The sequence below is a fragment of the Scyliorhinus torazame genome, chromosome 13 (genome assembly GCF_047496885.1).
Source record: "Scyliorhinus torazame isolate Kashiwa2021f chromosome 13, sScyTor2.1, whole genome shotgun sequence".
Classification (NCBI taxonomy): Eukaryota; Metazoa; Chordata; class Chondrichthyes; order Carcharhiniformes; family Scyliorhinidae; genus Scyliorhinus; species Scyliorhinus torazame.
In genome coordinates, this window is record NC_092719.1 from 204,081,483 (window position 1) to 204,225,661 (window position 144,179).

The following is a 144,179-nucleotide window of genomic DNA, read 5'->3' on the forward strand; positions in this document are numbered from 1 at the left end:
ACTCCGCACAGACAGTGACCCAAGCTGGGAATCGAACCTGGGACCCTGGAGCCGTGAAGCCACAGTGCTAACCACTGTGCTACGGTGCTGCCCGGTCGCCAGAGAATGACTCTGGGCTCTCTGGATCACTAGTCGAGCGACAATACCGCTACCGCTGCCTCCTCCTTGTTTCATGTATTCAAAATGATTAGCAATCCTGAAACTCCTGGGAAATAAATGGTGTTTGATTGAACTGAAAACAGCAGCAACTTGCAATGATGCGGCACAATATACCAGTTGGGTATTAGCTTTCAGCAGAATCTGATCTGAGAGTGTTTTCCCGGGTGGGGCCCTCGATCGGACTTGGTTGTTTTCCAGTGTCCGTCAGAAATGGGAAAGTGATATTCTTCATGCAAATAGCACATCTCTCAGGATATGCAAAGTGATTACAATAACTAACTCTGATGATAGGGACTGGCACAACATCACAACGATCAGGAGTTAGTTTGTTTCTGGATTTCTCATCCAGAAGCCTGGATGAATAATCCAGAGAATCCTGCTTTCACATCCCACTGTGGAAGTTTGGAAATCTGAAGGCTCGAGAGGCTAAATTGCCTACCCCATGCTCCTGGTTCTCATGTTCTACGAAATAACAGTTCTGTCTAATTCCACCTCCCAGCTCTTGGTGCGCAGCCCAGGTTAAAGCTTCGACAAAGAGTCATCCAGACTCGAAAGGTCAGCTCCCTTCTCTCTCCGCAGATCTGCCACACCTGCTGAGATTGTCCAGCATCTTTTCTTTCAGATTCCAGCATCCGCAGTCATTTGCTTGGAGAAAAGGTCTGTAACTACAACAGCACAACAGGCTACAACCAATGGAAACTGGCACCTTCCTGTGATGCTGATCTGAATTTCTTTCAAATTTCCAGCATTTGTGTTGTTAAATATTTCCTCCCCCCTGCAGTCCCTCAGGAGTTCCTGCAGTCTCTGGGTCCAGCTATGTCATCTGCTCTTTAATTTCTCAGGTGTTCTACTCACTAAATAAATCCGCTGTAAGTGCCTGTGGCTGCCTCCTCTTGTGATAGCACTGTCGTTGGGCCACTTTGGACATCGAAGGTGCTATATAAATGCAGCTGGCGTTTTATTTTGATGCCGAGATGCAGAGAGGGGCTATTTCCTTCGGACCTTTTTTCATCAGTCAGCAGGTAATTGGATGTTTCCATCAATGCTGCTTATTACTTTCTGCCAGATGAAGACTTTCAAAGTAATATCTGACTTTTAATCTCTCCCCATAAGGGAGAGAACTGCTTCCAAACAAACTGATCAGATGCTAGCAGTGACCCAGATCTCATAGAATAGAGGTCATAGAACCCTACCATGCAGAAGGAGGCCATTCAAACCATCGGGTCTGCACCAACCTCCGATGGAGAGCCTTGGACAGCACAGTGGTTAGCACTGTTGCTTCACAGCTCCAGGGTCCCAGGTTCGATTCCCTGATCACTGCCTGTGTGGAGTCTGCACGTTCTCCCTGTGTCTGCGTGGGTTTCCTCCGGGTGCTCTAGTTTCCTCCCGCAAGTCCCAAAAGATGTGCTGTTAAGTAATTTGGACATTCTCTCTCCGTGTACCCGAACAGGCGCCGGAGTGTGGCGACTAGAGACTTTTCACAGTAACTTCATTGCAGTGTTAATGTAAGCCTACTTGTGACAATAAAGAGTAAATTATTATTAAATTATTAATTATGCCCCCCCCCCACCCTATCCCCGTAACCCCAACTAATCTTTTTGGACACTAAGGGGCAACTTAGCATGGTCAATCCACCTAACCTGCATATCTTTGGACTGTGGGAGGAAACCGGAGCACCCGGAGGAAACCCACGCGCACACAAACAGAATGTTCAAACACCACACAGACAAGGTCGGAATTGAACCAGGGTTCCTGGTGCTGTGAGGCAGCAGTGCTAACCACTGTGCTACCATGCCACCCTCAAAAAAGAAAGTGGGCCATGAATTTCAAGACAGCTTTGGGAGAATGGAGGAGGGAATCTGTTTCATTTTGCTGTGATGACCTACAGCACAGATTGGGTAGATGGTAACACAGGTCTCCAATGGTATGCCTCAGTTATTTTGCAGTATCTGACTGGACAATAAATTGATCAGAGATTCTCAAACTTGTTTTGCTGCCTCGGCCTCCCTCCCATTGAACAGAATTTCCACAGACCCCTTACAACAGAAGTATTATTCTATATAAAAATGTGTTCGATAATTAGAACATAGAACATAAGTGCAGAAGGAGGCCATTCGGCCCATCGAGTCTGCACTGACCTACTTAAGCCCTCACTTCCACCTACCCCCCCTAACCCAATAACCCCTCCTAACCTTTTCTGGACACTAAGGGCAATTTAGCATGGCCAATCCACCTAACCTGCACGTCTTTGGACTGTGGGAGGAAACCGGAGCACCCGGAGGAAACCCACGCAGACACGGGGAGAACGTGCAGGCTCCGCACAGACAGTGGCCCAGCAGGGAATCGAACCTGGGACCCTGGCGCTGTGAAGCCACAGTACTAACCACTGTGCTACCATGCTGCTCACCATATATTTATCACTGTTTTGGTTTTAATTATTGTGAGATTTGTTGTTGGTGCTGATCACCGAGATGTGGCAGTATCTTGGACAAGCGAGCGTGTTTGGCTGGTCAGTGTTCATACTGGTGCTTAATTCTCATCGATGTTGAAAATCAGCTTCACATAAGTAGATCTTAATGGGGTCAACACTTCCTATGCTGCAGAAGAAGAAGTGCTATATTTAGTTGCAAACATGGCCCAGCTTCCTGTGATATCTGCACACTTACACTTTTCAAAATGGGCCACTGGAGGCCCATTAGGCTGGGTGTGGGAATCCTGGCTGACTTTATTCTGCCCTCCCAGCCGAAGCTAGAGGCAGTCTTGGTGCCGTCCGTCTCAGGGCAGATAAACAGCCCGGGGATCTAACCCAGGGCACTCCTGCGCGAGTATCTCGTTCGATAGTACATTTACCCAGCCTTCTCTTAGATAATCCCTCAGGATTGAGAAAGACGTGCTTCCCCTCTAGGTTCAATGTGCTCTGTGGTGGTTGATAAATCCAACGTGTGATCTTCAGACCCTGCTACATTTGGTGCAAGTGGCGTTTGAAGGGCTGGGTAGATTATCCAATGATTCAATAGGAAGCCTATTTATTCATTATGTAACTGCATAGCAGGATGTATTGCCAAGCATTATTTAAGTATGCAAAAATATATGTCTAACTCCTCCACACGAGACTATTTACGAAAACAAACTAATTTGATGCCATTTCTATTGGTTACCCGTCAAGCCAGGTGCTCCTTTTTTTAACCAATGTATCATAGTATCATAGAATTTACATTGCAGAAAGAGGCCATTCGGCCCATTGAGTCTGCACCGGCCCTTGGAAAGAGCACCCAAGCCCACACCTCCAACCTATCTCCGTACCCCAGTAACCCCACCCAACCTTTTGGACACTGAGGGCAATTTATCGTGGCCAATTCATCTAACCTGCACATCTTTGACTGTGGGAGGAAACCGGAGCACCCGGAGGAAACCCACGCAGACACGGGGAGGACGTGCAGACTCCGCACAGACAGTGACCCAAGCCGGGAATCGAACCTGGGACCCTGGAGCTGTGAAAGCAGGGTTACACCCTGTCTTTATCCCCGTACTTACATTTTATAAAGTTGAATGGCCAATGCCTCATTGCAAATGCGAACTCAGTGAAAACTGCTCCTGTTAATTATTCAGACGACAGTGAAAGAGAAAACTCATGGGAGAATTGAAATGAAAGAGGAGATAGTTTAACCTGGGAAAAGTGATTAGATTTAACATATATATCTTTTTTTAATCTACATATATGAAGCTGGCATAACTAAACCTAACGGTCAGAAGACAAACATTTTTCCCAGTTTAAGTATTTTTCCTCACATTCTGAGAACACGGGCTGGATTCCCCGTCCCCGCGCAAAACGCGATTTCGGCGCGGGGGCGGAGAATCCACTTTTACGGCCGAATTGGGCGGTGCGCCGCTCCCGCGATTTCCAGTCCCCGGAGAGCTCGCGTGCGGTTTACACGGCGCGGCTGGGGGGGGGGCCATTGCCAGAGGCCCTCCCAGCGACACTCCGGTCTCGACCGGCCGAATTCCTGACGCTGCGGTCCGGGACTCTCGCGCGGAGGTTGTGGACTCAGTCCGCGGCCGCCCTGGTGGGGCCGGGGGGATCGAGTACCGGGGCGGGGGGGGCCTTATGGGCGGCCGGGGTGGCGATCGGGCGGGTTGGATCGAGCGGCATGGGGCAAATCGCTGGGACCTTCTTTGTTGGTCCAAGTCCGCCGGCTGAGTCTGCCATCGCGTTCGGCGCGGCCGCTGGACGACGCCGCCGTGCGCGTGCACGGACTCGGAACTGGAAGCGCGGGAGCCCATTCGCGCAGCGAAAGCTGCAAGAAGCACTCCGGGGCCCTGCCAGCCCCCTGCGGGTCGGTGAATGGGTCTTCATTTTTTTAAGGAAAGTCTGGCATGAAACGTTTTTACGCCGGCGTGGGGACATAGCCCATTTTTGGAGGATCCAACACCACATTGAGATTCTTAAAGCAATAAAAGGTTACCGGCAATAAATCAATGAGTCATTTACAGCTCTGAACACAAAGAGTTAAAGTGCGGAACAGGCAGCAGCAGCAGCAGTGAGCTGAATCTATGAATGAAGGGCAAAATGCACATTTCTCTCCTGAAGGAAATGACTGATAAAAAGAGGCACATGTTGACAGGGGGTTTTCGGAGGGGTGCAGTAAATTCAACCTCAATATCTGCTTCAAAAGCAGAGGTGAGTGGGTTTTTGGGAAACTTGCAGGAAACAGTGAATGCAGTGTGTGGTGGGGGAGCATGGTTGGGGGGGGGGGGGGCGGTGCTGTAGGGACAGGGTAGACAGAGAAAGGTTTGTGTCCGAGCATTGAAAACAATAGAAACAGCTTTGCTGAGGATAGTCCTGGTGTTTCTAGAAAGATCGCCCAAGGGTAAATATAGCAAATGCTGGACAATCTCAGCAGGGCTGACAGCATCTGTGGGGCGAGAAGGGAGCTAGCGTTTCGAGTCAAAACTGGAGAGAGCTGGAAATAGGATCAGATTTATACTGTTGTGAGGATGGGGGTGGGGGGGGGGTGGTTGGAGGTGGAGCAGTGGGGCCAAGGATAGGCGGAGACTGGCAAAGATGTCATGGACAGAAAGACAAAGGGAATGTTAATGGTGACGACCAAGACTTGGAAGGGTGCGGATAGCGGCACATTAAGAGATCGGAATGCATTAATGGCAGAACAAACGTAAGCAATGTATCAAAGGACAACTTGGAGCAGGTAACAGATGGCCCTGGTGGGGTGGGGGGAGGGGTGTCAGTGGTGAGGGAAAAATGGATCGATGGAAGAAATGAAAATAAATTGATAGAACCAAAAATCGGGTGAAGGTGGAGGAGAGAGCTCACAGTCTGAAGTTGTTCAATGTTATGTCCGGAAGGCTGTAACGTGCCTAATCAGAAGATGAGGTGCTGTTCCTCCAGTTTGCTCTGGGCTTCACTGGAATATCGTAGCAGGCCAAGGACGGAAATGTGGACGTGAGGGCAGGATGGTGAGTTGAAATGGCAGCGACAGAAAGGTTTGGGTCCAGCTTGCAGTCGGATCAAAGGCATTTGGCAAAGCCATCACCCAGTTGTGTTTAGTATCTCCATTGTAGAGGAGACCGCATTGGGAGCATCGAATGCAATAGACCAGATTGAAGGAGGTGCAAATTAAATGCTGCCTGACCTGAAAAAAGTGTTTAGGCCCTTGGATTGTGAGTAGGGAAGGGTAAAGTTGTACCTTCTGCGATTGCATGGCAAGGTACCATGGGAAGAGGATGAGATGTTGTGGGATGATGGAGGGGCTGTCCCTGCATAATGCTGACAGGGGGAAATGTGTTTGGTGGTGGCATTGTGCAGGAACTGGCAGAAGGTGATCCTTTAAATGTGGAGGCCGGTGGGGTGAAAAGTGAGGACAAGGGAGACCCTATCCTGGTTCTGGGAGGAGGAGGGGGGGGGGGGGGCGGGGAGAATGGGTGAGAGCAGAGGTGCTGGAGATGGATCGAAAATGGTTGAGAGCCATGTCACAGGATAGGGACCCACTTTTCCTCATTTTTCATCCCACCAGCCTCCGCTTCAGACAGCCTTCCTGATTTAGACCTTTTTAGCCAGCTTGCACGATGCCTTCTGTCTCTTTTCCTGCCAAACAGAAAAACTAACCACTTAATTTGCTTCTTCCCCTCATAAGAATTATCCGTGTTCCTCTTTCTGACTCTGTCTGCCTGCATCTGTATGCTGGTCACCTTCATCCTCCAGCCTCTCTGCTCGTAGCTCTCCTTTGTGCCTGCATCTCTCCTTTGTTTCCGCCAGCTGTTTGATTTATTTCTGAACTTTCTTTCTGTCAATACTGCTTCAAGTGCAAGAGCCGTCAGGTTAAATAGATCAGCATTCCTTATTATCCAAGAAAATTACAATTGATCCCTTTGTAATTGAGACAAATTCTTAAAATCATTTTCAAGTGTTCTTTAAAAAATTGCCGATTCCACAGACCTTTCAGAGGAGAAGCAGATTTTCCTTATGGTGTTGCTTCTAACTCAAAGGTGCACAGAGTGCGTTACAAACCCTCACCAATCATTGGTCAAAATTATCCAGCCATTCCCACTGGCGGAATCTTCTGGTCCCGCTGACGGCGACCCCCGGCTGTGGGTTCCCCAGGGTGGGGGGAGGTATTGGGGAAAATCTGAAGCATAGAATCCCGACAAAGCAGAAGGAGGCCATTCAGCCCATTAACTCTGCACCGACCCTCTGAGAATGAAATGAAATGAAAATCGCTTATTGTCACAAGTAGGCTTCAAATGAAGTTACTGTGAAAAGCCCCTAGTCGCCACATTCCGGCGCCTGTTCGGGGAGGCTGGTACGGGAATCGAACCGTGCTGCTGGCCTGCCTTGGTCTGCTTTAAAAGCCAGCGATTTAGCCCAGTGTGCTAAACCAGCCCCTACCTAGACCCACTCCCCTGCCCTATCTCCGTAACCCTACCTTACCTGCACATCTCTGGACTCTGAAGGGCACCTTTAGCATGTCCAATCCACCTAAACTGTTCATCTTTGGACAGAGGGAGGAAACTGGAGCACCCGGAGGAAACCCACGCAGACACGGGGAGGAAGTGCAAACTCCACCCAGTCACCTGAGGCCAGAATTGAACCTGGGACCCTGGCACTGTGAGGCAGCAGTGCTAACCACTGCACCACTGTGCCGCCTATTGTGTGAAAACGATTTCCTCATTTCACTGTTGCTTCTTTTCTCACTCAGCCTAAATTAATGTCCACAGGTTAATAACAATAATCTTGTTATTGTCACAAGTAAGCTTACATTAACACTGCAATGAAGTTACTGTGAAAATCCCCTCGTCGCCGCATTCCGGTGCCTTTTCGGGTACATAGAGCGTAAATTCATAATGGCCAGATTACCTAACAGCACATCTTTCAGGACTTGTGGGAGGAAACCAGAGCACCCGGAGGAAACCCACGCAGACACGGGGAGAAGGTGCAGACTCCGCACAGACAGTGACCCAAGCCGGGAATGGAACCTGGGACCCTGGAGCTGCGAAGCAACTGTGCTAACCACCATGCTACCGGTTCTCGGTTCTTCCACAAATGGGAACAAACGAACTGCTCTGCCATTGTGCACAAGTGTGGGTGTTGGGTTGGGGAGAAGAGGGAAACAGCCGAGTTTGTTTTTGGATAAGGGTGAAGTAAAACCTGTTCAATTTAGCTGCCCGGGATTAGTGCCAACAAGAGTACAAGAAATGTTCTCACTAAATGACTGGCTTCCAGCGTGGAACTGGATGTTGCTTCTATGTTTGGAAAGCAATGCCATTTGAACCTTCAAATTCTCTTCCTGCTGCAATTACAGTCGGATGGGCATCGAGTAAAATTCTGGACTGGGGCGAGGTTTAGTGACGATTTGTTGATCTTCGATGCATGTGACCTGAGGTAATTTATCCAATATTTGAAGAGAAGCGGGGATTGTGGTGGAGTAAATTATGCAGGAGGTGTCAAACATTGGCTTATTAGACTGAATACTCAACTCTGTGAATTAATTCTTCATTATACTTTTATCACTGGAGTTGAAAAATACTAATAAAGGGATTATCACACCATGGTGTCTGCGATTGTTTGCTTTGAATATTAAATTGCTAACGCAGGTGACAATAACACACTCGGAGCCCCAAAATTGAATGGATCAGTTTCTGCAGCAGGAGAAGAGAGATTTATGCAGCTTTGGGAGATCGGAATGTAATGTCATTTTGCATGATCTGCAAGAAAACAGTTTACTGTGTGATGCTCGATCAATGACTACAGAAGCGAGATTGGATGACAATTGAAGGCTTTATTGGACTAGATGTTCCCCCAGCAGTGCAGGTACAGAATGCAGCTGCTAGGGAGACACAGACTCTTATACTCCGCCTTACTGGGCGGAACCAGCAGGCAGGCTTCACCAATGATCTTCCTGTCTCAGGTACCTCCCACACCAATGATCTTACAGCCTCAACCTAGGTACCGTAATACCCCTAATACCGACTACCACACTGTGCTCAGCGTCTGGCTCCCAGTGATATCTGCCACCTGTCCCACAAGTCCCGAAAGACATGCTGTTAGGTAATTTGGACATTCTCAGTTCTCTCTCAGTGTACCCGAACAGGCGCTGGAAGTTCCCATTGACTAAAGTGAGCCAGTTCAACGTGAAGTGGTAGCTAATGTGTTAAGTCAAGGTGCATCTGTTATAACCACACGTGAACGCGATTGGTGTCAATGGGCTGAAATTAACGGGGGCAAAGTTGGTTGCAAACGATAGACTTCTATAAAAACCCGCCTCGTAGCAAAAACATGCTGGACGAGGCCTTAACGAGCCATGATTAGGACTTGCGCCCCTCAGTGGACAGAAGTCCCAACCTCGAGATTGGATTGGCTGGCAGCTCCAGCAGTCTCAGCAGTGCTAGAACACAGTAGTGGACACTGCTGGGACTGCAAGCAGGCCCACAAGGAAGACAGCATGGAACCTAGAGATTGGATTGGATTGGATTGGATTTGTTTATTGTCACGTGTACCGAGGTACAGTGAAAAGTATTTTTCTGCGAGCAGCTCAACAGATCATTAAGTACATGAGAAGAAAAGGGAATAAAAGAAAATCCATAATAGGGCAACACAACATATACAATGTAACTACATAAGTACTGGCATCGGATGAAGCATACAGGGTGTAGTGTTAATGAGGTCAGTCCATGAGAGGGTCATTTAGGAGTCTGGTGACAGTGGGGAAGAAGCTGTTTTTGATTCTGTTTGTGCGTGTTCTCAGACTTCTGTATCTCCTGCCCGATGGAAGAAGTTGGAAGAGTGAGTAAGCCGGGTGGGAGGGTTCTTTGATTATACTGCCCGCTTTCCCCAGGCAGTGGGAGGTGTAGATGGAGTCAATGGATGGGAGGCAGGTTTGTGTGATGGACTGGGCGGTGTTCACGACTCTCTGAAGTTTCTTGCGGTCCTGGGCCGAGCTGTTGCCATACCAGGCTGTGATGCAGCCTGTTAGGATGCTTTCTATGGTGCATCTGTAAAAGTTGGTAAGAGTCAATGTGGACATGCTGAATTTCCATGGTTTCCTGAGGAAGTATAGGCGCTGTTCTGCTTTCTTGGTTTGTAGCGTCGACGTGGGTGGACCAGGACAGATTTTTGGAGATGTGCACCCCTAGGAATTTGAAACTGCTAACCATCTCCACCTCGGCCCCGTTGATGCTGACAGGGGTGTGTACAGTACTTGGCTTCCTGAAGTCAATAGCCAGCTCTTTAGTTTTGCTGGCATTGAGGGAGAGATTGTTGTCGCTACACCACTCCACTAGGTTCTCTATCTCCCTCCTGTATTCGGACTCATTGTTATTCGAGATCAGGCCCACTATGGTCTATAGATAGGTATGTTAGGCCTTTTTAGATGAGAAGGGATTGGCACCTTAGGGAGGGGGACAAGGGGGATGGGAGGTTGGGTTTGGAGGCCAGGTGGAGAAGCACTAACAAGGACCACAATCTTAGGAGAATGTCCTAAGACACGCAGGGCATCCCCCAAATTTGTACACATCCTTCCTTCCCTCCCTTTCATCAGCTTTGGCATTCCCACTCTCTCCCACCATCCACTGCCCAGTCTATTAAGGTAGTGGAGATGGATTAAGGCCCTTAAGTAGCCATTAGTTAGCAACCTAAGGAACTCAATGGGCCTAAGGATGGCAGGCAAGTGGGCAACTTGCCCACTCATCCCATGTTGTGGGGACAAGGTCGGGATGGCTAGGAAGGCGGAGGGCCAGCCACCCATCATATTTTATTTGCACACCCCTCACCACCACCCATCGAAATCACGCCCGTCTGTAAAATGCCGCACTATTTCTAACCCCCTTTGACTACTATCTACTGCCCTCTGAAATGGCCTAGCAAGCACTCAGTTTCAGACAATTTGGGGTGAGCAATAAATTTGGCTTGGATTTGTTTTATTGTCAAGTGTATCGAGGTACAGTGAAAGTATTTTTCTGTGTACAGTCCAGACAGATCGTTCCTTACATGAAACAAACATAGGACAAACATAAATACAATTTGGACCTTGCCAGGCACGTTCACACTCCAAGAATCAATTTTTGAAATTCTGCCATTTTGCTCTTTGCACATTCAGCTGTTAATCCATATTCAGAGTAAAGGTTTGCATTTATGCAGCACCTTTCATAACCGCAGGAACCTTAGGAAACCTGGGTATCAAGGGTTATGGGCCAAATGCAATTGAGACTAGCTTAGTGGTAAAAACTGGGTGGCATGGAAATGTTGGGCCTAAGGGCCTGTTTTCATGCTGCAAATCGCTATGACTCTTTGTCCAAAAACACTTTACAGCCAGTTAAGGACTCTTGAAAGATTAGTTTCCTTAATTTCTTTATTTCTTCACGGGATGTGGACATGACTGACAAGGCCACCATTTATTGTCAATCTCTCATTGCCCTTGAGAAGGTGATGGTGAGCTGCCTTCTTGAACCACTGCTGGAAGGGAAAGAGATCCAGGATTGTGACCCAGTGGCAGTGACGGAACAGCAAAATTCCTCCAATCTCAGGAAGATTGATGACTTCAAAGGGAACTTGTAGGTGGTGATGTGTCCATGTGTCTGCTGCACTTATCCTTCGAGATGGTAACGGTTGCAAGTGTCGAAGGTGCTGACAAAAGAGCTTTGGTGAGTTGCTGCAGTGCATCTTGTTGATGCCACTGTGCGTCGGTGGTGGAGGGAGTGAATGTTTCTGGAAGGGGTAGCAATCAAGCGGGCTGCTTTGTCCCAGATGGTGTTAAGCTTCTTGAGCATTGCGACCACGCTCATCCAGGCAAGTGGAAAGTATTCTATCCCACTCTTACACCTTGTAGATTTTGGACAAGCTTTGGGGAGTCAAGATGTGAGTTACTCTCCACAGACATCCTAGCCTCAATCGCTCTTGTTGCCATAGTATTTATCCAGTTCAGTTTCTGGTCAATGGTAACTCCCAGGATGTTTACAGCGTTTGTCATTCTAGTCACACAAGTGCGAGGTAACGACTGTCTCCACCAAGAGAGACGCTAACCGTCTCCTCTTGACATTCAATGGCATTACCATCGCTGAATCCCATGCTTTGTGCCTGCAAGCAGGATTAAAGACATCAAGATTGGCTCATGGCATCTGTGAGGAATCCAAATGTTGAAATGCAAGAGAATCACATGATAAGCAGATGTGTCCATTTGGATGGGTTCAAATGGACAATCAGGGTGTGGCTGGGGGAGGGACGTACCATTGGATCTTTCAATTGGAATTCAGAAATAGAATACAATCATCATCCAATCGGCAAGGTTGTAGTGGGGGGTTGGGGGAGCTCGCGGCATACAAAATGGCGGTGCGCACGAGAGGGGGCCAAGATCTCAGGAAACACTTCCTCCGTTACATTTAGATTTTGAGCTCTCTGAAGAAGAGTGCTCTCCGAGACTCCGACTGACATGTCGGGTGGTTCCAGGAATCCACAACCTCCTTTCAGAAGAGCCGCTCCCTGATGATCCAGGAGGACACACATTACTAGTCACTGTGAAAGTCACTCTTGCCCTGAAGATTTTTGCCTCTGGCTCCTTCCAGGACACCACTGGAGATGGCTTGAGGGCTTCTCAGCAAGCTGCATCCAAATGCATGAGACAGGTCCTGGATGGGCGGTTTTCCAGGCTGTCAATTCCCCCTGCGATGACAATAACCAGAATGAGCAGGCACTGGGATTCTCTGGGTGGCTTTCCGCAAGTACGGGGTGCCATCGATTGCCCGCATGTGGCAGTCTGAAAAATGCCGGATGAACAGGAGCATTAATCACCCCCATGGGGTTTCATTCCATTTATGCACAGCTGGCTAGCAACCACAAAGAAAAGGGTTTATTCCGGTGTATTCGCTGGGAGCTACCATGATGCTTTCATTCTGCAGCTTTGTGCCTGCAAGCAGGATTAAAGACATCAAGCCTGGCTCATCACATCTGTGAGGAATCCCAATGTCGAAATGCAAGAGAGTCACATGACCAGAAGATGTGTCATTGAGCAAGCCGGTAACATGTTGAAAATGGACTCCAGCTTATGGACAGGTCTTTCCACACCTTTCAGTATTTGCCAATGAACCATAGTTGGCGTGCTACTTTCCCTTCAGCTTTGCAGAACCTTCCAGATTCGTGGTGGGTATTGACCTTGGTACTCATTGGGTATCTTCTGATGTTGAGACCATGCCGAGGACAGAAGAGGATGGGGAGAAATATGGAGATGGCGCAGACAGCTGCTGACTGGGGTGCCCTCACAAACCAAATGTTCACCTGCAACAGATGGACAGCAGTAGTTCAAGGAAGTGGTTCCCCATCAAAAGAAAAAGAGAGCTCACAATGTGACAATTTGTCAATGTTATTTGTTATTTTGCTAGCAGTGTGTACCACTGCAGCAACTCAACAACTTCTGCATCAGCAGCTTCCAAACCCGTGACCTCTTATACCTCAAAGGACGGGGGCAGCAGGTGCAAGGGAACACCACCACCACACCACATGGGCTGCGGACGTTGCAAGACCTTGGCTCACCACCAGCTTCTCGCGGACAATTAGGGATGGACAACCAATGTTGGCCTAGACAGCGATGCCCTCACCCTGCGAAAGAATAAAACAAAATGTCCACCATTTCACATTGAACAGCAAGCTCGATGGGCTGGATGGCACAATGGCAGGTTCCATGCTCACGGTGGGGGTGGGTGGGAGGGGTGATGAGTATGGGGTTGAAGTGCAGTGTAGGGGTTTGCGAGCGCAGAAGAGGTTGGAATGTCTGACTTCAACGCGGCACGCAAATTCTAATTTCATTTCCACATTTCTTGCTTGTGGAGGGAACGGGTGTGATGATGCAATCCATTTACCACACCTGTGCAATAAGTGGAATTTGGTGGCGTTAGTTATTTTTGCAAGGAGAATGCGAGAGTTATTTAAAACTGTTTAAGGACAGCAAGGTTAAACGACACTATGCTCCTCCTGGGTGTGGTTGGAGTAAAATGGGAATAAACTGGAACGAGAAAGCTGTTGCTGTCACCGGGCAGGTTTACAGTTGGAAGTGGTTGAGGTGCATTGTGCCTCATTCTTGGAGATGATACAGGAGACAGTTCGATGATCTAAGCAGGCCATGAAAAGTGCATGCAGTTTCTGATTCAGCTACTTCCTGTGGTGGACAATATCCCCTCTGTGGTGATCTCTGTGAGGGGTTTCCAGGATGGTGCACGTAGTGATCACAAAGATGCACAAAGCTCTTTTTAAAGAACTAAACTAACTTTATTTTAATACTTCTAAATGTGAGTTTGACACTTATTCCAAATAGCAAATGTACATATAAGAATTAAACTACACTCACTCACACCATCTCTATCTATTAACTATAACAATTATATTTTAACTAACTCTGCAATACACAATGAATCTAAGCTGGGGCTGGTTTAGCACAGGGCTAAATCGCTGGCTTTGAAAGCAGACCAAGGCAGGCCAGCAGCACGGTTCAATTCCAGGACCAGCCTCCCCAAACAGGCGCCGAAATGTGGCGACTAGGGGCTTTTCACAGTAACTTCATTTGAAGCCTACTTGTGACAATAAGTGATTTTCATTTAATCTCCTCGAGCTCCAACCTAATCTGACTAGAAGTCCAAGAGCCTGTGCAATATATAGCACTGTCCCTTAGCTCCCTCTATTGGCTAGGTTTAACATAACATTAACTCTTAACATGCTGTACATTTGTATAATGTCACACCTTCCCCCTGTCTGGTCCTGTGTACTACATTACAGCACTCCTCACACTCACTTAGTTCAAGAGCAGACACGGTTCACAGTTTCTGCATTTATTCATCCCTCCTCTATTTATCCATGCGCACTCATCCCAATCTGACACACTGGGTGGGATTTTCAGGGCGATCCCACTGACAGCGAGCCCCAGCCACAGGTTCTCTGGCGCTGGAGAGTGTGAAGAACAGGAACCCCATTGACAGCAGCGGGACCGGACGGTCCAGCCGATGGCCACTGCCGAGTCACCTCCACCGGCACAAAACGTGCCACAGGGGTAACGGGAAATTCAGCCCACCGAGATGAACCTGTCCCAGTCACTCTCACCGAATGCACTGCATCCATTGGGTGACCTTTTCAAAAACATTGTTCAAGAGAGCCGGTCATTTCTGACACGGTCAACATTTATTGCCCACCCTGGTGAGCCATTTTCTTCAACCGCTGCAACCCCTGTCATGCAGGTACACTCACAACGCTGTTGGGAATGGACTTCTGGAATTTTGACCCAGCAATAGTGGAGGAACGGCGACATAGTTCCAAGTCAATGTAGTGTGTTTGCTGCTCACTTGTCCTTCTAACTGGGACAGGTCATGTATTTCGAAGGTTCGATCAAAGGAGGCTTGGTGAATCGCTGCAGTGGATCTTGTAAGGTGGCATACTCTGCTGCCACTGTGCACATTGCTAACAACATCTTAATAGCTACCCCTATTTCATATTGATTGCTCTGTACAGTAATATGCAGATAGGCTGGAAATGCAGGGGTGCTAACTCAATTGAATTGAAGGAATAGGACGCTGATAAATCTTAAGTGTTTGTTTCCGCAGAAATAAATGAGGGGCTTGATTTAATTAAATGGAAACAAAGTTCCATAGCGAGCGCGTTGAGCTGCTCGTTTCCCGGCGCTGCACGCATGGCTATTCAACGCAACTCACATTGTATAAGGGGCCTCAGTGGGGAATGCACGGCCGAGGCCGCAACATAGCCCCGTTTTTTACACTGCCGAGCTCCACTCGTCGGAACACCCCAGTGTAGCGAGAGAGCATGGTGCCCCAACCTCCGAGGACCCCGAAGCGATCCCCAATCCCTCCCTGGCAGTGCCCATACCAGCTGGAAATGCCACCTTGGCAATGCCAGGCTGGCATCCAGGGTGGGTGCCAGACTAGCACTGGCAGTGTGTCCAGGTGGCACCAGTAGTGCCAGGGCACCACCCTGCCCAAAGAGCATGTAGCTGAGGGCCTCCGGTTCCCTGGAGACATAGAAGCCCCCCCCTCCCCCCAGGAGCTCCCCCCAGGAGGCCCCCCCCCCCCCAACAAGTGTCATTCTGCCCGGTCCATGTTTGTGCAGAACGGTGCTTGCCCGACGTTTCCAAGGCGAAAGGGGATGAATCCCAAAGCCTCAGGAACCTCGGGAATCTGCACGTTAGTGTGAGCTAGGTGACTGGCTCTAATATGAAGATTTGCCAAAAGGTGATCCCGCCCACAATGGGCGGAATTTACACGCAACGTCTCGGAAGATCACGTTGGATCTCACGAGGCGGTGCGAGACGGGTAGGTCCCCGGGAGCGGAGTCTACCGGCTTTAATCGCCCATGCTGCACCGCAGCAAGCTGTCCTGCGGTCGCAACGTGGCCACTGGGTCGCCCGGGGCCTCTGTCTCATCCCTTTGCTATAAATGTTGCGAAACATCTTTCATTGAGGGTTTAAGTTTCTACAGGGTCTGGAAGAATAGATGCTGCAAAGCACTGGAACGTGTAAGCGTTTTTGTTCTTTAGCTGCTTTCTGGATTTTCCGGCTCTCTTTTTGTCTCGCAAAGCGGAAGCCCCCTGCTGATCTCTCTGTCAGAACAGTTGGGAGTCTGATTGTTCTCCGCTATATCACAAAACAAACCTGTGGAAAAATGCAAATGAGCAGCTGGAAATCAGCATAAAAGCTGAAATCTTCTGCAATGTTGCCAACTTATTCAAATATACAATCAATTAAGCAGTTTACCTCCACATAGGAGGAACACACCAGGATTATTGCACTGAATCAAAGTATTTTTACCTTGGTTCTCGCACTTCGTTGATTTGCCGCAATAGCAGAAAATGCTGGAAATGTGCAACAGGTCTGGCAGCATCTGTGGAGGGGGAGAAACGTAGCAGAGTTATACCTGGCACAAAAGAAGATGGTTGCGATGGTTGGAGGTCAGTCATCTCAGTTCCAGGACATCACTGTAGGAGTTTCTCAGGGTAGTGCCCTAGGACCAACAATTTTCAGCTGCTTCATCAATGATTTGCGTTCCATCATGAGGTCATAAGTAGGGATGTTCGCTGATGATTGCACAATGCACAGCACCATTCATGACTCCTCAGATACTGAATCTGTCCATGTCCCAATGCAGCAAGACCTGGACAATATCCAGGCTTGGGCTGACAAGTGGCAAGTAAGATTTACTCCAGGCAGGTGCCAGGCAATGACCATCTCCAACAAGAGAGAATCGAAACATCGCCCCTTGACATTCAATGGCATTACCGTTTCTGAATCATAGCTACATAGGAACAGGAGGAGTAATTCAGCCCCTAGAGCCATTCAATGAGATCATGGCTGATCTGTGGCCTAATTCCACATACCTGCCTTTGGCCCATATCCTTTAATATCGTTGCTTGACAAAAATCTATCTCAGATTTAAAATTACCAATTGTTCTGGCTTCAACTGCTGTTTGTGAGTGAGAGATCCAAACCTTTTGCACCCTTTGGGTGAAACCCACACGACACTGGGAGAACGTGCCGACTCCATACAGACAGTGACCCAAGTGGGAATCGAACCTGGGACCCTAGTGCTGTGAAGCAACAGTGCTAACCACTGGGCTACCGTGCCGCCCCAAAATAGTTTATCTTCATCTACGCTGTCCTTCCCTGTTAATATCTTGAATACTTCGATCAAAGCACCCTTTAGCATTCTAAATTCTAGCGAAATCTCACACCAGTACACAGAAACTGTTTTCAGGAGGAAATACAATTTCCCTACGGTCCTCACAATGGGAGCCCTGACCTTAGAAGAGATAAGAGTGCATTTTGCAGCCAGGGCCTTTCTGACCCACGAAAAATCCACACAAATCCCCCACTGTCAACATCCTGGACCAGGAACTGAACTGAACCAGTGTTACGGATGCTTGTTCAGCCCTCAACAATGGCTAAGATACTGAACCAGATGCAATCGATTCGTTTTAGGACTGTTCATATAAGAAATAAGATTTGGTTAATTTATAAACAAACTTTATTAAAACAAAAGAAAAGAAAACGCTATTTAAACTTTTACTTCAGCTAACGTGAATAGAATACATGCAGTTTCTTAACCTTAACAGATGAGTTTCCATTAAACCACACCGTACATGAAAATGCAGCTCTTGTTCCACTATCACAGACTTATGAAGGAATTTAAATAAATTTAGAGTACCCAATTCTTGTTTTTTTCAATTCAGGGGTGATTTAGCATGACCAATTCACCTACCCTGCACATCTTTTTGGGTTGTAGGGTTGAGACCCGCGCACACATGGGGAGAATGTGCAAACTCCACACGGGAGGTGACCCAGAGCCGGGATCGAACCAAGGTCTGCGGCGGTGTGAGGCAGCAGTGCTAACCACTGCACCACCATGCCATCCTTCTCGGTGGGAACTTTCATGACTTCTCTGCTTGGAATCCACAGCCTTCCCTTTGTAACTGTTCAAAACAGCATTTCTTCACTCTCTCTCTAAGCCCTGCCCAGCCCCTCAAACAAAAGTTCTCCCCGAAGGTGGTCAGACTTGAATCCATTACTGTTATCTGGATTGTCTGGTTTCCCACTCCCATTTCTACAAAGGAACAGAAATATGCCATTCATATGCAACTAACCTACCATTGATAGACACATAGTCCATCAGACTCCGTGATGGGTAATGGCTTATCAAACAAGATTGTCCCGAATGACAATGGATCTTGAGTGGATCATCCTGGCTGAACTGTGACATCCACTAACAAGTCTGAATGGGACAAGGTAACCTAGTCTGTAGGCAGGTATAACCCTCTGACTCTACTGCTAGCAGTCTTTTCCTTCAGTCTAGTTAACCCCTAAATTGTCTGCTACGTCTTGGACCCCATTTATGGACCCTAGTTTCTAATATCTTCCTTTCATGACACCAACCACATCAATACTGTGGCTACACAAGCAGGTCAGAGGTTGGGAATCCTACGGTGAGCAACCCACTTCCTGACTCCTCAAAGGCTGTCCAACGTCTATAAGGTACAAGTCTGGGGTGTGATGGAACACTCTCCACTTGCCTGGATGAGTGCAGCTCCAACAACACTCAAGAGGATCAACACAATCCAGGACAAAGCAGCCCGCTTGAATGGCACCCCTTCCACAAACATTCACTTGCTCCTCCACCAATGCAGAGTAGCAGCAGTATGAACCAGCTACAAGATGCATTGCAGGTGCTCAGCAAGGCTCCTTAGGCAGCACCTTCCAAACCCACGACCACTATCATCTAGAAGGACAAGCAAGGTCAGCAGACACATAGGAACATGACCATCTTGAATTTCAAATCCAAGTCACACACCTTTCTGACTTGGAAATATATCACTGTTCTTTCATTGTCGCTGGGTCAAAGTCCTGGAGTTTCCTTCCTAACAGCACTGCAGATGTACCTACACCACATGGACTGCAGAGGTTCAAGATGGCAGCTCACCACCATCTTCTCAGGGGCAATTAGGGATGGCCAATAAATGCTGGACTGGCCAACAATGCCGGCGTCCCATAAATGAAAAAAATAACTTCAGAAAATCTCAATTTCCAGCTCGAGAAAGAGACTCGGTAGAGAGACAGGGGAGATGGGGCAATGCATCAGACCAATTAAAATCTTCCCTTTGATGTGGAAGAAGGGAAGATTAACAGGCAGCTGGAATTGGAGAGCACCAGAGCCATTTGCTTAAATGCATTAGACGGGGAGTCAGTCAAGTGGCCAAGGATCAGGTGATAGCCAAATCTGACACGTTTGGATTTTCATCCCGCTTTGCAGATGTGAATGATGCCATGATTCACTGACCTTTTTCTGGAGGAATAATTTTTCTCTGCCTCCCTGATTCTTACGATGTTAAAATAATTCCCAATGCTGTTGCATGATTCCGCGGATTGTAAGTGGTCGATACTGAGTGAAGAACTGTGAGTGGATAGCACTGCTGCCTCACAGCGCCAGGGTCCCGGGTTCAATTCCAGCCTTGGGTGACTGTCTGTGTGGAGTCTGCACCGTCTCCCCCTGTCTGCGTGGGTTTCCTCTGGGTGCTCTAGTTTCCTCCCGTAGCCCAAAGATATAGTGATTAGGTGGATCGACCATGTTAAATTGCCCCTTAGTTTCCAAAGATGTACAGGCTAGGTAGGGTTATGGGGTTATGGGCATACGGTGGGGGAGTGGGTCAAGGAAGGGTGCTTTTTTCAGAGGGTCGGTGCACACTCGATGGGCCGAATGGCCTCCTTCTACACTGGAGGGACTTTATGGATTCAATGGAGGATACATGGTAGGGCATGGAGGTGGTATGGGTGATATGAGGGGCATGGTTGGCATGGGGAGTGGAGGTGGCATGATATTGCATGGGTGATCTGAGGGATCACGGATGGAAGGGGAGAAGGGGGCCTGAGGTTATTGGAGGATGAGGGGGTGGGGGGAGTAAAGGGATGAATATTGGACAGTCAAATTTAATAAGAGAGTAATTTAATTAGGGCAGCACGGTAGCATTGTGGATAGCACAATTGCTTCACAGCTACAGGGTCCCAGGTTCGATTCCAGCTTGGGTCACTGTCTGTGTGGAGTCTGCACATCCTCCCCGTGTGTGCGTGGGTTTCCTCCGGGTTCTCCGGTTTCCTCCCACAGTCCAAAGATGTGCAGGTTAGGTGGATTGGCCATGATAAATTGCCCTTAGTGTCCAAAATTGCCCTTAGTGTTGGCTGGGGTTACTGGGTTATGGGGGTAGGGTGGAGGCGTTGACCTTGGGTAGGGTGCTCTTTTCAAGAGCTGGTGCAGACTCGATGGGCCGAATGGCCTCCTTCTGCCCTGTAAATTCTATGATAATCTATGATAATCTATGATTTCTGGGCCATTCAACTATGGTGGGAGATGGGCTGGTTTGTGCAGGAACTGAGGTGGGCCTTCCAGACAACCCACCTCTGCACCCACACACCTCAGGTACTCTATCGCCACTCGCAAAGTACAATACGAACCCAACTCCTGTGTGAAAAGGCCAAAATCCCAGAAAAGTCATATATACGTAATGGGCTGTGCGGAGTTGGCCCGTTCTCCCCGTGTCTGTGTGGGTTTCCTCCGGGTGCTCCGGTTTCCTCCCACAAGTCCCAAAAGACGTGCTTGCTCGGTGAATTGGTCATTCTGAATTCTCCCTTAGTGTACCTGAACAGGCGCCGGAGTGTGGCGACTGGGGGATTTTCACATAAACTTCATTGCAGTGTTACTGTAAGCCTACTTGTGACAATAATAAAGATTATTATTAGTAGTGTTATGGATGGTGTTTGCATTTCAGAGGGTGCAAAAGCGCCAGGTATGGTTCTGCCATTGGTGTTTATTGTGTAATATGCACTAAAGATTGTTACATTTATTGCGTTGATGTGGACCTGATAGGGAATACAAATCAAACACCAGGCAACTTGAAGAATTATGCCATTATCTGACATCCTGAAGACTTTCTCCGAATTCAAATATATTAAAAATCAGGATGTATTTGCAACATTGAATACTGTTGCAGAGACGTTTGATGATGGAAGACATATGCAAATATTTTCTGTTTTTGTATGAAGCCCATGTCTAACCAAACAGATCAGGATGCTGAAACATTATTGTAAGTCTGATTTCTGCAATTCAAGCAGTCTCTTTGTAATGATTTATGCTCGTTTTGTGTTGCATACCTTTAGTCATGAAGAAATAATTATCTGGACATCTGGGTTTCTACCTGTTCTCATTAGGCATGTCTGACTAGCAAACCAGACCAATAAAAGCTTTAGCTCAGTGGGGAATTTGTTTTGACAAGCAAAGTGAATTGTTGACTTGTTGCTGAATTGAAATGTTATTGTTTTGATCAAGGCATATCGGGGGGTGGGGGGGGGGGGGGGGTGCGGGGGGGAGGTGGTGGGATGGGGGAATGGGGGAGAGGGGAAGGAGAGCCAAAGGGAAGATCTAAATTAGGATGGAAGGTAGGAGAGGTAAAACAACAAAAGCCATCATGATGTAAGGACAGAGGGAATGGTAACAGGGCAATTAAGGAAACAATGGGCTGAATACTCCGCATGTTTCTTGGCGGTGCACTGGTGACGGGATTCTAAATTCCCGCCGCTTGAAATTAGGATTTCCCATGGAAGTCACCCGACACCGCCGGGAAATCCACAGGCAGAGCTGCGTTGCCAGTGGGAAAGGTGAATTGCAACGGCCGGAGAATTCTGGTCACTATGTCCAGAGGATAATAAAAACAAAAAATGCTGGAAAGACTCAGCAGGTCTCAGGAGTGGCTATAATAGGTTGTTCTTTTTGTGACCTCTTTTGTCAATGTCTCAAGTGTTTATTTGGACAAGATTAAGAATTGTGAAACATTTGAAGCCTCTCTTTTTAATACTTTACTGGTCAGTCTGATTGGGGGGAATAAAGGTTAGTTGGGGTTACGGGGATGGGGTGGAGGCATGGGCTTAAGTAGGGTGCTCTTTCCGAGGGCTGGTGCAGACTCGATGGGCCGAATGACCTCCTTCTGCGCTGTAAATTCTATGACTCTGTGTAGGAACAGCAGATTTTTTCCAAAGAACTTTTCAGAATGGGTGTTTTTTGCAGATCAGTCCCCCAATTACCATTGTTTATACATGGCTCATTGTGTTATTGACTCGCTGCATGCTGGATGAATAGGCATAAAGCGGGCATGAGTTGGCACTGCGTTTTCACGGAGTGTATAGCGGGGCATGGGAAGTGTCTGGAAGGCATGGGAAAGACTATTTGAACTTGCCTTTCAAAAGGTTCCAGAATCCAGGCCAACACCCACAATTCCTCTGAGGGGCTGTGATCCACAAATCAGGGAGAAGGTGACCCAACCCCACAAACATTGTGGGGCTGCGGGGGATGCCCTGCAATGGAGCCAACCAGGTGGGGAGGATAGGGTATGGGCTCAAACCCTTATCCCGCAGTGGTGAAAAATACCAATGCCGGAATGGGGCGGAAATCCAAGAAATGGGTCTCGCCCGCCTATTTTAAACGTCTCCACAAATGTCCAGGCTGGCTAGTTCAATCCCCCCTGCCCCCGGTCATTTACCCATATTCAATTCCTTTTTGAAAATCATGATTGAATCTACCTCTACAGGCATTGCATTCCAGATTTCCCACTTCTGGGGGAAGAGGTCTCCCAAAATCCTGCGCACGGCATCCACCACTTTCTATCCGTGAATGTTGAGAGGCAGAAAATCAGGAGCAGCATACAAGACACACACAATTCCCTGGTGAGGCTCTTCACCATAGAATGTGCTTACTAGCCTACACTGACTGCCAGCCAAACACCCCTTTGATTTTAGATACTTCATCCTTATTCCCAAGTCCTGCCGCAGCCTCACCCACACCACTTTCTCTGTTATTTCCTCCAGCCACACAACCCTCCACGACATCTGTGCTCTTCTAATTCTGGCTTCCTAAGCATCCCTGATTTTAGTCATTCCGTCATTCCATCATTGGCATTCATGCCCTCAGTTAGCTGGGCCCCAAGCTCTGAAAATCCCTCCTTCAACATCTCCTTTAGAACCTACCATTTTGACAAAGGTTTTGATCTGAGGATAAAAGCAAATTACTGCGGATGCTTAAATCTGAAACGAAAACAGCTCTGACAGCATCTGTGGAGAGAGAAGGGAGTTAATGTTTCGCGTCTGGATGGCTTTGACAAAGAGTCATCCAGACTCAAAACGTCAGCTCCCTGCTCTCTCAACAGATGCTGTCAGACCTGTTGAGATTGTCCCGTACTTTTTGTTTTTGTGATCAATCTCTGAGGCATTTGCTTTGCTGAGAAAATGTTCAATTTCTCAATTGTTTACCGATTTACAGACAGCAATGTTGATGCAGCCTTGTTGGATCCAAGTTGCAGTTGAATTTAAATTGTCGTAAGACAGGCCTGACTTAGGTACCTATATGAATGATGGAAATTTGTTAGTGTGCAAAAGAGTTGAGAAAGCAACTGCAGGCAGACTGGAATAAGTCTATGGAGGGAGAAGTCCCTTCACCAGAATCCCGTTTATTAACAAAACCAGCAGCAGTACGACCATGAGCGATCAGCTTTCTATCGACACTGGGAGTGCAGAGAATCTGATACTCACTGCTAAATACTGTTGAAGAAGAGGTTCCCAATCTCAAAGGCCTGATCTAAGTCATAACAGAGACAGTACAGGGTATTGAAGTGGAAGTTCAAATGCCTTCTCCCCATCCTTACCCCACGTCAGAAAAGGGGCTTGGCGAGGAGTACGATATGAGGGGGAAATGTATGTGGATTGGAGTTTGGGAGCACTTTGGGGTGTTGAACCATGAGCTGACAGAAGGGTGAAATAAGGATTTCAGCAGCTAAAAGGAGATGAGGGCAGAGGCTGCAATTAGGGCAGAGGTGGAGATAGGTTCTTGTAATGATGAATTGGATGTGGGGCTTGAAACTCAAATCAGATTCCAATAAGTGTTATGGGCCAGAGTTTAGAGAACCCCAAAGTGTATCATGGAGTTCACCTGACCCACAACTTTTAATAGATTGTGGTATGGGGAGCACACGGCCCACTCTACAGGTGTGGCGCAACAGACATCCAACAGTATTTTTAAAAGCAAAACAATGTTTATTCTATGAACTCAGTTAATCTTTTTAAAACACACAGTGAACATCTTAGCATCCATCAATTCAAATACAACCCCCAAAGAATACAACACTAAGTAATCCTTAAACTTTCCTTTTAATATCCATAAGACATTAAAAAAAATGTTTTAACAGAAGCACATCAGGTTTAAATTCACTACTGAGAGCAGTTATCACTCTGAATTCACCAAATGATCAAGAGATAGTCTTTACCTGGCAGAGAGAACAACATTACACCTTCTTTGGCTGGCTGCAGCTCCAACACTAAAACAAAACCAAAAAACACACACACCCAAGCTTTTCCTCAAAGCAAAACTAAAAAGAAGAGTCAGAGCTCAGCTCCACCCACACGCTGACATCACTGCAGTAACTTGAGCAGACAAACATTTCTTAAAGTGACATTCTCATGACATAAGACACTGAGATAACAGGCCATCGGGTTCAATCCAGGTGAAAATGAGCAGATGACATTGGTGTTGCCTGTCGTCATTTATCACATAGCTGTTGTGGGATCGTGCCGTGCACATAGAGGCTGATGCGTTTCAGAACTTGCAAGAGTGCAAGTTTTCAAAAAGTGAAGCACTTTGGGATGTCACGAGGTTGTGAGAGGCACAATATCGATGCAAGTTCCTTCTTTTACCTTATATAGGGCAGGTTTTGAGGTGTGTCACGTCCATGGGGTCTGATTTGAAGCTCCTTTCGCAGAGGATTCAAACTAAGAGTGTTTTATTTATTCCATCAGTCATGATTACACTCAGACCCAGATTCCAGAGATGCCAGGGAATGTTCTAACCCTCTACCCCCATCTCTCACCAGCCTAAACACGGAGTTGTCATTGTTTAACACAAAGATAACTCATTCAAGGAGTAAACTGGAAAGACCCATTTGGCCATGAATCTTAACAAAACAAGTTCAGACATTTGTTTAGTCACTCATTAGTGACCATCGATCTTTCTTGACAGTTAAGGAACTACTTGCTAGTTATCCGTGAGGTGCTGAATTGAAAAACAGGAATATGCTCCGCATTGGCCCACTGTGAGGGTGGTTGAAAGAGGATCTCTGCAACAATCTCCCCTCTGTAATTATAAATGATTAAGAATGTTATTGCATGGTGATGAAAATCGAGCTTGGCTTTATTTAGAATGTGCTGTTATAGTATTACCACCAGACAAATTAAACTCAATGATTGGTCTTGCATCTTCAATTTAGAAAGCAGCAACAAAGCTTTTTGAGGACGCTCTTGGCATATTTGCTCCATTAAAGAATAAATGTTTTTTCCTCAGGAGGTGCTTGCTGGACACTGTAATATAAATACATGCAACCTTGGAGAATCAGCAACATTGTACCCATGAAATTCTTACACCAACTTAAAGGGGGAGGTTCCAGGGATGTTATTAGGAAGGTCAATCCTTTGCTTTTCCACTGATGCAGGAGTAGTGTTGCTATCTTTTGGTTGGCTCTTAATTTGGCTCTGTTTAATCACGTTTGCTCAAGAGTCGGCAGGTATCTTCCGACACCGCCACAAGATTCAGAACCGAATAATGATCAATGACTCGATACACCAGTTAGTAAGTTCAAAAGCAATACTCATTTATTTACACACAGTCAAATCTACTCATGCATAAACTCTACAAACTAAACGACCACTATTACTAAAGCCTATACTTAGCTTTGCGCGCCCACTCAGTCAGAGGAACAATGGCCGTTGCTCGGTTCTGAGGCTGCTGGGTTGAGCTGCTTACAGGGTAGCAACTAGGAGCGTCTATCTCGTAGCGTGCGTTGACTTGGGACTTACTTGGTCTGGTGCGACTGTTAGGCAGGTCTCTCTCTTCGGTGAGAGCCAAAGCCAAAGGAGGGCGGATCTCCCTTGGGGGATACCTTTTATACTAAAAAGAGCTTCACGCGCTTTTGGGCGGGCCTTGAACTTGGCCTCAACTAATTGGGTCTTTCCCAATCATCTGTATCGATTTTCCTCCAATAGAGGGGTGGTTCCCTGATCGCTGGGCGTGTCCTGGTGACTGTCAGTCTGCTTTGTCTTAGCTTCTTCTGGCGCCGGGGAGTCTGCCTTAACATTGTGTATCTAAATGTATCCCTTTTGTCCCCGGAGATGGCTCATTAGTATGTAGATTGTTTGGTGGTTTCTGTCCTGTCTGAGAGTTTAAGGTTCTAATCAACAGACAGAGCTTGCATCTGCTTGTTTCTTAGCATTGTCCAATTTTCCCTGCATTCTTTGCAGGTGTCCATTTTGTAATCAGGACGTGGCCATCCCAGGTGGCTACACTACCTCCTTGTGATCCTCAACGTGAAGCGTGAAGGATCACATTACTATGGCGTCTTCATCCTCTGATCATCGGGGCACCCATACATAGGCTCTACACTGTCCCATCCTATGCAACAGAATTTTACCTAAACCATTTTAAATACATACATTATCATAAAACTCTACAGGGCGCTATGACATTAATACATGCATTACAGAAAAATAAAAAACTGGAACCTCTAACTATTCTCAATAAACTATCCTCATTCAAACAATCCAAAAATACAAACAATCCAAAACTAATCTATACATCTTAAACTGTACAAAATAGCAGCACACAAATTTCTCTGGCCTGGCAGTCAGACACAGAGGTTTACATCTCTTCATTCCATAGAATACATGAAACAAAATGGTGCTCTTTAATCCATCCCAATGGGTTCGGGGGTCTGGTGAAATCCGAAAATGGGGGACCTAAATCTGCATACCGGGGTGCGAGAGTGGTATGCTCTCTTTCGCCATTTCCTGACTCTAAACGTTTGCACGACAGTGCAAAGTATCGCCAGCACTAAGAGTGCTTCAACTACATATGAGAGTGAGTACCAGGTGATAAACTTATCACACCAGGTCGGGGTATTGCTAGCTGTTGCTGGTCTAGTTATCTCGGGGTTCCATGTATTATAGGGGTGAGAATCATTTATGGTTTGTGGGGTAGGGGTCAGGGGGGTAGCGTCCGCGCGCAACTGAAGGGGTCCCGCTAAGATCCATGTGAACACGAAGGCTGTCTTCATCTTTGTCGGACTTCTTCTTTGTCTTCCTCTGGGGTTCCTGGGTTTCTGAGTTCTGTGAACACAAGCATAATTTCTGTTATTATCTTGCTTAAGATCTCGTATGTCTGTCTGTCCTTTATTGCCAATTTCCCTTTAGTCACCATCTGTGACTCCCTCATTTAAAAAAAAAAACGAATATTTGGACCAGACATTTTAGAAAAATACTGCCGTACTGAGAGCCGTCTCGCAGCCTGTGTGATTTACCATCCCAGTGTTTGAGGATGTAAATAGCATAGGGAAGCAACCTAAGGGTTGCCGAAACCAAACAAAAAAATCTCGAACGTAACAAGCCAAAATGGGGTGCGTATGGGTAAGAAATGGGTGGAATCCCCGGGTAGGACGGTGATCAATGCCGTATGTGCTCTACCCGAGCATAGCTGACCAGAGGGGGGTCCTCAGGCAGTGCGGGGACCAATGCCGTTTCTCCACTGCCTGAGCAACCGGCAAGAACTGGTAAGAATGTGGTCGTCGTGGGGGGCTGCCTCTCGAATTATGAGAGCCACTATGAGTCGTGTTCTGTCGACAAACTAGTTCCTCTGAACTATTGTCTGGGGCAAACTTGTACCTTTAACAAGGTTCTGGTGGCAAACTAGTTCCTCTGAACTATTGTCTGGGACAAACTTGTTCCATTAACAGCCGGGGGGCGTTAAAGGGGTGGTGATGTGGGGCCATGAAAACATTCGAGTTTACGAACAGCACTTAACAATAACACTAACGAACAAACATTCAACAAACATGGTGCAGGTTCCAACAGAAAGGATATCGTAAATCACATTTGGACTGGGGTGTAACTAACATATGGAGGGAGTGTAGTGTGACTGAAGAAGAGAGGAAGGAAGAGCGAAACAAAAATGAGGTGGCATTGCTGAGGTGTCCCTGCCATGAGAAGTGGTGGGTAGGTGCTCACAGTTTGCATGGGGCAGCTGGGACCTTGCAGCTGCTGTGGGTGGTGTTCTCTTTCATAACTGGGGGCTAGTCTAGCTGGTGGTGGGGGTCTCCTGCAATCTCGGATGAAGTGTCCTGGCTGTCGACAGTTGTAACATGACCCCTGGGGCACGTAAGGTGGAGCAGGCTCCCTTGGGTATGGTTCCCTGGGTGGGGGTCGGGGCTGTTGGTGTCGTTGCTGGTTCGGGGGGCATTTGTGGGCTGATTCTGTTGCTGTTTCAGGGGGGCTTGACATTCTCGTGCGTAGTGTCCTAATTGGCCGCAATTATAACATTCCTGAGCTTTGGGCTGGGGTTGACTGTTCCTGCCCTCATTTACCCATGCGGGGTTCTGGTGTGCTTTAACTGGGTTCATTTCTGCCTGCTCTTCATCGGGTGTTATAAATGCGGTTTTGCCTGCAATTGATTGCTCCCAAGCGCGGGACAATCTCTTCAAAACCCATTTTTCATTGCGGGCCTCATCTGAGGGGTCATAATTTGCGCAAGCTTTTCGTCCTGCTTCTGTGGCATGGGAGACAAGAATTCGGGTCCATTTGGCCATATTATCTGGGGACAAATGGGCGCGGGCTAACTCTCCAAAAACTGCAGTAAAGTGAATCCACAAACGTCCAGCAAACGCTGTGGGGTGCTCTGTCTTCTTTTGCCGACACTTATTTAGGCCTTCTACGGGGTCTCCTCTGCTAAAGCCGATCGCATCAAGGATCGCTGTGTGCACCTCTTGAAGTGTGCCTCCTCCTACGTTCTGTGGGTCGGGAAGGGCTTCTACGACTGAAGGGTCGAGGCTTAAAACTGTGAGCTTCACTTGCTCCTTTTCGTCCAGGCCGTACCTGGTAGCCTGTTGTTTCACTTTCCCGAAAAATTGGTGGGGGTCTGAAGTGGGAAGGAACGGTGTAATTCTTCCACACTCGTCCCGTAATTGGGTCACGGTTAATGGGGTTGTGTAAAGGAAGTCTGCTTCTCCTTCTCCTGCGGCCCTGTGGTGTGTGGTTACAGGATTCATGGGGGGTGGGGTTCTGCCTGTTCGGTTGGGGGTTGGGACGCTTTCCTTTTCTGGGGTTTTTCCTGCGTAAATGTCCCATGTACGTATCTATGGGCAGTCTCGTTAAATTCCTGCCAATCGGGGCCGTTTTCATGATCTAATTGGGGTCAGAATGTACTTTGAAATCCATTTTGCACGGACAGCAGAGATTGCAATTCTGCAATTTGCTTCCGGCGTTTTGCGTGGTCTACTGGGCTCTGCCTTTGTTCTGTCGTGGAAGTATGGAGTGCTCGTAGGGCTGCTTTTAAATCATTGCAATGTTTCTGCAATTTCTCAACTTGCTGTTCTGTTTCTTGTCTTACCAAGACCGCACGTTGCGTATCCTGGTAGGCCTTATCATATTGCGTCTGAAAACTGTTGAAATGCGCAAAACAAGACTGATGTGCCCACTTGGCATCATCCACCTCTCTGTCCCTTGCTGCTAATTGCTCTTTCAGATCTCGATTCTCTTTCTCCACCTCACTCACGTCTACCTCACTGGTTCCGACTCTCTCCTCTATCTCTCTACGGAGCGTCCTAACGACCTTCTCTGTGCCTCGCAATTGTGCCAAACAGGACACGATTGCCATCGGCTTGCGAGCTTTTCCCAAGCTCTTCTTGTGGATCTCTGACAGGTTCTCCCACCAAGTATGTCCTATACTCCCGGGTCCTGTTTCCTCGTTATCACAGAATTCACTCCAAAGGGGCCATCCTTTCCCTTTGAGATATTTTCTGATCTCATCTTCCCAAACGGGACACTGTCCTACTCTACTGGTCGCTGCGACCTCGAATTCCTGGGGGTTCATAAGGCGTTCCATTGCCTTCATTGCCATTTTCTCTACTAGGATCTCTACTGAATTTGGAACAAGGGGTGATAAAGCAGTGATGTAAACACGGGTACGGCTTCCGCTAATTTCTCGCCTACAAAACTCCCGACAGTTTTACGCAACAAAATCTCTCAGGTTTGCCTTATATCCCTGTTAGTACGCATGCATTAACACACTTCCGAATCTCAGAGGCTTGATCAGTACTGTTTTGACACTTGTGGTTTTTCTTTCTGTTCCCAATTGGATTCTCAATTCAAACTTTGCGTTCTCTCGGAGTGGTTAGGCCACTTCTAAGTCGAGTCCCGTCAGATGTCGCCAGTAAATGTTGCTAACTTTTGGTTGGCTCTTAATTTGGTTCTGTTTAATCACGTTTGCTCAAGAGTCGCCAGGTATCTTCCGACACCGCCACAAGGTTCAGAACCGAACACTGATCAATGACTCAATACACCAATTAGTAAGTTCAAAAGCAATGCTCATTTATTTACACACAGTCAAATCTACTCATGCATAAACTCTACAAACTAAACTACCATTATTACTAAAGCCTATACTTAGCTTTGGGCGCCCACTCAGTCAGAGGAACAATGGCCGTTGCTCGGTTCTGAGGCTGCTGGGTTGAGCTGTTTACAGGGTAGCAACTAGGAGCATCTATCTTGTAGCGTGCGTTGACTTGGGACTTACTTGGTCTGATGCAGCTGCTAGGCAGGTCTCTCTCTTCGGTGAAAGCCAAAGCCAAAGGAGGGCAGCTCTCCCTTGGGGGATACCTTTTATACTAAAAAGGGCTTTGCGCGTTTTGGGCGGGCCTTGAACTTGGCCTCAACTAATTGGGTCTTACCCAATCATCTGTATCAATTTTCCTCCAATAGAGGGGTGGTTCCCTGATCGCTGGGCGTGTCCTGGTGACTGTCAGTCTGCTTTGTCTTAGCTTCTTCTGGCGCCGGAGAGTCTGTCCTAACATTGTGTATCTAAATGTTTCCCTTTTGTCCCCGGAGATGGCTCATTAGTATGTCGATTGTTTGGTGGTTTCTGTCCTGTCTGAGAGTTTAAGGTTCTAATCAACAGACAGAGCTTGCATCTGCTTGTTTCTTAGCATTGTCCAATTTTCCCTGCATTCTTTGCAGGTGTCCATTTTGTAATCGGGACGTGGCCATCCCAGATGGCTACAGTAGGGAGTTCACATTTCAGAGTGGCAGCCAGCGTTCATCCTGAGCAGAAAGATGGGAGAGAGTTAGAACATAGAACATTACAGCGCAGTACAGGCCCTTCGCCCTCGATGTTGCGCCGACCTGTGAAACCACTCTAAAGCCCATCTACACTATTCCCTTATCGTCCATATGTCTATCCAATGACCATTTGAATGCCCTTAGTATTGGCAAGTCCACTACTGTTGCAGGCAGGGCATTCCACGCCCTTACTATTCTCTGAGTAAAGAACCTATCTCTGACATCTGTCTTATATCTATCTCCCCTCAACTTAAAGCTATGTCCCCTCGTGCTAGACATCACCATCCGAGGAAAAAGGCTCTCACTGTCCACCCTATCCAATCCTCTGATCATCTTGTATGCCTCAATTAAGTCACCTCTTAACTTTCTTCTCTCTAACGAAAACAGCCTCAAGTCCCTCAGCCTTTCCTCATAAGATCTTCCCTCCATACCAGGCAACATTCTGGTCAATCTCCTCTGCACCCTTTCCAATGCTTCCACATCCTTCCTATAATGCGGCGACCAGAATTGCACGCAATACTCCAAATGCGGCTGCACCAGAGTTTTGTACAGCTGCAACATGACCTCATGGCTCCGAAACTCAATCCCTCTACCAATAAAAGCTAACACACCGTACGCCTTCTTAACAACCCTCTCAACCTGGGTGGCAACTTTCAGGGATCTATGTACATGGACACCGAGATCTCTCTGCTCATTCACACTGCCAAGAATCTTACCATTAGCCCAGTACTCTGTCTTCCTGTTATTCCTTCCAAAATGAATCACCTCACACTTTTCTGCATTAAACTCCATTTGTCACCTCTCAGCCCAGTGCTGCAGCTTATCTATGTCCCTCGGTAACTTGTAACTTCCTTCTGCACTGTCTGCAGTAGCCTACCGTGGGGAACCTTATCAAATGCTTTACTGAAATCCATTTCCACCACATCAACTGCTTTACCCTCATCTACCTGTTTGGTCACCTTCTGAAAGAATTCAATAAGGTTTGTGAGGCACTACCCACCCTTCACAAAACCGTGTTGACTATCACTAATCTAATTGGTTATACATTACATACATTAGTTATATATCCAATTGAATTTGACATTACGTAAAGTGGGTTGGTACCTTACCAGCCCCTGACTTCAGGAAGAAGTCACTCATACTGACTGTTAAAGTTATGTCTCCTCCCTGCACCTGGAGACCTTGAGCTGGGGAGGATACATAATGCTCTTTGTTCTGTGGAGCTGTTATCACTCGCTGGTGAAGTGCTCCCATGTCTCCCATGTCTGTTTCAATCATTCTTGTCCCCCTGACTAACTCTGCTGTCTGTAATTAAATGATGTTGTTTAGATCAGTTTGTAACTTAACCCAGCTAATAGTTGTTAAGGAATGTGGGCAGTTCAGCTAACAGCTATTTTGTGTCCTTTCTGATATTAGTAATTCTTTTGTTATAAAATGACATGCATTGTTTATACACTATCTATTCCTACAAATTGCCTCTTATTCAGGCATCTAAGCCAATGGGTAACTTTTGTCTAAAAACCTTCTTTCTAAATCTGACTTCAACAAGCACCCAGAGACTTTCTGGAGAGAGTTAGCTGGATCTTTCTGGAAAGTTAACAGAATCTTGTCTCCATCTTGCTGCCGAAATCAAAACTGAAACCAAACTCAAATCTTGGATATCTGGAAAACATTCCAGTGGGATCAAATCCCATCACCGCCTGTTACAGAGCAGAGTGCAGCCTTTTTGGGTCAATCCATTGGCCACCAGCCAAATCAATCAAACAGAGTCGCAACACATCCCTCTGTCACTGATGCCGGCCAGTCCGCAATCTCCAGTTTAAACCAGCACAGCCTTCCGGATTCTTGCTGCTTGAATTAAAGATACTGGCTTCTTAAAGGCTGCTTGCCTTAAGTGAGATGTCCATTAATCATCCATGGATCAAAAATGTAACAGCAAAAATAAAAGGAAGTGGAAATAAGGGAATAATTAGGGAATAAGCAAGAAGGAATCTTACAGGGTCAATAACCCGGGGACATAGATTTAATATCAGGGGAAGGAGATTTAGAGGCAATTTGAGGAAAACCTTTTTCACCCAGAGGGTGGTGGGAATCTGGAACTCGCTGCCTGAAAGGATGGTAGAGGCGGAAATCCTCACAATATTTAAGATGCATTTAGATCAGCACTTGAAACACCGTTGCATACACTGTTGTGTTATGTACTCTGGGATAACACAGGCTGCAACTGGATGCAGCTTTAAACAAAAGATACTCCAGACCTTGAAGTTAGTTCAATCTGATTTATTGAACAGTAGCACAGTTAGCACAGTTCTCTATGAGTTCGACTCTCTGCTAACCTAAGTGTGGTTACTCTGTCTGACTGAACCAGACTAGCTCTTAGCCACGTGCTGGAGGTGTGATACTGTACATACACCCTGACTCACTCTGTAGATGTTCATCAGTGGAAAGAGGCGGAGTGTGAGTGCCTCGTGCCTTTTACAGTGAGATACCACCCCTGAGTGTCCTGCCTGCTCATTGGTCATGTCCTGTTCTCTGTGTTCATTAGCTGCCTGTCTGTGCCTATCTGTATCTCATTATCTGCATGTCTGCATATCATGACATACATGGCTATGGACCAAGTGCTGGAAAATAGAATTAGAATGGTGTTTGATAGCCAGTGATGACAAGAGGGACTGAAGGGCCTGCTGAGTTGCTGTAAAACCCTATGATTCGCTGCTCATAAAGGGATTTGGGGATAATGCGGGAAAATGACACTGCGCCGGATGATCACCCATGGTCAAACTGAAGGACAGAACAGGTTGAGGGGATCCAATGAGTTCCTCCTGCTCCTAATTCCTATGTTCCTAGGATTGCTTTGTGTGTCACACTTCATGCTAACCTATCTGACCACAGCCGAATCATTAATTGGACAGCTAGCATTGACTAGTCAACCTCAGGCACAGGAAAAAGAATACTCATCCGTAGTTGCCATTTCTAATTAGTGCTTCTTCATGAGGTCTTGGTTAAAGATAGTGTCATTAGGATTTCTGATGTCTGGGCTAATTTGTAGAGAAAGAAACTGGGAAAAATCCAAATTTAGAACAATGAATGAACCCATTTCTTTCTTTATGTATAATGTTTGTCCTGCCTTTCAAAGAGGAATGCAATTTAATTGAAAATATTATGTTAAGAATGATGCAGTAACTTGCACTTTATGTTGAATGTAGATGTGTGTGCATTACAACACGGTGACAACATGGGGGCTGGTTAGCATTCCGTTCAGAATAACGCTGTGAGTTCAATTCCTGTTTTTAGTACCCAAGCAAGCCAGCGGGAGAAAGGAAATGATTTATTTTACTTTTAACAATAACCTGCCTGATGTGTTAAGTAAGTTGGTTCAACGTTGACTGCAACTGGATGCAGTGAAACTAGAAACAGGCTCCTGACACAGGAGATGGTCCAACATTGTTTTATTGAACTTCCTGATTGCTGTACATAGTCTGCTGTGAGTTGACACTCTATCAATCTAACTGATAACCTCCTACTGGCTTGACCAGACTAACTCTCTACCTCATGGTGATAGTGCTCACTGGCTTGTGCACTCTAACTATCTCAGTAGCTGTGTCCTGTGAGAGAGAGAGAGAGAGTCTTAATGCCCCGTGGGCTTTATAGTGGTGGTGTCCTGTCTGGTGATTGGTTGTTCTGTGTCGTGTGTGTTCATTGGTTATCCTGTGTGTCAATCACTGCCTGTCTGCATCTCATTATAGACATGAGTGGATATTATGGCATCTCCCCTTTTTAAAATACATTTTGGAACGTGGCGGTATATACATGCATGACTATGTACAAGTGGTGAATGAATGAACATATGTACATGGGAGGTGTCTATCGTGCAGATACAGAGCAAACTGAACAAAATTTACAAGATTTAAGTCTATGGATTCAGTCTTTGTGACGGGCGACAAATTCTTGTTGATTGCCTCAGAGGTGGAGGGGGGGATGCTGGCACCTGGACAGGCGGGATTGCTGCCATTTCGGTGGCCTCGTGGACAGGCGGGATCGCTGCCAGATCGGTGGCCACGTGGTGCGAGCTGTCCTGAGGCGGCATGATGACATGCGGAGAAGTGCGGTCAGGTGGTGGGCAGGGAACTTTGCGCAGCGCCCTCCTGTTGCGCTGTAGAATGGAGCCATCAGCCAGTTAAACAATGAAAGACCTGGGGGCAGCCTGCTAACGACAATAGCTGGGGCTGACCAACCTCCCTCAGGCAACTGGACGCAAACAACATCTTCTGGAGCCAGCGCAGGCAGATCTGTGGCATGAGCATCATACGTGATCTTCTGCTGGTCCCTGGATCACTGCACTTTCTGCAGCACCGTGGGGTCGTCAAGGTCTGGAACATGGATGGCTGGAACAGTCGTCCTCAGGGTGCGGTTCATGAGCAGCTGCGCCGGAGACAAACCAGTCGACAGAGGGGTTGCCCTGTATGCCAACAGCGCCAGGTTGAAATCCGAAGCTGAGTCTGCAGCCTTGCACAGCAACCGCTTGACAATATGGACCCCTTTTTCGGCCTTCCCGTTTGATTGCGGGTCATGGGGACTGGATGTGATATGCCTGAAGTGGTAGGATCATGCAAAGTCGGACCACTTTTGGCTGTAGAAACATGGACCATTGTGACTCATTACTGTGAGTAGTATCCCGTGCCTGGCAAACGCCTCTTTGCAGGCTTTGATAACTGACTTGGACGTGAGGTCCGACAGTTTCACCACTTCCGGGTAGCTGGAGAAGTAGTCGACCAAGAGCACGTAATCACGCCCATTTGCGTGAATGAGGTCTATCCCCACCTTGGACCACGGAGAAGTCACGATCTCGTGCTGTTACAGTGTTTCCTTGGGCTGAGCTGGTTGAAATTTCTGGCATGTTGTGCAATTGAGGACCGTGTTGGCAATGTCCTGGCGTATGCCAGGCCAGTAAACTGCCTGCTGAGCTCTATGTCGACATTTCTCGACCCCAAGGTGACCCTCATGGATCTGTCTGAGCACCATGGCTTGCATGCTTTGGGGAATGACGATTCTATCTAGTTTAAGAAGGATCCCCTCAACAACCGTTAACTCGTCCTTAACGTTGAAGAACTGGGGGCACTGCCCTTCCAGCCATGGACGAGGTGTTGCATCACGCACTGCAGTAGAGGATCTTTGGCAGTTTCTTCGCGTATTTGGACAACTCGTTCATCAGTGGCTGGGAGGTTGCTGGCACACAACTGCACCTGTGCCTCAATGTGGCAAATGAAGTCGCCCTGTTCACACGGCGTGGTGATGGATCGGGATAGGGCATCCGCGATGATCAGCTCCTTACCCAGTGTGTAGACGAGTTCGAAGTCATATCGGCGGAGACGAAGAAGAATTTGCTGCAGCCGAGGTGTCATGTCATTTAAATCCTTCTGGATTATGTGGTCTAGAGGCCTGTGGTCTGTTCCCACCGTGAACTTTGGCAGACCGTATACGTAGTCATGAAACTTGACTATTCCTGTCAAGAGACCCAAGCACTCCTTTCCGATCTGGGCATACCGTTGTTCGGTTGGAGTCATGACCCTGGAGGCAGATGCCACTGCAGCCCAGGACGAGGAGTCGTCTCGCTGGAGGAGCACCGCCCCAATGCCGTCCTGGCTTGTGTCTGTGGATATCTTGGTATCCTTGGTTGGGTCAAAGAACGCCAGTACTGGGGCTGTGGTGAGCTTTGCCTTTAGCTCAAGCCATTCCGCTTGATGTCCGGGAAGCCACTGGAGCACTGCCGACTTTTTAACGAGATGCCGGAGTGCCGTGGTGTAGGATGCCATGTTGGGAATGAATTTTCCGTGAAAATTTCCCGAGGAAACGGAGGGCCGCCTTTTTGTCCTCTGGGGTCCTCATGGCATTGATTTCCAGTACCTTGTCAGCGTCAGGTTTCACACCTTGCTGTGAAATGTGGTCACCCAGAAACTTGATAGCGGACCGCTCAAACGAGCATTTGGCCCTGTTGAGCTGGAGGCCATTTTCATGAGTCCTCTGGAAAACCTGTTTGAGGCGAGCGATGTGATCCTCGGGCGTCGTGGACCAGATGATCACGCCGTCCACATAGACTCGCACCTCCTCGATGCCCTCCATCATTTGCTCCATTATGCGATGAAATACTTCGGAAGCTGAGATGATACCAAAAGGCATGCGGTTGTAGCAATACCTGCCGAACGGAGTGTTAAACGTGCACAGCTTCCGACTGGACTCGTCCAGCTGTATCTGCCATAAACCACGGGAGGCGTCCAGCTTGGTAAAGAGTTTGGCGTGAGCCATCTCACAGGTTAATTCTCCTTGCTTCGGGATCGGGTAGTGCTCTCGCATTATGTTGCGATTCAGGTCTTTGGAATCAATGCAAATGCAGAGTTCGCTGGAGGGTTTCTTGATGCAGACCATGGAGCTGACCCAGTCTGTTGGTTCCGTGACCTTTGAGATGATGCCCTGGTCTTGGAGCTCTCGTAGCTGCGTTTTCCTTGAGGGGAGCCAGCACCTGGCGTGGTGCATGGATGACTGGGGTGGCATTCGGCTTGAGCAATATCTTGTAGCGATATGGGAGCGTGCCCATCCCATCAAACACATTGTGGTATTGCGTGAGAATGTCGTCTATCTCAGCCTGGAGATTCGCATTGGGAAAGGCAGTCGCCGGTGTAGAGGACATGGCATGGACTCACTGGACCAGATTTAGGAGTTTGCATGCACGAGCACCGAGCAGGGATGCCTTGTCAGGCCGGACGATCTCGAATCTTAACGTTGCCTTGATTGCCTTGTGAGATACACCTAGCTGACACGACCCACTGGCAGTTATGACATTACCATTGTAGTCAAGGGGTTGTTGAGGTCCGACTGTGATATGAGGTTCAGGATTGAAAGGCGGTTTGCAGGCGCGGTGGAGACCAGCTCGCGTGTGGTGATGATGCCCACCCGATATGGAGACTCGAGGCAGTCAGCATCGGGATCCATTGGGCTGTCGGGATCAGAATGGTGCATGCCTTCTTGTACGCAGCGGACTCGTCTGCGCTGCAGCTGGGGTCGCTGGCTGCTGCTCGGTAGAGCGGACCTGCAGAAGGCCGCGTAATGCCCAGGCTTTCCACACTGTAGACATCGCCTTCCTTTGGCTGGACATTGCTGCTCTAAATGGGCGGAGCCACAATTTGGACACGTCATGACGCTGGCGTCAGCGCGTTCTGTGCACCATCGCGCATGCGCAGTGTGGTCGGCTGACGTTCGCACATACGCATTAGGGTCTTCGGCCTCATCGTCCATCCGGTCGTGGCGCGCATGCGTAGGGACCCAGGAAAAGCACGCAAAACGGCCACTCTCCTCGATGCTCAGGCCTTGCATTTTTACGATGGCCTGCACCCTTCTGCCTCGTGGGAGGCCAGTTTTGCAGTTTCTGCCGCCCTGATGCGGGAGTGATGATTTTTTGCATGCTCATGGACAACGCACGTTTTGATGGCGACAGAGAGGGTCAACTGTTTGATTTTGAGGAGCTGCTCCTGCAGGGAGTTGGATTGGACCCCAAAAACGATCTGATCACGGATCATGGAATCAGCCATTGAGTCATAATTACATGACTGCGCTAGGATGCGGAGCTGGGCAAGAAGGACTGAAAAGATTCATCCTTACCCTGAAGCCTCTGTTAGAAGATGTACCGTTCAAAGCTCTCATTCAACTCAATTTCGCAGTGGCTGTCGAATTTCAGCAGAACTGTCTTGAACTTCGTCTTGTCTTCGCCATCTGCAAACGTGAGCGAGTTATAGATGTGGATGGCTTGATCCTCCGCAGTCGACAGGAACAGCGCGATCTTTCTGGCATCCGATGCTACCTCGAGGTCGGAGGCCTCGATGTACAGGAGGAACTTCTGTTTGAAGACTTTCCAGTTGGCGCCGAGATTGCCGGAGATCCGGATTTGCGGAAAAGGCTGGAGCTTTTCCATGCCGCTGGATGGCTGCTTGCTGGTCGTTGCAGATTCACTCAAGGTAGGTTCGTTAGAATTAATATCTCCCTGGTACCATGATGTGTTATGTGAGTTGGTTCAACGTTGACTGCAACTGGATGCAGTGAAACTAGAAACAGGCTTCTGACACAGGAGATGGTCCAACACTGTTTTATTGAACTTGCTGATTGCTGTGCATAAACTGCTGTGGGTTGACACTCTATTAATCTAACTGATAACCTCCAACAGGAGAGCTTGACCAGACTAGCTCTCTACCACATGGAGATGGTGCTCACTGGCTTGTGCACTCTAACTATCTCAGTAGCTGTGTCCTGTGAGAGAGAGTCTTAATGCCCTGTGGGCTTTATAGTGGTGGTGCCATGTCTGGTGATTGGTTGTTCTTTGTCGTGTGTGTTCATTGGTTATCCTGTGTGTCAATCTCTGCGTGTCTGCATCTCATTATAAACATGAGTGGATATTATAACACTGCCCATGGCAGTAACGATCTACAATCACGGTCCCTGCTCGGGCCAGCTTTTATGCTTGGTTCTAACGAGCCCCAGCTGGGTGGGCCTCCGCCCCCTTACCCGGGAAGTTCGTACTCCACGAGCTCCAAGGGGAGATCGATAATGGTTTCACTGTGGGCCTCATGGGGGTTATGACACCGTTCCAGCTGAGGTAGACATCGGGGCCTGTCTCCTGTCCCTGACCGCAAACCCCCCCCCCCCCCCGAGCGTTGAAGGCAGTGACAAATGACCCACTGACAAAAACGGCCAAGGAAACAGCTCAGGGTGAAGCAGCAGTGAACAAAGAGTTAAAGACCTGCCATCGGGTGGAGCAATCATGAATGAATGAATGTTATAATTATATATTGGCAAAGTTTAGTTTTTGCAATGCTTTTCATGCTCTGTCAATTTGAAGGCACTAGTGGATTGCCCCATGGCATTGCTCAAAGTACAGAATGGATCTTCTGGCTTCTGCCTGGAACTACAGCGAGGGATTCTCCGACCGCGTCCGCCCGGCGACCGGAGAATCCTGCCGAAGTCAATGGAGTTCTCCATTGTACGAGGCTCGCCCATGGCGATCTTGCAGCCAGCAGGGCAGGAGAATCTAGCCCAGGGTCACTAGCATCTGTTTACATTTGGTAATATGCATTATCATTGATTACATTGGTATTTTCAATGTTAAACACCGATAAAAGAAAAAGGTAACAAAAAAAATCCATTGACCATTGGCAAATCTGGCAGCTTGTTGTCAGAGGTGCCATTGGAGTTGGTGCACTGAACCCAATATTAATGTGAGTGAATACAGCGTCATTTGAGGTTACGTCCACTATTCAGCAGCCTCGTCTCCCATGAATCTTTATGGCATTTGGTAGCTTTATGTAGATCTGAGGGCTTACTTTGCAAATAGCCATGCTGGAATGAAAAAAAAACCTTTCTTACAGCTATATCGTAACTATGCATTGTTTCCATTGAGGTATGCATGAAGGCCCCTCGCCTGAGGTGTGGCGGTCCTCAGGGTAAATCACCACCAGTCAGCTCTTCCCCTCAAAGGGGAAAGCAGCCAATGGTCACCTGGGACTCTGGAGGCTTTACTTTTAGGCCTTTTACGGGGTCTCCTTTGTTATAGCCGATTGCATCTAGGATCGCTGCATGCATTTCTTTGAGGGTGCCTCCTCCTACATTTTGTGGGTCGGGAAGGGCTGCCACGACTGAGGGGTCGAGGCGTAAAACTGTGAGCTTCACTTGCTCCTTTTCATCCAGGCTGTACATAGTCACCTGTTGTTTTACTCTTACAAAGTAATGGTGGGGGTCCGATGTGGGTAGGAACGGTGTTATTTTGTCGCACGGGTCCCGTAATTGAGTGATGGTTAATGGGGTGGTGTATAGAAAATCTGGGTCTCCTTCTGTTGTGGCCCTGCGCTGTGTGGTGACAGGGTTCATAGGGTTGTGCTCTGCTGTGCAGTCGGGGGTTGGGGTGCTTTTCTCTTTTGTGGCTTGTCCTGTGTACATGTGCCATGTACATATCTGTGGGCAGTCTCGTTTAACTCCTGCCAATCGGGGCAATTTTCTTGGTTTAATTGGGGTCCAAACGTGCTCTGGAACCCATTTTGGACAGAAAGCAGGGATTGCAGTTCTGCAATTTGCTTCCGGCACTTTGCATGGTCTACCGAGCTCTGCCTTTTACATTGAGTTCCTGCTGAAAAAGCCCTTCAGTGACACACTGAGCCATTAATGTCTGCATGTTTACTGATATTAATTGAGCTTTGTCATGACATTTGGTTCAATAATAACACACCAGATGAAAAGCTAACATATGCCTGACCAGAGGGTGATAGGCACTGACCTGGACAAAGGCAGGGATTTAGGCTGCAGACCAAGCACAATCTAACTAAATGTTGAAGGGGCCACATCGACTAATCCTCTTCCAATATTCCAACATTTGGTGCTGCTGAGGTCCAGATGGAACAAGCTCCCTTGACCCAACAAAATAAAAAGAGAGAAATTGCATTTCGAATCCACAGAATTCCTACAGTACAGAAGAAGGCCATTCGGCCCATCGAGTCTGCACCGACGCTCCAAAACAGCACCCCACTCAGACCCAAGCCACCGTCTTATCCTTACCCCCACCTAACCTGCACTTGGACTGTGGGAGGAAACTGGAGCTCCCAGAGGAAGCCTACGCAGACACGGGGAGAATGTGCAAACTCCATGCAGACAGTCGCCCAAGACCAAAATCGAACCCGAGTCCCTGGCACTGAGAGGCAGCAGTGCTAACCACTGTGCCACCTCTCCACAAGCTCAGGGTATCAGTTTGTCGCAGAGTACTTTTGAAGTATAAGAATCTCTCCCCACCCCGCCTCTTCTTTTAAGTACGGCCAAGAACTCTCTTCCTCCCACCTGAGGGGGCAGTCAGAGTCCTGTTTTAACATTAAGTCACTCAACAGCGCACTGGAGAGTTTACCTAGATTTTTCACATTTCGGTAGCTGGAGTAGGACTTGACCCCACAACATTCTGCCTGAGAGAGAAAAGTGCCAACTGAGCAATAGCTGAAACAACAGAATTGTACCTTGAAGTTACACCATTGAATCCTGTTTTAGCAACTCCATACATGGTGTGTGTGTTGTCTTCCTGTGACTAAAGAGACATCAAATATAAATGTGCCCAGTGGAATTAGAATCGAAAAGTATTCCATCTGTGATCCTTATTCTGTGATTCTGCTTTTAAATAAAAATTATAAAAACGAAGAAGTGATCTGGATTATTTTTGATCTATTTAACTCCGATGTTCTATGCTAATATTTTTCCAGTGCCTTAAGCATTTCTGGTAGGTTGACAGTGGTCTTAATAGGACCTAAATACTTACTTTAATCAGTGATGGAAAGGTTGCTGATTGAGCCAGTCACTCAATAATTAAACACATTGAAGGAAATAAATTGATGTCTTCCTCCGCTAAAGGCAATCGTGTCTTCCGCTCTTATCCATGCATTTAAGTCGTAGGCAGCCTTGCTCAAAAGTCAAATTCTTTGGCTTGGTTAATGCTTAAAACAGTCTTGTTTAAAACCTTCAGTAGTTCAGATGAATAAACCCGAGCATTTAAATCGCTTTCAGATTCTGTCACGGCCACTCACTGATTTTTCGACTACGGCAATGTGACGTTTCTAAGATTGTTGTGTTTTGATTCCATTCGCCCAATGGCCTGGAGGCCACATGCGGCCCATCTGGGTTCTGAGTGAGGCTTCAGAGACATTTTGTTCACCGTTCCCAACGAGCAGGATTGCCACATTCCTCTGATTTCCATCCACTTAGTTTTTCTCCTACCAGTATGACTGAAGTGATTTGCATGTAAAGCAAGGGCATGTGAAGCAAGGTGTGCGATGATTGTGCACGACACTGAAAGCCATGCGCTCCCTCTGCTTCCAAAGTGTAAATACTTATTTTTCTATTTACCATTTGAAAATGATAGCTCTGTTAATATATAAATGATCAAGCTTTTTCTGTAACTCAGTATGAAATATTCAGCATGTATTTAATCTTATTCATGGGGTCATGGTTAGCGGACAAGCCTCATAGGGCCCATTGAGATGAAGGCGTGGGGGGGGAGGCGGGGGGTTCATGAGGCCCATTCACTAGCCTCGGTTGCCCATCACTGCATTAGGGGAAAATGATTGGAATGCTCAAAACACTGATAAAAGCCCTGAAAGATACCACAATCTTTCAACAAAAATGGAATTTGAGATACAGGTGCAGTGCCTCAGAACTGGTAACCACGGAAACCGGGACTGTGTTGGATTTTGGATGGGACCAGTTTTCAGGAAACAAAACGGGAACCGCGATCCAATTAATAGGAGATGCACCGAATCGGTTTGGGTGGGGTCAAGGGTCCCTCGGGCTATTGGGGAAAAGACAATCAAGCAAAGCGACAACTAGTCCGACCTGGCCCCATATCAATGCAGCACTTAACCCAAACTGTAAGTCATTTTACTCATTGAATAATATTTAACACTGATGCGTGGCAGCTTATAAAAATACCACCAGGGATGGGACTCTCCATCCTGCCAGCCCCCGTTTTCCGACACGGGGTGATCCCGCCAGCAGCGGGATCCTCCAATGATGGCTTCCTATTATGGCCATCCCATGCCGTAGGGAAACCCGCGGGTATGGGGGCGCAGTTGGCGAAGCGGAGATCCCACTGACGGAGAATCGCGCAGCAGGGTTTCGTACAACTCCAGTTTGCCCATAACCAGGTTTGAATCACGCGACCTGTATCGTAGGCAATTTCAAACTAACTCATCTGTGGGGAAGCTAACACGTTGGGGATGTTGGCTTTACAAACTGTCCAATTCTAACACTTATTGAGGGCATTGTTAGATTAAAATTTCTCCCAGTCAGTACCGATAAACCAATGGTCTTTGATGCAAACTGACTGAGTTGCAGAATATGAACCCCAAAATATTAATAAAAATTCAGATTCTGATGTCAAAGAAACATGGCATCCATCGAACATGGCAGCCTTGCTGCTGAATCTGCTCATTCATATGGTGGAGTAGATTCAGCAGACATTTACGATTTCTGGGCCAACCCTTCACTCATTATATTAGTGCCAATGGGCTGACTGCTGCATGGCACAATGTCACAGTGGCAGCAACACGTAGAGATGTGATAACTTTGCACACCAGATTGTGATTCTGCAATTGAAAAAAATCCACCAGATTTAGCCAGTGTGCAGCATCGCTGCCCCATAATCTGAACTACAAAAGCGGAGAATTTTAAATCTACAGTCGAGACCCTCCACCTGCCCCTGTTGATTTTGCAACACGTGCGTGAAAGGCTGGGGGGAGGGAACCTGAGGAACACACTACAGGGCACACCCGCCTCCCCTGTGCAGAATAACGGCCAGATAATCTGTTTGAGTGCTATTGGTTGAAGGATAAATATTTCTCAGGATGCTGGAGACTACTCCACTACTCTGGGCACGATTCGGCGACCGCATTGTGCCCAGCTTGGATGGGGGCACATTGTGTGAATAGCAGGAGAGGGCGGAATCCAGATTCGCACCGGGTGCGAACCATTTTACCATTCACCCGTTCGGCTCCGAAAGGCAAGTTTTGGATCACCGCCCAAAAATGTTGAGAATATCATTAACCCTCGTTTGCATTAATTTCAATCTCATTAACGAGATTAAAATCGAATGCAGCGTCCTCCCGGAAATACCCGACTCCCCAGCGGGAAGTCACGCAGGCGTCGTTTAGTATTCCTTTTTAAAAATGTGAAGTTGCCGCAGTGGCTGCTGAGGCGGACTGAGGAGGTGAGTAGCCATTTCCATTTTCCAGCATGCAGCTCAAGGACACCGGAGCTGCTGCCACAGTGTTTGGGGGGGGGGGCGGGGGGGGGGGGGGGGGGCGGTGGTGGTGGACAAGACCGTAGAGGAGGGTTGGGCTTGGCTGTATCTTGTCTGTCTTACCAAACTCTATCAGGACGGAGCCCTGTTGCGGCTTCTATCCTGAAATTCAATTTCACTCCCTTGGACTGTGAGCAGCCTCTTGCTTCACAGCTGAAGGCTACTTCAAATGACAAGTTAGCCTTGTTAGTTGTGAGGTGGATGCCAGGATTTGATCCCGGGGAAATCAGGCCATGTGGGAGGTGCCTGCACAGCTGCGGCCCCTGGACGGATAATGGCCCTGAAACAAATCATACATTGATGGACAGATCATTTCTATGACAAGGTTCTGGACATGATAACACATTCTCAGGCTTATCCTCTGTTTCTGTTGAGGAACTTGCGAGGGGTGAGACTGTGTGGGGTTTTTTTTGTGAAAATGATCTGACAGCTTTTTATTGGTATCAGTACGGAATGGTGATATTTCCTTGTTGTTTAATGGTTAGTGCGATATATGGAATATTATGTAGTTGATTTTCAAATCTTTGTTACTGTTCACCGTTTAATAAACAAAATATTTTCAATTCTCAAGCGCCTCCTCCAGGGCCCACTGCCATGTCTCAGAGGATGGTTCGTGCACTGCAAGTCCAGCAGTCTTTGATGCCTGAACAGTGTGCTCAGTAACTCCAGGAGCGTCAGCACCACAGAGGCAGCTGCCGACAATCGAACACTGAAGACTTCACCATTGAGGATCCTCTCACAACCAAAGGGTAAGTGTGTGGATGAACGGAGGGCAGCTGAGCGCATCCTCCCTCATGTTCCCGGCAGCGGTCAGTGGCCGAGGGACTCTCGATGTGGCGAGGGGTGAGTGTGAGGAGCGAGGTATTACAGAGTAACTGGCTCGCTGGACGGCACTCTGAGAGAAGATGGGACAGTCATGGTAAAGGTGGGGGAGGCTTAGGGAATTTGAGGGTCCCGGGATGGGAGACCTAATTGATTGTCGGCCTCTCGCCTTCTCCAATTCCTTCCAGATATAACAATGGACAATATTTGCTGGTTTGATCTCATGGAGGCTGCCCTTGTGTTGCTTGTGACAGGCGAGGTGGGCAGCAGCGACAACTCAGGCTGGAGGCGGCACCTCATGTGCAGGGGGCTGCTGCACACCCTGAAGACCAGGCTGCGCATCAGGCTGCGGAGAGACCCAGAGGGGGAGGCCAGCGACGGCCCAAGGTGCACAGGTGTCGTTGGTCATTCAATGAGCTGAAGGACACCATGTGTTGCAGATGACTTTGTCTGAGCTGGGAGACAGTGCGGCACCTGTGCCACGTCCTCACAGACAAGGCAGCCCGTGGAGGAGAACACCCGCTCCCGGTGGTCGTTAAGGTCACCGCAGCCCTCAACTTTTATGCCACTGGTTCATTCATGGTAGCACAGTGGTTAGCACAGTTTCTTCACAGCGCCAGGATCCCAGGTTCAATTCCCAGCTTGGGTCACTGTCTGTGCCGAGTCTGCACGTTCTCCCCGTGCCTGCATGGGTTTCCTCCGGGTGCTCCGGCTGTTAGATAATTTGGACATTCTGAATTCTCCCTCCGTGTACCAGAACAGGCGCCGGAATGTGGCGACTGGAGGCTTTCCACAGTAACTTTATTGCAGTGTTAATGTAAGCCTACTTGTGACAATAAAGATTATTATATTATTCCAGGACTCAAGCAGGGGCCTAACTCCCAATCATTAGCTGACAGGTGCATTTGATAGGTTAAAGATGCTCCGAATGCCCGGGCATTGCACTATATGACGTTCGAGCTGGACCAGGCCCACTAAGATGCCCATGCTCAAGGATTTGCTGCCATCACCAGGATGCTCTGGGTCCAGTTGCCGATCAATGGTGGGCATGGCACCTTGCGAGCACCAGGATATTCGGGGGTGCCCCATATTAATAGGAAGGTATTCCACTCCCTGAATGTTTAGGTTGTGTACGACCACCTCCTCAGAATCATGCACATGTGCCCCGCTACCCAGGGAGCTTGCATGATTGCTACATCCTGGGGCACTCAGTGATCCCCGGTGTCTTCTAGGACCACCCCAGGTTGTTGGGTTGCCTCGTCAGTGACAAGGGATACCTGCTGAGGTCATGGCTGATGACACCAGTGCGGAGGCCTGAGATAGAGGCAGAGACCCGTTATAATGAGACCCACGCTCCACCAGTGCTGTCACTGAGCGGTGCATCGGGCTGTTCAAAACACGGTTCCGATGCTTTGACTGCTGTTGAGGTGCCCTTCAGTACATTCCCCAGAAGGTCTCCCGTTTTCTGGTGGTCTGCTGTGCCCCTCCACAATCTGGCACAGCAGCAGGGCGACATGCTGGAGGAGGAGGAGCAGGAGGGGGTGGAGGGGCATGCGGCCTCGTCTGAGCAGGAGGACGAAGCGGTCGAAAAGGGGCTGAAGGGCAATCCTGAGGAGGAGCCGGAGGATGGAGGACAGGCGATGGAAAGAGTCCGACATGTCCCGAGGGCCCAGGAGACCCTCACCGTCTCCAGATTCTCCTAGGATGGGGCTGTGTCCGCCAGCTTAAATCCTCCCCCCACCCCCTCCAAGCGGGTCACCATACAAGGCAGGAGAGTGATGGCGACTCGCTGTGAGGAAAGCTCTGTTGCCTCTCAGTTTCTGCTAAAATCTGTCTTTCTGCTGACAGTGTGCTCACACCCACCCTCTGGGCGGGCTCTGCATCGGGGGAGTTGATCTTGGACCACTGTGCCACGGGTTGGTGCGGAATCTGCAGGGCAACGGGGCGGGGTGCGGGCAACCTGCTGTGAAGATTAACGTGACAGAGGCTTTCACGTCTATGAGGTGTGACACGTTTAATAGTGAACAATTTACCGTGGCAGATTTCTAATCCCCTTTGCTCCAGATAGTAACCGCCCCAATGCCACTCAGGGTCCCTCACTCTTCTTGATCTCCCATGGTTCACTGCTGTGTCTCGGTGTGTCCCCAGGATGCACATCTGAGGTGGAAGCAACCTACTGCCTTCTGTGCCCTGTGGTCTTTGATGCCCTTGGTGGACATCCTCTGGAGGACCTGGAGCCGGAATCCCCAACTGACCTACCGGTGTTGTTGATATCACCGTGCCATTCTGTTCTGCCCTTGAGATGTGCTGGTTTCAGGAGAGAGGGATTGAAAAGCACTGGAGACTTCTGTAGTCTCCTTGGTGGCAGGTCCCAGGTTTGCCTCCGGCACCTCCTCCTCCCTGACAGTGCCTGTAGGTCCCTGGGGGACCCCATGGACAGAGCGGCAGCTGGAGTGAGCTCCAGAGGCCACTGAGTCATCTGACTCTGCCAGGCCTAGAGGCCCGCTGTTGTCTGCACCATGGTGTTGATGCCCTCAGTGATAGTCCTCAGTGACTGGCACATGCTCTGGAGTGCCTCGGCAATGTCCACCTGCATCTGGGCCATGTCGCTCAGCGACTGGAACATGATGTCAAGGGTCTCAGCCATGGTTGTCACAGAGTGAGCCAGGCCTTGGACACCACCATTCAAGACTTTCCACTGCAGACGCCACCCTATCTGTGTTTGCCTTGGTGCCACGCATTGCCGGCACCATCTCCAGCACCTGCTGCCTTTGGGATCTCTCCAATTAGCCTTGCAGTCTCTGGAATGTCGCTGGCACCCCTTCCTGAATGTCTATGTCCATCAGTTCTGGGATAAACTTGTCCAGAGGCTCGGCATCAGATGGGTCCTGGGACTGCAGTCCCACTTGGTGTTCCTGCCTCCACCTGATGTGTGGTGCCCATCCTATTGTGCCCCTGAAGCCCGCCCACTCATGTTGCCCACCGAGGTGTGTGTCACTGCAGTGGTGGAAGGTGGGGGTGACAGCTGTGACGCCTTGATGGTGGTATCCTCGGAGCTCTCCTCCAAGATGCCCTCTTGGGTGGTGGGGGCGAGGCCATCTAGAGACAGGCCATCGCAGTGAAGGGGCAGTGGATCCTCACTTCTGTAATGCAGGGGTCTGCTCTCTCCTCGGGCAACCCCGCTATTTCCAGGGCCCATTCCTCATTGGGCGTAAGGACTCTGATCTCTGGGACTCCGCCCCATCTTGAATCTTTCCCATTTATTATCATAGATCATAGAATTTACAGTGCAGAAAGAGGCCATTCGGCCCATCGAGTCTGCACCGCCTCTTGGAAAGAGCACCCTACCCAAGGTCCACACCTACACCCTATCCCCATAACCCAGTAACCCCACCCAACACTAAGGGCAATTTTGGACACTAAGAGCAATTTAGCATGGCCAATCCACCTAACCCGCACATCTTTGGACTGTGGGTGGAAACCGGAGCACCCGGACGAAACCCACACAGACACGGGGAGAACGTGCAGACTCCGCACACACAGTGACCCAAGCCGGGAATCGAACCTGGGACCCTGGAACTGTGAAGCAATTGTGCTAACCACAATGCTACCGTGTTGCCCTTCTATGGGCCATCTTCCCCTGCAGGGACAAATAGAGGACATTATGAGGCATGCATGATGGGTCAGGGGGGTTTATCATAGCATTTACAGTGCAGAAGGAGGCCATTCGGCCCATCGAGTCTGCACCGGCTCTTGGAAAGAGCACCCTACCCAAGGTCAACACTTCCACCCCATCCCCATAACCCAGTAACCCCACCCAACACTATGGGCAATTTTGGACACTAAGGGCAATTTATCATGGCCAATCCACCTAACCTGCACATCTTTGGACTGTGGGAGGAAACCGGAGCACCCGGAGGAAACCCACGCACACACGGGGAGGATGTGCAGACTCTGCACAGACAGTGTCCCAAGCCGGGAATCGAACCTGAGACCCTGGAGCTGTGAAGCAATTGTGCTGTCCACAATGCTACCGTGCTGCCCATGTGTGGGCAATGTGTGGGCAATGCACCTGGATATGAAGGGGTAGTGCTGGTGGCTGCCAGGGGGTTCTGAGGAACAAGCATGAAGATCGGATATGGGGAGGGTGCGAGGTGTCAGTCAGTGATAGCATCATAGAATCTCCACAGTGCGGAAGGAGGACATTCAGCCCATTGAGTCTGCACCGACCCTCCAAAGGAGCACCGACCCAGGCCCATACCCTGTTGGTCTTGGTCGTTTGTCTTCTCTCGCCATTGGGCGACGGTCCTCCTTGGTCAGCTGCCCGCACTGACAGCCGCTGCCACTGCCTCCCAGGTGGCATTGTTGATCCTGCTGATGGTTCTCCGACGCCCTCAGGGAAACAGGATGCCCCGCCTCTCATCCACAGTGTCGGGAAGCCTTGTCAGGTCAGCATCCCCAAAGCGAGGAGCAGGTCTTAGCGCTGCCATGTTTGTGTGCTGACTGGGAGTGAGTGCTGAGGGAGCGCTTAGAAACATTTCAATAGAATTAATACAAAAGGAAATGTTTCTACTTCAGGGGTAAGGGAATAGCTACGAGGTCATCAATATAAGATGATGGATTCGCACTTTTTTCTAATGGATGAGTGTTTAGCAAAAAAAAGACCGGCTTGCAAAAGTCTAGGTTGATTTTGTTTCTTGTGTGACGTTAGGCCAATTGTCCATTTGCAGAGCCGATTCCAAATATTGCACAGGCAGTCAGTTTTGAAGGGATGGATGACAGCATTGGCTTGGTTTGTCCTGAAGACACTTGACTCTGCCCTCCTCAAGTGTCAAAACCGCTTGCTGACGGAGCCTGCTCCGCCGGGGGGTCTGCCAGGTATTGTTTTATTTCCACATGTCGGGATCCAGCTCGACAGTCCTGAGGTTAGCTTTCACATTGTCTTTCTATCTCAGTTTGGGACATTCTGTGTTGTGGCATCCTGTGCCCAGCTGGCAGTAGAGTGCTGACTTTGGTAAGGGGGGGAATCCTTCCTGCAAACCACAGGAGCAACCCAGCGAAACTGAGCTCTGCTGAGCACGCAGAGCTGGAGCCAATATTGCTTGGTGCTATTGCTGACAGGAAAGGCATTCAATGACGTACCGCTTTGCATCACATGGGCCATCATAGAATCATAGAATTTACAGTGCAGAAGGAGGCCATTCGGCCCATCGAGTCTGCACCGGCTCTTGGAAAGAGCACCCTACCCAAGCCTACACCTCCACCATATCCCCATAACACAGCAACCCCACCCAACACTAAGGGCAATTTGGGACACTAAGGGCAATTTATCATGGCCAATCCACCTAACCTGCACACCTTTGGACTGCGGGAGGAAACCGGAGCACCCAGAGGAAACCCACGCACACACAGGGAGAACGTGCAGACTCCGCACAGACAGTGACCCAAGTCGGGAATCGAACCTGGGACCCTGGAGCTGTGAAGCAATTGTGCTAACCACTATGCTACCGTGCTGCCCATGTTTCATGTCATCATGAAACGAGTGAATGACACTGATCATCTTTTCAGGGCAGCCATACTTGTACCAACCCTTCCGTAGGCCTTCCCCTTTTAACTGAGTCCAAAGCTATGTATCAATGTAGGACAGTCACCAAGAAATTCAGTAGGGAATTTAGAAGAGACTTCTTAATCCAAAAAAGTGGGAGAATGTGAAACCCAATTTTCCAGCATTTTCCTTTTGTTTCAGATTCAAGCATCCGCAGTAATTTGCTTTTATCCAGTGTTTAACTCACTGCCACCTCCCTTCCAGGAATGCCTACCCTGAAGAAGTACTGCTCTTCCCTCCGACAGGATTTCCGTATGTCCCTCCCCCACTATCCACCTTCACTGCTTTCCAGTTCTCTCTTAGTCTTGGACAAGGTATTTCCGCTTCATGCTTTCGTCCGGACCTGGCAAAATCATCAACTTCGCTTCCAGTTTCCGCCCCTCCATCTCTTTCACCTGGTCCATTCTGTGGCCATTAGCACCCGGTTTCCCTGGGTTTCTGTAGCTATGACTCATCTTTCATTCTCACTCCACAGTATAAATATTTCCCACTTTCTCTGTTTGTTAGCTTTGACAAAGAGTCATTGGACTTGAAACTTTCGCTCTTTTCTCTCCCTACAGATGCTGCCAGACCTGCTGAGATTTTCCAGCATTTTCTCCTTCGGTGGAATTCACGATCACAGGTTTGAAGCAAGCGATATAGTTGAAACTTAAGGAAAGCTAGGTAAGGATATGAGGGAGAAGGGAAATATATGATAATATATTTATATGAGGAAAGATGGGAGGAGGATCAAATAGAACATGAACAACAATACATACTGGTTGGTCCGAATAGCTGATTTCTGTGCTGTATATCCTCTGTAACCCTTGATTGAACCCTGACATGGTCTTCAGGATGCGAATATATATTACATGTTATGTTCTGTGTTGAGACCGTGGTGAGGATGCACACAGAACATCTAGTTCTTTGACTAGTAATATAGTTTACTGACAAAATGAACACGTGGAAAGATAACTAACGATCTATAATACAAACGGTAACGAATAAGTGCATTCTCCTGGAGCTACATCTAATGCGACTGTCCTCCAGTACGACTTACTACCAACTGCCAGATCTGTAGAGCCACATGGTGGATCTCAATCGCCACCTGCTGGCTGGAGGCCATTCAGATAACTATATACATGACTAGATGAGTGTGTACATTAATGTGCACATGCATATCACCACATTACATAAAAAAGCAATTGGACAACATTTTTCCCGGGATTTACAGACTATGATGTTATTTGAAGAGCATCGTACCTGTCGTTTGAATAAAAGAAACACATTCTGATGAATGCAGCCATTGGATTCCATTAAGGTTAGTTAAATAAAGAAATTCTTTTTCATGCCTTACGCCAGCGATTTCCGAACGTTTTCAAGATTTAATGCCTCAAACCTTTGTGTGGCCCTGGAATGAAAATTTGGGGCAAGAGAGTTGTTGGGCATGGTTGGGTGTGGAGGGGGTGTTGGGGGGGGGGGGGGGGGGGGGGGGTGGCTGATGGTCGGGACTTAACCCACAGTTTGGGAAACCCTGCTTTCCACTGTGTGGCACATTCCCGCGCAGTACCTCACAACAGAACCCCCAATGATCCTCACTCCAATTCCCTGATAGGATTTACTGGGGAGAGAGCTTTGCACAAAAATTATGAGCACAATTTTCTGTTTGTCTTTTTTTTTTAATGTTCTGGGTGATAAAACCACAGTTTGCATCGCCCGTATCTGCATTTCACGCCTCGGGGATTGCTGTACCATATGTCCGAGGTCAGTACTTCAATTATCCACTGTTTCTTTATTACTCATGGGTGAATGTTGGAGGTGCCACTTTAAATGGATAATTAAATTGCCAATGATGCTTTATGATGGGGCTTCTGATTCACATCTGAAGTGGTGTCAGAACTCATCTACATCTCCTCCTGTGCAAACATGCCCCAGCTGCACCATAACTGGAGTACATTTCCATCTTGCTGCCATTGGCTGTTTGTGGAGAAGAAAGTCTCAGCGGAGTGGTGTGATTCAGTCAGTCAGAACCGGATCTGGCCCTGGGTCAAATTTTGAGTCCACAGCAGATTTATTCATGCTTGCCCAGCTTGAGGCACAACCTCCACCTGACGGGGGAATGGTAATAAATTCAAAATTGAACTGGGACCTCAGAAGATACACATTATATTTACCGGGCAGCAAAGGGCCAAGGCAATCTTTTCTAAATGTGTACACTGGGATAATGCTACTATTATTGTATGAGTCTGAAAGGTTTTACCTGAGGACATTGTGGTAAATATCTTCAGGCAGGTTTGTATTAACTTACAAGCTGAAACTCTCAATTCCATTCAAGGGTGTATTATCCTCACTGCCCGCCCTTTCGCGTGGCTCATTTTGTTTAAGAACTGCTCTCTCTCCTGCCACACGTCCCAGGCATCATTCATATTTACAATAAGCCTCTCGCTGATAGTCAAAAGGGAGGAACTGAGCTGTTGCTTGGGGGTTGAGATCCCTTGTAAAGAAATCACAGTGTGCAATGAACGCTCGGAAGGCAGCTTGCTTGTAAAACTGCTGCCAAAGGTGCCTGTTCAAGGAACTCAAATAGGTAAAAAAGAAATGTCGGGTACGAGGGATGGGGGGAGCTTCAAAGTATAATGGGAATTGGATAGAAAGCTAGCAGAAGAAAAGATTCACATAATGGCCAAAAATAAAAATCAAGGAAGAAAAGACTGCTCATGGCCTTGATGCGACGATTAATTCAAGCAATCGAATCATGCCCGGGACAATGAGTAAAGCACAACAGATGTCGGGACGAATGAAAAGGTCAGCATTGGGCCCAAATAGTGAGTCCTTCCTGGCACTTTATAAGTAGTTAGTGTGACTGCACCATGGACGCGATCCAATTGCCATGCTACACCTGATAAACACCGTGGCCGATAGAGGCCGGTAGACCCCACTCCCGAGATCTACCCAGCTCGCGACGCCTCGTGAGATCCAACGCGATCTTCCGAGATGTTGCGATATAAATCCCACCCGTTGTAGACGGGATCACGCTTTGGTAGATCTGCATATTAAAGCGAGACAGCTAGCCTCACATTAACGTGCAGATTCCCGAGGTACCCGAGGCTTTGCGATCTACCCCCTTTGCCTCGGAGACCTCGGGAGAGCACCCTTTGGTATTGATCTCCACAAACAGGGAGCAGTTGGAAAGGCAGTCGTGGGGGATCGGAGGCCCCCAGCTGCACGCCCTTTGGGTAGCGTGGTGCCCTGGCATTGCTGGTGCCACCTGGGCACTCTGGCAGTGCCACTTGGTTGCCAGCCAGGCACTGCCAAAGTGCCCAGGTGGCACCGCCAGCTGGCATGGGCACTGCCTGGTTGGCACTGCCTACTTGCCAAACTATCATTTTTTGCGTGCACACAATCAGGCCAGGGGTGCCCTGTGTGGGTATTGGGGGGAGGGATCAGGGGTTCCTTCGAGGGCCTCGGAGATTGGGACACCATTTAAAAATGGTGCCCCGATCTCTCGCTACACTGGGGAGTTCCGGCAAACGGAGCTCCTTGGTGTACAAAAGGGGGCCAAGTGTGGCCTTGGCCACGCGCTACCTGTGAGGGCCCTTATACAACAGGACTCCGTGCAATAGACATCCTGCTCAATGCGCTCGCTATGCGATTTTGTTCCCAATTAGTTGAATCGCGCCCGTATGAGTGTTGTGCACAGTTTTGTTGCCACGAAAAGGATACTGCAGTGATTAAAAAGATACAGTAGCAACAATCAGAATGATTGAAGAGGTGGAGAGACTGGATTATTTGGCACAATTGTGTATAAGCGGGCATGTGCTCACTGGAAAAGGGAAGATTGAAGGATGATATGGTAAGTGATTATTTTAGGGTGCTTAAGGGACCACATAATGTAAAACATAACAAGCTGCTTCACATTATCCAGAACAGGAGAACCAGAGAACTTAGCCTTCCCTTGATGGAGGAGCGAGATGACAAACGATCAATGGAAACAAGATTTAAAGGAGAGGGCAGTCAATAGGTGAAACAATCTCACTCTGGGGGTGGTGGAAGCAGTTGGTAATGATTCATTTAAATTAGATTTCTTTCAGAAGCTTAAGTTTTGGGATACGTTAAAAAAATTGATTTCAGGAATGATGGAGAGTTCAGTGACACATTACTACTCCTTTGAAAATCAACACCACTGACAAAACAGGCTGCCTTAAATAATGCCCAGACGATTGGATTAGATTTGTTTATTGTCACGTGTACCGAGGTACAGTGAAAAGTATTTTTCTGCGAGCAGCTCAACAGATCATTAAGTACATGAGAAGAAAAGGGAATAAAAGAAAATCCATAATAGGGCAACACAACATATACAATGTAACTACATAAGCACTGGCAGCGGATGAAGCATACAGGGTGTAGTGTTAATGAGGTCAGTCCATAAGAGGGTCATTTAGGACTCGGGTGACAGTGCGGAAGAAGCTGTTTTTGAGTCTGTTCGTGCGTGTTCTCAGACTTCTGTATCTCCTGCCTGATGGAAGAAGTTGGAAGAGTGAGTAAGCCGGGTGGGAGGGATCTTTGATTATGCTGCCCGCTTTCCCCAGGCAGCGGGAGGTGTAGATGGAGTCAATGGATGGGAGGCAGGTTCGTGTGATGGACTGGGCGGTGTTCACGACTCTCTGAAGTTTCTTGCGGTCCTGGGCCGAGCAGTTGCCATACCAGGCTGTGATGCAGCCCGATAGGATGCTTTCTATGGTGTATCTGTAAAAGTTGGTAAGGGTTAATGTAGACATGCCAAATATCCTTAGTTTCCTGAGGAAGTATAGATGCTGTTGTGCTTTCTTGGTGGTAGTGTCGACGTGGGTGGACCAGGACAGATTTTTGGAGATGTGCACCCCTAGGAATTTGAAACTGCTAACCATCTCCACCTCGGCTCCGTTGATGCTGACAGGGGTGTGTACAGTACTTTGCTTCCTGAAGTCAATTACCAGCTCTTTAGTTTTGCTGGCATTGAGGGAGAGATTGTTGTCGCTACACCACTCCACTAGATTCTCTATCTCCCTCCTGTATTCGGACTCGTCGTTATTCGAGAACCGGCCCATTATGGTTGTATCGGCAGCAAACCTGTAGATGGAGTTGGAACCACGTTTTGCCACGCAGTTGTGTGTGTACAGGGAGTAGAGTAGGGGGCTAAGTACACAGCCTTCCGGGGCGCCGGTGTTGAGGACTATTGTGGAGGAGGTGTTGTTGTTCATTCTTACTGATTGTGGTCTGTTGGTCAGAAAATTGAGGATCCAGTTGCAGAGTGGGGAGCCAAGTCCTAGGTTTTGGAGCTTTGATATGAGCGCGGCTGAGATTATGGTGTTGAAGGCGGAGCTGTAGTCAATAAATAGGAGTCTAATGTAGGAGCCCTTGTTTTCGAGATGCTCTTGGGATGAGTGTAGGGCCAGGGAAATTATGTCTGATATGGACCGGTTGCAGCGGTATGCGAATTGCAGTGGATCAAGGCATTCTGGGAGTATGGAGGTGATGCGCTTCATGATCAACCTCTCGAAGCACTTCATTATGACTGAAGTGAGGGCCACTGGTCGGTAGTCATTGAGGCACGATGCCTGGTTCTTCTTTGGTACTGGTATGATGGTGGTCTTCTTGAAGCAGTTGGGGACCTCGGAGTGGAGTAGGGACAGGGTAAAGATGTCCGCGAATACCTCTGCCAGCTGGTCCACGCAGGCTCTGAGTGCACGACCAGGGATCCCGTCCGGGCCCGTCGCCTTCCGAGGGTTCACTTTCAGGAAGGCCAATCTGACTTTGGAAGCTGTGATGGTGGGTATGGGTGAATTATGGGCTGCTGGGGCACTCGCCAGCGGATTGTTGGTTTCCTGCTCGAACCGGGCATAGAATGCATTGAGTTCATCGGGGAGGGGTGTGCTGCTGCCAGAGATACTGCTCGGCTTCACTTGGTAGGCCGTTATGTTGTTTAGTCCTTGCCACAACCGCCGAGAGTCTGTCTGTGACTCTAGCTTGGTTTGATATTCTCTCTTGGCATCTCTGATGGCTTTGCGGAGGTCGTACCTGGATTTCTTGTATAGGTCAGGGTCGCCTGCCTTGAACGCGTCAGGGTTGGTTGTGTCAGAGGCTCTCGTAGCATATAGGAAGTATTTAGATGTTTACTAGTGCCACCATACCCCCAGGGCTATGGGCCAAGCTCTGGAAAATGTTGTGTAGTCAGATGTTTGTTGGCCGGTGTGGACACGATGGGCTGAATGGCCTCCATCTGTGCTGCAAACATCTATGCATCTATGTACCAGCTGAATATTCTCACGTCCTGAGGTCCTGTCTTGTTAGCTGGATATTAACAATCCCACGGTACGCCCTAATGGAGTGTGAGTAATGAGGGGTCAGTTTCCCAATCGTCCTGACTACCATTCTTCCCTTAAACAATTACCCAATAAATAGCCAGATTGGTTATGTGTCAGCTATGGTTCAAGTGGGTATCCTCTGAGTCAGGAGGTTGTGGGTTCATGTTCCCCTCCAGTGGCTTAAGCAGACAAATCTAGGTTGACATTCTGCTGCAGTATTGAGAGACTGCTGCCCAGTTAGTGGTGATGCTGGACAGAATTGTCCTGGTTTGGTGGTGGCAGGTTTGATGGCTATGAAAATGGTGGGAGCTACGTCAAGATGGGCCCCTAATGCATTGCCGCCAATGGGGACATTTGACAAGAGTGGGGTAGCAACGTGGTGCAGCTGCCTCCACTGAGGAGGTGGACAGCCAATTTTGTCGCAACTTGAGGTGAGTTTGCAGCTTTGTGGGTCTTTTACTGGCAGCAGAGCAGTTCAACGCCACGTGTTGAGGCCACCAGCCAATTGGAGGCGATCTCCCTGCAATCAGGCCACTAATGGAAAGTGTTGGTGTAAACCTTGTGCTTTGGTAACATGCTGGGATCAAATTAATGCCTGCTTATTTTCTGCTTTGGCAGTGTATGATGTGTTATGGGCCAGGGTTTAGAGAACCCCAAAGTGTATCATGGAATTCACCTGACCCACAACTTTTAATAAATTGTGGTATGGGGAGTGTGGTGATGTGCAACAATGTAAATGCATGTGGGCTAGCTAGACACTAGAGGGAGCACCAGAAACATCACACACACTCAACCAATAGATCAAGCAGATAGGATACGACCAATAGACATTCACGATACACAAGGAGGTTTCACAACCACGGGGGGGGCATTACACCAACCCACATATAAAGGACACCACACACATGATCTGCCCCTTTCCAGTGGAGACAGTCAGTGAGTACAGACACAGGGTTGATTCAATATTAGGCCCACCACGTGGACTGCAGCAGCTGGTTAGTCAGTCTGGGTAGCTATAGTAGGATTAGCAGTAGTGTCGAACCCGAGTAATAAAAGTGTAAATAGTTTAATAAACGTGTTGAAGTTATCTCCACGTCTGAACCTTCCTTTGTCAAGTGCACCACAAGGAAGTCGCTTATGTTACACCTACAACATAACAAATCATGGTACCAGAAGTGAACTGTTTCAATCCACAGAGCCATACCTCAGCGTACAGTGACAACCAGCAACGATACCCAGGTAAGATGTTCAAGATCCAGGTTCCGCAGGAGCTCCAGTGCCACGGCGATCTCTGCGAAAACTGGCGGGCATTCCGGCAAAAGTTTGAAATCTTCCTGGTGGCAGCCGAACTAGAAGATGTGGCCAATCCTGAAAAAACAGAGCTTCTCCTCACCATCGCCGGTGCCAGAGCAGAAGAAAACTTTTTAAAATTCACGTTCTCCAAGGGGCAAAACAGGAGCGACTTCCAGGCAGTCCTGGACAAATTCGGCAAATACTGTGAGGAAAACACACTCCAACCAGCAAGAAAAGGTAAGAGAAGTGGCGGTACTCACCTCGAGGCCGAAATCCCGGAGCAGAGAACGATTTTGGTCGACGGCCATCTTTCTACAGGGACTGCACTTGCGCAGTTGCGCGAGATGCGCACAGAACGGGAATGTCCGTATGCGCATGCGCAATCACGAAAACGGCAATCGGTAAAGGAGCAGTGATCTGCGCATGCGCAATCGCTTCCTACGCGCTATGTCACATGTGTCATGACGTCAGAGGCCCCGGACCACACCTATTTAAAGGGGAAACATCCCAAATCAAAGAAAAAATCTTTTAAAGCTGTAAAACAACCTTCTTTCACCTGGAATGACAGCACAATGCCTCAAATTGAACCAGGAAATGAAATTACCCTCCGAAGAACCCTGCAACAAGCAGTTACCTATGCCCAAACCAATGATTCCGACCTTGAATACTTCGATACCGACCTTTACATTTTCTCTGGACCTCGCGAGCCCAATGCCAGCTCCGACACAAACAGTGATGAGATGGTCCTAGAAGACAACGACTCAGACAAAGGTTCTTTCATTAGAAATGGCGACCCCCGTACTGAATCCGACGCAGACACGGATTCATTCTTCGGATTTGAGGATCTTCAGCCCAGCAGATGTGACATCCCAACTCGTGAGTGCAGGATGATGCTGCAGCCTGAAATTAAGAGACAGAGAGTGGTACACGCCCACAGAGAGCAGCCTGCTGTCACACAGAGCGTGGTCCATGCACCGCTCAGTGTTCCCGACTCTACGAAAGAAGACACGCAAGACTCCGCACCGCAGTCCTTGCATGAACAAGAAGTGACTCCAGTGTCACTAGCCTCCACAGCGAGCACATCGACAGACTCCACAATTGCAGAAACGCAAGACTCCAGAGCGCAGTCCTTGCACGAACAAGAAGTGATTCGAGTGTCACAAGCCTCCACAGCGAGCTCGTGGACAGACTCCACGATAGAAGAAATGCAAGACTCCAGAGTGCAGTTAGTCCTTGCACACACAAGACGTGACTCCAGTGTCACAAGCCTCCGCAGCGAGCTCATGGACAGCCTCCACGATAGAAGCAACGCAAGACTCCGACGTGCAGTCCTTGCAGGAACAAGACCATGAGGGTCTAGCAACCTCCGCTGACCAACTAGCGGCAGACGATGCAATTCTGCCATGCTCAAGTAAACAGCAAGAAGACTATGACAGTCTACCACGCTCCAGTGCACAGCAGGACGACCATGATGGTCTATTATGCTACAGTGAAGAACAAAGCGACAATGACAGTCCAAGCCCAAATGAAGGACAACAGCAAAACAATGACAGTCCACCCACATTGTTTGCGCCACGCCATCAGATGAAGACTCTGACAATTTACCCAACCCAAGTGAACAACAAGCAGCTACTGAGGATCTACCCACTGTATGTGAGACGAGTGACGACAGCATCCCACTTCCCATGCAAGATGTCCAAAGTGACAGCCCTCAGCTAGTGTGTACAGAGGCACTCGTCGATCAATGGGAGACCTCTGGTGACTCCAGTGACACCAAGATACTTCCACCCTCATTCGCTCGAACCTCTCCACAAGTCAATGCATTCCTGGCCAGACGGCATATTCCTATCAGATGCAAGGTTCTAGTTTCACACCATCACCAAGTATTTATGCCAGCAACAATTCTATTTCCAATTCGACAAGCTTCAACGGTTCTCAGCAGGATCACCCTTCCTGCATAGGACATAGCCAGAACCAGTGTGTACAGTTTTATCCAACTTCAACATATGGCACATCTATGACCTCGAATGATACTGTTGATGGTACCTCTTCAAAGTCAACGCCTTATCAGCTACAAGATGCCATCCAACAGCACCATCACAAACATCGAAAAAAGAAAAAGACTCCAAATCAGACAGCGAAGTGATTTGACCACTTTGTGGTTCCTGTGGCACAGGGACGTTGATGGCGTTCATAACCAAGAGAGACATTTGACCATGATGATTGATGGTTTATGGACTCACACGAATGATTTGGACTTATTGTTTAATCATTGTTCCCATGACTTGTATATACCTTACCTTATCCACCTGTTCTTTGTTCAATTTTCTTAACGAGTACAGAAAATGTGAACAGATAAAAAAGGGGGATGTGGTGATTTGCATCAATGTAAATGCATGTAGGCTAGCTAGACACTAGAGGGAGCACCAGAAACATCACACACACACACTCAACCAATAGATCAAGTAGATATCCTTTCACGATACACAAGGAGGTGACACGACCTCCACGACATTACACCAACCCATATATAAAGGACACCACACACATGATCTGACTCTTTCCAGTGGAGACAGTCAGTGAGTACAGAAACAAGGTTGATTCAATATTAGGCCCACCACGTGGACTGCAGCAGCTGGTTAGTCAGTCTGGGTAGCTATAGTAGGATTAGCAGTAGTGTCGAACCAGAGTAATAAAAGTGTAAATAGTTTAATAAACGTGTTGAAGTTATCTCCACGTCTGAACCTTCCTTTGTCAAGTGCACCACAAGGAAGCCGCTTATGTTACACCTACAACATAACAAATCAGGGAGCACACGGCCCACTCTACAGGTGTGGTACAGCAGAAACGGAAAAGTATTTTTTAAAGCAAAACAATGTTTATTCTATGAACTCAAGTTAACCCTTTTAAAACATACAGTGAACATCTTAGCAACCATTAATTCAAATGCAACCCCCAAAGACTACGACACTAAGTAATCCTTTAAGCTTTCCTTTTAACATCCATAAAACTTAAAAACAAAACCTTTAACAGGTTAAAGCCACTACTGAGAGCAGTTATTAGTTTTAAATCACCAATGGATCGATTTACAGATTTTAGATTACAGAGAGAGAGACTAATACCCCTTCTGGCTGTGACTGCAGCTATCCAGCTCTGAAAACGAAACTAAAACACACCCTGCTTCAAACAGCCAAAAACAAAAGTAAAAAGCTGACAGACATCCCAGCTCCACCCCTCTCTGACATCACTGCAGTAGTAAACACCCATTTCTTAAAGGTACATTTCTTAAACACCCATTTCTTAAAGGTACTCTCACACGACACCTCCCCCCAAGAAAAAAACCCATCAACTTCAAGATGGTTTCATTTTTCACCTTTTCACTATCCTTTAAGAAAGGCACACAGTAAATATACTTTTTCGTTTAAAAAAAAACACACACACGCAAACAGGTATAATAAGATAGTCCTTTTTTTTCGTTCTTCTTCAATTCTTCTCGATTGACAGTCTCTTTGAACAAGAAGGTCTCTGCACGATCCGTCCATTTCTCTACGCCTCGGCATTTCTCTTTAAAGTCAGATACTTTTGTTCAATCTGATCAGAGTCCCTTCTAATTCTCCAACACAGGAGCATTGGTTATCACAGCTTCAGGCAGTCAAATGCCTGTTGAAAGTCTGCTGTCCACTGAAATTTTCGACGTTTCTTCAGCAAGTCCATCAGTGGAGCAACCACGCTACAAAAACTTTTCACAAATGTTCGATCAAATCCACTCATGCCAAGAAATCGTATTATTTCCCTTCTTCATGATGGTTTCGGAAACTCCTCAATAACTGTTGGTTTCACATCACGTGTGACCATTCGACCCTGTCCGATTGTATGGCCAAGGAAAGAGACTTGGGGTTTTCCAAATTCACTTTTGGCTCGGTTTATCATCAAACCGCCTCCTGAAGTCGATTGAATAACTCCATCGGATGTTGTAAATGTTCTTTCCATGTCTGGCTGAAAATTACCAGATCGTCGATGTATACCGCACAATTGGGTAATCCTGAAACAACTTTGTTAGTTAACCGTTGAAATGTGGCTGGTGCATTTTTCATGCCAAATGGCATAACTTTGAATTGGTTTATAGCATCTGGAGTCACAAAAGCTGAAATCTCCTTCACCCTCTCGGATAAAGGTACCTGCCAGTAACCTTTAAGTGAATCCAGTTTGGAAATAAAAGCTGATTGTCCCACTTTCTCAATGCAATCCTCCAAATGTGGGTAGGATAAGAGTCCGTTCTTGTAACTGCATTAACCTTTCTATAGTCCACACACAACCGCTGGGTACCATCTGGTTTAGGTACCATCACTATGGGTGTGCTCCATTGGCTGCAACCCACTTCAATTATGCCATTTTTAAGCAAACTCTCAATCTCTTTGTTAACCTGTGCCAATTTTAAAGAGTTAAGTCTATATGGATGTTGTTTGATTGGAACAGCATTTCCCACATCTACATCATGTATAGCCATTTTAGTACTTCCCAATTTATCTCCACAAACTTGTCCATGAGATATCAATAACACTTTCAGGTCAGTTCATTTTTCCTCTGGAAGGTAACTCAACAATTTATCCCTATTTTTAAGAACATCTTTGTTTTCCAATTTACTTTGAGGTATGTCAAATTCACAGTCATCTGGATTTGATTCGTTGCTTTGAGTTAGAATCATTAAAACCTCCTCCTTTTTCTCTCCTTCCCTTGCAAAGTACCTTTTAAGCATATTCACATGACACACTCAGTGAGTCTTCCTTCTATCTGGCGTTTTTACCACATAATTCACCTCATTTAATTTCGTTTCAATCTAATGAGGTCCACAAAACCTTGCTTTTAAAGGCTCACCTACCACTGGTAACAACACTAAAACTTTATCTCCACTGGCAAAACTACGAACTTTGGATTTCTTGTCTGCTACCCGTTTCATCACATTTTGTGCAACTTTCAAATGTTGTACAGCCAATTCACCTGCTCTATTTAATTGTTCCCTAAAATGTGACACGTAATCCAATACTGTAATTTCCAATTTCTCACTCACCAATTTTTCCTTAATCAATTTAAGTGGTCCTCTTACCTCATGACCAAAAATTAGTTCAAAAGGAATGAATTTGGTTGACTCATTTGGTGCATTCCTAATTGAAAACAGTACGAATGGAACTCCTTTATCCCAATCCTTTGGATAATCTTAACAATAAGTCCTCAACATTGTCTGATGCCACCTTTCTAACGCTCCCTGCGATTCTGGATGGTACACAGTTGATTTAAATTGTTTTATTCCTAAGCTATCCATAACTTCTTTGAATAACCTTGAGGTAAAATTTGACCCTTGATCCAATTGTATTTCTGTGGGTATCCATATCTAGTAAAGAATTAAGTAATTCCTCCGCAATCTTTCTTGCTAAAGTATTATGTACTGGAAACCTAGTAGACACATCCATTATAGTCAAAAGATGTTGATTCCCACTTTTTGTTTCAGGATGCGGTCCTACGCAATCAATTAGGACCCTTGTAAAAGGTTCCTCAAATGCTGGAATGGGTATTAAGGGCTCTGGTTTTATCACTGCTTGAGGTTCCCCCATCACTTGACATGTGTGACATGATTAACAAAATGTAACTACATCTTCATGTAGTCCAGGCCAATAAAAATGTTTTTGGATTTTAGCTTGAGTTTTCCTTATGCCCAAATGACCTCCCACTGGTACCTCAAGTGCAACTCGCAACACCTCCTTTCTATACCCTATCGGCAATATTACTTGATGAACTTCTGCCCACTTTTCATCCGCCTGCATATGTAAAGGTCTCCATTTTCTCATCAAGACATTACTTTTATGGTAATAACACCCTGGTATACACTCAGATTCCTCTTCCGTGTATGCTTTCTGATACATCCATTTTATTTCTACACCTTTCTGTTGTAACTCTGCCAATTATCCTGAACTAAAAATATCCGCCTCTTCCTCCGCCTGTTCTTGTTCTTTTTCAACCTTCTGATCAAAAATCGTTTCTGATAATTGCACTTCAACTTCATATTCACTCTTTGATTTCTCCTCTTGTCTTAATCTGTGACTTTGCAACCTTGTTACTACACAATCTGGAAAAATCCCAAGATATTCGTCCTTCAACACTTCAGTTGTCTGATTTTCCACTGGCTTATCAACCACAGTAGGCATCACTCCCACCTGCGATCCAGCTATATCATTACCCAAGATAAACTGTATTCCTGGACAAGATAGTTTCTCTATTACTCCTACTACCACTTCACCACCCTTCACTGGACTTTCCAACCTTACCTTATATAATGGAACACTACTCCTCTCACCCTGAATCCCACATATTACCCCCTTTTCTGGCAACATTCTTCCCAAACTACATAACTCCTCAACTCTTCCCATTAAAGATTGACTACGTCCCGTATCTCTTAAAATTGTGACTTCTTTACCTGCTCCTCCTGATACACATGAGTAAACTTTACCCACACAAGTAAATTCTTTAAAGAGATCTGGCACCTTCCTATCAATCTCCTCTTGATCAGGCTGCACAGTCTTTTGCACCTCCTTTGCTTCACTTGGGCTTTCCTTTACCACTATCACAAACCCCACTGTCTTATCCTGTTTTACCACATCAGCCTTCCCAGTGCTTTACTTCAACCACCAACACTGTGACTTTACATGGCCTAGTTTATTACAGTGAAAACATTTGAAACTTTTCATTTCTTTTCCACCCTCCTGGATTTCTTTTTTAGTCTGAGGTACACTCTCCTTATTATCTCCCATCAGATCCTTTACCTTTACCACTTGAGTATTTCTCATGTCCCCAGTTTCTATCCCTCACAGGCTGAAACTGATGTCGGAAACCAAACTTTGATTTATGAACTAATTCCTACTGCAGGAAAGGATGTCTCGAAGCGTGGTACATTGGCGAGACCATGCAGACGCTGCGACAACGAATGAATGGACGTCGCACGACAATCACCAGGCAGAAATGTTTCCTTCCAGTCGGGGAACACTTCAGCAGTCAAGGGCATTCAGCCTCTGATCTCCGGGTAAGCGTTCTCCAAGGTGGCCTTCAGGACGCGCGACAACGCAGAATCGCCGAGCAGAAACTTATAGCCACGTTCCGCAGACATGACTGCGGCCTTAACCGGGACCTGGGATTCATGTTGCATTACATTCATCCCCCACCATCTGGCCTGGGCTTGCGAAATCCTACCAACTGTCCTGGCTTGAGACAATTCACACCTCTTTAACCTGGGGTTACCCCTATCTCTGGATCTGTAAAGATTTAATTACCTGAAAATGCTCGCATTCTAAGCATTGTCTTGCATCTTTGAATTTGTCTGTACATATATTTCTGGGACATACCTCCTCATTCACCTGAGGAAGGAGCAGTGCTCCGAAAGCTGTGTTTGAAACAAACCTGTTGGACTTTAACCTGGTGTTGTAAGACTTCTTACTGTGCTCACCCCAGTCCAACGCCGGCATCTCCACATCATAATTCATAATCAACTGCCATTTCTGCTGCTAATCTCGCAGTTTTAACCCTCTGCTCTTCCACATGAGTTCTCACTACATCAGGAATTGAATTTTTAAACCCCTCCAAAAGTATAATTCCTCTGAGAGCTTCATACGTTTGGTCTATTTTCAAAGCCCTTATCCACCTATCAAAATTACTCTGTTTGAGCCTTTCAAACTCCATGTATGTTTGACCAAATTCTTTCCTTAAATTTCTAAACCTTTCTCTGTAGGCTTCGGGCACTAGCTCATATGCACCTAAGATGGATTTTTCACCTCGTCATACGACTCAGATACCTCCTCTGATAGTGAAGCAAACAATTCACTAGCTCTACCTACCAGCTTTGTTTGAATCAGTAATACCCACATGTCCTGTGGCCATTTCATTTGTTTAGCTACCTTCTCAAATGAAATGAAAACGGCTTTTATCTCCATCTCATCAAACCTTGGCAATGCTTGGACATATTTAAATAGATCCCCACCAAGCCTTCGACTTTGACGCTCTTTCTCACTATCCTCATCACAATCACCCAACTGTACGTTTCCCTTTACGTCTGCCAATTTTAACTGACTGTCATGTTTCATGGCCAATTTCTGAAGTTCAAACGCTCTCTCTTTATCTTTTTCCCTGATCTGTATCTCCCTTTCTCTTTCTTTTTGTTCCGCTAGGGCTATTCTTTCTGTTTTCCTTTCTTCTCTCTCTTTTTCCTCTCTCTCTCTATGTCTTTCTCTTTCTTTTTCCTCTCTCTCTCGTTCTCTTTCTTTTTCCTCTCTCTCTCTTTCGTATTCAAGCTGCTTTAATTCTTTCTCATGTTCCATTTGTTTAATTTGTAACTGAACTTTTGCCATTTTCAATGAGTCAAACTGTATCTCAGGCAACTTTAAATGCTTAGCCACCGCCATAATGACCTCATCTTTTTGCATTTTGTCAGGTAATGTGAACTGCAACGTTTTTGCCAAATCTAACAGCCTGCTTTTAGTCTCTGTCCGTAAGGTACTGCGTGTGACCGTCTCCACACCCAAAAAACTTCAGAGCCTCTGAAAGAGCCATTGTCCACAACAGACTCCCTACTTAAACTATAATACCACACCTGAAAAGCAACCACAATATGCTCACCCCTCGCTGTCTTTAAGTTCACTAAGCCAATCCAATAGATACACTTTTATCCCCCTCGAGCCCCCAATTTGTTATGGGCCAGGATTTAGAGAACCCCAAAGTGTATCATGGAGTTCACCTGACCCACAACTTTTACTAGATTTTGGTACGGGGAGCACACGGCCCACTCTACACGTGTGGTACAGCAGAAATGGAAAAGTATTTTTTAAAGCAAAACAATATTTATTCTATGAACTCAAGTTAATCTTTTTAAAACATACAGTTTAGAAACCATTAGCAACCATTAATTCAAATACAACCCCCAAAGACTACAACACGAAGTAATCCTTTAAGCTTTCCTTTTAACATCCATAAGACTTCAAAAACAAAACCTTTAACAGAAGCGCATCAGGTTAAAGTCACTACTGAGAGCAGTTATCAGTTTTAAATCACCAAAGGATCGATTTACAGTTTTTAGATTACAGAGAAAGAGACTAATACCCCTTCTGTCTGTGACTGCAGCTATCCAGCTCTGAAAACAAAACTAAAACACACCCTGCAGCAAACAGCCTAAAACGAAAGTAAAAAGCTGACAGACAGCCCAGCTCCCCCCACTCTCTGACATCACTGCAGTAGTAAACACCCATTTCTTAAAGGTACATTTCTTAAACACCCATTTCTTAAAGGTACAGATGTGACAGATGGGGTACTTGGCTCGATGAATTAATGCCTGCTTTTAAGTTGCCACGAATGCTGAGACAGTGAGCTTTGGACTAAGAGTTACTCTAACAGATGTATCCTCCAAAGACAATGGGTCAGTGAGGACCAGTGCTCCACGGACTGCAGGAGCTGTTATTCTAAGCAGTCAAAACAGCTGCGAGAGGAAGGGTGGCCTCTAGTTGCAGCATCCAGGACTGGCAACCCATGACCTTATGACTGATAACTCATGACCTCATGACCTTACATAATCACGCACGCAACACATTGATTGGACGAATGTAAACTACTGTGTAAAGAATTGATAACTATATATGGAATGAGCTGCGATACTAAGAGAATTGATTGGCTGTATGTAAATGAGAATACAAACTAATACTGATTTTGAAAGTGTATATTAACCCAGTTTAAGCAACAGCTCATAGAGAAAGTGTGCAGGCAAGACTGAGGGGTCTTGGGCCTTTCTCCCAGAGCTCTGCAACAATAAATTGCTTCTTTTGCTCACATTAAGGTCTACTTGTGAATATTTTCACCCAACAGAAGCATCCCCCATGGTCCCAACAATTCATCTGGAGGGGGTTTCCCTCTGCTCTGTGGGTCTACTGTCTTTCCCCTCTCTAAAATATTTCATACTTTTTCCATCTCAGGGCACCTCCATTTTGAGGCACCTCCATTTTGAAGCATTTTCAGCAGCACTCACCTCTCTCAGTGGGGCTGCAGAGGCTCGAGGGCGGCGGGTCCTGTGACAGGCCATGCACAGAGGCAGCCAATTAGGAGGTTGCCTCCAAGAAAATAGTCCTGGCACCTGGCAAGTGCGGGCTCAGGACCCCCATTTGGTCCTGGTGCCAGGACCTCGAAGCCCGTGTGAAAATCCTGCCGGTGATTTGTGGATTGAATATTAATCTATGGGGTTTATCCCATGAGGTTATGTTGACAAAGAGCTGGGAAATTATTACAGTGGCCTGGCTAATATTTATCCACCAACTCGATGATCTGGTCATCGCTGTTTGTGGGATCTTGCTGTGTACAAGTCGGCTGCTGCGTTTCCTCCAGTACAACAATGACTACACAGCAGATGTACTTTATTGGCCGGAATATGGGGATATGTAGGGGTAACTCAACAACAAAACGGGAGGACAGTCAGACTGGGGCCTCTGTGCATGTCCTAAAACTCATGGATGGCACAAAGCAAACTGGCACATCCCATTCCACCAGGTGGAAGAAGGACTACTCACCTGATCATTGCTTCACGACCCACGACAGCAACGGCCGACCGACAAGTGCTGCCCATCGTCCCCCATTCCCAACCCTCACTCGCATCGGCCTCGAACGACCATCCGTGAACTCAAAGGATAAAACCATGCTGGAATGGATGGTAGACAGCAGCTGGGATGCCTGCAGCAGATATATAGAAACCATCACTGACCAGATCCCACCCTCCCTGAAAACCAGGACTTCTCAAACTGGCAGCCATCAAATTTATTCTCCTGGGCTTCAGCTCCTGCTCGATCCCAGGAAATGAACAGATCCTGAGAAACGATGTGGCAGCAGAATTCCTCAAGGCCCTTGATGAAGGAAACCTCATATGCTCGCAGGAAACAACAGAGACTTCATCCATACAAGCCAAAAATCACGGAAACTTACAGACTGCCTGGTGCAGATGAGCAAAATCCACATCAGCAGCCCGGAATCAACTATGATGACCATCATTTGGGAATATCAAGTTAATCTAGAGCATAGCTTTTAGTTTTGGGAATTGAGATCTTAACCGTAGAAGATGGGATAAATGCAGGGGTGGATTCGGCATTGTCCAACGCTGCAATTGGGATTCCTGATCTGGCAGAGAATGGACCCTCCCTTCCCATTATGCAACAACCCCCACAGTGGGAAATCCACGAGATGGGCCTGGATGCAAAATTGGCCAAGCTTGGCCCTGATAACATAGAACATACAGTGCAGAAGGAGGCCATTCGGTCCATTGAATCTGCACCGACCCACATTAGTCCCTCACTTCCACCCTATCCCCATAACCTGATAACCCCTCCTAACCTTTTTGGACACAAAGGGCAATTTAGCATGGCCAATCCACCTAACCCGCACGTCTTTGGACTGTGGGAGGAAACCGGAGCACCCAGAGGAAACCCAAGCAGACACGGGGAGAACGTGCAGACTCCACACAGACAGTGACCCAGCGGGGACCCTGGTGCTGTGAAGCCACAGTGCTATCCACTTGTGCTACTGTGCTGCTAAGATGGACTCCAAGGTGGCTCAAGGGGTCAGTGCTTAACTGAGGTGCCCTCCCACCCCCAAGGCCCATCGGAAGGCCCTCCTCCCACCCACAATGCAAACCTGCCCCCCCCCCCATCTTCCCCCCCTCCGCCCCCGCCCACCGCCGCTGACAAATATGGGCATCCTCCCCCAATACAGAAATATTGGGTCACCCCCCTCCCCCCCAGCCTGCCCCCTACAGCACGCACACATGAGGGTGCTAAATGCTTACTGCTATGAACAGCTCCTTTTGATGTGGTGAGGAGCTACCCTTCATAGCAGCAGTGTTGGCCAATCAGATTGTGCCAAGCACAATGCTGCAGTGGCCAGAAGAGGTACTGCAGCATTGTGGCTGAGCCTAAAGTCCCTGGACCATATTTCATGAAAGTACCAGAGGTCCCAGGACGGGAGGATAGGAGATGCCCTGGGAGATCGGGACAGGCTCCGATCTAGGTGTTAGGATGGGGTGGGGTTTAGGAGGGCCAGAGCTCCTGCTTCCTGAGGGGAGAGGGCCCCAAAGAGCTGGTAATTGACTTCAGGAAGCAAAGTACTGTACACACCCCTGTCAGCATCAACGGGGCCGAGGTGGAGATGGTTAGCAGTTTCAAATTCCTAGGGGTGCACATCTCCAAAAATCTGTCCTGGTCCACCCACGTCGACGCTGCCACCAAGAAAGCACAACAGCGTCTATACTTCCTCAGGAAACTAAGGAAATTCGGCATGTCCACATTGACTCTTACCAACTTTTACAGATGAACCATAGAAAGCATCCTATCTGGCTGCATCACAGCCTGGTATGGCAACTGCTCGGCCCAGGACCACAAGAAACTTCAGAGAGTCGTGAACACCGCCCAGTCCATCACACGAACCTGCCTCCCATCCATTGACTCCATCTACACCTCCCGCTGCCTGGGGAAAGCGGGCAGTATAATCAAAGATCCCTCCCACCCGGCTTACTCACTCTTCCAACTTCTTCCATCGGGCAGGAGATACAGAAGTCTGAGAACACGCACAAACAGAATCAAAAACAGCTTCTTCCCCACTGTCACCAGACTCCTAAATGGCCCTCTCATGGACTGACCTCATTAACACTACACCCTGTATGCTTCATCCGCTGCCAGTGCTTATGTAGTTACATTGTATATGTTGTGTTGCCCTATTATGGATTTTCTTTTATTCCCTTTTCTTCTCATGTACTTAATGATCTGTTGAGCTGCTCGCAGAAAAATACTTTTCACTGTACCTCGGTACACGTGACAATAAACAAATCCAATCCAATCCAATCCAATCATCCCTTCCCACCAGAGATCGAGAAAGCAAACTTTTCCTATTTGACACCCTGATTCAACCGGTACCCACAAGTCTAAAGATTGTGACTGGGTGGGGAAAAGAACCTTGAGTAGCCATTAAATGGTCACTTAAGAGCCTTTTAAAAAAAATAAATTTTGAGTACCTAATTCATTTTTTCCAATTAAGGGGCAATTTAACGTGGCCAATCCACCTACCCTGCACATCTTTGGGTTGTGGGGGTGGAACGCACGCAAACACGGGGAGAATGTGCAAACTCCACACGGACAGTGGTCCAGGGCCGGGATCGAACCTGGGACCTCGGTGTCGTGAGACAGCATTGCTAACCACTGCACCACCGTGCTGCCCTATCGCTTAAGAACCTTAATAGGGGCATGGGTGGGCTTCCTTTCACATCACCTCGTCATCCAAAAATGTGCTTGTTTGTTTGTTTGAGAGGCGGCACAGTAGCACAGTTGTTAGCACTGTTGCCCCACAGCGCCAGGGACCCAGGTTCAATTCTAACCTTGGGTGACTATCTATGTGGAGTCTGCGCGTGCTCCCTGTGTCTGCGTGGGTTTCCTCCAGGTGCTCCGGTTTCCTCCCGCAGACCAAAAATGTGCAGGTTAGGTGGGTAGGCCATGCCAAATTGTCCCTTAGTGTCCAAAGGTTAGGTAGGGTTGCAGGGTTACAGGGATAGTATGGGGGAGTGGGCTAAGGTAGGGGGCTCTTTCGGAAGGTCGGTGTACACTCGCTGGGCGAATGTACACCTTCTGCACTGTCGAGATTCGATGATAAATGTTCGACAGGACACTTGGGAAGAATTGCCCGTGAACAGTACAACAGCCTCTTTTGTGCCACGTGAAAGAGCAGACAGGGGCTCAGTTTAATGTCCGGTCTGAGGGACGATACCTCAGATACTGTAGCACTCCCTCAGTGCTGCACTGAAGTGTCAGCCTTGATTATATTGACCCAGTCTTGGAGTGGGACTTGAACCTGTAACCTTGAACCTACCAACTAAATCACCATTGACGGCACTCACAGACCTCTCTGCAGATGTCACATCTCTATGGGCAGATGCGCTGGAACTACAAAGCATTCCAATCTCTTAACATCCAGTTCATGTGTGACCTCATGCACAACATTTATTGTGAAAGCCCTGACTGTCGTCACAATGTTTTCAGCTCGTCACCTCTTCCAGCCATCCTCAAGCCAGAGAAGTTTAAAATTGTGACATTGCTACACCGGTAGCCAAACATGGGCGGCACGGCGGCACAGTGGTTAGCACTGTTGCTTCACAGCGGCAGAGACCTACGTTTGATTCCTGGCTTGGGTCACTGTGTGTGCGGAGTCTGCACGTTCTCCCCGTGTCTGCGTGGGTTTCCTCCGGGTGCTCTGGTTTCCGCCCACAAGTCCCAAAAGTGCTTGTTAGGTGAATTGGACATTCTGAATTCTCCCTCTGTGTACCCGAACAGGCGCCGGAGTGTGGCCACTAGGGGATTTTCACAGTAACTTCATTGCAGTGTTAATAATGTAAGCCTACTTGTGACAATAATAAAGATTATTATTATGACATCAGCGAGCACGGGATGATAGGGGAACGTGAGCTGCCGTGAGTTAAGGCACAGGCAGCAGGGTTTTTGCTTGTCCTCAAGGTTTTGGAGGGATGAATGTGGGAGGGCAGCCATTGGAATAGACGAGTCGAGAGGTGATGAAGGCATGGAAGAGGTCACAATCATAAAAACTGGGGCACAATGAATAGAGGGAAATGGTTATCCAGGTCATAGAGTTACAAACCAAATAGACCGCATTGCTCTGACTCCCCAACAACTTTACAACATTCAATCGTATATGAAAGGATACATCATCTGAGGCAGGCATTGTCAAACTCGGGGGCACGACCAGCGGGTGGGTCGAGGGTGGGTGTCAGGAGGGTCATGGAGCCGTCCCGTCGCGGAGCTCCCGATCACGCAAATATGCGCGCAACAGCCGCAGCAGCCGGCTGTTAATAACGGCGGCTGCACGCGGCCTTCAAAATGGCCGTGAACATGTAAACAAAATGCGGCCACACTGCGCATGCATGCCAGATCATCGGGCACGCATGCGCAGTGTGGCTGCTTTTTTTAAAAGATCGCAGAATTTTAGTTTACAAGTTCAGGGGGGTTTTATTCATTTATTTTATTAGGTTTTTTTTTAAGTTCAGGGGGGTTTTATTTGATAAAGTTTTACAGGAAACAAACGCAGAACTTTGGACAGATGGAGACTCCATACTTTCTGACACCGGGAGGCTTCACCTTCATCCAACAGGTTCCATTGGAGGAGCGTGTACGAGGGCCAAAGGGACCCAAAACCATTTCCTCCATTTTTGTCAGCAGCAAACATGGTAAGAGAAAATGGTGGGTCGTTCAGGTCGGCCGGCGTAGGTCGCGAAGGTCGGCTGGCGTGGGTCGCGAAGGTCGGCCGGGTTGGGTCCCGAAGATTGGCCGGTTGGTAAAAATGGGTCCCTGGGAAAAAGGTTTGAAAAACACTGACCTGAGGGAGGAAATGAAATGAAAATCGCTTATTGTCACAAGTAGGCTTCAAATGAAGTTACTGTGAAAAGCCCCGAGTCGCCACATTCCGGCGCCTGTTCGGGGAGGCTGGTACGGGAATTGAACCATGCTGCTGGCCTGCCTTGGTCTGCTTTCAAAGCCAGCGATTTAGCCCTGTGCTAAACCAACCCCTGGGGAGAAAGACAATCCACTGTTCACAGTCCTACTAAAGGTCTCTGACTCGAGAAACGTTCTGGGTTAGCTATATGATGTACTGAGATGAAGGAAAGACTTTCACTTATGTAGCATTTTCACCAGACGTCTCAAACTGTTTTACAACCAGAGAAGTACATGTGAAATGTCAGAAATGTGGCAGACAATTGTAAGATTTGTTGACCAGGCCCCCACATTTGTTAGGATACCAGAAGGGAACCTCAAAACAATTTTTCAATTTGTAAAACTGTGAGGAAAGGATACTTCGCCCCAGGAGTGATGACTCTGACCTATAGGCATCTTTTGTGTTAAACCAAATGTTTTATTTAAACACAGAATTAACCACATTAACATCAAAGAAATTTACAATTAACAATTAAACAGCTCTTAAATAAAAGAAAAAACCTGAAAATGCTATCTATGCCTGTCGCTAATTCCAATTAAGCAACCCAATACAGTTCAAATGCCACTTATAAATTAAGTTAACAAAACAAGTAGGAGCTGGTTTAGCACACTGGGCTAAATAGCTGGCTTTTAAAGCAGACCAAGGCAGGCCAGCAGCATGGTTCAATTCCAGTACCAGCCTCCCCGAACAGGCGCCAGAATGTGGCGATTAGGAGCTTTTCACAGTAACTTCATTGAAGCCTACTTGTGACATTAAGCGATTTTCATTTTTCAAGTACTTTCTTAGCTGTGTCGACCTTTGGAGGGGGATCCTTTCAAGAGCAGATCTAGTACACTTCTGCTCAAACTAACATCATTTGGCAAAACTGATGTTCAAATTAAAATTCTAATAACAGACTGGAAAACTACTGACAGACCTGGCTCCTCCCATTATTTACATTGTCTGCATCCAACTAAGTTCCATGACCTGCTTAGCTAGAACTAGTTACAATCCCTCATAAATGATGAACATTCCAGGGAATCTCCAGCAATCAAAACACTATTCCATTAGTCCTTTATTTGCAATCAAGTAATAGGTCAAAATCAATAACTGCCTCAACATTTATGACTTCTTAATTACAGCTTTAATAGACACATTACCTGTATGCATTTTAACCAGGGTTTTTAATGCATTACATTATGTAAAGAATATACAGTATAATATATAACAATTTTGGACATTCATCGCATAATTTATCACAGCAAACTCCCACAAACAGCAATGTGTTTGCATGTTTTAGTGATGTTGATCGAGGGATAAATATTGTCCTGACCATCCCAGGGAATCTTCTCTTATTCAAAGGAGTACCATAGGATCTTTTACTTCCACCTGACCAGGTAGATAAGTGTGGTTCTGAAAGACGGTACCTCAGGCAAAAGTGTACTTCAATGGACTTTTTATTTTATTAATTGAATATGTGTGTAATGCTGCTAATTGTCTTTGAACTGAGTGACTTTCTGGGATACTTCAGAATAAACAATTAGACATCCGGCCAGCAAACAAGCTGCCATTTTTCACACAATCAGATGCCAAGTAGCAGCTCTCCTGTTTTGTTTTTTCATTCATTTTTGGGACGCGGGCGTCACTGGCGAGGCCAGCATTTATTGCCAATTCCTAATTGCCCTTCTTGCCTTCTTGAACCGCTGCAGTCTATGTGTGCAGGTACACCCACAGTGCTGTTAGGGAGGGTGTTCCAGGATTTTGTCCCAGTGACAGTGAAGGAACGGAGATATATTTCCAACTGAGGATGGTGAAGGGCTTGCAGGGAAACCTTGAGGTGCTGATGCCCCCACATGCCTGCTGCCCTTGTCCTTCTAGATGGTAGGGGTTGTGGGTTTGGGAAGTGCTGCCTAAGGAGCTTTGGCGAGTTCCTGCAGTGCATCTTGTAGATCGTACACATGGCTGCCGCTGTTCATCGGTGGAGGGACTGAATGCTAAGGTGGTAGATGGATGCCAATCAAGTTGGCTGCTTTGTCCTCAATGGTGTCGACCTTCTTGAGTGTTGTTGGAGCTGCACTGATCCAGGCAAGTTAGGAGTATTCCATCACACCCCTGACTTGTTCCTTGTAGATTGTGGACAGACTTTGTTTCAATTGTGACCACAGAGGAGTCCACACAAGAGGATTAAAGAAACTGATTAATTGTTACTGCAGTAACTATTCACACAATGTACACAGGTCCTAGTCGGGACTACTCTCTCTCAGCTCCGACTTGGAGCGAGCTTTTATATAATAATAATAATAATCGCTTATTGTCACAAATAGGCTTCAATGAAGTTATTGTGAAAAGCCCCTAGTCGCCACATTCCGCCCACCTGTTCGGGGAGGCCGGTACGGGAATATAGTGCGTCCATTGCTTTGCTGATGGGGTCTCCGCCCCTCAGCTGGGAAGCTCACACTCCATGAGACTCACAGGAGACTAACTGGTCTGACCCCGTAGGACTCGTGTGGGTTATGCCATCCTTCCCCCTCCCCCCACCAAAGTCTGAAGACTCGTCCGAGGAAGGTGGAGTGGGAGGGCGTTTGCTCTTTTTCGCCCGCAGCTGTGCATCGTGCACTGGTGGAGCTGGAACAGGTGGTGTACATTGAGATGGCAAAGACCGCTTCCCCGCTGATCGTCGCGGTTGGATCACCACTGGCGGCTGCTCATCGGCCTGTTCACCGTCAGAAACTTCCGATGCCTAGTTCTCCATATCAGAGTCAGAATCCTCGACCTCCCTCTTTTCTGCATCGGGTCCCCCTTGATGTAAGCCCCTCGAAGCCGATGGTGCTGGGGCTGAATAGAAGCTGGCTCTTCCAGGTGAGTTTTGCATATAACTGGCCTCCTGTTGCAGCGATGATCGGGATGCCTCTTCACTTCTTGGTCCTGTACCCGAACCTGGTACACAATCAGTCCTGCTGTCGAACTACCATGCCTGGAACCCACCTGGTACCGTCGGTAAAGCTCCAAATGCAGACTGCATCACCAGGTAGGAACTGTCTGTTCTGTTTACGCTTGTCTGGGCAACCTCCTTGTTGTTCTTGACCACGCCGTATTTTCCCACCACTATCTGGAAATGCAAGGCAGAGGGGGATCTGAAATCTGCGGCCCATCAAACATTCTACCGGCGCTACAGCAGTCGCGGCATGTGGGGTTGGTACAGTAAGAAAATAAGAACCTGACCAGGCCTGTGTCGAGGGAGCCCAAGGTCTGCGTTTTCAATCCTCTCTTGAACGTTTGTGCCGTTCTTTCGGCTAGCACATTGGAAGCTGGGTGATACGGGGGTTTGCGGATGTGTCGCACCCCGTTATTCTTCATGAAACCCCTGAACTATTTGCGAGTAAATGACGTGCCGCTGTCGGTAACTAACATTTCCGGGATATCGGGTGTGCTGAACGAAAGTCGCAGTCTCTCAAGCGCCGCCCTCAAAGTGGTGGATGACATCCTTTGGACCTGCAGCCATTTTGAATACACATCAATTATGTTCAGAAACATGGAGCCTAGGAAGGGGCTGGTAAAAATCGGCATGAAGCCGTACCGAAGGCTGTCCTGGCCTCTCCCAGGGATGAAGAGGTGCAATGGGCTGGAGCTTCTGCAGTTCCTTGCACACACTTCTTTGTTGGGCCAGACGTTCCAGACGTTCTATCTCCACCTCCAGGCCCGGCCCTCAAACATAGCTGTGGGCGAGCATTTTCATTTTGGACACGCCCGGTTTGTCCTTATGGAGGTCCCTCAGTACCGGGTCATGACCCTTGTATGGAACCATGATGCGAGTCCCCCAGAGGAGGATGCTGTCTTCCACACTGATCTCTGCTATTTTGGTGATAAAGGCCCTCACTGGGTGGTTTCCGATGCGGGCCCATCTACAATATTATATGACGAACTTTTGACAATAAGGGGTCTGTTTGTCCGCTCATTATTTGAGCCCCCGTGACTGACAACGTGGCTATGACCAAAGAGAAAATGCTGGAAAATCTCAGCAGGTCTGGCAGCATCTGTAGGGAGAAAAAAGAGCTAACGTTTCAAGTCCAGGTGACACTTTGTCAAAGCTAAAAGACAGAGAAAATGGGAAATATTTATACTGTGGAGTGAGAATGAAAGATGAGTCATAGCCACAGAAACCCAGGGAAACCGGGTGCTAATAGCCACAGAAACCAAGGGGAAAGAGGGCTAATGGCAGTCCCCAGAGAGGACAAAAGGTGTGAAAGGCCAAACAGCAGAGAAACTAACATCAGAGGGGTAAACTGTGACAGATGTAGATGTGGGGGAGGGGAAGGGGGAAGCAAGGGGGTGAAAGGGTAAGGAAAGGTGGATAAGATGGGGGGGGGGGGGTAAATATATATAAAGAAAGACAAGAATGAAAGAAATGGTAAAAGGCAGTTAAAATGAAATGAAATGAAAACAAATGTGTCGAGGTGGGTGAGTGAAATCAGCTGAAGTTGTTGAATTTGACGTCGAGACCGGAAGACTGTCGCGTGTCTAACCGGAAGATGTGATGTTGTTCCTCCAGTTTGCGTTGAGCTTCACTGGAACATTGCAGCAGGCCAAGCTGCTGAGATTTTCCAGCATTTTCTCTTTGGTTTCAGATTCCAGCGTCTGCAGTAATTTGCTTTTTATGCGGCTATGACTATTGGCTCTGAGATGCATTGGCGGTCTCGTCGGCAGTGGGAGTCTACTCAACACATCCGCGTTCTGCCTGCCCGGCAGATACTCCAGCGTATACTCGTATGCCACCAGTAAAAGGGTCCCTCTCTGGATTCTGGCCGACACTATGAGCAAAATGGCTTTATCCTCTTTGACGAATCTCAACAGGGGTTTGTGGTCCGTCAACACTGTGAAACGAGGCCCGTACATGTACTGATGGAATTTCTTGACAGCAAAGAACAAGACCAGACCTTCAATCTTGATTTGCGCATAATTACACTTGTCCGGGGCCAGTGCTCTGCAGGCGGACACAACCGTCCGCTCCTTACCATCGTCCACGTGTGACAAAATGGCTTTGTTACCATATAGCGGGGGATCGCACATGATGGTTTGGCAGGGTTGGAGTGCTGCCGTTTCACTTTCGCAAATGTCTCTTCCTGCGGCACTCTCCATGTCCATTCCTGATCTTTCCTCAGCAGGGTGTGCAGGAGAGGCTAGTAAGGTTGTGAAGACCGGGATAAATTTGCCATAGTAGTTTACTAGTCCCAGAAAGTATCACAGTTCAGTTGTATGTTCCGGTGAAGGAGCTTGTTTGATGGCACAAACCTTTTCCTCTATTGGGTGTAGACCCTCCCGGTCTACACAATATCCCAGATAGACAACCTCTTTGTTGTGAAAAACCTTCCCTCTCTTGAGCCGTTTGCCCATTTCTGAGAAGCGGTGGAGGACCACATCCAGATTGCTCAAGTGCTCACTCTCCGTGACCAAAACATCATCCAAATAAATCACCACACCTTGTAAGCCCTGCAGAATACTTTCAATAAGATGCTGGAAATGGTACAAGCCAATGATACTCTGAAAGGCAGTCTAGTGTACTTATACAACCCCCTGGGGGTATTTACTGCCACGCACTGCTGGGACTCCGAGTCCAACTCCAACTGGAGGTATGCATGGCTCATTGAGATTTGGGAACGGGTGACCTCCAGCCAATTTTCCACATGGGTCCTCGATCCACAGCATCAGGTACTGGTCCAACCTGGAGGTCCTATTCACAGTCAGTTTGTAATCCATAAGACCATAAGATATAGGAGCAGAATTAGGCCATTTGGCCCATCAAGTCTGCTCCTCCATCGATCATGGCTGATATGTTTCTCATCCCCATTCTCCAGCCTGTTCCTCAACCCCATTCTACTGCCTCCTCCCCATAACCCGACCCCCTTATTGATCAAGAAGTCCCCTTATTAATCAAGAATCACCACATAAACAGTTTTATCTGGTTTTAAAATGGGGACAACCTGTGCTGCCCTGTCACCGAATTTAACCTGCCTGATGATCCCCAGGTCTTCTAGCCATCCGGGCTCCACCTCAACCTTTGGTAGCAGTGCGGAGGGAACCAGGCGAGCCCACAAATATTGAGGTTGTGCAGCAGGGTCAACATGGATTTTCGCCATGGCTCCTTTGATTTTCCCCAAGCCGGCCTGGAAAACCTTGGGGTATTTCCCCAATATCCCGTAGAGGCCTCCTGAGCCCATCTGGAAAATTCACTGTCAATCAAGGCGGAGAACCTGCAACCAGTTGCAGCCCAGTAAACCGGGGCCATGTCCTTGCACTATCCCCACTACGGCCAGCGGTACTCACATTTTTGTGGCCAATCTTGGCTCAGTAACCCATAACTGCAATGACCGGGTCTAATTCCATTTCCAAGGAGTGGCCGTTTACTTGAACGGTGATTCTAATGGGTGCCACGTTGCAGTTTAGTGACATACACTCATCTTCTGGTTGTTCTAAGAGAAAGGTGAGGGATCTGGGTTGACACCTACCTCTGGTGGAGCGGCGAGCTGGCTATCTGTCCTATGGCCTCCACTCCTTGCAGCCTCTCTGTCCACATAGCTCACATTGTCTAGGGTCTTCCTCTTCTGGTTTGGGGGATGGATCCTGCCTGGTCGATTTGGTCCTAGACCATCAACCCTGACCTCAGTGGTGTTCCGTCCAGTGTGAGATATCGGGGGTCTCCTACACAGGGAGGGGATGCATCCCACGCTATTGACATCCATACCCTGCAACTCCTATACTCCCTTCTCTACACTCTCTCTCTCGACAGAGAGATTTCCACGGCTTTCTTTAAGTTTAGCAGTGGCTCAGCGAGTGACTTCCGCTGAGTCGCCATATTGTTCACACTGCAGACTAATCTGTCCCTTATCCTTTTGGAAAGAGAATGCCCATACTCACAAAATGCAGCCAATTTCCTCATATGCATCAAAACCTTGATTACAGACTCTCCTGGGGTTCCTTCAGCTGTGCTAAACCGGTACCGCTGCACGATGACCAATGGCTTAGGGTCGTCACGGTTCCCCACTAAATTACCAACTCCTCAAATGACTGTGTGCCTGGGAATGCAGGGCACGTTAGGGTTTTGATTACGCTGAAGGTGGGCGCTCCACAGGCAGTCAACAGTATCACTGTCTGACACTCGTCACCTATTATAGCATTAGCCCTCAAAAAAGTAACGCATACGTTCAGCGTATTGCGTCCAATCTTCTCTGCTCGTATCAAGCACACCCAATCTCCCGAAGAGCGGCATTTTAAAAGTAGTGCAAACCTTTCCTCAGTGGCACGAGTAGAGTTGGCCTGGCTCCCAATGGATTGCGCCACCGTCTGCAGCTCCACTTTATCCTCGTTGCCAATATCATGACCACAGAGGAGTCCACATGAGACGTGTAGAGATACTGATTCTTTATTATTGAAGTAACTATTTACACAATGTACACAGGCCCCAGTTGGAACTACACTGCTCGGCTCCCACACGGGCTGACATTTTATACATAGTGTTCATTGCTCCACTGATGGGGCCTCCACTCGTCTGCGGGAAAGCTCGTACCTGATGAGACTCACGGAGAAGTTAATTCGTACAACCCCGTAGATCTCATAGAGGGTGCCATCTCTGCTACTCCACTACTGGGCCGATATCTGGGGTTTGAGTATCTGTGTGTGTCTCTCTCCAGCTGGCACTGAAACTTCAGAGGCCAGGGGATGCCGCACTGGGACACCTCCACGGAAGAGAGCACTGAATCAAGCCTGCCGTTTATCCCTAACCGGAAGCCTGAGGCTTATATCACACAGATACCCAGACCCCTACCAATGCCCAGGTGATTCTCTCTCTTGCCGGTGGTGCAACACCCACCCGGTTCCTACTTCGCTGGAGTAGCTTTCCCAAGAGAGAGAATAGGACACTGCTGTTTATTACCTAACCAGCAGCCTGTCCTGAGTGAATCGCTCAAGATGACCCTAGATTCTTGAACCCGGAATTAAGGTGAGGAATATCTTAACAATGACTTGGTCAGAGATCGCTGGTGAGAGATTGAAGAATTTAAACGACTCCAATTATCAGCAAATCAAGGTTTATTGCAAAACCCAGGTCAAAATCATCAAACAGAAGAAATTGTAATAAAATCTTAAACTCTAACACAAACTAAGTCTATTCAGAAAGTATTATAACGGACACAACGAAAAATCTTATTGTTACACAGTTTTAGCAATGACACAGAACACAAATCAAGTCCCCTTCCCCAAAGCCTCAACCACTATCAAGGTCAAGGGAGTTTCGCAAGCTGCTGCAGGGTACTTACAGTCAAGGCTGCAGAGGTCAAGTCAAAGGTGGAGAGGTCGAGCCAAGAGACCCCAATCGAAACACAGCCCCTTTTATATTGTTTTACCTGGCCTTTTTTGTGTTCGGCCAGCCCCTTTTGCATTGAATTGGTAAGGTTTAAAGTTCCCGCTGGTCCCGCCCCCTTTGAGCCGGTCAGAGCTGTCGACTTCCGGGTTTTCCTCCTCCTTTGCGTTGTATCAGTCCAAGTTTAAAGTTCCCGCTGGTCCCGCCCCCTTTGAGCCGGTCAGAGCTGTTTGCTTCCGGGTATTCCTCACAGGTCCGCTCCTTCCAGCCAGGCAGACCTGCCGCGATTTGAATTTGGCGCCGACTCCGCCCCCTCCTCCCAGTGAGTTCCTGCCGGTAGCTTCTGTCAAGATTGGAGTACCTCCCCCAGGTCCGCCTCCAACTTGGTTTTTTCTACCGCTTATCTTCAAGGGGCTTTTCCAGCGCAATATACTGAGCCCAGACAGTCTGCTTTTTAGGATAACAAGGTTAGGCTCTCTTGTGAAGATTTTCAAAAGGTCTTCCAGCTGCTCCGGAGATGGCTGCTATTCTCACCTTGCTATGTTGATGGGGTGTTAATTGGATTCTACTCTGGTGGAGGCCAAGTCATTTACATCTGCATGGGGCTATGACCATCCCATTGTCCTGCTTGCAGGCAGGCCCCCTGTGTATTCCCGTGCCCCTTTGTCTGTGTGTTAATCTTATCTCGTTGTCTGGCTCCTTCTTCCTTGTAGCTCCTAGGGGGGGGTTTGTAAATACCTATGCCCCTACTCAGCTCAGCGGACCAAGCCTGCTGGGAAATCTGGTTACGTTCTCTTGGCTGAAAAGTCAGTTTACAGTCTCTGGGTTTTATTCTTGGGCAGTCCAAAAAGGGCCGAATTGCCCGAAAACCTTACAGATGCCCCTTCGATACGTCCCTACCTGCTTGGACCGTATCGACACAGGTGATGGGCAATCATTTCCTTTTGTGTGGACCGTAGGCCCCCCCTCAACATCATGCGAAACTACACGTCCCAAGACAGTTCCCTTACTTTAGGCTACCCCTGATTTCAATGAAAGGGAAAGACAAGACCATACTTAATTCAAACACACAGTAACATATACACATTTCACCGGAACCCCAAACGTAAGGGTCCCTGTACATATATCACAATCAAGTAACTGAAACCCGCGATCCACACAACTATTTACATGTGACTCTGTTTATTACACTACGGCTTCTCTTTTGTGGGCTGCACTCCGCGTCTTCCCAAGGACCCGTTGAAGGCTCTTCATTTTCCTCAGTCGTCGATACCTGCAGCTGAGGCAACATAAATATAAAACTACGAATACTTGTAATACCACTAACAAGTGGGAGGCTATTCGGATCCAGGCTGGGATCACAATCCATGATCCCATGTTCCACCAGTCCGGGGCTTTGATATCTGTTATTTCGTGATCAATGTTTTGGGTTTTTTGCTCTAAGGAGAAAAAGTGTCTTTGTGAAACTTCCACAGCTTGTAATAATACCTTTAGGTCTTCCTTGACCGGGGGAATATTGTACCCAAAACGGGCCACATATTCTTGTAAGTTAGTAGTGTTTTCCCGTACCGAGAGGTGAACTGAGGAGGGTCGTGGAATGGGCAGTATTCGTTGCTGTGCCACCTGGACCTCTGCCTTGGGTTTAAAACAGAAGCTGCTGTGCAGTATCGGACACCACTGCTGTGGCCCATGTTGATACTGCTGGGCTCCAGTGGTTACACAGTATGTCCCACTTCCTATATATGCCACCTGGGGCTGGACATGGCTCGCTGCCATCGCCTCCATGGTGCAGTTTATAGGTTCTGCCCCAACAGTCCTGAACCCGCACTGAGGTCGCGCCTCAGTGCCCAGGTGCTGAGGGCACAGGATCACCTGCGCTCCCCGGCTCCGACAGCCCGAGAGGTCAATGCCTGCCACAGCTCGCTCCCGCACTATGACATACGGCGGGACCTTTCCAAAACGAATGTGTACCCCCCCTCCCACGAATGACCCCCACATTCTCCACTCGGTACAGCGGCACCAGCTGAGCTGAACTTCCCAAGATTGGGATTCTTACGATGACCCCCAAGATTGTGTGGTTTGATCTCCCACAATCAACCGGTACCGGGTATGCCTCTGAGGCTGCACGGAGCTGGCAAGGACTCAAAACCCTGTGGAATGGGTGCAGCGCTGCCAAGTGCCTGTTGCTAATCCACGAGGGGACCTGACCCTGTCTCAGGTCCTCCAGATTACTCCTCCCCTCTCCTAGCAACCAGGCACCATACAGCCCACACACTTCATTCTGGGCAGCCTGATCCGATGAATTTCGATCTTCTTTAATTAGCGCGTTAATGGCTTTTGCATGCTCTTCCAATTGCGCGATTATCTCCTTTAGATGGAGGGTCATTGCCACCTCCTCGTGCAAACCCGACCGCACTACTGTGTTCTCATCTCTCAACACTTTTCTCAGCTGGCCTTTTAGCTGATTGATTTGCAAGGCCAGCTCCACAGTATCCATACTGTTGACAATGGATGTCCCCGTATTGAAGGCAGTGAACCCATCATTGACCAGCCCTCTACGTTGCCGGCTGGAGTCCCCATTAAATTCCCCTGCCCTATGGTACAAATCTTCCACTTCAATGTCCCCAAAATCCAAATTGTGGAATTTCTGGAACATGTCCTTCAGCAGCGCCTGATACAATAGTTCAGTCTTGCGAGGGCACCACGCTGGTAACTTCACCTCGGTTAGATTTAGCACCACCGAGGCAACCGCGTAATGTACCCCCTGATATAATAGTTTCTTTGTTGGGACGAGCAGCAAACCATTTTCGGGCCCCCGGGTGGTGATTGGACAGTTGTGAGGGTCGATTGGTTGGGCTGTGGGTAGGGGCCTCTTTACCTGAACCAGCAGTTCGGTAGCTCTCACGGTTTCTTCCCCTCCGGGGGTTACACATCCCTTCCCATTATGGTCCCAATTTATCCCATGCCCGGCGTCTTGCCACCACCTCACAAAGGTGATTGATGCCCCTTGTGGACATGCCTTGGCCGACCCCCACAAACATAGATAAATGCCCTGGTCGGAAGCCCACCACTTATCCCAGCAAATGGTGATCCTACCCGGTGACCCCGTGATGGTCCGGTAGGTATTGTTGTCCAGGCGTTCCCAGTCCGAGGACCGATCCCTCATGTCCAGGCTCAGCTTCCTGAGCCACCACCATCTCCCCAAAGGAACGTCCCCCTCGCAGGTTAAACACACCCGCCTGCCCTCAGTCACCCTAACCCGGTCAGTCGCCACCTGTATCTCCTCGCAGAGTACAGAGGCCTCTCCATAGGTGAAGCTCTGGTGGCTGGAGTACCTGGTCGAGTTGGACCCCAGCCACCCAGGCCACCTCCCCAGGTGTGAGTAGCGGGCCTGCTCTGTGGCCACCTGGTTTCCCTGTCCGGTAGTGACCAGAGGGGCTCTGCCGCCAGAACACCCATAGACAAAGGACTCTTCTGTCTCGCCTCTGCGTAGTTCTCCCGGTCCCACCATCGCCAGGATCAGCAAACTCCACATCGTCGGGTGCCCCATCTGTGAAAGAGACAAAACACATCCTTGCCTCTACAGAACTACCTACCTTAAAGTGCATGGGTTCTATCCAGCGGCAGCAGCAGCTTCCGCTTTGAAGTTGTGAAATCAACATGAAATTGCCGCAGCCTGTCTGTGGTTCTGTGTCCACAGCCCGGCTCCCCCAGGGTCCTAGTGCCTGCTGCTATCCGGCGGCAGCAGCAGCTCCCGCTTTGAAGTTGCCGCAGCCTGTCTGTGGTTCTGTGTCCACAGCCCGGCTGCACCAGGGTCCTAGTGCCTGCTGCTTCATCATTTTACCATTGCACTAGGCGCTTCTGTGATCCCACGATCCTAAATAATTCACACACCACTACACACTAATTAGAACTAGCAGGGGGAAAATGATATATACAATGCCACCCGTCTCCGGGTGGCCAAATTAAAACTGTGCCCCGCTAAACTGGGGCAGTTCACCTGTTTGGTCCAACGGCTCGGGCCAGACCGTCCCCTCCCGGGGGTTCGGGCTGCCCCTTGCCTCTCCTTCCCCAACAGGGTTCGGGGATCCCTCAGCGTTCCCTTCTACTCGGGCCCCCTTACTGCGGGACCGGGTTCTAGGGAGGTGTGATGGGGACCATCTTAGAGGGGGCTTGGAGACCCGATTGCTCCTTCGTCCCCTGACTGGTTCCCAAGCCCAAGGTGATACTTCCACTTCCTCCGCCTCCTTAGCCTCTATACTAAGGCAGGCCACCTGACCCACAGGTAAGGGCTTGGGAATCGTTACTGTCCCTGGGCTGGGTGCTTGCAGCACTGTCGGTCTCTTTGGGACTGCCCCTTCGGGACAGCACCTTGTCACCGGTTGTGTGATCGTGGAGTCAGGGACCTCCCCCACCGTCGTTAATTCTGCAGGCGGCTTCTCCACTATCACCCCCAGCCCCCCCCCAACTTGCTCTTACCGGCCCTGGTGGGGTCGAAAAGTTTGCACTGGTTCACGTGGAACCATTTAATCTTCCGGGGGAGCTGTACTGCGTAAACCATGGGGCTGGCCTTGTCCACTATACTGTACGGTCCCGCGTACAGTGGCTCAAAGGCTCCTACCCGTGCAAAATTCCGGACCATTACTTGGTCCCCTATGGCCCATTCCTGGGTAGTGTGGGGCTCGAGCAGCAGCTTGTTCCTCCGGTGCTGGGTTCCCATGTTAAATGCTGCCTGCCAATTAATTTCCTTCAGCTGCTCCATCAGCTTCTTAGCGAACCTGTCTCGGTTTACCTCCCTAAGCTGCCCCTCTGTCAGGGAAGGCACCCTGACATGGATCGGGGTTCTCATAACTCTCCCTGTCATGAGCTCGTGCGGGGAGTACCCTGTGCTCCTGGACTGGCTTGCCCGGATCCCCATTAAAACTAGGGGTAAGATTTCTACCCACCGGTTGGGCGAGTTGCCTGTTTCTTTCCTGATCCTCTCCTTTATGGTCCTGTTTAACCTTTCCACAGGACCTGAGGATTGAGGGTTATAGGCCACATGCCACTTTGCCTTAATCCCCAGGACTTTTAGGGTCGCTTGCATCACCTGTCCCGTGAAGTGACTCCCCTGATCTGACTCCACAAACTGTGGGAGTCCCCACCTCGAGAATACCTCCCTGACCAATATCCTGGCTGTGCCTGCTGCGGTGGCTGTTCGGCAGGGGAAGGCTTCTACCCACTTTGTGAAAATATCCACCAGCACCAGACAGTACTTGTAACCCCCTGCCGCTGGGGGAAGGGGTCCAATATAGTCGATCTGTATCGACTGCCAGGGCCCCTCCACCCTGCGGATGTGCCCCAACGAGACCTTTCTTTTCTTGGGATCCGGGTTATTAGTAGCACACACCAAACAACTCGCGCAGAAATCGTGAGCATCCTCCCGGAGGCTCGGCCACCACCCCACCCTCTCCACCCGTTGCCAGGTGGTCTCAGGGCCGGGATGTCCCGCTCCAGGGCTCTCATGGGCCATTTCAATAAATTCCCTATGGTGCTGGGAAGGCACTATCCACTGGTCCCCCCTGAAGAGCATGCCCTCCTTCAGGGTGATGTCCTTTCCCCCATAGGGCCCCTTTATCCTTTCCTGCCTACCCATGGCCGTTATGACTTTTTTTAGCTCGGGGTCCTGTCCCTGGGCAGTGGCTAGATCTGGGGCCAAACTCGTTCCATCCCCCCTCTGGGGCTGTCTTGTAACTGCCGCTACCTGTCCCTCTTCGTACGGGTCCCACGCTATCCCATTCTTAGCCCCCTCTCGAGCCAGGCCGTCTGCTCTCTGGTTCCCCTCGCCCCGTGGCTCTGTTTTGGAGTGAGCTTTCACCTTAAGGATATACCTGTCCTCCCCCTGCCCAACTGCTGCCACGATCTTCTCGAGGAGGGGTTTTGTGGCCAGTGGCTTTCCATCCGAGGAGGTGTATCCTCGGCGGGACCAGATAGCCAGGTACTCCGTGCAGGAGTTGCATGTAAACATGCTATCTGAGCAGATGGTATACGGCGTGGGAAAACGGTCGGGGTGGGTCACCACATACATCACTGCAGCCAGCTCTGCCTGCTGGGCGCTGAGTGTATGGGGGAGTTTAAGGGCCAGGGCTATCTCTGCATCGGGGTCCCAGATCCCACAGCCCGTGAACCTGACGCCCTCTGCTACAGTACTGGACCCATCCACATAGATCTCCCTCCCTGTGGGGTGCAGCCCTGCCCGGAGTCCGAACCCTACCTCCCATACCCCTTCTACGGAACAGTGGTGTGGCTCCCCGGGGTATATCAGGTTGGCTGCGAGCTGTGGCTCATTCAGCCCTTTTACCTGAAGGGCCATTTGTGACAGCAGGAGGGTCCACCTGGTGATTCTGGCGCTGCTGACCGTGCCGTCCTTAATCCTGCCGTCCAGCAGCATTTGGGTCGGGGTGTGATGTGTCAGGAGGGTGATGGGGCCCATCCTGACAAATACCTGCATCCGCTTTACCGCCCAGTGGGTGGCCAGCAGATGCCTCTCACAGTTGGAGTATGCCCGCTCCACGTCTGTGAGGACCCGAGAGGAGTATACCACCGGCCTCAACTTGCCATGCCGGGTCTGGAGGAGCACAGCACTCAGGCCATCACTGCCTGCGGCCACCTCCAGGAAAAACTCCTCCCGGGGGTTAATGGCTCCCAGGGCTGGGGCTTTCTGCAAGTCCTCCTTGAGTCGGACGAACGCCGTCTCACACTTACTGTCCCAGTCCCACTCCACCCCCTTGTGCAGCAGCCTAAGCAGAGGCGCTGCTGTGGTGGCATAGTCCTCAATGAAATCCCTGCAGTAGCCGGTGATTCCTAAAAAGGACCGTATCCCCTTTACATCTACGGGGACTGGGAGTTCCTGCACTGTTTGTCTCCTGGCAGTGTCAATCCCTCTCTCTCCAGCTCTCAGGGTTAACCCCAGGAACTTCACCTCTCCTAACCCGATCTGTGCCTTTTTAGGGTTAACTTTCAGCCCTCCTTTGTACAATAACCCCAACAGCTCGTCCACCAGGGGCCCATGCTCCTCACTATTACTGGTGAACAACAGGATGTCGTCCACATACTGCACCAGCTTGTGTGGCTCACTGAACCCCTTTAAGCATTCGGCCATGCATTGATGGAAAATGCTCGGGCTATTATGGAATCCCTGCGGGAGACAGGTCCAGGTGTACTGTTGCCCCTTAAAGGTAAAGGCAAACTTATATTGGTCCTCCCGTCTGACCGGGACGGACCAAAATCCATTCGAAATATCCAGCACCGTAAAAATTGAGGCGGATGCTGGAATTTCTCCTAGCAAGTCTGCCACGGCCGCCACCGTTGGGGCGCAGGCCGGGATGTTTTTATTCAGGACTCTGTAGTCCACGGTGGCCCTCCAGGAGTTGTCCGGCTTCCTCACCGGCCAGAGCGGTGAGTTCACATGGGTGGCAATTGTCCTCAACACCCCTTGCCGCACCAGTGAGTTTAGGGCCACCTCCAAGTCTGCCTCTGCTTCCCGGGGGAAGCGGTACTGTTTCTGGGGCTGGGACATGGGGTCCCCATCTACCCTGACCTCTGTCCCAGTAACTCTCCCACAATCATGCTTGTGGGTGGCAAAAGCAGCCAGATTCCTGCGGACATATTCCCTGAACTCTTCCGGGGTATTCCTCTCCAGGGCTTCTAAATCGTACCCTTCCTTTGGCTGTACCACGCACAAAGCTCCCTTCTCCTGGGCTCTGTCAATTACCCTCAACTCCCTTTCACTCCCTTCCGTTGCTGCACCCCACAGGCAGTGGTTTCTTAGGTCCACCAGGATCTGATGAGCCACTATAAAATCAGCTCCTAGGATCCCTTTCCCCTCCTGTTCCCATCTCATCAGGACGCATTTCCAGTGCGCCTGGAGTGCCCCTAACCTGATAGACAGGGGAACAGAGAAAAAACCCATCTTTTCGTTCCCGGTGAATCCGATGAGACTATAGGGTACCCCGCTAGACAGAGGGGATGCTCGGGGATTGTCCGTGTGGACTATAGTACTGGAAGCACCTGTGTCCAGTAGGTAACTCCCGACCGTATCCTGGACCTCCATCTTGACCCAGGGTCTCCCGCACGGGCCATACTCCAGTGGGCATAGAAAGGTGGGCTGCTGAGGGGCTAGTCATTCGGAGGCTTCCCTGGGTGCGGGAGCGGGCTGACCCTGGCCCGTTGCCATTGCCACCTGTCCTGAGCCTTGCAAAAGGGCTAAAATTTTACTTACCTCGATGGTTTCCGGGGCAGCTGCTCCTGCCGCCGGGGTCTGACTCTCTACTGCGGGAGCCCTCTCCTGCTTGCTAGGGTTTTTACATTCCCTCTTGAAATGCCCGGCCTTCCCACACCCGTAGCATACCGGTTTCTTGTCGGAGGTCCGGGTGCCCTCATGCTTCCACTCTCTCTTAGGGGCTGCTGGCGCGATTTCATGCACCCTACCCTTAAGGGGCTTGTCCTCACCCCTCTCCCCATTACGATATGCGAGGGTAAGTTTCCTAAGGACCTCTTCCTCATTAAGGGCCGGGGTCTGCGGGTCGAACCAGTGTTCGGCTTTTGCCCTAACGTTAGGGAGACAGTTGGCAACTAGGGTCTTCAGCCAGTGGGCGGTTCTTTCCCCTAAATTCCGTCTATCCGCGGGAACCCCGCATGCCTCCATATAGACAATCCACAGCCTGTCTGCGAACATGATGGGAGATTCCCCTGGTTGCTGCTTGGTTTCCCCCACCCTCAAGAAAGGGCTCCCCAGATTCAAGCCCATCGCCTCCAGAACAGCAGTCTGTGCTGACGCCCATGTGTCAGGTCTTCCCCCATTCCCAGAGGTCACTGTCCTGCATAGCTGTGCATCTAGGGTCATCAGGAGCATCCTTATTTGCTCCCCCTCGTCGCAGTCATTAATGCTGGCTGCCTGCTCCACCTCCATAAAATGAAGCGACGGATCCCCTTTTGGAGTTAGCCTGGGAACGTGGGCCACCATCCCCCTGAGCGCGGATGCCCCATGAGGAATGATAATGTCGCCCTCAACCGGTCCCCTATTCGCCAGCCCCGCCGGGGGACCATACCTTCTTTGTCTGACAGGGCACATCTGCCCTACCTGGGGTTCCTGCTCCTCCTCCCCACTGTCCAGCTCTCCTGCCCCGTTGGGTAGCCCCCCTGTCCCCGGGCCAACTACCCATATAGGAGACGCCGCTATCTGGGGATACACCACTGACCCCCCTTGGACCTGCCCCTGACCGGGCGGTCCAAACCCTACCTGCTGACCCGGCCCCATCACCGGCATCCCAGGCAGCGGTCTGTCCCCATCCCATGGGGACCCACATACGAAACCAGGCGGACACGCCGCCAGCTGGGGGTACCCTGCTGACCCCCCTTGGACTTGCCCCTGAACGTGCAGTCCGATCCCCCCCTGCCGACCCGGACACAATCCCGGTGCCTCAGGAGGCGGTCTATTCCCCTTGGCCTTTGGGGAATCATCCGCTGCGAGGAGCACCTTGCCCCTAGGGAACCCCCCTGGACCTACCAGGTGTATCTGTCCCCTGAACTTGGACAAGGTCTCCTCCAACTCCGTTATTCGTGCCTGGCACGGCCCATGGACACAGTCCCCTACTTCCTCGCGAGCCACTCGGTACGCTGCCTGGATGTCCCGGAACTTCCCCTCCAGCTTCCTACACTGCTCTGTACTCCGAGCATAGAGTTCCTGGAGCCTCCGTTCCTTTTCTTTACCCTCCACTATCTGGCAGTGGAGATAGTCCTTCTCGCACCGGTTAGACTCGCTTTCCTGTTTCATTTCTGCCAATTCCTCCCGCAGTCGTTCCGCTGCGCTAGCCTCCTGCTCTAACTCTTCGATCCTTTGCTCTGTTTTGACTACCTGCTGGGACAGGCAGACCAGCCAAACTGCCTTCTCCAAGTGCTTTTTGTGCGCCTTACTTTCTGTCCATGCAGCCGCTGCCATTACCGGTTGCTCCGCATTGATTAGTTCTGAGACCCAAGGTTTGGTGAGGTTGACCTTTTGCCACATATACGAGAAGATTCTCTCCTCCATTTTACTTCGTTCCCTCACCCCCTCTGCCAAGTCACATACTCCACGCCACCGGGGTCCTGCCGCGGTCGCCATTGTAGAGGGTGCCATCTCTGCTACTCCACTACTGGGCCGATATCTGGGGTTTGAGTATCTGTGTGTGTCTCTCTCCAGCTGGCACTGAAACTTCAGAGGCCAGGGGATGCCGCACTGGGACACCTCCACGGAAGAGAGCACTGAATCAAGCCTGCCGTTTATCCCTAACCGGAAGCCTGAGGCTTATATCACACAGATACCCAGACCCCTACCAATGCCCAGGTGATTCTCTCTCTTGCCGGTGGTGCAACACCCACCCGGTTCCTACTTCGCTGGAGTAGCTTTCCCAAGAGAGAGAATAGGACACTGCTGTTTATTACCTAACCAGCAGCCTGTCCTGAGTGAATCGCTCAAGATGACCCTAGATTCTTGAACCCGGAATTAAGGTGAGGAATATCTTAACAATGACTTGGTCAGAGATCGCTGGTGAGAGATTGAAGAATTTAAACGACTCCAATTATCAGCAAATCAAGGTTTATTGCAAAACCCAGGTCAAAATCATCAAACAGAAGAAATTGTAATAAAATCTTAAACTCTAACACAAACTAAGTCTATTCAGAAAGTACTATAACGGACACAACGAAAAATCTTATTGTTACACAGTTTTAGCAATGACACAGAACACAAATCAAGTCCCCTTCCCCAAAGCCCCAACCACTATCAAGGTCAAGGGAGTTTCGCAAGCTGCTGCAGGGTACTTACAGACACAGGCTGCAGAGGTCAAGTCAAAGGTGGAGAGGTCGAGCCAAGAGACCCCAATCGAAACACAGCCCCTTTTATATTGTTTTACCTGGCCTTTTTTGTGTTCGGCCAGCCCCTTTTGCATTGAATTGGTAAGGTTTAAAGTTCCCGCTGGTCCCGCCCCCTTTGAGCCGGTCAGAGCTGTCGACTTCCGGGTTTTCCTCCTCCTTTGCGTTGTATCAGTCCAAGTTTAAAGTTCCCGCTGGTCCCGCCCCCTTTGAGCCGGTCAGAGCTGTTTGCTTCCGGGTATTCCTCGCAGGTCCGCTCCTTCCAGCCAGGCAGACCTGCAGCGATTTGAATTTGGCGCCGACTCCGCCCCCTCCTCCCAGTGAGTTCCTGCCGGTAGCTTCTGTCAAGGTTGGAGTACCTCCCCCAGGTCCGCCTCCAACTTGGTTTTTTCTACCGCTTATCTTCAAGGGGCTTTTCCAGCGCAATAAACTGAGCCCAGACAGTCTGCTTTTTAGGATAACAAGGTTAGGCTCTCTTGTGAAGATTTTCAAAAGGTCTTCCAGCTGCTCCGGAGATGGCTGCTATTCTCACCTTGCTATGTTGATGGGGTGTTAATTGGATTCTACTCTGGTGGAGGCCAAGTCATTTACATCTGCATGGGGCTATGACCATCCCATTGTCCTGCTTGCAGGCAGGCCCCCTGTGTATTCCCGTGCCCCTTTGTCTGTGTGTTAATCTTATCTCGTTGTCTGGCTCCTTCTTCCTTGTAGCTCCTAGGGGGGGGTTTGTAAATACCTATGCCCCTACTCAGCTCAGCGGACCAAGCCTGCTGGGAAATCTGGTTACGTTCTCTTGGCTGAAAAGTCAGTTTACAGTCTCTGGGTATTATTCTTGGGCAGTCCAAAAAGGGCCGAATTGCCCGAAAACCTTACAGATGGGTATAACAGTTTCCCAACTCGTTGAGAGAGGAGTTAGCAACAGAGAGAACATGTTGCTGTTCTTCACATAGTCGCCATAGGCTCTTTCCCTGTCCGTCAACATCCACAGAACAGGCTGCACATTCAGCTTACATCCAAAGGACAGCTCCTCCCTACCTCCTTATCCCACTAGAATTTCTTCTTTTGTCCAAACGTGAAGGCTGGTGCTCACAGCTTTCTAACCCAGAGGTGAGATTACCTTAATTCTTTTCGTTCCTCTTACTGGATGGTTAAATTGTGACTAATTAATCTGTCCCATGATGCCTAATGGCAAGTTTTTATTGGTAGCGAGGAGCATGCTAATAGGTCCACCAAAATATAAAACTCAGCCGAAATGAGCAGCGCACTGGTACATTAATTCAATTTGTGGATGTTAAATGATGGCATATTCCAATAAAAACATATTGCCTTGGGATTTAGGGACCTTAAATTAGCCTACAAATTACTCAGTAGCATTAAAGTTGCTGCTACTGCGGTTTATGATTTAAGATTTGTTTGTTAATCATTATAAGGAGGCAATTGCTTTTACTATCTTGCGGAGACTGTGCTCAGTTGGGGTGGAAAGAAATTTATAGTTTATTGGATCCCAGGGCGCGATTACAAGGCAGTTATCTAATACAAGAGAGGGGAGAGGATTTTAACCCTCTCCCCGTCTGCCGCAGAAAGCCCAGAGATGGACTCACAGCTCCTTTTAAAAGCACTTGTTTCCTTGAGCAGGTGAGAGGCCCACCTGACCCAGCCCACCTGACCCAATCAGTAGCCTTCTGAGGAAAAGATCAATCAGAGTCCTATAGGGAATATCGGTTGCAGACGTTCTGCGTGTAGTGATATGCATCACTGTATGTACACAAGGGCTTAAGGTAAATACACTACAGCTAAGTAACCACTAGAGGGAGCACCAGAGATGTATATATACATAGACAAATAGGAAGTCGGCTCTCTTCACAGGAACGGCAGCTGGTGAGCAGGACACAGACAGGCAGCTCAGATGTAACATAGTATAATAGTATAAGCGCTGAAGAGAGAACGAACTCATACAAATAAAGCATCTACTTCAACTGTAAGACTACGAGCTTTATTCAGACACAAGGAATAATACATGGTACCAGTTGACTTCAGAACACTTACCGTGGGCAGCACGGTAGCATTGTGGATAGCACAATTGCTTCACAGCTCCAGGGTCCCAGGTTCGATTCCGGCTTGGGTCACTGACTGTGCGGAGTCTGCACATCCTCCCCGTGTGTACGTGGGTTTCCTCCGGGTGCTCCGGTTTCTACCCACAGTCCAAAAGATGTGCAGGTTAGGTGGATTGGCCATGATAAATTGCCTTTAGTGTCCAAAATTGTCCTTAGTGTTGGGTGGGGTTACTGGGGTATGGGGCTAGGGTGGAGGTGTTGACCTTGGGTGGGGTGCTCTTTCCAAGAGCTGGTGCAGACTCGATGGGCCGAATGGCCTCCTTCTGCACTGTAAATTCTATGATTCTATGATTCTATGATTCTATGAAAGGTTACACAAGATGCAGACAAAGCAAGATCTAAAACAGAAGAAAACTCGTACGTGGGAGGCGTCACTGAGTCGATGAAACTCGTTGGAACTCCAGCTGAAAACAACCGGTAATTTAAGTCATAGATGGAAAAATTTTAAACAAATGTTCAAACTATATATTGTAGCTAATGAGCTGAGAGTGGACTCAGAAGAAATGAAAATAGCACTTCTACTAGCAGGACATGAAGCTAGAGAAATCTATAACTGCTTTAATTACTTGAAAGGTGAAGACAACACCAAATTAGAAGTAATACTTAAAAAATTTGAAGATTACTGTAACACCAGTAACACTGCTGCTTTAAGACATTCAATGCTCAGAGACCAAATTGCACAGGGAATGAGTGTTGCGAAACTCAAACAATCATCAGAACAGAAAGGTTTAATGCTGGAAATTGCGATTGACAAGTGCAGATCGCAAGAAAAAAATAACTTTAAGTTCTTAACAAGAAAAAAACGGTGAAACAGTTCTTTTCCACGGGTCTGAAGAAGTTAAAATGGCGTCTGAACACATTTTAAACTGCCCAGGGAACAAAAGACGTAAATATGGGCCTGCGCATGCGCAGGAAACGCAGCCGCGCATGCGCAATTGGAAAAAGAAGTTTTGGGCGCAGATCGTTCTGCACATGCGCAAGCCACGCAAGCGCAGTTGAACAAAAAGAGCGCACAGCTCGAAGAGGGATCTACGCATGCGCAAGCCCGCGCATGCGCAGTTTACGAAAAAGCGCACAGTAAAGGAAAATCGATTTGCGCATGTGCAATCGATTCCGACGCTTTACCTCACGGGCGTCATGACGTCGGACAACTCAGACCATGCCCACTCAAAGGGAAAATGCCCGAAAATCACAAACAAGGCTGTTGAGGCACAAAACCAACAAATTTAACCTCCGAAAGGCACAACAATGCTTGAACTTCTACCAGCAGTTGAACATAACTTTTGCAGCACCCTGGAACAAGCAGTTTACACCACCCAAAGTGAAGAGCACAATGACAAATCCGAAACCAAAGAAGATGATTTATTCATTGAACATGAAGAGGACAATAACACATCTGAAACAAAAGCAGATGATTTGTTTATCGAAAAATAGTACTCAGACATGGCTGAGTTATTCGGATATGATGATCATAAAAGCATCAGCGCCATGGTTGAAAAGCTCAACACGACTCTACTCATGGTAGATGAATCCAATACCATGATGCAGTGGCAGACCGTCGATACACTGGATGACAGCAACCTGTCAAATACCCAAGAAGAAAACGATGCCACACAGAGAGAATTGAACGACTCCGCTGAGAGACACAGATCGACTCCACAGAGAGAACACTGCACAACTCCACACAAAGAGCGATGAAAGACACCCGTGGACTGGTCCATATTTAAGAACTCAGCGACCAACTTAAATGAGTATGCCACCACCGTCACAGACTTCATCAGCAAATGTGTGGACGACTGCGTGCCAAAAAAATCGGTATGTACGTTCCCCAACCGGAAACCATGGCTCAATCGCGAGGTTGACTCCCTACTGAAGGACAGATTTGAGGCGTTCAAGGCAGACGACCCTGACCTATGCAAGAAATCCAGGTACGACATCCGCAAAGCCATCCGGAATGTCAAGAGAGAATAACAAACCAAGCTAGAGTCACAGGCAGACTCTCGGCGGTTGTGGCAAGGACTAAACAACATAACGGGCTACAAAGCGAAGCAGAACAGTATCTCTGGCAGCAGCGCACCCCTCCCCGATGAACTCAATGCATTCTATGCCCGGTTCGAGCAGGTAACCAACAATCCGCTGGCGAGTGCCCCAGCAGCCCATAATTCACCCATACCCACCATCACAGCTTCCAAAGTCAGATTGGCCTTCCTGAAAGTGAACCCTCGAAAGGCGACGGGCCCAGACGGGATCCTTGGTCGTGCACTCAGAGCCTGCGCGGACCAGCTGGCAGAGGTATTCACGGACATCTTTAACCTGTCCCTACTCCACTCCGAGGTCCCCACCTGCTTCAAGAAGACCACCATCATACCGGTACCAAAGAAGAACCAGGCAACGTGCCTCAATGACTACCGACCAGTGGCCCTGACTTCAGTCGTAATGAAGTGCTTCGAGAGGTTGATCATGAAGCGCATCACCTCCATATTCCCAGAACGCCTTGATCCACTGCAATTCGCATACCGCTGCAACCGGTCCACATCAGACATCATTTCCCTGGCCCTACACTCATCCCTAGAGCATCTCGAAAACAAGGACTCCTACATTAGACTCCTATTTATTGACTACAGCTCCGCCTTCAACACTATAATCCCAGCCGAGCTCATATCAAAGCTCCAAAACCTAGGACTTGGCTCCCCACTCTGCAACTGGATCCTCGATTTTCTGACCAACAGACCACAATCAGTAAGAATGACCAACAACACCTCCTCCACAATAGTCCTCAACACCGGCGCCCCGCAAGGCTGCGTACTTAGCCCCCTACTCTACTCCCTGTACACACACGACTGCGTGGCAAAACTTGGTTCCAACTCCATCTACAAGTTTGCTGACGATAAGACCATAGTGGGCCGGATCTCGAATAACGATGAGTCCGAATACAGGAGGGAGATAGAGAACCTAGTGGAGTGGTGTAGCGACAACAATCTCTCCCTCAATGCCAGCAAAACAGCATAATCAAAGATCCCTCCCACCCGGCTTACTCACTCTTCCAACTTCTTCCATCGGGCAGGAGATACAGAAGTCTGAGAACACGCACGAACAGACTCAAAAACAGCTTCTTCCCCACTGTCACCAGACTCCTAAATGACCCTCTTATGGACTGATTTCATTAACACTACATCCTGTATGCTTCATCCGATGCCAGTGCTTATGTAGTTACATTGTATATGTTGTGTTGCCCTTTTATGGATTTTCTTTTATTCCCTTTTCTTCCCATGTATTTAATGATCTGTTGAGCTGCTCGCAGAAAAATACTTTTCACTGTACCTCGGTGCACGTGACAATAAACAAATCCAATCCAATCCAATCGAATCCACAGAAAGAGCGACACAAGCCTCCACAGAGAGCTCGTTGACAGACACCAAAATGGAAGCAACTAAAGACTCCAGAGCGAAGTCCATGCATGAAAAAGACCATGAAGGTCTATCAACCTCACCAGAGCAACCAGCAGCAGACTATGAAAGTCTACCAAGCTCACGTGAACAACAAAAAGACTATGAAAGTCTACCTAGCTTATTTGAGCCATCAGAAGAAGACTATGAAAGTCTACCTAGCTTATTTAACCAACAAGAAGTCACTGAATGTCTACCCACTGTATGTGAGACAAGTGACGAAGCAATCACAATTCCCATACAAGATGTGCAAGATCACAGCGAGACTGACAGATCTCAGCTCGTATGTACAGAAGCACTCAACAATCAAAGTGAAACTACTCTTGAGTCCAGTGAGACCACGTCAATTAAAACCTCATCCACTCGAGCCTATCCACAAGAAAATGAAATCTTGAAGATTTTGACTCCAGAAGAGGCGCACTAAGAAACCAAAGACGATTCAAGTGAACCTGAAATGACTCCAACAGAGGAGCACCAAGAAATCAGTGATGATTCAAGTGAACCAGAAATGACTCCAGAAGAGGAGCACTAAGGAATCAAAGAGGAATCACATCAACCACAAAGGAGCAATGTCACCAAGATCAATGCAACATCAGATCATTCTCACAATCCTCAAGAAGAAACGCTCAATGAAACATCAGATACCACAAAGGACACTGACACAAGTAACTTTGAGAATGACTCGAATTATCCACACGGAACAGTCATTGAACGCAACAAGAACAACAAAAACCACAAGAAGCACAACAGAAACAAGAACAACAACAGCAACAACAAAAACAACAAGAAGCACAACAAGAACAACAACAAAAACTACAAGCACACCAACAAAAAACACAAGCATGACAACAAAAACTACAAGAACAACAACAAAAGCATGAACAAGAAGCATAACAAAGGCAACAACAGCAACAACAAGCACAACAAAAACAACAGGAACAACAATGGAAACAACAAAGAGAGAAACGACAAAAACAACAACAATGAAAAACAACTTGTACGATATGGTACAACTCTGCACATGAAGGACAATGTAACAGCACAGCTCAAAACAATGGCAAGAGTACAAACATACCATGGCATGACAACGAATCTCACAAATTCACATTTGCTCCACTACTTTCAAGGCAGGTGACATACAGAATCAATACCGCAAACACAGAAAAAAGTCCAGGTCAGACAACAAAGATGACATACAGAATCAATACCGCAAGCACAGGAAAAGGTCCAGGTCAGACAACAAAGATGACATACAGAATCGCTACCACAAGCATAGAAAGAAAGTCTAAATCAGACAGCAAAGTGATTCGACCATTCAAACACCTCAGGATGACTTCTTGGTTACTTAAACACAAGAACACTGACAACGTTCACAAAGAAATGACAACATCAATATCACCACTTGAACAACAGAAGAAGAAAGCAACTCAACCAAATAAATTCATAAAGTTTGGACTCATACATTTTTAAAATTAAGATTGGATTCATAAATATTAATTGGCTTTGTATAATCATCAATATCATCACAACTTGTACATATCATCATTTATCTACCTGTTTGGTACAATTTCCTTTGACAAAGTACAGAAAATATGTAAAAAGAAAAAAGGGGGATGTAGTGATATGCATCACTGAATATACACAAGGGATTAAGGCAAATACACTACAACTAAGTAACCACTAGAGGGAGCACCAGATATATATATATATATATATATATATATACATAGACAAACAGGAAGTTGCTCTCTTCACAGGAACGGCAACTGGTGAGCAGGACATAGGCAGGCAGCTAAGATGTAACATAGTATAAGCACTGAAGAGAGAATGAACCCATACAAATAAAGCATCTACTTCAACTGTAAGACTACGAGCTTTATTCAGTCACAAGGAATAATACACTGAGCAAGAAACCCTGAGAGAAGCCTATGTAGCCTAGGCCTGTCAGAATAATTTAGCACATTTACTTTTGCAGGACCAATGTGCCATAACAACAACAACAACTCATACTTGTATAATACCTTTAGTGTAATTAAACATCCCAAAGCACTTCCCGAGAGCATTATAAAGCAAAATTAGACACTAAAAGAGGCACTGGGGCAGATGGTCAAAGGTGTAATAATAATAACCTTTTATTGTCACAAGTATAAAGTTACTGTGAAAAGCCATATTCCAGCACCTGTTTGGGTAAGCTGGTACGGGAATCGAACCCGCGTTGCTGGCCTTGTTCTGCATCACAAACCACCTGTCCAGTTTAGTCACAGAGATAATAATAATCTTTATTAGTGTCACAAGTAGGTTTACTTTAACACTGCAATGAAGCTACTGTGAAAATCCCCTAGTCGACACACTCCGGCACCTGTTCGGGTACACTGAGAATTCAGAATGTCCAATTCACCCAACAAGCTCGTCTTTTGGGACTTGTGGGAGGAAACCGGAGCACCCGGGAGGCAACCCACGCAGACACGGGGAGGACGTGCAGACTCCACGCAGAGAGTGACCCAAGCCGGAAATCGGACCTGGGACCCTGGCGCTGTGATGCCACGGTGCTAACCACTGTGCTACCATGCCACCACGATAATGACCTAAAAGGGAGACATGGAGAGTTTTAAGGAAGGAATTCCAGGAATTATATTTTTCCTTTATTGGGATGTGGGTGTCACTGGCAAGGCCAGCATTTGTTGCCCATCCCTAATTGCCATTTCAGAGGACCGTTCGAGTCTGGAGTCATGTGTGGGCCAGAGCAGTGAAGGAGGCAGATTTCCTTCCCTAAACATCATCAGTGAACCGGAGGGATATTCATAACATTCAAAGAGCGTTCCATGGTCACCATTACACTCCAGATTTATTCATCAAATTTAAATTCCACCCAGCTGCCAAAGTGGGATTCAAACCCAAGTCCCGAGGCCCTAAGCCTGGGCCTCTGGATGATTTACCACTGCTCCATCATCTGATGGGGCCTAGGTAGTTAATGGCATGGCCACCAATGGCGGAACGATTAAAGTCAGGAGTGCTCAAGAGGCCAGAATAAGATGATTACATAAATAAGAGAAAGACGGGGGAGAGGCTAAGGAGGGATTTGAAAGCAAGGGGTGGAATATTCCGCTCCCAATGGGTGTCACAGTCGCTGCTGGAAAAAGCAGCGAGACATCTGCGCTGACTCTGAGGAGGAAACTCTGCCATGTCTGCTGCCCATCAGGCAATTAAGTGGTCAACGGCTGCCTTCCTCCCAATGAGGGCCCTGGAATATAATGCCTACCAAGGGCTACTGGAGGCTGGCAGTTCATGCCCTTGGCAGTGCCACAGGGGAGGCCATGGCTGCTGGTGGCTCCCCCACCCCGAAGACCCAGAGATGTAAAGTGCCACGGGAGGGGGGGGGGGGGGTTCTCATGGAGAGGGTGGGCCATGGGGGTTCAGTAGCATGGGCATAGGACGTCATAGGCATAGCATGGGCATCGGACGGTTGTCAGTGGTTAGCCCCCGGCCCCATGTCCATGCCCTCGACCATGCACATATTGGTCCAGGATCATGGGCCACCACCCCTCCAGCTGAGAGTGGGGATTATCTGTGCTCCCCACGGCATGTTCTCGGTGGCGGGAAGCAGCTCGCCATTGGACGATAGCAGGATTATCTGGTCCCTCCGCTGTCAATGGGGTTTCCAAATGACCCCAATCCCGCCATCAGGTATCCCGTGGCAGGGGTTCACCGTCAACGGGACCGGAAAATCCCGCTGTCGAGATGACCGGAATAACCCCCCCTCCCACCCCCACAGTTTTATCAGGCATGCAAGCTGCATGTCAGCAGACCTGGCTGGAGCTGGGACGATTGCAGCAGACGCAGGAAGAGGCCTTTAAGTGGTCATTAGTTGTCCATTTAAGAGACTCGTGTGGAGGCGGTCTGAGAAGATCAACCATGGGCCTTGCCACCCGCAATGTATTTCCACTGGAGGCAGGAAGAGGTCGGGTATTTGTCCCGACACCGACCACCGTATTTACTGGCCTTCCCCCCAACTTCTTCACGTCCTATTGGGGTAAAGGATTCTGCGCAAGGATGAGGATTTCCAAAAAGGCATTGCAGTAAGCACAAGAATAATTGATGACTGTTGCCTGGTGCTTAAGGCAACATGTGTGAGAACATCCATGAGTGCATAGGAATAGTCTGAGGAACTCAGCCGCAAATAAGCTGAGGAAGTCAGACACTGTTACAGAGATACAGAGATGGAGCTGGAGCCTCGCAATGGCTGGCAGCTTCCCACACCTCCTTGTCCTAAAAAGCCTCCCTGAGGTCCTCATCCATGGCTGTCCAGTTTGTAGCCCTGTTGAACATGAATGTCACCTTCTCATGTGTCTGTATCTCCATTACACTCCAACCCCTTCAGTCTCTTCATTTTGAGTTGATGCCCCAACTGTGTTGCTCTTCTCGAACCCTTCACCTCACTGCATTGAAATGTGTTCGCTGGTGCCTCTAAACCGCCGGTGTCTTGAATCATAGATTATCATAGAATTTACAGTGCAGAAGGAGGCCATTCGGCCCATCGAGTCTGCACCGGCTCTTGGAAAGAGCACCCTACCCAAGGTCAACACCGCCACCCTATCCCCATAACCCAATGAATGAGTCATTTATTTTGTTGCTTGACAAATCTTCTTCTGTCATTTGAAGAAACTGCGAGTTTGGTGAGCAGGGGAATTTGGCGAAGTGGGAGAGGAGATGTTCGTTTCCGTTTTCTACTTTTCTCACCTTGTGCGAATTGGGTCTATTCTCCTTCAGGAAAGGATCCAGCTATCCAGTGAATATCTGGAAAGTGGTTAAGTTTTACTTCCTCCCGTAGATTGAAAAGAATATTTAGATTGGTGGGAAAGTTAATGAAATATATAAATAAGCAACATATATAAGTGATTAATGTAATTAAGTAATTATTCAAAACACATTAAGGATCGCAAGATAGGTGATGGTTCAATGTTGCAGCTCCTGGGAGTTCCTGGACAGCATTGTGATCCAGGGCAAACACATCTACAATAAGTGTTTGTGGCTTGAGAACTTTGGCTCAGTGTCATTGAGCTGGAGGCTGAGCGGCAGACACTGAAACATATCAGAGAAGGGGAAAGTTACCTGGATACTCTGGACCAGGAGACAGTCACTAGGATAGGGTCGTCTGATCTGGTCAGTGGTTAAGGACAGGAGGATGTCACTGCAAGTGAGGCAGGCAAGGGGACCAAAGATGTGCAGTTTAGGTGGCTTGGCTATGCTAAATTGCACCTGAGTGTCAAAGATGTGCAGGTTAGGTCGGGTTACGGGGATGAGGTGGGGAAGTGGGCCTAGGTGGGGTGGCCCTATGGAGGGTTGGTGCAGATTCGATGGGCCAAATGGCCTCCTTCTGCACTGTAGGGATTCTATAAGAGACATTATAGCGTGGGCGATTGACACTATTCTCTGCAGCATAGAGCGAGTCCAGCCGGCTGTGTTGACTGCCCGGTGCCAGGGCTCAGGATATGTGCTCAGGACTGGAGAGGAATTTGCATTGGAGCTGGAAGGATCTTGTTGTTCATGTCCATGAAGGTACCAGTGACATAGGTAAACTAGGAAAGAGGTTCTGCATAGAGAGTATGAGGAGCTCGGCACCAAATTGAAAAGCAGAACCTCAATTGTTATAATCTCTGGATTATGACCTGATCCACGTACAAATTGGCATACGGTACATAAATTTAAAGAGATGAATACATGACTCAAAGACTTGTGTGGGAGCAGTAAGTTTCAGTGTGTAGGGCACTGGCAACTCTGGGGTGGTTTAGCTCAGTTTTGGCTGGACAGCTGGTTCGTGATGTAGAGCGAGGCCACAGGTGGGGTTCAATTCCCGTACCGGCTGAAAGGCCACGCCGTCTCAACCTTGACCCTCGCCGGATGTGTGGTGATCCTCAGGTCAAATCATCACCAGTCAGCTCCCTCCCTCAAAGGGGAAAGCAGCCGATGGTCATCTGAGACTGTGGTGATTTTATTTACTGGCCACAGTGCTGGGGTAAGTGGGGGTTGTACCAATGGTCTACACTTGAACCATTCTGAGACCAGTGTTCCTGTGAGCCACATAAGTAGGGAAGCAGAGAGGGTTTTAAACAAAATAGTAAGGAAAAGGGATCAAATATAGAATGATGTGTTATATCAAAGAGTAGAGGCCAGGTAAGAGAGGAATATATCAATATGTGAAATGAGGGTCAGAGAATGTCAGGAAGGGACAGAGAGAAAAACCCTAAATGCACAAAGAATCAATACTAGATGTCACAAAGATAGCAAAAAGTATAAACTAAAAGTTCTGTATCTGAATGCGCTTAGCATTCAAGACAAAGTAAACAACTTGGCAACTTACATTAAAGTAAATAAATGCGATCTGATAGCCTTGAGGAGAGCTGGCTGCAGGAGGACAAGGATCCAATCCTGATTATTGACGGTGTATGACATACAAGAAGAATAGGAAGCTAGGTAAAGGTGGAGGAGTAGCACTGTTAATCAGTGATGGCATTGGTGCAATAGTTAGAGATGACTTTGGTTCAGGAGATCAGGATGTAACATCTGTTTGTTTGGAGATGAGGAATAGTCAGGGGAAAGAAATAAGTCACTATCAGGAGTGGTCCTCGGCCCCCCCCCCTCTGCACGCCTTTGCACCCACACAATAAATGGGGGATGAGGAAAAGGAAGAGGACTCAGTGCGCAACCTCAATAAAATACAAGTTAGGGTTTTACATAAGTCCAGAGACCAGAATCTGAAGTCTGATGGGATGTTCCTTCAGAGGGGAGGCTAGCTTACTGTTGCAGGGTGATCCTGTTTTTCCAGCTGCGAGATTTCCACGATGGGAGAAGACATGAAGAGTGAGTTAGTCTTAGAGGCATGCGTTCCAATGTTTCAGTAGTTTACAGTTATGATGGAGGCCAGAATTCTTTCTGCTGCCACCAGTTTGATGCAAAAGATGATGGACAGCACAGGCTGCGGCCTGGTGTCCTGTTCTTGTTGGACGTCCAACAGTAAGTGACAATAATGCCCAAAGGATGTATAATTGAAGGAATTCAGACAGTTTCGGTCACGTGATACTGGTTTTGGATATTTAAACAGTTAATGCTTAGGCCATTAGCACCATTGTTGGTGATTTGGAGTTTCAAATGGCTATCTTTGTCCCCAGCTTCGTGGAGAAGACAGAACGTCTGCTGGGTCATTGTGTTAGCTTGGTTGGAGTGTTACATTACAGATGTTTGAGGTGTTCGCCTTTGTTCACTGAGGAAAAGCTCAGAAACATCCAGAAGCCAGCCTGTGAACAGCTGAAGCCATCTCATCAGCTCAGCAAATGTCTATTTTGAAAAGCATAAAAATAAATTGGTTTTGTGAAGTAAACTGGCTGACAATATATTTGTCTTCCCGTCTTGACCATGACAAAACTCATTTTTAATTATCATTGTAGGTTCCTTGTAAATTGCAAAGGTTTCCTGTTACATTTAAGTTGCCATGAAACTACTGTTACCAAACAAAATAAAATTTATGATGCTCAAAATATTTGATTGTAAACAATTTATTTTTAATTGGTTCATGGGATGTGCCTGGCACTAGCGAGACCCTATTTATTTGTCTATTCCCAGTTGATCTGAGAAGCTGTCAGTGAGTCATGGCCCACTGCAGGCCTCACGGTATCGGTCTCCCACATCCTGGAATTCCAGGAGATTGGTCCAGCAATGTTGAAGGAATGGTAATGTGTAGACGGGGGAGCTGGTGGTGTAGCGGTTTTGTCACTGGACGAGTAATCCAGAAACCCAGGGTAATGGTCTGGGGACCCAGTTTCGAATCCCACAATCTAAAGTTCAAAGTCTAATGGTGAGCAGGTTGTTGGAAAACAACTTGGTTCGCCAATACCCTTTCGTTCAATGCCTCACAATTGGGAGGAGGTTGCCCTGCGAGTCCTCAACATCGACTCCAGACTCCAAAAACCATGAAGTCTCATGGCCAAACGTGGGCACGGAAATATCCTGCTGATTACAACGTACGCCCCCCCCCCCCCCCCACCGCCACCCATCAACGCACCCTTAGCTGATGAATCTGTACTCCTCCATGTTGAATGCCACTTGGGAGGTCTGCGTAGGTTTTGCCCCCACACCCAAAGATGTGTAGGGTAGGTGGATTGGCCGTGCTAAATTGCGCCTTAATTGGAAAAAATGAATTGGGTACTCTAAATTTTTGAAAAAAAGAATACCACTTGGCACTGAGGACAGCAAGGGTGCTGGGTGGGGGAATTCAAGGTCCATCACCAAGAGTGGCTCAGTAGCACAACTACGGAAACCGCCGGTCGAGTCTAAAAGCATATAACTGCTAGGCTGGATCTGCAGCGGGTGGTGAGGGAACTAACAAGAGGGAAAATCATACTCACCCTTATCCTCACCAACCTGCTTGCTGCAGAAACATCTGTTCGTGACACTATTGGTAGTAGTGACCATCGCAGAGTCCATGGAGAAACAAATTCTGTCTTTGCATGAAGGATAACCTCCATCATGTTGTGAGGCACTACCACCGTGCTAAATGGGATAGATTCAGAACAGATCTCACAAGTCAAGACTGGGCATCCATGAGGCACTGTGGGCCATCAGCGGCAGCAGAATTGTACTCAACCACAATCTGCAACCTCATGGCCCGGCATATCCCCCACTCTACCATTACCACCCAGCCAGGGGATCAACCCTGGTTCAATGTAGAGTGCAGGAGAGCATGCCGGGAGCAGCACCAGGCATACCAAAACATGAGATGTCAACCTGGTGAAGCTACAGCACAGGACCACTTGTATACCAAACAGCATCTTTAGCAAGTAATAGACAGAGCTAAGTAATCCCACAACCAACAGATCAGACCTAAGCTCTGCAATTCTGCCACATCCAGCCTTGAATGGTGGTGGACAATTAAACAACTCACTGGAGGAGGAGGTTCCATAAATATCCCCATCCTCAATGATCGAGGAGCCCAGCACATCAGCGCAAAAGACAAGTCTGAAGCATTCGCAACAATCTTCAGCCAGAAGTATCAAGTCGATGAACCATCTTGGCCTCCCCCAGAGGTCCCAGCATCACAGATTCCAGTCTTCAACCAACTTGATTCATTCCATGTGACATCAAGCAACGGCTAATGGCATTGGGACTGCAAAAGCTATGGGTCCAGACAATATTCCAGAAATAGTACTGAAGATTTGTACGCCAGAACTTGCTCCCTTAGCTAAGCTTTTCCTGTACAACTACAACACTGACATCTACCCGGAAATGTGGAAAATGTCCCTGGTATATTGTATGCACAAAAAGCAGGACAAATCCAACATGGCTGTTTACCACTCCATCAGTCTACTCACGATCATCCATAAAGTGATGGAAGATGTCAATAAGAGTGCTATCAAGCTGTACTAACTTAGTAATAACCTGCTCACTAACGCTCAATCAGCCAATCAGCTCCTGACCTCATTACAGTCTTGGTTTGAGCCATACCTGGCACAAAGGAAGATGGTTGTGATGGTTGGAGGTCAATCTTCTCAATTCCAGGACATCACTGCAGGAGTTCCTCAGGGTAGTGTTCTGGGCCCAACCATCTTCAACTGTTTCATCAATGACCTTCCTTCTGTCATAAGGTCAGAAATGGGGATGTTTGCTGAAATTTTCACAATGTTCAGCACCACTCACAACTCCTCAGATATCAGTCCATGTCCAAATGCAGCAAGAACTGGACAATATCCAGACTTGGGGCTGACAAGTGATAAGTAACATTCATGCTGGACAAGTGCCAGGCAATGACCATCTCCTGCCGAATGCCTCCCCCTCCACCCCCCCCCCCCCCCACCCCCCAACCCCAGCCCCTCTGCCCATAGTTTCTAAAGCTCTCCCCACTGGGAATTTCCTTGCATCATGTCTGGGCCCATTGCCGACTAATTGACAGTAATGAATTGCCTTGAAAAGTCAACACTCCATTAGGGTTGTCCACTTCAGAGAATCTAACCATCACCCATTGACATTCAATGCATTACCATCGCTGAATCCCCACTATCAACATCCTGGGGATTACCAGTGACCAGGCACTGAACTGGTCGAGCCATATAACACTGTGGCTACACGAGCAGGATAGAGGTTAGGAATCCTGCGGCGACTAACTCAGCTTTGTTTTGACCATCAATAAGTTGATTGCAACTCCAATTTTCAACATTCAGCAGATAATAAAGTAGTTTCAAATATCTAAGATCATACTTTGAATGCTCTGGTACAAAGAAGGTTTGAATGTTCTGACTTTACAGAGTGGTGACCACGGCAGAAGAACTAATATAAAAATGTAATTTTTTTCCCTCCCTTATTCAGCATCTACCTGGATGGTGCGATTACAGCACTACTTTCTCATCATTCTTCTGATTTACTTTGTGTATGTTTCAGCCTTTAGATTGTGGTTTTGGTGTGAATAAAGCCAATTTCAAAAGTTTAAAGGGCTTTAGGTGATGGCTGTAAATGACTTTTCTGTTTCAAATTCAAAACAGAAAACGTAAACTACTGAAGCAATTCATGAGTCTTGATTTATTATAGATTAGTTATTGATGTCAAAGTGGCATTCTTGGAAGGAAAGCTGGCCTCAGGGGTGGGATTTTCCAGCCATTCCCTCAGGAGGGATCATCCGGTCCTGCTGAATGTCCAACCGCCCCCCCCCCCCCCCCACCCCTTGCCCCCACCCATAATTTCTAACGCTCTCCCCGCTGGCAATTTCCTTGCATCATATCTGGGTCCATTTCAGACGAATTGACAGTAATTAATTGCCTTGAATGGTCAACACTCCATTAGAGTCATCCACATCTGGCTTTAATGCAGAAGTGGGGATGGGTGATCATGTTGACCATTTAAATTTCATAATGAAGCTGCCTGCCATTATTTTAATGGTCTATTTTTAATTCGCTTCAGCTGGGTTTACCAGGTCTCACAGATGAAAGGAGGCAAGAAGAGCTGAATGCATAGAGTCAATTGTTTTATAGCACTGCTTGTGGGCCAGGAGGAATCAAAGTATTTCTGCCAAATGTGACAAGTTACCTAGTAAACCTCGCTCATTAATTTGTCTACGGACCCCCTCCACGCCCACCATCTGCCCTCCCGCACCACCATGAGACCCGACGATCTCTATCAATCCCCCACCACAGCTATCTACCCTTCTAGACTGCAGCCTTTTGAACCAGAGTTCCTGCCCGAGGGGCCGCGAGACTGTCCATCAGGCTGCCTTTGGATAGGACCTCAACATAAAAAGCATTTCTGGAGGCTCTGGAGTTAATAACTGCAGGACATTGGAGAAAGTGGACGTTTCTCAAACTCAAAACAGAAACCTGTGTGGAACCAGCTTGCAGGCTATAATCCAGCCATTACTATTTAAAATGCTCCTCATGTGCAGCCTCAGTGAGGAAAATTCCTCTGAGCCAAAATTAGACACAAAACCAGTGTGACCGGAATTGGGGCAACAGGTTGATCTAAAAAATAAGACCATAGACAGAGGAGCAGAATTAGGCCACTCGGCCCATTGAGTCTGCTCCACCATTTAATAATGGCTGATATGTTTCTCATCCCCAGTCTCCTGCCTTCTCCCCATAACCCCTGGTCCCCTTATTAATCAAGAACCTATCTATCTCTGTCTTAAAGAGTCATTTGGCCTCCACAGATTCACCACCCTTTGGCTGAAGAAATTCCTCCTCATCTCAGTTTTAAAGGATCACCCCTTCTGTCTGAGGCTGTGCCCTCGGGTTCTAGTTTTTCCTACTAGCAGAAGAATCCTCTTCATGTCCACTCTATCTAGACCTCTCAGTATCCTGTAAGTTTCAAGGAGATCTCCTCTCATCTTTCTAAACTCCAACGAATACAGACCCAGAGCCCCCAACCGTTCCTCATACGACAAGCTCTTCATTCCAGGCATCATTCTTGTGAACCTCCTCTGGACCCTTTCCAAGGCCAGCACATCCTTCCTTAGATACAGGGCTCAAAACTGCTCACAATACTCCAAATGGGTTTTGACCAGAGCTCAGAGGTACATCCCTGCTGTTGTATTCTAGCCCTCTCGACATGAATGCGAACATTGTATTTACTTTCCTAACTGCTGACTGAACCTGCATGTTAACCTAAAGAGAATCTTGAACTAGAACTCCTCAATCCTTTTATGCTTCTGATTTCCTGAGCCTTTTACCATTTAGAGAATAGTCTATGCCTACCAAAGTGCATAACCTCACACTTTTCCACATTATATTCCATCTGCCACTTCTTTGCCCACTCTTCTAGCCTGACCAAGTCCTTTTGAAGCCTGCCTGCTTCCTTAATACTACCTGTCCCTCTACACATATCTTTGTATCATCTGCAAACTTAGCAACGGTGCCCTTAGCTCCTTCTTCCAGATCGTTAATGTATATTGTGAAAAGTTGTGGTCCCAGCACCAACTCCTGAGGCACACCTCTAGTCACCGGCTGCCATCCTGAAAAAGACCCCTTTATCACCATTCTCTGCCTTCTGCCAGTCAGCCAATCCTCTATCCATGCCAGTATCTTACCTTAACACCATGTGCTTTAACTTATTTAACAGCCTCCTTTACGGCACCTTGTCAAAGGCCTTCTGGAAATCTAAATAGATCACGTCCACTGGTTCTCCTTTATCTAACTTCCTTGTTACCTCCTCAAAGAATTCTGACAGATTTGTCAGACGTTACCTCCCCTTGACGAAGCTGTGCTGACTCAGTCCTATTTTATCATGGGGGTGGCGGGCGCTGGTGTCTACTCACTCGTGCTGCCTGGTGTAGGTTTTTTAGGCACTGGTGGCCAGTCCTCCTGGTCACATTCTCCAAGCTCACAGCTGCCACCTCCACATCCCAGGCAGCACAGACCCTCGGGAGAGCGGGACATCCCTCCTGGCCTCCATTGCCTGCAGGAGCCTCCCCAGGTCAGCATGCCCGAATCTTGGGGCTGGTCCCCTTGGTGCCGTTATTGCGAGCTGGCTGGGGTTGGCTGAGCAAGTGCTGCTTAAGTGCTCCACCTTGTTAGCGAGCGCTGTGCCGGCGAATCAGCTGCCGAGCCTTCACTTGCGGCGAGAAGCCTGTGAGGCCTCGTTAAGTGGACCACTTATTGTTGAATTGCGTTGCCGGCCTCGCTGGTCCGAGTGCCGGGAAACCTGCGGAATTTCCGCTCGCTAGCCCACTTAGAAATTTTTCCGGAGAATCGCACCCATTGTCTAGTGAAGCGAGGATGGATAAGCACTGGCAGAATATAGAACATAGAAAATACAGCACAGAACAGGCCCTTCGGCCCACGATGTTGTGCCGAACCGGCAGGTTCTCATTTTCTTTCTGCAGGTTCAAACATCAGCCAGAAGGATCCAAATTTCACACCCAGGTTCAGTGAAATTTAGCATTCTACCAGCCGAGACTCAAAGAAATGAAGAATTCTCTTTTTAGCCCGTACCTGGAAAGTTCAGGTTTGGTGCAAGTTATTGTCGTTTTTATTTGATTTTGCAAATATCTTTTGTAGTCTCTTTGCTGCTCTTACATTTGTACCTGCACAGATTTATTTAAATATTAATTTGTGGGGTGAGGGTGTCGCTGGCATTAGGGATGGCCAACATTTATTGCCCATCCCTAATTGCCCCGGAGAAGGTGCCATCTTGAACTGCTGCTGTCCACGCGGTGTCGGAACACCCACAGAAGCAAATTCCAGGATTTGACCCGGCCACAGTGAAGGAACAGTGATATATTTCCAGGTCAGGTCGGTGGTGACTTCCAGGTGCTGTAGTTCCTGTGTATCCGCTGCCCTTGTCCTTTTAGGTGGTAGAGGCCGCGGGTTTGAAAGGTGCTGTTGGTGAGTTGCTGCTGTTCACGTTGTAGACGGTACACATGGCTGCCGCTGTGCGTCAATGAGGGAGAGGGAGTGAATGTTGAAGGTGGTGGATGGGGGCCGATCAAGCGGGCTGCCTTGTCTTGGATGGTGTTGAGCACCTTGCGTCTTGTTGGAGATTTCATGTTTTTGTGGAAATGTGAGGACTTGTGGTGAGTTGATAAAAAAATATTGAATTTTAGCTGCAATTATAAAAGTTGAAATTTGGTTATGAAAACGTTTTTTTTTCTTTATTCATTGGATGTGGGCCTCACTGGCTGGGCCAGTATTTGTTGCCCATCCTGGAGGGCATTTAAGAGTCAACCACATTGCTGTGGGTCTGGAGTCACATGTAGGCCAGACAGGGGGGGGCAGCACGGTAGCATTGTGGATAGCACAATGCTTCACAGCTCCAGGGTCCCAGGTTCGATTCCGGCTTGGGTCGCTGTCTGTGCGGAGTCTGCACATTCTCCCCGTGTGTGCGTGGGTTTCCTCCGGGTGCTCCGGTTTCCTCCCACAGTCCAAAGATGTGCGGGTTAGGTGGATTGGCCATGATAAATTGCCCTTAGTGTCCAAAATTGCCCTTAGTGTTGGGTGGGGTTACTGGGTTATGGGGTTATGGGGATAGGGTGGAGGTGTTGACCTTGGGTAGGGTGCTCTTTCCAAGAGCCGGTGCAGACTCGATGGGCCGAATGGCCTCCTTCTGCGCTGTAAATTCTATGATAATCTATGATGACGGATTTCCTTCCCTAAAGGACATTAGTGAACCAGATGGGTCTTTACAACATTCCAGATTTTTATTGAATTCAAATTCCACCAGCTGCCCTGGTGGGATTCAAACCCATGTCACCAGAGCATTACCCTGGGTCTCTGTATTACTCGTCCAGTGACACTACCACTCCACCACTGCCTCCCCAACCTATCATTGACACAACAAAAGCAAAGGTAACACATCCCATTAATGTCCCAATTACATAAAGCAAATCATAAATTCATGTTCAGAAAATAAAACATGACATAGAAGCGGTGCCTAGCCAGTGTAGATGCGTACGGAATCTGTTATTCATGGCATTTTGAGACTTGCCACCAGATTTTTTTTCAAATCTTTTTATTGTCACAAGTAGGCTTACATTAACACTGCAATGAAGTTACTCTGAAAAGCCCCTTGTTATGGTTTGACTGAGTACTCTCATAGTTTGCAATAAAAAACATCCTTTTTTAGTCTTGATAATCTCCTTACCTGAGAAAGGACGTACTGGCACTGGACGGTGTGCAGAGGAGATTCACTAGGTTAATCCCAGAGCTGTAGGGGTTGGATTACGAGAAGAGGTTGAGTAGACTGGGGACTGTACTCGTTGGAATTTAGAAGGATGCAGGGAATCTTACAGAAACATATAAAATTATGAAGGGAATAGATAGGATAGATGCGGGGAGGTTGTTTCCACTGGCGGGTGAAAGCAGAACTAGGGGGCATTGCCTCAAAATAAGGGGAAGTAGATTTAGGACTGAGCTCAGGAGAAACTTCTTCACCCAAAGGTTTGTGAATCTGTGGAATTCCCTGTCCAGTGAAGCAATTGAGGCTCCTTCATTAAATGTTTTCAAGATAAAAATAGATAGTTTTTTGAAGAATAAAGGAATATGGTGTTCAGGCCGGAAAGTGGAGCTGAGTCCACAAAAGATCAGCCATGATCTCATTGAATGGCGGAGCAGGCTCGAAGGGCCAGGTGGCCTACTCCTGCTCCTAGTTCTTATGTTCTTATGAATTCCGAAAGTAATCAGGAGTCCAGGAACGTGCTTTGAAGCAGCCCCTGCTTTATATCTTTTACCCGGGAATTATTACAATGCGTGCACATTCGACAGCAAAGCTCGTCAAATCACAACTGCAGCCCTTAAAGTGAAATTTTTAAAGCCAGGAAAATCAAGGTCTTGTTTTGATTTCAGGATTTTTCCTTTGCTTTGATGTAACACAATTATTAGCCAACTGGCAATGGGAGCCCATCTCGTAATGCTGTCAATCTGTGCTCCACTGTCTTATCTTTCACCTGCTGTGCCCCCCCTCTTGATATATCAAGAAACAGATTGTCCAAGAAGAGGAAGACTGTCTCTGTTTGGGGTCCTGATTTTGGGATATCTATCTTTTTAGTGTATTTTGACTCCAAAACATAATAGGCAGCAAGGAAAGTTTTAAACAAATTTTAAGCAGTGGAAGAATATGAGAAATAGGAGCAGGGATAAGCCAAACAGAATATATAAGTAGGAAATGCGACTCTGCTGTTACCTCATCATTAATAATAATTGATTCTACGGGCACAATTTAACAAATTAAAAAGGGACCCTTTGTGGGCATGAATAACAGAGTGTTTCTCGCAGTCTGCACCGCCGAAAATGACCCCGCTATTAAACGGGACTTAGTATCTTCAGGGGGGGGGGGGGCCTCTGCAAGGAACATTCATTTCCCGCACTGAAAGTAGCTCTGGACCCCCGTCATCCCCAACACCCCAACTTACCAATTAGGGGGTCCTCGAGACCCCCTCTTCCCATCTCATAAGGGCACGGCACTGCCCCCCCCCCACCCCCACCCCCACCACGGGCCTGATCCCCAGGACGGGAATTCTGGCACTGCCAGCCTGGCACCCTGGCAGTGCCCTGGCCAGGCTGGCAGTGCCAAGGTGCCTAGGTGCCAGGGTGGCACCTGGGGTGCCAGGTTACCACCCTTCCCAGAGCCCAACCACCCAGGGCCTCCGATCGCCTGGGAGACCCTCCCCAAGTGCCGTTACGCCTGGTCCGAATATGCAGAAACCAGTGCTAAACACCCCCACGGCGAGGTCACCCAGGAGCGGACGTTTGATCCTAGGTTGTGGAAGATTCCAGAGCAGGCATATTTAAGTGAAGCAGACAGCTCACTAAAATATGCATATCTGGATCCCACCCAGTGAGGGCGAGATCCAGATCACGACGTCTCGCAGGATCTCGGTAGATCTCGCGAGGAGTCCAGAGCGTCGCATATCTCGTGAGTGGCCCCATGTCTTCCCCCCCACCCCTCCCAACCCAGCTGACTCACTCTGCGAAATATCGATGTCCTTGCAGTTCCTTGTATTCACGCCTATCTCTGCTCCATCACATTGATACCCCTCCCCTCAGGTCTCGAATGATGTTTCCTCTTCCCACCTTCCCGCAACATTTCTGTGGAGAAGCAACATTAGACGTTACTTTTTGCAGTCTGAACCAAAATTAGCTTCCTAAAGTTGATTAAGTTGGTGCCGGAGTTTTCTGCTTACTGGCCTCCCACGCCGGCCGACCTTCGCGGCCCACGCCGGCCGGCCTTCGGGGCCCACGCGGCCGGCCTTCGGGGCCCATGCCGGCTGACCTGCTCGACGCACCATTTTCTCTTACCTTGTTTGTTGCTGACAGAAATGGAGGAAATCGTTTTGGGTCCCTTTGGGCCCAATGGTCCCTTTGGTCCCTTTGGCCCCCCCGAACTTGTTAAAAAAAAGGCTGCGACCGTATAAAACAAAAATGCGGCCGCACTGCGCATGTGTGCCCGATCATCGGTACACATGCACATAGTTTTGCGCATGCGCATCGATGATCGGGCACTCATGCACAGTGCAGCTGAATTTTTTTAATATGTTCGTGGCCATTTTGAAGGCCGCTTGCAGCCGGCATTGTTAAAAGCCAGCTGTTGCGGCTGTTGAGCGCGGATTTGCGCGATCGGGAGCGCCGCGACGGACGGCTCAATGACCCACCCGACACCCGCCCGCGACCCACCCGCGGGGGACCCACCCGCGCCCCCGAGTTTGACAATGCCTGGGTTAATGGACTGCAGTCCAATGTCACCAATGGGCATTTACTGTCAAAATCTCCCAGGCATCACTGCTGACTGCCTGCATCCCTACTAGCACTCTCCCCAGCCGGGAATTAAAATCAATGCTCTAAGTGTCTGAATCCTAGATCTAACACAACCTGCGCCACTTTATCATTTCAGCATTTAACTGCACAGCCCTCTGCTTATGAACCATAATAATGACTGCATTAAAGAAGTATTTGAAATGTCTCCCCAGAGCCACGTTCAATGAGCCAGAAGGAATGCCTGATGACAGGCCTGCCACATCATTGAGTTACTGCCTGTACCCTTGCAGTTAGGTCCTGGAAAAGTTGCACTTAAAGCTGCAAAGTGATGAAGGGAAGAACATCCAAAATCTGACCTCTTTGGTCGGAGCGCGTCGGAATATGTTGTCCTTCCCCCTTGTTCTTTCTTATTGGGACCTGAAACCGGGCTCCTCTCCTGTTGGTCTGGCGTCAGGTCACGTCGGCGAGTCTTGAATACAAGACTGGGCCTGAAGCCTGTGCACCTGACTGAAAATATCACCAGTGCTCATGTGATTCAGCTCTTAAAGGCACACTGCTCCAACATGACAAACACTGTGTATGCTACATAATAAAAGCGATCAGTCCTATCTTTATCTCTCCTCAGAGCAAAGCTCTTGTTAAGTGAGAAACATTATGGGGGTGAGCCACAATGAGTGCACAGTGGCCACCGGCAAACAACCATTCCCAACGCCTTTGACTGCAGGGAGCTGATTTTTACGAGGGCAAGGATTGGAAGATGCTCAATGCTCACTTCTAACCAGTTTGGTAATGGGAAGGTGAAAGTGTTACTCTGTGGCAACTCAGGATTTCACCGCTTCCGCAAATTACGTAAATCAAGTTTCACGCTAAATTTTGGGAAGGTATCCTCCTGCAACATCAGCCTCAGATAAAAAGGGGCCAGAGAAAGTAGACCAAAGTAGACTGCGACAAACCATTTCACCTTTTCTCACGAAAATGAAACCAGAGGTGCACAGAAAGTCGGTTCAATTCAATTTATAGGTGGAATTCTTCAAACAGGGAGTGGTTAATCTATGGAACAGACACTCAAGGGAGATGATTGAAGCAGTTAGCATTGATTCATTGAAATAGAAACTGGATCAATTTCTTTCATAAAATATCATTTTGAAATACAATATGTATGTAGCCTGAGACATTACAGAGTAAGCGTTTGGGCATTAATGGCTAACTTTAGATGAAGGTTTCCAATCCTCTCCACCCCTGGTGTTTTCCCTGTGTTATGACTTGATCTGTTATAGAAGGACTGATGGAGATTGATGGCTATAATTAGTCAATGGTCCATTATCATTGTACCATGTGTATATCAGGTTCAAAGATGAACGAGATGCACCTTATTTGTTTTATCATTTAACATTTGTTACGTTTCTCCGTTCCTGAGCCTCGGTGATGAGCGGACAACGTTTGAAAGAGAGAAGCTTTTAAAGGTAGTTTCTTGGATTTTTTGATTGCATTCAGTTTTTTATGGATAAAATTATTCAGTGAAACATATTGAATTTCTTTATCCAGTTTCCTCGGGCTGCCTTTTTACACTGCTGCATAACCAATTGTCTTTGAAATGTGGCAGACAGCTGCAGTAATTCAACCGCAGCTTAGGAGTGTGAGAGGTAGAGGCTCGTTGTGCCAAGTCCCAATTTGTCACATGACCTGGTTGAGAAGAGTTCCTTCACGATGGGATGCCATTTAGGAGGGTTTTTGAACAATATATTTATTACTATATATTTCCACATTTACTCATTTAATTCCTGCTCCACATAAATTACTCAATAAAATATAGGGCACAAATCTCCGGCCTCGCTACGCTCTCGCTCAAGTGAAACGGGGCCGATGAATAGCGGGAGAGGCCAAAAACGAGATCCGCGCCAGGCGCCAAAAAGTTTGCGATGCAACCGGCCCGTTCCTGTCGGCAAAACTGGGATCTTGCTGTAGCGAGGCGAGAAACCAATTATCGCCACTTAAGCCCTTTTTCCACACAATTAACGGGAGCCACCCGATATCCTATGGCCTCCTGTCATTCAGCGGCCTCCCCAGCAAGTGGTCACGCTGGCGCCAATTCGTACTCCTTTTTTAAAATGTGAACCTGGCGGAAGGGCCATCTGTAGGGAGACGAGGAGGTGAGTAGTAAAGTGCCCAGGGGGGCTGGGCCTGCTCTGCCAGTGCTCAGCAGGGAGGGGGGGGGGGTGCTGGAGGACCCCCTGCATGGGTGGGCTGCCATGGGAGGGGGGGGGCTGGAGGACCCCCTGCATGGGTGGGCTGCCATGGGAGGGGGGGTACTGGGGGGCGGCAACTGGGGGGTAGGGGGCAATCGCTTGCGGCACCACCATGCCAACCCTACGATCTCTACCAGCATGGTTCAAAGTGGTGGGAGGGGGGGTGGGGGGAGGGTTGGGGTGGGAGGATTGAAGGGGTAGGAGGTGGAGGGAGGGTTTAAGTGGGAGGGGGGTGGATGCTCCGTTGGCTGGAGGGTAGGTGGCGGTCTTTGATGTCTACTCATTCGTGCTGCCCAGTATAGGTCATTGATATTTTTCTGACACTGGAGGCCAGTCCCCTTGGTCACACTCCCTGAGCTGACAGCTGCTGCCATTTCATCACAGGCCACATTGGCTGCCTTGTGGCTGACTCTCCGGGACCCTCGGGAGAACAGGACATCCCTCCTGGCCTCCACCGCATTTAACAACCGCCTCAGGTCAGCATCCCCGAATCTTGGGGCCAGTGTCCTCGGTGCCATTGCCGCGAGCTGGCTGAGGTTGGCTGTTTCCATACTCCTGGACGGGCCTGGGAGGAGAACCGATCCCCCCGGGAAGGGGGTGGCTGTGGGGTGCACCAGCGGGAGTGAGGGGGAGGTGATTGGTGTTGGGGGGGGGGTGGGGAGCTCCGGCGGGCGCCAGGTCCCGCAGAGAGACCGTGTCCTGTCGGCCGTCTGGGTACACACGTAGGCGTACTGCGGGTTTGCGTGGAGTAGATGTACCTTCTCCACCAGTGGGTCTGATTTGTGCGCCCGCACATGTTTCCGGAGCAGGATGGGTCCCGGGGCTGCCAACCAGGTCGGAAGTGACGCTCCGGGACCCTCGGGAGAACAGGACATCCCTCCTGGCCTCCACCGCATTTAACAACCGCCTCAGGTCAGCATCCCCGAATCTTGGGGCCAGTGTCCTCGGTGTCATTGCCGCGAGCTGGCTGAGGTTGGCTGGACAAGTGCAGCTTAAGTGCTGCTCGACCTTGTTAGCGGGGTGCTGGCAGGCACGGTTCTGGCGAATCAGCTGGCGAGCCTTCATTTAAGGCTAGAAGCCCATGAGGCCTCGTTAAGTGGACCAATTAACGTTGAATTTTGTTGCCGGGCTTGCAGGGCCTAGCACCAGGAAGCTCGCGGCAATTCCCGCTCGCTACCATACTTAGAAAATTTTCCAGAGAGTTGCACCCTGTAGCACCATCGATCACACACGAGGCGAGACGTAGAGAACTTCAATCGAGGCTTTATTGAGCAGACTTGTTCCCCAGCAGCTCAGTCACAGAATGCAGCTGCGGGGAGTAAACCGGGTTCTTATACCCCGCCTACCTGGGTGGAGCCCAGTAGGCGGCAGATCCAATCGGGACCCAGCATCTGTCCTCCAATAGCTCCTCGGCATTCATGGTGTACCGTATTACCCCTAATACATACCACCACATTCTCCCCTTGTTAAAAAAGAACCCGGCGGGGTGGTGGGTGGTAGGGGTTTACAGGGTCGGTGCCTTAACCATTGAACTATATACAACCATGCCGCTTTTACTGGGCCCCCGAATTATTCACATTTTACCCGATTAGCAGCGTTAACTATTCACAACAATGCCGCTTTACTGGGCCACTGAATTATATACATCTTAAGTCGATTCGATGAGTCGAGATGGTGCTCTGGTCGCCCTTTCCGATCGTCTCAGCCCGGGTGGTGGTGGTGGTGGTGCTGGCTCGGGTCCGGTCGACTCTGGGAGCATCGCGCTGTCCCCTTCTGTTTCCATACTCCAGGACGGGCCTGGGAGGAGAACCGATCCCCCCGTGAAGGGGGTGGCTGTGGGGTGCACCGGCGGGAGTGAGGGGGTGGTGATTGGTGTTGGGGGAGTGTGGGGAGCTCCGGCGGGCGCCAGGTCCCGCAGAGAGACCGTGTCCTGTCGGCCGTCTGGGAACGCCACGTAGGCGTACTGCGGGTTGGCGTGGAGTAGATGTACCTTTTCCACCAGTGGGTCTGATTTGTGCTCCCGCACATGTTTCCGGAGCAGGATGGGTCCCGGAGCTGCCAGCCAGGTCGGAAGTGACGCTCCAGAAGCGGACTTCCTAGGGAAGACAAGGAGGCGCTCGTGAGGTGTTTGGTTAGTGGTGGTATACAGCAGGGACCGGATAGAATGAAGGGCATCCAGGAGTTCTTCCTGCCAGCAGGAAGTTGGGAGACTCCTAGACCGTAGGGCCAGTAGGACGGTCTTCCAGACCGTTCCATTCTCCCTCTCTACCTGCCCCTTCCCCCGGGGGTTGTAGCTGGTCGTCCTGCTCGAGGCTATGCCCTTACTGAGCAGGAATTGACGCAGCTCGTCACTCATGAAGGAGGACCCCCTATCGCTATGGATGTAGGCGGGGAAACCGAACAGGGTAAAGATGGTGCATATGGCTTTAATGACCGTGGCCACGGTCATGTCGGGGCAGGGGATGGCGAAGGGGAAACGGGAGTATTCGTCAACGACGTTAAGAAAGTACGTGTTGCGATCAGTGGAGAGGAGGGGGCCTTTGAAGTCCAAACTGAGGCGTTCAAAGGGACGGGAAGCCTTTATCAGGTGCGCTCTATCTGGCCTGAAAAAATGCGGTTTGCATTCTGTGCAGATTTGGCAGTTCCTGGTGACTGTTCGGACCTCCTCGACAGGGTACGGGAGGTTCCGGGCCTTTATAAAGTGGTAAAAACGAGTGACCCCCGGGCGGCAGAGGTCCTTGTGGAGGGCTTGGCGACGGTCCACTTGTGCGTTGGCACAAGTGCCGCGAGATAGGGCATCGGACGGCTCGTTCAGCTTTCCGGGACGATACAAGATCTCATAATTGTAGGTGGAGAGTTCGATCCTCCACCGCAGGATCTTGTCGTTTTTTATCTTGCCCCGCTGTGCATTATCGAACATGAAGGCTACCGACCGTTGGTCAGTGAGGAGAGTGAATCTCCTACCGGCCAGGTAATGCCTCCAATGTCGCACAGCTTCCACTATGGCTTGGGCCTCCTTTTCTACTGAGGAGTGGCGAATTTCTGAAGCGTGGAGGGTCCGGGGGAAAAAAGCCACGGGTCTGCCCGCTTGGTTGAGCGTGGCCGCCAGAGCTACGTCTGACGCGTCGCTCTCGACTTGGAAGGGGAGGGACTCGTCGATAGCGCGCATCGTGGCCTTTGTGATATCCACTTTGATGCGGCACGGGAAGAGTAGTGGATTGGATTAGTGGGCGGGCCTTGTCTGCGTATTGAGGAACCCACTGGGCGTAATAAGAAAAGAAGTCCAGGCAGCGTTTCAGGGCTTTGGCACAGTGGGGGAGAGGGAACTCCATGAGGGGGCGCATGCGTTCGGGGTCGGGGCCTATCACTCCATTACGCACTACGTAGACAAGGATGGCTAGACGGTCGGTGCTAAACACGCATTTTTCCTCGTTGTAGGTGAGGTTGAGGGCGTTTGCGGTCTGGAGGAATTTGCGGAGGTTGGCGTTGTGGTCCTGCTGGTCGTGGCCGCAGATGGTGACGTTGTCGAGGTACGGGAACGTGGCCCGTAAACCGTGCTGGTCAACCATTCGGTCCATCTCCCGTTGGAAGACCGAGACTCCGTTCGTGACGCCAAATGGAACCCTTAAGAAGTGGTATAGCCGCCCGTCTGCTTCGAAGGCAGTGTACTTGCGGTCACCGGGGCGAATGGGGAGCAGGTGGTAGGCGGTCTTAAGGTCCACGGTGAAGAAGACCTTGTAATGTGCAATCCGATTGACCATGTCGGATATGCGGGGAATCTAGCTGCGTGTACCTGTTGATGGTCTGACTGTAGTCTACGACCATCCTTTGCTTCTCCCCTGTCTTCACTACTACCACCTGGGCTCTCCAGGGACTATTGCTGGTCTGGATTATGCCTTCCTTCAGCAGCCGCTGGACTTCGGACCTGATAAACGTCCGGTCCTGGGTGCTGTACCGTCTGCTCCTAGTGACGACGGGTTTGCAATCCGGGGTGAGGTTCGCAAACAAGGAGGGCGGTTCGACCTTGAGTGTCGCGAGGCCGCAGATAGTCAATGGGGGTATAGGGCCGCCAAATTTGAATGTTAAGCTCTGGAGGTTGCATTGGAAGTCCAACCCCAGGAGGGTGGGAGCGCAGAGGTGGGGAAGGACATACAGCCGGTAATTTTTGAACTCTCTCCCCTGCACCGTTAGGTTTGCGATGCAGAACCCTTTGATTGCAACGGAGTGGGACCCCGCCGCCAGGAACATATTTTGGGTGCTTGGCTGAATTACAAGGGAACAGCGTCTTACCGTGTCCGGATGAATAAAACTCTCCGTGCTCCCCGAGTCGATCAAACACGGCGTCTCGTGCCCGTTCACCAACACCTTTGACGCTGTCGTCTGGAGCGTCCGGGGCCGCGTCTGGTCAAGGGTCACCGATGCCAAATGTGGTTGGTGCATCAGATCGTTGTCTTCAGGCAGTGTGGAGCCGTCCACGCTGGGGTCCTTGCCTGTCAGCCAAGATGGCGGCGTCCATGGATCGCACGCGGTCGGGGGTGGACAAAATGGCCACTCCCATGGGTCGCACGTGTCCGGGGGTGGACAAAATGCCCGCTCCCATGGATCGCACGTGGCCCGTGGGTAGTAAGATGGCGGCGCCCGTCCCCCCCTCGTGGTGTCCGGAGCCCAAAATGGCGGCGCCCGTTGGCCGCCTGTGGGTCGCTGGGGGGGGGGTTGAGTCCGTGGTCCCGTTTCTTCCCCGGAGATAGCGGCAACCACACGGGACTGGCACACCGCTGCGTAGTGCCCCTTTTTACCGCAGCTTGGGCAGGTGGCCGAGCGGGCCGGGCAGCGCTGGCGGGGGTGTTTTGGCTGCCCGCAGAAATAGCAGCGGGGCCCCCCCGGGTGGTCTGGGATTCTGGCTGCGCACACTTGCGGAGGGGTGGGGGGGTGCCGGGGGGTCGGTCGCGGCGGGGGTCCACGGAGCCCAAAGGGCTGCAGCGCGGTCGGGGGCATAGGCGCGGGCATTTTGGGAGGCCATATCGAGGGAGGCTGCAAGGGCCCGTACCTCTGTGAGTCCGAGAGAGTCTTTCTCTAAAAGTCTCTGGCGAATTTGCGACGATACCAAACCTGCTACGTAAACGTCTCTGATCAGGTAGTCCGTATGGTCGTTTGCTGTAACCGCTGGGCAGTTGCAGTTTCTTCCCAGGATCGTTAGAGCGTTGAAGAATTCGTCTAGCGATTCCCCGGGGATTTGTCGTCTCGCCGCGAGCTGGTAGCGTGCGTAGACCTGGTTGACGGGCCTAATGTTGATCTCCTTCAGCAAGTTGATCGCCGCTGGGAATTCTTCCGTGTCCTCGATGAGTGAGTAGATTTCGGGACTCACCCTGGAATGCAGGACGTGCATCTTCTGGTCTTCCGTTGGTCTGCCGGGAGCTGTTCGGAGGTATCCCTCAAAGCACGCCAGCCAGTGCTTAAACGCCGATGTTGCGTTAACTGCTTGGGGGCCGATTCGCAGGCACTCCGGGGCGATCTGGAGCTCCATATTCCTTTTTTAAGTCTGCTCAATAAATTGTAGCACCATGGATCACACACGAGGCGAGACGTAGAGAACTTCAATCGAGGCTTTATTGAGCAGACTTGTCCAGACTTGTTCCCCAGCTGCTCAGTCACAGAATGCAGCTGCGGGGAGTAAACCGGGCTCTTATACCCCGCCTATCTGGGTGGAGCCCAGTAGGCGGCAGATCCAATCAGGACCCAGCATCTGTCCTCCAATAGCTCTTCGGCATTCATGGTGTACCGTATTACCCCTAATACATACCACCACACACCCCTAGTACCAAAATATAAAATCTATTCAGAAACAGCTCGAATGGAGGCTTTATTTGAGGCACATTTCAATTTAGAATTAATTTTGATGAGGTACATGTTTTAATGAGTGTGAGGTTTTAGCTTATTAGTAGCTTTCTGACCTCTGATCAGAGGGTGAAGGGATTCAGTCACACTCCGTACAGCCACATAGACAGTGTTATAATCCACAAGTATCTTACGGGGTGGGAACAATTAACTTGCCGTGAATCTTGCAGGATACGAGTTTACAGGTGCAACAGGTGATTAAGAAGGCAAATGGAATTTTGTCCTTCATTGCTAGAGGGATGGAGTTTAAGACTAGGGAGGTTATGCTGCAATTGTATAAGGTGTTAGTGAGGCCACACCTGGAGTATTGTGTTCAGTTTTGGTCTCCTTACTTGAGAAAGGACGTACTGGCACTGGAGGGTGTGCAGAGGAGATTCACTAGGTTAATCCCAGAGCTGAAGGGATTGGATTACGAGGAGAGGTTGAGTAGACTGGGACTGTACTCATTGGAATTTAGAAGGATAGGGGGGACCTTATAGAAACATATAAGATTATGAAGGGAATAGATAGGATAGATGCGGGCAGGTTGTTTCCACTGGCGGGTGAAAGCAGAATTAGGGGGCACAGCCTCAAAATAAAGGGAAGTAGATTTAGGACTGAGTTTAGGAGGAACTTCTTCACCCAAAGGGTTGTGAATCTATGGAATTCCTTGCCCAGTGAAGCAGTTGAGGTCCTTCATTAAATGTTTTTAAGATAAAGGTAGATAGTTTTTTGAAGAATAAAGGGATTAAGGGTTATGGTGTTCGGGCCGGAAAGTGGAGCTGAGTCCACAAAAGATCAGCCATGATCTCATTGAATGGTGGAGCAGGCTCGAGGGGCCAGGTGGACTACTCCTGCTCCTAGTTCTTATGTTCTTATGTCCCCAATTAAGGGAGCGGGGGACCTCTACAATGTATTATTGTATGGTATATAACGCCGGCCAGTTAGGCACTGACAAGGCAGACCCAGTTGGGATCTACCGTGTGATGTATATAATAGTTAATGTAAATAAACAAAGTTTCTTTGAACTGCTTGGTGCGGACTCCTTTGTGACCCAATAAAAGATGACCTGTAAACACTGGTTAATATCCAGCGGGTCACATTTGCACTAATAGAGTGGCTCCTGGTGGTATTCCCACCTGTGATCCGAAAGGGCCTTCAATCCCGACAACCTCGATGAATGGAAATAAGCGCACTGGCTCTGTGCCAGATGGGCATCCAGTTTCCAGTGGGTGCTCACTTTTAGCAGAAAGGATGGGAGTCTTGATTGTTGTAACCAAGCAGAAGGCACTCCATAAGGAAGCCAACGGGAAACCACTTTAGCTCCTCCTCCCTGTGGGTGACTCGAGAAGCCCACGTGGGAGTGAGATTTATCCTCGCAAGCCCCGAAGACACCGACAGTTTTGATTCATGGTTTTATGGAGTCAGTCCAACAGGGAGAGTGAGGATAACGGAGGACTATTTTCATTAAGCAATCCCACACCCCCATTCTGCAATGTTCATCCTGCCCATCGACAATGCTGAGGTACAAGTCTCCTAAATTTGTCTTCATTTGAATTGGCAGTTTGGCTTCCAAGTCCTTCAGAGACCTAATGGGTGTCAGCACTTGCGAGCGAACCATTTGCAGAATCATGAAAGGCATGTTTATTAATGGCGATTGACTGTTGTACCCTTAATTCTGTTACAAAGATGTGCAGCATCTGTGCTGGAGGCTGTTGTCAGGGCAACAGCTGCTACCACTGAGATTTCTTCCTGTGTATGCAGCAAAATATCTATTGATTACTAATGTAGTACAGGTTGCTAAGTCAATGATGTTGGATGAAATGAATGCATCATTGAAATATCACACAGTTAATTGCGAGACAGAGGAGTTCTCTGGGACTTGACTGTGTGTCTGAAGAGATATTGGAATGTGTTGTTACCTCTTGATTCACCTGCTCCGTTTGACTTTCCTGTTGCCCAGCTCCTTTAAGCTTTCGAAGCTCTCTGGAAAGTGACAAACAACAGGTACATTGATTTAAAGTCGAGAATATGGGTCCACAGCAGTTCGTAAGGGCCCTTCCTGTTTGTTCCTGTTTTTTCCCTGATTTCAACTTTCTTTTAGTTTTGCCGTTACATTTTTGATCCATGGATGATTAATGGACCTGCCACTTTAAGACAAGCAGCCTTCAATTCAAGCAGAAGAATCGGGAAGGCTGTGCTGGCTTAGACTGGTGATTGCAGGCTGGCCAGCATCAGTGATGACTCGGCTTGATTGATTTGGCTAGTGGCCAATGAATGGGCTCAAAAGGCTGTGCTCTGGCCGGTAACAGGTGGTGATTGAATATTGTTCTGCTGGAAGGATTTTAAGAGTCCTGAGGTCCCATTTTGGCTTCAGTTTTCTTTGTGGCAGCCTGATGAAGGGATCTAGCTGACTCTCTCCAAAAACAATCTGATTAATTGTCTCCAGGAGGCCACTGTGAGGGCTGACTCTCCCTCCAGCATGTCTGAGTGCTGTTATCTCAGGACTGCAGAGGCCTGAAGTCAAACCACAAGCTGAAAGCAAGGTTTGATGTGCAATGGAGTGTCTCTACAGAAAGATTGCGGCCTGATAGGGCTGGTTTAGCACAGTGGGATAAAAGCTGGCTTGTAAAGCAGAACAAGGCCAGCAGCGCGGGTTCAATTCCCGTACCAGCCTCCCTGAACAGGCGCCGGAATGTGGCGACTCTGGGGCTTTTCACAGTAACTTCATTTGAAGCCTACTTGTGACAATAAGCGATTTTCATTTCATTGAATGCGAACCTCGAGCTCAAGGCTCAGTTTGATGAGAAATAAGGTGTCCCTCCAGAAAGCCTGCTGCCTCCGGCTACTGCATTTTCTATCCCGTGGGGACCTGAATGAAGAACTGCAAGGAAGACCGTTGCTAATTGTAAACCAGAGACTTTAATCAGCAAGTGTGCTGTGAATAAAGTGCGCTAAAGAACCACCAACTGAAGCAAAGACTTATCTTTTGACCTTCATCCTTATTGTTTTTCCCCCTCTGTGTTTGTCTGTCTTGTATGTGTGAGTAGAGGGTTGGGCAGTTGAAGTGGGTAGTAGGTATTAGCTTGTTGTTATCCAGTTGTATTTATTGCATATTTAATGATAGTTCTTGGTATAAATAAACAATAATTGGGTTTAAACTTACAAGCCTGGTGACTGTAATTATTGGGCAGCCAATGGGCAAAGGCTTTGGATATTTTTTTATCAGAATTATTAGTTAATTCACTTGTGTTGTGACTCTGGGTCGAGTGGGGCTGGAATTGACTGCGCACAAGCCCAGGGTGTCGTAACAAGATGCAGTGCCAATAGTCTGATGCCACCTCTTGTCAACAAGTTGACTAATCCACTAGCAGCAGTACCATAACTGGACTGCCACAGCTACTGCCTCAGTTTTTATAGAAGTGAATACTCAAGCTAAAATATTAGTTCTAACGTTGATTAAGTTGAAGCAGCTTTTATCCAGCAGAATGCGTCAATGTCATGTTATCAAAGATTACAATTTCCCTCATGGCAATTGCACCTTTCAAAATGGGACTGCGACTTACAAATGGGTAAATCATAGAATCATGGAATGGTCACAGCGACAAGGAGGCTTTTCAGCCACTCATCTGTCTGCTGACTTTCCACACAAGCAACTCAGCTGGTGCCACCTACCCAGCTTTTCCCCATATCCCTGCAATTATTTTCTCTTTAGGTCATTTCAAACTCCCTTTTGGAAACTAGGATGGAATCCGCCTCCACCCTACTCAGACGGGTGATCCCAGAGCCCAACCGCTCATTGAGTGAAAGGACTTTCCATCATGTGGTCTTCTAATCTTTTGCTATTCCCTGTAAACCCGGCTCCCCTGTTTCTCACTGCTTCTGTGAATGGCAACAGACTCCCCCTATCCCACTCAGGATTTTGAACACCTCCCCTATCAAATCACCTCACAACCTTATGTTCTCTCAGTTGAACATCCCAAACTTCGCCAACGTGTCCACCTGACAGAAGTGGGGGTGATCCCTCCTCAGTGCTTTGTTAACTGATCATACTTGGGTCACAGTTTATCTGCACATGCGCATTACGGCCGGCACAAGCTCGCGCATGCACGTGAATTTCCTTCTCCACACCGGCCCCAGCACAACATGGCGGAGAGCTACAGGGGCCCGGCACGGAGGAACTTAGGCCGCCACCAGGATAAGCTCGCCCGCCGATTGATAGGCCCCGGACGCGGGCCAGGCCGCCGTTGGGCCCCCCCCCCCCGGGCTCGGATCCCCCCTCCCCCCTCCCCCCCCCCACCAGGCCGCCCCCCGCAATATGAACGGCGAGGTCCTGCCGGGTCGGACCACACGTGAACGGCGCCGGTGGGACTCAGCCTAACTCGGCGGGCACTCGACCCATCACGCGCAGAGAATGGACAGGGGCGCCGCATAGAGTGGCCCCCGACCGCGCCAACGCTAATGCCGCTGATTCTCTGGTGAATGGAGAATCGGCGGACCAGGGTCGGGGCGTCGGCGCGTGAATCGCCCACCCCCCCCCGCCCGCCGATTCTCCGACCCGCGGCGGGTCACAGAATCCCGCCGAGGTTTTCCATTGCTGTTCACTGTTCAATGATCCCTTCTGTTATGACACCCTGGGCTAGTGCGCAGTCAATTCCAGCTCCACTTGACCCAAAGTCACAACGCAAGCGAATTAACCAATAATTATTAGAAAAATACCCAAAGTTTTTGGCCAGTGGCTGCCCAATAATTACAGCCACAAGGTTGTAATTTCAGCGTACAGCACCATTTGCTGGAGGCGAGCGGGTTCCCATTCCCCCCCACCCCCATTCCCCCCACCCCCGTTCCCCCCAGCTCGATGTTTCAGGACATTGAAGGATCTGCCAACATCCGCCAAATTTTACTGGGAGGGGAACATTCCTGGGAAAAATTATTGTATTCGTCCAAAATCCTCACCCTACCAATAAATATGCCCTAAATTTAAACACAATTCTATCACTCCTTTAGCCTTGATGCATTGCCCATTCAGGAATTGTGTGAATATCGAGAATAATCTTGTCTGTCTAGGGATTCACCAACCATGTTAAACAGTACAATGGGATGGATTTTAAGGGGTGAGGAGGCAGGGGGGTGGTTCAAGACGTTGGAGGGAGGGTCAAAGGGCAGGTGACCTTGAGGGCCTCTGGTGGGCCCAGGTAATCAGCAAAGCGAGATGCCCCCCAGACCCCCTGCCTTGCTCAATACCAGCCCGTGCAGCTAATGCCAGAGATACTTCCCATGCAAATCTTCCAAATTCAAGTACAGCTGGGCTTGCCACATTCAGGATGGGTGAAAATGGAAAATGCTGTCCCTTGGCCTGGGAGGCCAAGAAAATAAAAAGGTTGGTTAAAAATGCCCTAACCTCAGAAACGCTGGGTGGGATTTTCTGCTCCCTTCCTACATTCCTACAAATATGTGCCAAAGAAAGCTCAGAAGATCTTCAAGCTCATTTTTTCTGAAGAGGGGGAGTCCATTCTAAAATGTTAATTACCAAGTCTCTCTTTGTAACCTTCGAGCCACCCATCTCATTTCAAGCCTTCTATGTCTCATCAGGGAGTAGTTCTTCGGTGCATATGCACCTGTGTGGCTGGCTATCCCCGTGGTACCTGAGAGTATAAAACCACAATCGTTTCAACTATCCAACTCTTTTTGTACCTCTTTTCAACTTGTCTTCTAACTTGTGTGCAGCCACCAAAACCTTTGATCATAAGGGCTTCTATTTCTAGTGGTGTTCCTGGATGGTTCTATATCCTTCATTCTAATCAAACTATGGCCTCTACCTGCCCTCCTATCTCATTCCTGACTATTGCTACATGACCATTCCCCCGCTCCCCACTATCAGACATTCTGTTGCCAGCACATGATCTTTTCCTAGGACCAGAATCACTTCCAGAATTGCTATGGAAATTCACATTGCATGTTCTCCCTTTTCACAGTGTTACCTTATTTTGGCAGCCCATGGATCTTACCTGTTGTCCATCACCTTGCACATAAAGCAAATATTTGAAGCTGCCAGTGACTTTCCCTGCTCTCCCTATAATAGTTGCACTGCTCCATTCACTGGAGCCTCCTGATATGTTACCTTATGCCAACTTTTGGTAGTTGCGTATTGGGTAAAATAGCCCTATCCTGTGCATCACCAATCATCATCCAGCCCCTTGTCTACTGTATTCTGCTCTTCATAACTGCCAATTGTATGAGTACATGAATCAATAGAATCCTTATAGTGCCATTCGGCCCATTGAGTTTGCAGCGACCCTCTGAAAGAGAATCCGGCCTAATCCCACTACACTCCCCCCCCCCCCCCCACCACCACCACCACCACTACCCTATCAACATAACCCCAAAATCCCACCTAATCCTGCACATCTTTGGACACTATGGGGCAATTTAGCATGGTCAATCCACCTAACCTGCACATCTTTGAACTGTGGGAGGAAACTGGAGCTCCCGGAGCAAACCCACGCGCACACGGGGAGATCGTACAAATTCCACATAGGCAGTGACCCAAGGCCAGAATCGAACCCGGGTCCCTGGCTCTGTGAGGCAGTGATACTAACCACCATGAACCATGCTGCATGGTACTTCATCACCTTCTCTTAATTACTCAGATTCTGCAAGCTTACAATCATTCCTGATTATCCAGATGAATGTATACTAATAGTCTGATAAATATGTTGGAGAATTAATGTCTTCCCATCACACACTATCACTTTACCAGGATGTTTCCAATCTTTCTGACCCGCTCTTTCATAGTGTACTAAATACCCCCGAATAAAGTTTATCTCCAATGGTCTTCTGTGACTTGATTAATTTTCTCTGAGATTTCTGCCTTGTTGAATGAGCTTCTCCCCCCATGTAGGACATTCAAGTGCACAGAGAAGGTGGAACTAATTGTAGTTCCTTCCAAGGCTGGGCAATGATCAAACTTCACCGAAGGTATTTTTGGATTTCTCCCACTGACCAACTGAAACGGATCAGAGCTGGCAAACATTTGAAGTGAATTCTTCGCATAGATTGCCCAAGCCAGGGTGCATGTTAGCTTACAATTTGGTTTGGCAACTAAGGTCTTATGAACCATTTCATTATTCACAAAGCCCATTAGTTAAAGGACTTACTGATGCAATTTTCATCGCACATGTCTAAGTTCATTATTGGCAAACTCCACCGCACCGCACCCCCCCCCCCCCCCCCACCCCCCCAACCTCTCAGTCCAGAATTTAGTCAAAACATCCAGCCTGATGCCGATCCATTTTTCACTAATCACTTCAATGAAGCTTTACGTACTGCATCCTTTAATACGATTGTTTATCTGTGACAAGATGAATAAACAAATTGCCGTTGTAGTTTTAAGACAATTTGACTTTTTCATCAAAATTCCTTTCAGCTGATGCTATTAATACTTCTTTAACATTCTGATTAGAGCTGCTGGGTTTTGTCAAAGGGTTTGAAATAAAGGTAGATCGCAAACGCCACTGACAAAAGCAAAGGCAATTGGTTCATCATGTTCCATGTCCAGTTTCATCTCTACCGTTTTCGTGGATGGCTTCCTCAGCAGCAAGGTATCTCAGTTGATATTACTTCTGTATTAATAAAGCGGCTTACTCCAGCTGATCTGCATGGAATCACCACTCAGTTTGGTGACCTTAAAATGTTGTCATCCCTGAACCTAAAGCAAGTTGAACTTTCAAATTCCTTGACCTTACTTTGATCGTTTCTATTGAGTGAATCTAAATGAATTGCGGTAGGTCATTGTAATAGAGGTTTTGCTCTGTACCTTGTGCACATATGTTGAAATAACTTTTAAATCTTACTTTTTTGATGGTCTTTAACTTGTACAGCTTCTACTGGAGCCCCGGTGAGTTGCTCTGTGTATTCGGCATGGCGTTCCCTCTGTTGGTTTCACAGTGACAGGCTTGGCTCCCTGCTCACTATGTTTGAATGCCAGTCTTTCCCCTGCAATAATGGAGTTGGAATGCTGCATCATACTTGAGCATGTGAGGCCTTGTCGGTAGGTGTGCCTTTTTTGTAATTGTGATTGAGCTATTATCTACCAAATTTGCAGATGCCACAGCTGAACAATTGGATTCTGTTTTATGCACATACCAATTAGGTAGGGCATTAGCTGCTTGAGAAGCATTAATGGATCTTGATTCCAGGTGCATGAATGATGGCTGCCTGGTGATTTTAATATTCTTAACAAAACTACATTCCCAGGAAGAACCTGATTCAAAACTCCGCATTACTGTCATATTGTTACTGGCTCATCAAGTAAGAATTCCAGGATTTTGAACTATGACAGTGAAGGAATGAAAATGCAGTTACCACTCAGGTAACTTGGAAGGGAACTTGCAGATGGTGGTATTCCCATGTGTGAGCGATAGAAGTCACAGGTTTGGAAGGTGTAGCACAGGTGTAGCCTCTGTGACATACCAATAACTTGCAGCACCCTCTGCCTTCGAGTCCCCAAGATGCATTTTAAATATCGATCTTCCTTCGTATGATTCTCTGAGTTGCTTTTTCCATCGCACCTCAACTAATCTCTTGTCGCAGAGACTTAGAAATTACAATGTGGTAGCGTGGTCCCTTTAAGGGGCAAACTCCATGGACCACATGACCGGCTCTGGACCAACTGCGTGAACCCCAGCCAATGGAAGGTCTGTGCGGGGTACTGGGAGCAGGAGCTGGAGTGTAAAGACCTGTTATCATCATCATCATAGAATCATATAATTTACAGTGCAGAATAAGGCCATTCGGCCCATCGAGTCCGCACCGGCTCTTGGAAAGAGCACCCCACCCAAGGTCAACACCTTCACCCCATTCCCATAACCCAGTAACCCCACCCAACACTAAGGGCAATTTTGGACACTAAGGGCAATTTATCATGTCCAATCCACCTAACCTGCACATCTTTGGACTGTGGGAGGAAACCGGAGCACCCGGAGGAAACCCATGCACACACGGGGAGAAGGTGCAGACTCTGCACAGACAGTGACCCAAGCCGGGAATCGAACCTGGGACCCTGGAGCTGTGAAGCAATTGTGCTAACCACAATGCTGCCGTGCTGCCCTTAATATTGCTATATTGTGTTCTGTGCATGTTGTCCAACTGCATTTGCCTTTCATTAATTAAACCCGTTGCTTACTACTGGAAAACTCCAGGGTATGTCTCAAGTCACCACATACGACATGGAGACAAGTCGTGCAGTCCAACCAGTGTTGCCACTTACCCTCGGAACAAGAGCAGACACGGGGGAAAGTGCAAACTCCACACAGACAGTCACCCAAGGCTGGAATTGAACCCAGGCCCCTGACGCTGTGAGGCAGCAATGCTAACCCCTGTGCCGATCTATCCAATCTAACCTTGAAAGTCAAGATTGTTTCAGCCGGAACCAGTAAACCTCCAAGTGATTTCATCAGCCTCATAACTCTCCACATAAACTAGCCGCTCTTGCTTTCTGCTCTAATCTGCTTTACTATGAACAGCAAGAGAAAACAGCAAGCGGAGGAGTATGTTGTTGAAATAAGTTGTTCTAGCCTGGGATGCACTGCCTGAACGGGTGGTAGAAGCAGATTCAGTAATAACTTTCAAAAGGGAATTGGATGTAAGGTGCGAAAGGAAACATTCACAGGGTGATAGGGAACGGGACTCATTGGATTGCTCTTTCAAGGAGTTGGCAAGGTGGGGTCCATGGCCTCCTTTCGTGCTGTATGAATCCATTAAAATATGAAACCATTTAATCTTATGACCCTTTGTACCTCTTAACAGCTGGAAATGCTGCTTCTATCCACCTGTCCCATTTCTTATGCTCTTAAAAGTAAAGTAATCTATACTTGCAACCTGTAGCCTGCATTGTTCGAATGGAAAAATGTCTATTGGGATTGATTGAAAAGAACACTTTGAAGGCGAGACTGGGAATGTGGGTCCTGAAAATCCTCATTATGCCAACGAGATGAAAACTACTCAAACTCTGAAAAAGCAATATTTTCCAGGAAATGTGTTTGTACTTTCCTTTCAGACGTATTTAAACTCCTGAGAGCTTGCTCAGTTGGTGATAATGTAGCTGGTAACTAAATGGGCTGTGGATCAAACTAAAAAATTCAGTCTTATCCATAAGCAGCTCCCACAGGATGAATATATCTGGGTCAGCACATGAAAAGCATTGACAACATGTCGGTTCTAATGCCGAATCCCTTGCCGCACATAATGTAGAGAGAATAATAAAAGCCGGCGGCTCACTCATCAACGCACAGATGCATTCCATCAAATTGGGAAGTCAATCTGAAGAGCCACAGGCCACTGAGCTGGTCACTGTGCTTAGCGAAGATGGGTACATGTGATAAGTCAAAAACACAATGCAGCGCAGGTGTAAAACGGGCAGGAAAGTGGAGTTGAGGCCCAGAGGAGATCGGCCATGATTGTGTTGAATGACAGAGTGGGCTGGAGGGGCTGAATTACCCACTCCTGCCCTTAGTTTTCCTGTCGCAAAAGGCTTGAGTTGAAAAAGTCAAAAGAGTCGAGGAGGAAGGGTAACTGAGAGAAGGAAGACATTCCACAACTTTGAGGTCCCGTGTGAGGATGGTTTGGTTTTGCCGTGAGGCCCTATTTGCTTGGATGTCGAGAGACTTAAGGGCCAATCAAACTACAATATTGCGGACGCTGAAAATCTGAAATAAAAACAAAAATAAAATGCTGGAAATACTGAACGGGTCTGGCCGCATTGGTGCGGAGAGAAACAGAGTTAACGTTTGCAGTCAGTGACCTTCCATCAGAACCGGTGTTTTTATATTATGTGCTTTCAGAGTTAATACAGTGGGTGAGTATGATGAAGAGAATAGCAGTTCGCGTATTTGACTCTGAGTCTGAGCTTGTGAGTTTTAACGTTTTCTCAATGGATCATGATAAGGTGTGGGTTGTAGCCACCTAAATTGGTCAACTCTCGATTTAAAATGGCGAACGGCAAAGGCTGAAGGGAAATTCAGCCAACACAGGCAGAAACCAGCAGGTGCAGGTTTACTGAGTATTTAACTCTGCAAAGCCCAGACAGCATCGATACCAGCAACCATCAGCATAATAATGTAGCAGCCATCTACATACTAATGAGCAATCCCCGGGAACAATAGCAACATTTGGGACACACAAAACTAAGCCAGACTCCCCGGCGCCAGCAGGAGCCAACACAAAAGAGGTTAATGGACACCTCAAGACCGCCCATCGATCAGGGAACCACCCCAGTATTGGAGAAATTGAACCAAGCGATTGGAACGAAGTCCAATCACATAGAACCAGGTACAGGGTCCACCCCGAAAGGCGGGAATCCCCTGGGGACTATAAAGTTAAGCCCCCAAGTTCAACTCGCTCTCTTCTTCCTGCCCAGGTCACCCAGCAACGCGAACCAACCTTGACCGTGACCGGTGCAGTGACCGCCGAAAGACCGTAAGTCTTAATTCAACGCTCGCTACGAGATAGGCGCTCCTAGCTACCAATCCGTACCAACTTCGAATCCCGCAGACTCAGAACCCGAACGAAAGGCCATTTGTTCCCCTGACCTGGTGGGCCAGTCCGAAGTTAAGTATAGGCCTGTTAGTTGTAGAAGTAGCTTGGACGTAGAATTTGTGCATGAGTAACGATTACTGTGTATAATAAATGTGCTTTGATTTGAATCTTACTAATCGGTGTATTGAGTAAATGATCATTACTTGGACTCGAACCTTGTGGCGGTATCATAAAGATACCTGGCGACTCGAGAGCAAAGGTAATAAAACAGAGCAATTGAATCAACCGAAAAGTTAGCAACAGGTTGCAGAAGTAGACCATCAAGTCTGTGAGCCATTCAATGGGATCATGACTGATTTTGCATGATAATCCTCAACTCCACTTTCCTACCTTATCCCCATAACCCTTGATTCCATCATTGATTAAAAATCGGTCTACCTGACCCAGCCTCTACAACTCTCTAAAGAATTCCACAGATTCACTCCTCTCTGAGAGAAGAAATTCTTCCTCATCTCTGTTTTAAATAGGTGGACCCCTCACTCTGAGATAATGGCCTCTGGTCCTAAAGCATCTACCCTGTCAAACTCCCTTTATGTCTCAATAAGGTCGCCTCTCATTCTTCTAAACTCCAATGAGCACAGGCCCAACCTACTCAACTCGCCTCATAAGAAAATGTCTCCATTCCCAGGATCAACCTGTTGAACCTTCTCTGGACTGCCTCCAACGCCAGTATATCTTTCCTCAGATAAGGGAATCAAAAATGTTTACAGTATTTTAGAATCCCCACAGAGTGATCACATGAAACGAAGAGTAGGATGCAAAAATAAAGGTTTATTGATACATACATAAATTACTCCCCTCCCCGAAGGGTGTCCAGCCCCAAACTACCCTCAGGTGGGGTTTTTATACTCTGTAGGCTCCGCTGGTTAAAGGGGAAGCCCCGCCCTGTTACCGGGGAAGTTCGTACTCTGTAGAGATTACGCGGAACTAGATGGTCCACAAACCGTGACCTCTGTAGGAGTTGTAACACTCCTTCCACCCCCCCCCCCCCCCAATCAAAGTCTTGAGTGACGTCGGTGTCTTGGACTGGCTCTTCCCCGGGGATGGCGCTCCGATGTCATCCGCGCAGTGTCCGGAGGCGTATACCGGTCAGGGGATTGATGTTTCCACGCAGAGCGCCTGGGAGGAGCCGGTGCAGCCGGCACGGTGCCAGGAACCAGCTCAGCGGTCTCTGCTAGTGGCTGATTTCCATGTCGGAAGGGTCTGCATCTGCCATCTCGATGTCTTGGGGCTCTACGGCCGATAGTGCCAGGGCAAAGGTGGCAGCGGGTGAGGCGGAATATGTGGAACCAGGGTATCTGGGAGCGGGTGTGGCAGATCAGGGCCACAGATGCGGAGGTGGTCCAGCCTATGAAAATACCATGCCTGGTTTCCATGCAGTGCCATCGGTGTTGAGGACTCCCAGGGCAACCTGCTCCTGGCTATAAATAGTACTGTGCCAACACCTCTGGTGGTCCGTCCTGCTATTGGGCAGAAGATAACCAGGGCTGGTGACATCTGGAATATTGTCTGTAAGGTATGATTCCGTCGGCGAGTATGACTATGTCAGGCTGTTGCTTGGTTACTCTGCCAGCTCTCCCAGTTTTGGCACTGGGCCCCCAGTAAGGGGGACTTTGCACGGCTGGGTTTGCCTTTATTGATGCCGGTGCCTCAGTCGATGCTGGGTGCTCCATCCAGTTCCATCCATTTGAGTCTTCACAGGGGTTTGATAAAACTGAGTGGCTGGCTTGGCCATTTAAGAGTCAACCACCACATTGCTGTAGATTTGGAGTAGACCTCACATGTAGGCCTCACGTGTAGGCCAGACCAGGAGATTGAGGATATTCATGAACCAGATGGGATTTTACGATAATCAACACTGGTTTCATGAAAATCATTGGACTTTTAATTCCAGATTTTTATGGAATTCAAATTTGACAAACTGCTGTGGTTGGATTTGGCCGTATGTTTCCCGAGCATTACCCTGTGTCTCTGGATTATCAAACCACCGCTTCCTCCACTATACAGCACCTGAGAGCAGATTCTAGACGAACCGACTCATGGATTAGTAAGTTAGAGATGTCACCCTTCATGTAAAACTGAGGTTGTGTCTACCTGTTGTGCTGGTTCAGATGAATGTAAACAGTTCTGTTCCAGAAAGAGTAGCGTGTTTCAGCTCACACTGCCTCAATTTTAAAATTCTTATTCTTGTTATCAAATCCTTCCATGGCCTCATCCTCCCTATTCCTGTAACCTCATCTAATAACCCACCTGAGATCCTTGCCCTCGTCCATTGATTTTAATTACTGCACCATTGCGAAGGGACATTTAGCCGACTAGCCCCCAAGTTTTGAAATTCCCTCTCTTAATCTCTTCACCCCTCTCCTCCTTTATTACCTCCCCTTCCTCCTTCATAACTCTTTGACCTAAGCTTTGACCATCTCTCCTTATGTGGCCCCGACGCATCAAATTCTTTTTGGTAACACATGGGCGTCGCTGGCTGTTGCCCATCTCTAATTGCCCTCGAAAGTCCAGTTAAGAGTCAACTACATTGCTGTGGATCTGGGGCGGGATTCTCCGACCCCCCGCCGGGTCGGAGAATCCCCGGGGACTGGCGTGAATCCCGCCCCCGCCGGTTGCCGAATTCTCCGGCACCAGATATTCGGCGGGGGTGGGAATCGCGCCGCGCCGGTTGGCGGGGCCCCCCCCCCCCGGCGATTCTCCGGCCCGTGATGGGCCGAAGTCCCGCTGCTGGAATGCCTGTCCCGCCGGTGAGAATCAAAGCACCTCTCTTACCGGCGGGACAAGGCGGTGCGGGCGGGCTCCGGGGTCCTGGGGGGGGGGGGGGCGCGGGCGATCTGGCCCCGGGGGGTGCCCCCACGGTGTCCTGGCCCGCGATCGGGGCCCACCGATCCGCGGGCGGGCCTGTGCTGTGGGGGCACTCTTTTCCTTCCGCCTTCGCCATGGTCTCCACCATGGCGGAGGCGGAAGAGACCCCCTCCACTGCGCATGCGCGGGGATGCCGTGAGCGGCCGCTGACGCTCCCGCGCATGCGCCGCACGGCAAAGTAATTTCCGCGCCAGCTGGCGGGGCACCAAAGGCCTTTCCCGCCAGCTGGCGGGGCGGAAATCAGTCCGGCGCGGGCCTAGCCCCTCAAGGTGAGGGCTCGGCCCCTCAAGATGCGGAGAATTTCGTACCTTTGGGGCGGCGCGATGCCGGACTGATTCGCGCCGTTTTTGGCGCCGGTCGGCGGACATCGCGCCGATTGCGGAGAATCCCGCCCCTGGAGTCACATGTAGGCCAGACCAGGTCGGGATGGCAGATTTCCTTCCCTAAAGGGACATTAGTGAACCAGATGGGCTTTTATGACAATCGGCAATGGTTTCATGGTCGTCTTTAGACTTTAATTCCAGATTTTTACTTAATCCAAATTTCACCTTCTGCAGTGACGGGATTTGGAACCTGGATCCCCAGAGCATTACTCTGAGTCTCTGGTTTACTAGTACAGCGACAATACCACTACACCACAGCCTCCCCAGAGGTCACTTATCTCGCTGTTGTTTGTGTAAACTTGGCAAACAAGATGGTTTCAAGACCATAATCACAGAACATCAATTCCATCTGGCACATTTGGGATGGTTCTAAGAGACATGAGAAGGTGCTGCATCAGTGAAAGTCTTTCATTCCATAGTGAATTCAAGACTTCTGTAATTTGAAAGAGTCAAAGCGACAAAGGAGGTTGTTCAAAGCCGACTTTGAATTAATGTAGGTGACAATGTGCTCCAAAGATCAAGGACCATCCATCCAATCAGTCATATTGGAATATAGACATTAGTGATCTCTGATGTTGCCCTCGCAAAAAACTGCTTGGCAATTGTTGAATCCGCGATAAGCAGAACGCATAGACAAAAGTAGACATTCCAGCACAAGGTGTATTCCGATTCGATTACAATGCTCCTCCACTCGCCTCAGGGTCTCCTTCCCCGACCTGCAGCTTGGCAGGGGTTTTATACAGCTGGGGCTCTCCTTGTAAAGGGGAAACACCGCCCCCCTTAAAGGGGAAGTCCTGCCTGCCTTAAAGAGGAAGTTCATATTCTGGGGGGGGTGGTCATGGGTAATCGTACGTGCTGATCCCAGGACCTCCATTGGGGTTATAACAGCCATGGATCACTTGCCTCAGTTACATAGAGCATTAGCCTATAGTGGTGCATCTTGGGTAGCTGCCAGAGGAGAGAAGCAGGAAATTCCCGTGAAAATACAATGGTGCAGAATTGTTCAGGTTCCCTGACCAAGACACAGGCCTGAGCCCCCAGCAGTGAGCCTCACATTTATGTCGGCCAGCAATAAAACAGAAAACTCTAGAAATACTCAACAGGTCAGGGAGCATCCGAGAGGAGAGCAGAACCTCCTCAAAGTGAATATTCCTGGAAGAGAAATGCTGGTGAATGAGGCACTAATACAAATTCAAAATACCGCCTGTCCTGCTGTGTTTTTCCAGCGTTTACAGATTTTCTTTCTGTCCTAACCCCCCACGAGGATCACGGGGTAACTATTGTCGATCTCCCCGTGGGACCTTATGGAATACCAGCTTTCCAGGTAGAGGGGGTGGAGGCTGGAGCTCCAGTTCCGATCTCGTTAAATCTACATATAAAGCCGTCCTCAGCAGGGCTTAGAGTTATTGGTTGTCCCAACAGGATTTTGTATGAGTGTACACCTTCTTTCATTCTGCGTATCTGTTGGCCCGGTGCTGTTTTGCTAATTAGCCATTGCAAACGAGGCTTTGATCTGCAGGGAAACCTGTCCCCTGTCCGCAAGCCATGTGGTCCCGGTGTGTATGCCGTGGGTGGAAGCCTCGCTCCCCCACCTCAAACAAGCACCAAATGGGGAACCTGAAATAAATAAACAGGCGGGACATACTCAGCGGATTGTAGTCCTCCCGCACTCCTGCTGAGCTTGCAACAGGCATGCATGGGACATTTTCACTGTCCCTCCCCTGTCACACAGCCCAGACACATTGTAACACATCTTTTCTTCAGAGGACTCTACAAAATGAATGCAAGGGCGATTTAATGGCGTCAGCGACATCCCTAGCTTTCCCAAGCTTATCTGATACTGGCGCGTTAAAGCAGGCATCATCTATTTGGCGTCGCTCACAATTGGCACTGCTGCCAGTCAGTGACACTGACCCAGATTGGCCTGACGCTGTGGGCCACCGCAGTAGGGTCTGGGTGGCGCAGGTGGAGAAAATATAAAGGTTAGTTTTCAAGGAGATTTGCCTGACCCGATTCACCACCTGATCTAAATGTCGCTAAAGCTACCTTCAGTTCTCACTCACTCACTGCTGGTCAGTGTTTTGTGTACATCTATCGGGGATGGAAATCTGGGGCTGTTTCAAAAATGCCATATTTGAGCCAGTTTCTGAGAAGGTGTGGGACAGAGGCAAGGAGCTTATGGTTGGGTGTGGGGTGTTGGGGGGTGCAGGACATTGAATCGACAATGGTTCTCCCTCCCCTACCTTTTAGGGGTGTGCCCGCCAGGGTCATAACCAAAGACCTGCAATGTGACTGTGCTTACAGCACGGCACAGCTCTCAGTATGGATGCATCAACAGACTGCATTGCCATAGTGCTATATAACCATCTTAATGAATAATGTGGGATTGTAGTTGAAGCACGAGTCCCCTATTTATAGTAACACTTAAGATCAAGGGTACTGCAAATATGCAAAACAAGTTAAATCAGAACTTAAATACATCAGCACTGTGTTGCAACACACCATTTAAAAACCAGAATTTGATCTTCACAAACCGCAGCCTCTGCATATAGGCATAATTGTGTTTTTATCTCTTAACCAGATTAATCCAATATATTATACCAATCATTTTCAATTTTTATTTTGGCTGAAGGACCAAATGGGTTAGTAATTCCTCCCCCCCCCCCCCCAAATCTAAGTTATAATATATTGAAAAGGTGCAGCGTGTATAGAGTGCTATAATAATGTTTTTGAGAAAGCAGGCCTTTTCCTAGATGTGAGTGCGATATAGACATAGACATCGAATTTACAGTGCAGAAGGAGGCCATTCGGCCCATCGGGTCTACACCAGCCCTTGGAAAGAGCATCCCACTTAAGCCCACACCTCCACCCCATAACCATAACCCAGCAACCCCACCCAACCCCTTTGGTCACTAAGGGCAATTTATCATGGCCAATCCACCTAACCTGCATGTCTTTGGACTGTGGGAGGAAACCGGCGCACACACGGGGAGAACGTGCAGACTCCGCACAGATTCCCAGAGGGGAATCGAACCTGGGACCCTGGAGCTGTGAAGCGACGAGTGAAGATATGTGTGTGCCTGCTTCCCATTGCAGGTTCTGTATACCCAGGTTCCAATGTGTGTGCTGCTCCTGTCTCCCACTCCCATTAAACCTGCCTCATTATGCATTCATGTTATTTTGCGCACCTCTCGGAGAGGTCATTACGCACTGTGCGGGATCTGTCGGCCACAATCTGAGCACCATTGAATTATCTGATGCATGTTCCGCTCCCAAATAATGCTAATTGCAGCTCATTGGAAAACTGCACTAATGTCCAGTGTTCCAGATATTATTAATTGAATTTAAATTCCACCAGCTGCCGTGGGGAGATTTGAATCCATGTCCGCAGAGCATTCGTCTGGGCCTCTGATTACATGCCCAGCAACATTACCACCCCGCCACTCTCTCCCATTTACTATGCCCACACATTTCTGATATTACTACAGGAACATCTTGACACTACTGCATTGAGGCAGGCAGTTTGTGAGAACACTGAATGGTTAGGCAGCAGAGGTGATGCTACTTGCTTGGTATTTGGATTACCCATCATAATAATAATAATCTTTATTGTCACAAGTAGGCTTACATTAACACTGCAATGAAGTTACTGTGAAAAGCCCCTAGTCACCACATTCTGGCGCCGTTTCGGGTACACGGAATTCAGAATATCCAAATTACCTAACAGCGCGTCTTTCGGAACATGTGGGAGGAAACCGGAGCAGCCGGAGGAAACCCACGCAGACACAGGGAGAACGTGCAGACTCCACACAGACAGCGACCCAAGCAGGTAATTGAACCTGGGACCCTGGA